Source organism: Nesoenas mayeri (genome assembly GCF_963082525.1).
Source record: "Nesoenas mayeri genome assembly, chromosome: 11".
NCBI lineage: Eukaryota > Metazoa > Chordata > Aves > Columbiformes > Columbidae > Nesoenas > Nesoenas mayeri.
In genome coordinates this window covers 18712602-18841612 of record NC_137563.1, presented here as the reverse complement: position 1 = coordinate 18841612, position 129011 = coordinate 18712602, and the positions used below count along the sequence as shown (strand labels likewise).

General features: G+C 41.6%; 7 protein-coding genes across 12 annotated transcripts; 5 read left to right on the top strand and 2 right to left on the bottom strand.

The window, feature by feature from the left end:
- Nucleotides 1-11724: 11724 nt before the first annotated feature.
- Nucleotides 11725-24182, top strand: CRABP1 (cellular retinoic acid binding protein 1; the record flags this gene model as incomplete). Its single annotated transcript, XM_080351538.1, has 4 exons — nucleotides 11725-11794; nucleotides 12321-12499; nucleotides 15147-15260; nucleotides 24132-24182. 4 exons carry the CDS (start codon nucleotides 11725-11727, stop codon nucleotides 24180-24182), a joined length of 414 nt encoding a protein of 137 aa, XP_080207664.1.
- An 18764-nt stretch (nucleotides 24183-42946) lies between these two features.
- On the top strand, nucleotides 42947-68303 carry IREB2 (iron responsive element binding protein 2). Of its 5 annotated transcripts, none has more exons than XR_013922591.1 (23): nucleotides 42947-43069; nucleotides 44381-44470; nucleotides 47650-47815; nucleotides 48964-49101; nucleotides 50980-51201; nucleotides 52852-52921; nucleotides 54124-54307; nucleotides 54827-54966; nucleotides 55791-55962; nucleotides 57297-57397; nucleotides 57848-57964; nucleotides 59140-59299; nucleotides 60144-60279; nucleotides 60960-61044; nucleotides 61662-61818; nucleotides 62093-62217; nucleotides 62507-62611; nucleotides 62852-62994; nucleotides 63588-63735; nucleotides 63824-63946; nucleotides 64463-64648; nucleotides 65112-65462; nucleotides 66243-68303. XR_013922591.1 is itself a non-coding variant. In XM_080351001.1 (22 exons), the coding sequence occupies exons 1-22, from the start codon at nucleotides 43051-43053 to the stop codon at nucleotides 65220-65222; spliced, it is 2898 nt and encodes a 965-aa protein (XP_080207127.1). In that variant the 5' UTR covers nucleotides 42947-43050; the 3' UTR covers nucleotides 65223-66233. The 5 variants fall into 5 exon arrangements, 1 of the variants encoding a protein (XP_080207127.1); XR_013922592.1 differs by having other exon boundaries at nucleotides 65112-66012; XR_013922594.1 differs by lacking the exon at nucleotides 66243-68303 and adding an exon at nucleotides 65934-66233.
- Nucleotides 68304-68623: 320 nt separating this feature from the next.
- Nucleotides 68624-73597, top strand: HYKK (hydroxylysine kinase; the record flags this gene model as incomplete). The annotated part of the gene is given in 7 exon segments (XM_080351586.1): nucleotides 68624-68668; nucleotides 68843-68964; nucleotides 70293-70500; nucleotides 70504-70630; nucleotides 71333-71475; nucleotides 72413-72596; nucleotides 73107-73597. Coding segments are annotated over 5 exon segments (1146 nt in total). The 5' UTR covers nucleotides 68624-68668; nucleotides 68843-68964; nucleotides 70293-70299.
- Nucleotides 73598-73739: 142 nt separating this feature from the next.
- Nucleotides 73740-78561, top strand: PSMA4 (proteasome 20S subunit alpha 4). Of its 2 annotated transcripts, XM_080351273.1 has the most exons (9): nucleotides 73741-74069; nucleotides 74266-74305; nucleotides 74475-74517; nucleotides 75344-75506; nucleotides 76281-76358; nucleotides 76581-76669; nucleotides 77465-77595; nucleotides 77812-77935; nucleotides 78140-78561. In XM_080351273.1, exons 2-9 carry the CDS (start codon nucleotides 74303-74305, stop codon nucleotides 78292-78294), a joined length of 786 nt encoding a protein of 261 aa, XP_080207399.1. In that variant the 5' UTR covers nucleotides 73741-74069; nucleotides 74266-74302; the 3' UTR covers nucleotides 78295-78561. The 2 variants fall into 2 exon arrangements, with proteins under 2 accessions (XP_080207400.1, XP_080207399.1); XM_080351274.1 differs by having other exon boundaries at nucleotides 73740-74305.
- Nucleotides 78562-84470: 5909 nt separating this feature from the next.
- CHRNA5 (cholinergic receptor nicotinic alpha 5 subunit) lies at nucleotides 84471-100274 on the top strand (the record flags this gene model as incomplete). Its single annotated transcript, XM_080350898.1, has 6 exons — nucleotides 84471-84603; nucleotides 93445-93596; nucleotides 94399-94443; nucleotides 95573-95682; nucleotides 97247-98078; nucleotides 100113-100274. 6 exons carry the CDS (start codon nucleotides 84471-84473, stop codon nucleotides 100272-100274), a joined length of 1434 nt encoding a protein of 477 aa, XP_080207024.1.
- A 3366-nt stretch (nucleotides 100275-103640) lies between these two features.
- On the bottom strand, nucleotides 103641-110731 carry CHRNA3 (cholinergic receptor nicotinic alpha 3 subunit; the record flags this gene model as incomplete). The annotated part of the gene is made up of 6 exons (XM_080351462.1): nucleotides 110647-110731; nucleotides 108542-108681; nucleotides 108421-108465; nucleotides 107120-107229; nucleotides 105001-106012; nucleotides 103641-103769 (listed from the first exon to the last, which is right to left on the bottom strand). The coding sequence occupies exons 1-6, from the start codon at nucleotides 110699-110701 to the stop codon at nucleotides 103641-103643; spliced, it is 1491 nt and encodes a 496-aa protein (XP_080207588.1). The 5' UTR covers nucleotides 110702-110731.
- Nucleotides 110732-116233: 5502 nt separating this feature from the next.
- CHRNB4 (cholinergic receptor nicotinic beta 4 subunit) lies at nucleotides 116234-127913 on the bottom strand (the record flags this gene model as incomplete). Its single annotated transcript, XM_080351562.1, has 6 exons — nucleotides 116234-116374; nucleotides 118382-119354; nucleotides 121913-122022; nucleotides 122149-122193; nucleotides 123208-123353; nucleotides 127859-127913. 6 exons carry the CDS (start codon nucleotides 127911-127913, stop codon nucleotides 116234-116236), a joined length of 1470 nt encoding a protein of 489 aa, XP_080207688.1.
- Nucleotides 127914-129011: the final 1098 nt, after the last annotated feature.

Sequence of the window (129011 nt, the reverse complement as noted above, 5' to 3'; positions counted from 1 at the left end):
GTAGATAATAACTAAAAACCTGGAGATTACTAGAGTTCATTTTTTAAATGGTGTAGGGTGAAAAAAAAGGTTTACATAGAATCTGTGATGTAAAAAATACACTTAAACTGTGAAAGTGGCACAAACAAGTAATTAGCTGCTTTTCCCTATCTTTGCCCTTTGAGTATATCCCCCCATCTTCAATTGCATTAAGAGTTCATTCATTTAAGAGTACCTTTCAAAGTTGGTGGGAAGATATTCTTTGTATATGAATGTGGCATGCATTTAACGAAAGTGATAGCAAATTGCTCAATTTTCATGATGTTCCAGAGGAAACACTACCTTTTTATAAAAGCTTGCTTAATAGTGAAATCGGTCTCATAGATAACTAGTATTATTCTAGCTGTGGGATTGCACCATTCTGTGTATAAGGGAAAAATTGTGAGGATGTGCTGTATACAAATGTGTATATATGTGAAAGACATTAATTTGGGTTTTTTTCGGCAGGTGAAGTTCTTAGATATCAGTACAGTGACATCCATTCTGGTAGGAGTTAATCTTCATAGAACTGATCCAAGCAGTAGAGAAATAATGATTTCCTAAAGCGGGAGACCATATTAACATCTGCAATGGAAATCTGCATTTCTGCCACAGTGCCCACAGTGCTTCACACCACAGGGCTTCCTCTAGAAGCATGAAAGTGCAGTGGTCTCTTCTTTATTTTCTACTCTTGCCGGGCCCAGAGGCTTCTTCTGTCAATGTGTGTTCCTGGGAGAACGGGGGTATCACAAGGATTTTTAAAATTTGATTTCCATTTTTATTTTCCTTATTAAATTCCAATTCTGGCATCTCACTACAAGTATGAGCTTGTTTTCATGCTGTTGCTCTAAATATGCACCCTGGTGAGATACAGCTGGTAGCAAACCAAACCAATTTAAAACAATGCATTTAAAACTGAATTAGGTGCTGCACAGAGTCCTCCTGCAGGTCTGTGGCTTTGCTACCAATTCTCTTTTTGTTTTTTTTTTTAATGCTTTTCTCTATACTGTTTATTTGGAAAAGACACAAAAGGGGACATGAAACAACAAATGCCATGACCCTGCCAGTATGTGCTCACAGATGACTATAGTGACTGTGTCTTGGTTAAGATCCACTGGATTTCCCTCCCATCTCTGAACTGAAACTAACCCTATAGGGCAGAGCTGCCTCCAAAGAGAGGTTGAAGAAAACACCAGAATTTGATGGATGCTACAGTTCACAGTTTAAAGAAGTTGAAAAGTTTATCAGAAGAATATTTTTTCTTCAATTCTTTACATTTACAGGAATTTGTAGGAAAATCACAGGCAGATATGACCTCTTTTCTTGGTTTGTGGCACCTTTAAATTTTATTCATTTAATAGAAACATACTATTCAGCTAGTATTAAAACATTAGATTGCTACAGTACCATTCTTTTAAGTTGCAGGCCAAGGGAAGTAATTTTTCTTTATATTCTTCTGATAAAATTCCAAAAATCAATCATTTCTTTTTGTCCCAGAAGTGAAACAATTAGCCTAGAGGAGATGCAAAGGACTTAAAAACTGTTCCAATGTGTTGGCCTGTATGCCTGATGGCTTTGTAAATGAAATGTTTCTAATACTCCCATCATCTTTCTACACATGCACACAGTGCCATCCTAATATTCTCATCTGCTACAACATTGCGTCGTATCTAGAGATCAGAAAGAGTCAATCCAGCAGAGCTACTCCAAAACAAGCAGTGATATCATGAATAAATGACCTCCTCTTTTCTGTTGCTGTCAGTGCCCAAGGTGAGGAAATGAAAGGTTTTAATCTATTCTGAAATCAGAGTATTGATGTGCTGCTGTTGGGCTGTGACAAGCAACAGTAAACAGTCTTATAATAGTCAGGACTGCCATGCACTTAATTAGGGCTACATGAGCTCTAGCTGGCCTTACATACTATTTACATTCCACTTTTGATACACATTTAGAACTGGGAGACCGTGGTGCAGATTTTTTTGCCAGCTTACTAGTGGGTTTATTGGGAAGAGCTGAAGCTGAGGTCAGTGCCAAAAAAAAATCAAGTTAGAGATCCTGCAAGGTACTGGGGACTTTTAATTCTTGCTTTGGGAAGCATAGCACTGATAGCATAGCTGTCTATTTGTCCTTTCAGTGTGTCACTTATCCTGTCTGCTCCTGTCTCGCCTGTCATTGCCATTGTGTTTCCCAGTTAGCGGGGTGGCCTACCTCCTCCTCTTGTCCGCTGTACTTAATGTCACGGCACCCCCAGGAAGGGACAACATTTGAGAGCTGGCTGCACAGCCTGGGTCCCTCAGCAGGATCATACAGTGGGACTGCTCAAAGACTTCACCTATTTTTTGCCGAGGTGGGAACTCCACCTGAAATGTGTGCCAGCTGAACTGGCTCCGAGTATTTTCGGGTGTGTGAGACAATGGCTTAAGCCCATAACACATTACATGTATTTATGGGGTTTCTTCCTACCCAAAGTGCCTAGTGTAGCATACTATTTATAGTCAGTGTCAGACCACTCACTGCATGTGAGCATGGCACAAGCAAGCCTTTAGAACTGTCACATAAAACAGAATTTGAAGCCTTTAGCCAGCAGCAAACTATGCTGTCACAGTCATTAGACTGAAAAACATGGGAAGCGCATTAGAGATTGTTGTGGAAGTATATTCTGTCTAATCACAGCTACAGGCAGTGTCTTTGTGAAGAATGAAATAAATAATCAGAATGAAGGTCTGATTTAACAGCGGAAAGTCAGGAGGAACTTACATGCTGTTAACTTAAAAGAGATAGTGAACCTTGGGTTTTGTGTCTATAATTGTTCTAATGAACTAATGTAAATGTCTCATTATCAAGTCTGTGATGCTTAGCCCATTTCCCAAAGGCAAATGTTGTTTCTGGAACTGGGATGTCCCCGGATCATAAGCAGCAAGATGTTGCTCTTTTGCAGAGAGGTTTGCTGGTGTCACTTGAGACGACCAGCAAACCTCTCCCACGAGGAACAGTAGACCAAGATAATTGTAGCTGGTGTCACAATCTATCCTTGTGCGCCTTGCCAGGAGTGCCCCATTCCCTTATGCCTGAACCAAAGTGCTGATTTCTATCCAGTTCGTAGTTGCCTCCATTGATCAATGCTCCTGCCTCTCAGTTTCTCACTTTGCAGGTTCAGCTCTCGTACCTGGCACCTGGAAGCAGAGGTATTTCATACCCCATAGGCTGGCTGCCTAAGTGTTATGCCACCTATGCCACCGTCTGCTAAAATGTGGAGTGTACCAAGTCCTTCATGGAGAGTGAGTTCAGATTTCTGGAGCACAACAAGCTCCTGAATACAGTTTAGTTTCCTTGATAGTTACCAATCTCTTTCTCTTGCTTCAGGTCATAGGCAGCCCTCCCAGTAATCTTGCTTTGATAGTGGAACATCAATTTGTTCAGGAAAGTAGCCTCCATTACTGAACTCTCTTGAAATGGGTTAGTCCAACTCTTTTCCTTTCCTTATTAATACTCTGGCATTAGATAATGGAATTTCAGAAACAAAACAAAAAAACATTAGACAGAGTCCATTCAAAGTCAGTGATATTGTGCGCAAAACCCCTCCTGTTCCAGAAAGGAAGATGCATTCAGCTTACTGTCTTTCGGTCATAGCTCATTAAGCAAAATCAAAATTAATCAGCATACTACCATTTCTTCATTTCCAGCTGTGATAATCTGAAGTTATGTCTCTGACATATGGACTCCATTTCTCTTTAGAAATTGTGCTTAGGCTTGTAGCCTTCATTTTAGCTGAGATTCTGCAGCCTGGATCCCAGATAAATATGTTGATTTGTTTGTGCCAAGAAAATATCATTCACAATTATTTATGAATGAAAAAATGTAGACTGTGTTACATCTATGGCATCTGGCATAGTGGAGACTTTGATCTTGGGAGGGCCTTTTTTAATGCAATATTAAAAAACAGTGCATAGTTGAAAAAGATTAGTGTTGTCTGTGTTCATAGGCCCTTTTACGAGTTAGGTCTGGCTGTTTACATGGAACTATTGAATTTTTATTTTGGGTGTAGACTTGGTATTGCTTTTAAAATGTGCACGTAATGACATTTCTGCTTTAATAAACTATCTGCCCAGACACAAACACTCTAAAGGGAGAATCTCTTGTATGGGCTGGAAAGCCATAGCCGTCCAACACTCTGGGGGCACAAAGCGAGTTCAGATGAGGAGAGTGCTCTTTATTCAGTGACCCGCAGCAATCAATGGTAAAAAGAAGTGTTTAGCTTTTCGCTCTAAAATCTGTAGTTTGGGATTGTCATTTAGATTTCTGAAATGGAAACACATTGATGCTCTTTGTGAAATAAACCAATATTACATTAAAATAAAAATGTATATATCCCTGCAGCTTCACTGTGGCCCCTTTTCTGTCACCTCTGTCTGAAAAGTAGAGAGATTACATCAGCACAAGCAAGTTTAAAGTTTAGTAATTCCCCTTTAACAGTGAACCTATGTAATAAATTTTCTATTGTTTGTATGTCAGCTTTTATGAAAATACTGTCCTGAAATGCAGTTGTAGTATTTCACTTAACCTTACTTTGAGAGCTGATATCTTGAAATTACTTGACATAATATCCTGTCCTTCTCCCATGTTTTTCCCGTTAACATTATTGATGGAAGATGCTCGTAGGAAACTGCTCAAGGCTGAACGCATCTGGGATACAGATGGAGGAGCTACATGTGGGTGCAGTGACTGGAAGCATACTCTGCACTAGGTGGTGCTGCTGGGAGAAACTACAGCCTCCTTAGGGTAATACTTCAGGAAATTTACTGCCATGATCTTTAAAATAAGAGGAGTTCAAAGATATTTTGAGGTGTACAGGACCGATTTCTTTGTTTCTTAGATTTTGAATGGGCTCTTTTGAGGAAGGGGCTGTTGAGAAAAAGCAGACAAATTCTGTAGAAAGTGACTTATTTGTCCTAATGGGTTGCATGAATGTAAAATTGTGTCTGCTGTTCCTAAGGGACTGAAGCCGCTGGTAGTACGCCCCTGTATCTTGACCAGAATTTCTGCTTTCCTAAGATGTATTATACAAAGATCCCTCAACCTGTACAATCATTCAGAACATCAGACTTTTCTTGCCTTACCTAAAGGGAAAGAATTTTCAAAAATAGCTACTTGCTCATAAGCACTTTTGAAAATCATGTGGATCCTAAACTATGAATTTAGAAGCCTAAATATAGCATCTTCTTTTGAGAATTCTGTACATACTTTCCAAATTTGATTGCTTTCAGCCATTCATCCAGGCATGTAGTGAGGCACCTAAGTAAAAACATTGTGATTCCTAGAGGTGCTGAGCACCCTCTCCTTTAACAGCCATCACTGGGAGTTCAAATTATTATTTATTCTGAAGACTGAGATTCTTTCATTTAGATACCTCATTATATAGTTTGCTACAAATTTCAGTATCCAAGTTTAAAAACCAGGGCCATAATCACTCAGGTCCCTAGAGATGACCCTTCTAATCTTAATTGACAAGGAAGTGGCTTGAGTTATCTTGATGCTTTCCAGATAATGTTTAGACAAAAAATGTCTGCATTACTCCATTTCAGTCTGAAATCTGCGGATCTAGTACTAGAGAGGAGGCCTGGAAAACAATAACCTCCTTGTCAAAGAGTCTGGTTTCAGTTGGGAACAGTCACTTGGCCTGTTTCGTTAATAAGCCTCAGAAACCTTCTGAATTAGAAAGAGCAAAGGATGTTAGTTTAGAAGGTCAGAGGGTTAACAATGGAAGGAGCAGTTGTACTCAACGCCATTTTATGACCAAAGTTTAACAGGACAAAACTAAGATGGGAGAAGGATTGCTAAGAGTTAGAACACCTACAGCTTACATATTTCTAGACCTCATCCTCTAATAGTATAAGTTGTCATATCTTCACTGGAACTAGTAGAATTATAGTTGTTTATATTGATAAGGACTAACTCCAAACTCTTAGACTTATCATTGCTTTCAAATAGGCTGATGAAAAACCTTTCAAAAACATTTGGAATTTTAAATTGAATTAACGGATGAGATCCGTATTTCCTGGTTTTAATTTATGTGGAATGCTAAATACTCTGCTTTGTTGGGAAAGGAAAAATGAATTTTCTTCATCTTCTTTTTGTCTGCCAGATGTAGTGGAAAGCTTTTGAATTTAGCATATACACAAAGGTCAGGGCACCAGAGTAAAACCTGGATTGTGCAAATGATGTGGCCTCTATAGCTTCAGGACATGGCCCTGTTGGGAGTTCAGTCCAGGCCTCAATGAGAATATATTCCTTTGAACTCACTCATTCTTCTTCTGGACATTTGGAAAGAATAACATGGTCCTTTATCCCTGGAGATGAAGATCCTTTAAGAGTCTCCAATGACCATGCATCAGCTTGGTCCATCTGCCTGAGTAAGTAAATCTTAATAGACCTGCGTTGTCTTCAGAGAAGAGCTGACACAGTTTGATTAGTTTTATATTGACAGCTACAGCTTTATAAATGCCTTTTGTTTGAGCAAATGAGAATTGCAGGGTTCCTGAAAGCCTCTGTGAAAATCACTGATTTCTAACGCCATGATAACCCCTCCATGAAAAAGAAACAACTTTTCTTCATTAGTGATTGTGGGGAGTATTTCCAATTTAACAACCAAACTTCAGCAATGTCACAACCTGAAGTATCAAACACGCAGAGCACCGCTCTCGCTTTTCTAGCATTGTCCAGTTATTTGTTGTGAGCACATAGGGAAACTACCAGACATAGCCCAAAGGAAAGGCTGGGTTTTAATAGCTGTTTTATCAACATCTCCACCCTTTGTCTGACTCAAGCGTGTGTTTGGAGACACCTATTAAATACATCATATGAGGGATTTGTTTAAAAGCCTCTCATAGGGGAGCAGTAACTTTGTTCCTGGCTGTTGGACATACCTAGGAAAGCTTATTTGGCCTGGAGGTGGCTTGATTTTATTTCCTGGAGATTTAAGTAGATGAATGTGTCCCAGCCTTGGGAGCCTCAGATCCTCTGCTCTCCCAGCCCAGGCCTTGCCTTAGGAGGCCTGTGCACATGCAAGTGACTTTGCTGCTTAAAGAGCTGTTCGTTACCTTGTCTGAAGCAAAGGCATTGGGCTGAAGGGAAGCGTCTCCAAAACTAGTTGAATTAGTCTGAACTAATTCATTTAGCTTCCTTCAGTAAAGGATAAACTTGGGAGAGGGAAAAGGAGGCTAGAATGTTATTTGCTAGTTTGTCAAAAATCTACTGGGATTCTTCAGGATCGTCTTCATTCAGAGAGCCATCCTTGACTCACACATCCACAAAAATTCCATTAAAACATGCGTAAGGCTCTCCACAGTGGATAACTTTCATCCCCAGGCCATTCTCAGCTCTCATGGATTCTGAAATTCAATAGATTCTTTTTTTTTCTTTTTCTTTATGAAGTACATTATGCACCCAATAAAACATAAAGCTCTGTTTAATCATGTGAATAGTTTTTTGGTTTTTGGTTTTGTTTCCCATTCATACATTACTGGTTTTTAAACTTGGCAGATGGTTAAAGCTGCTTCAAAATTGTTACTTTCTGCCCTGTTGCTTTACCTGAACCAAAGGGGCTTGGGGACTGTGAACTCCCTTTCAGCTGCCAAGCCACGTGCAGAATCTGACTTTTGGGAGGCTGGAACTGTTCGAGGCAGCTGGTGATAGTTGGACAGTTTGGACAGAAGGCAATGACCCTCATGTTCCCAACACTCTCAGACAATGCCCAAATTCCAGCTGCTTAAAATCTATATGGGATGTTGGTTTTTCAATATGACCCTTTTGCACAACTGTTTGGCAGTTTGTATGTGGTTTTCCAAAGCAGTGAGCTACTAATGTATAGTACAGACAGAATATTAGTCTGAGACTGAGTGATCTTGATTTTCCTCCTCAGTGATATTTGTGGGTTTATTCTGGTACCAGCCCAGGAAAACACCCCCACGAGCACCTCTAAAACACAGTTCATTGCTATTACGTTACTAGCATTGGTACTATACGTTGCTGGATCAGGATCAAATTGCTCAGCAGTCTGCAGAATTAATGCCCAAGTGAAAAGACAATCAAACTCCTTTCATTTTCAGAGTAAGAACAGCAAATTTTACTTTGGTTAAGAAAACAATTCTCAATTTTATTGTATTCTTATAACAGTTTGGAAAAGAAGATAGAAAGGGCAGGTGGCCAGCTTAAAGCCTGACTGGGAACAGAACACAGATCAATTAGCTCCCCTTGAAAGGGAATATTGTAGGAAAGGAATTGAGGTGATAATATTTATTTTTCTTAATGAACATAAAGCTGGCAAACACTTTGCTGTCCACCTCTAACAATGCAAGAATCCATTTACTTTCCTATTAGTTAGGTCTCAAAATCCAAGAGGATAACTTGGGACTGGAAATCCCTTTAGCATTTTAGCTTGGGAACAGTGGGTATTCTTTGAACTTGGTGAGCAGTAGAAGATACAAGGCAACAATGCAGAAATGCTGTTTACTCTGCGTCCATTCGTATTACATTTCACCTATTGTCATGCTAGAGGCGTATTGTAAATTAATTTGGCAGATAAATTTACGATGGCAATTTGCCTTCAAGTTGTATAATTTATTCATGTCAGAAATAATTTATTGTGCGCTCCCTTAAACTGATCTTTTTTTCTAGGGTACTACCTTAGCAAATAAAATGTATTGTTTACACTGAGCCTTGTGTGACTTCACCGTGGTCAGTCAATAACCTCAGGAGGATAGTTTTGGTCACATTACTGGTCACTTATTTGGATGGATGATGGAGTGCCCCGGTCCCATCTGTACATATATTACTTTCTTTTGTCTTAGGGGCACTGCTGGAAAGATTAATTAGATCCATCTGTAGGGAAGGATCAGCCTTAGGGGATTCAGGTAAATAAAATAAATGCCAAGGGGAAAAAATGCTGAGGGGGTTGTTTTGAAAATCAAACTGTTTTCCATACATTAATGGGGAAATTACAAACAGAAGGAGATTGAAAGAAAAGTAAAACTGCCTTTTAGTCTGGGTTATTTCAGCATGACCTGATAAACATCTCGTATTGCTGCTGTGCTAGGATAAGGATCTCTGAAAAGCAGTAAAGTCCATGGGCAATATTCTCAGCTAATGTAAATCAGTATAGGTTTCTGATCTCAGTGGAGCTACCTTCACTTTAGAACAGCAGAGATTTGAGTCATATCTGCCATGGAGTTAGTATATCTGTCCTTCATCTGAGTGATCCAAGACATGCAGGAAACTAATCCTAGTTCACATTCTGTCTCCTTTTAATTTTTTAAAAATTAAAACAGTGCTATATTCTTTATGGTTATTACATCCCACCTGTTTTCCTTTCCTTTAAGCTTCTTTCCATATTTCCTTCCTTATCTTTTTCTTCCTTTTCCTCCATAAAGTTCAGCATACAAATGAATCTAACAGCATTGAGCTAACTGATATGATCACAGCTTGTAAAATAGGAACTCAGTTCTTACTTTTATATCCTTCTTATTATATGCATAATTAATTGGTGTAACCAGTATGTAAACCATGTGAAATTTGTTGCCATTTAAGTTACATTTTACTCTGTTGCCTTACCAGTCTAACTTGGGATTTGTATTCCACAATGCAATGGCACTACAATCCACAATATTTTCATAAAACAAGGAATGGAAAAACAAAAAAGACAGTTTTTCTCACTGAGCTTTAGCTGTCTCAAGGGACTGGAGTATAAGAGTTTTTTTGCTTTAAAACTTTTGTTGGAGTGAAGTTGCATTCCTTATGAATTTGGAGTTCAACTCCTGCTGACTTTCAAATTAACTAATAAAGCCAGAGAAACATGAGGGCATATTTTTGAGATAGAAGAGGGAAACATAAATGATTTAAAAGGCAAGGGAAGAAGCATACAGAAAGGATACAAAGAAAAATGTAACCCAAAGGGCAAGGGAGGAACGGCTGGTGATCAATTCAGCTGCTGTGTATACACGAAGAGGTGCTGGTGAGAGGGCAGACGCTGGCTCTGGCGATGCACGTGCCTGTCACCAGCCTGTGCCGGAGCAGTGGCCCCTCAGGCTCCGAGAGGGACAATTCCTTTTGCAGTCCAAATTTGGGGTCTAATTCTAAGCAGCTGGTGAGTCCACAGTGTGCAGCGCTTGAAGGAAACTGCTCCCCTGTATAAATAAGGTGTGAACATGGACACATTGTCAGACAGAGCCAGTCGGACACCCCAGAGTGTATCTGGGGTTTTGTTTTAAAAACTGTACTGTATAGGTGGATTGGTACCCCATGGTCTTTAATAAAACCAGTAGGAAAAGAGTGACTATTAACAGACAAATATTTGGTCTGCTCTGTGGTTATTACTCAGGTAAAATTTTTCCTGGGATAAGAAAGGAGAGCAAATTTCAGCACATAGGCACTGGAGAATGCTGCCTAACATACGGCTCAAGTAACCCCCAGACCTATACATTTTCCAGAAGTGAACACATTTTATACATACCTCAAGTAACCAACTTGTTCATTTTATAGAGTGAGTCTAACAAGTGAAGAATGATTGTGAATTTACCATGAAGCTGGCTCAGCAAAGGTTTTCCTATAATTAAAATACATCTGGCTTTGTTCTGAGTGGGAAATGTTTTGAGTATTTCCTTATGCACAAGAGCAGCAGAAAAACTCCATATGCCTTAATCCATCAAATTCTGTTCCCCTTAATCTTGTGGATAAATCAGCTGCAATAAGGAACTTTAATCTGGCATCTCTGACCCAAAACTGTGGGATTCAAAGTAAAGATGATGGAAATAGTGATGGAAAGCCTGAAAGGCACAGAGCGGCACTCAAAGCTTTAGGACACTGATGCTAATTTAAATAAGTAGGAAATAGCTTGATGTGCTTCTCCATAAAAGTTTGTGACGGCCATGGGCACTGCTCTTTCTGATGCAGTAGGAATACCTTCTGGTTCTGCTGCTATATCCTCCAATTGTGAAAAGTGCCACAGAGCAGTAAGGGAGCATGTGGCTGTGACTGGGGAACCCTATAGACATTGTATATGTCTTTGTGCTTCACCCTTCTCAGAGGGGCAGACTTGGATCAGGGGACAGTGACAGCTTCCTAACAACAATCTCTTACCCTGGCGAGGGCTGGGTTCCCTGCCATCTGCTTGGCCTGGTGGTTGCCCACATAAGCAGCGCTGGGGCAGGTTCGTGGATGTGTGTGCCCACCAGGCTGCGAGGTCTGTGTGCTCCGGGAGCTCGGGGCATTATCACTGCTGTGCCTCGGTACTGCCGTGGTGGGGATCAGTCCGGCGTGAGCCCGGAGAGGCCGCTCTGATTTGGATTGCCCTCTTCCTTCCCTGCCTGACTCTGAGGCCTTCTTTTCATCACGTCCTCAATTGTGGGACAAGTGACAATCGGGCTCTCCTTCCCGGGAAGCCCCCGGAGGCAGTTGGTGGGCTGCAAGGCAGGTGGGCAGCGGGTAATGGATGGCGGGCTGGAAGGATGGACGGACGGATGGACGGCGGGGCCGTGGCTGGGAGGGGGCGGCTGTCTGGCGGCGTGGTGCCGGCCCCGGGGGAAGGGGTGGGGGGCCGGTGGGTGTGACCCGCTCTCCCAGCCTTCGCCGCGATCCGCCCCGCTCACAAGGTGCTTGAGCCGGAGCGAGCAGCAGCGCCGCGTCCCCGCCGCCGTCCGCAGCGCCCGCCTCGCCATGCCCAACTTCGCCGGCACTTGGAAGATGAGGAGCAGCGAGAATTTTGACGAGCTCCTCAAGGCGCTGGGTGAGGCGCGGGGGAGCCCGGCGCAGGGCAGCGGGCAGCCCGGGGTTGCGGCCCGCGGGAGGGGGACACGGGGAGGGCGGCAGCAGGAACCGCGCTCCGGTGCGCGGAGCCTCCAGGGCCGGGCACCCGGGAGAGCTCTGGGCGGGGAAAGCTGCGAGCCCTGCCCGGGGAAGGGCGATCGCGGGCACGGCGCGGTCGGAGCTTCACCTGCCAGCGCCGGTGGTCCCGCCCCCGGGATCGGGGCTGCCCCCGGGATCGGGGCTGCCCGCGGGATCGGGGCTGCCCTCGGGATCCGGGCTGCCCGCGGGATCCGGGCTGCCCGCGGGATCCGGGCTGCCGGCGGCTCCGGCCCCGCTGTGCCCGGCGATCCCTGCAAGAGCCCGCGTTTGCCGCCGGTGCAGAGCTCCCCGTCGGGCGGGCTGTGCGGAGCCCTGGCGGGTGGTGCCGGGCGAGCCCAGCCCCGGGCGAGCTCAGCCCCCGGCACGGCCGGCGCCTTCAAGCTCTGCTTCCTCCCCGCTTCGCCCAGGTGTCAATGCCATGCTCAGGAAGGTGGCGGTGGCTGCCGCCTCCAAACCCCACGTGGAGATCCGCCAGGATGGGGACCAGTTCTACATCAAAACTTCCACCACTGTCCGCACCACTGAGATCAACTTCAAAATCGGGGAAAGCTTTGAGGAGGAGACGGTGGATGGACGAAAGTGCAGGGTAGGAGGAGACCTGGAGCGTGTGTGTGTATGTCTGTCACCAAGTTGGTTTTAGATGGAACAAACACTTCTGCTGCTAGTGTCCCCAGACAGTGGCATTGCTGCCTGTCACGCTCTTCTTCCCGGAAGCATTCTTTGGGGGTTCTTGGTAGTTATCTCTCTTGTCTGACATTATCCTGCTTGCGAGACAGGGTAAAACTGAACTCTGGAGGCAACAGAGCATGGCAGGTCCCAAAGGCAGAGTTTGAGTACCTGCTTGACGGCTCTTTGCCTGGCAGGGTTTGTCCAGCTTTTTTTGGTTCCCTCTCTCCTGGAGACCTCAGCTGCAGGTAGACTCTCCCCAGCCCCTGTCCCTGATGGGGAACAGTGGAGCACAGGAAACCTCAAGAGTCAGGTTTAGTGCACAAACCTGACATAACTTTCGTCTTAAACTGTATCAGCTGAGTTCACAAGCAGGACCACAGATTGTTGGTAGTTTGGGGCTGAAATCCTCTTTCATTCCCTTGCAAGTGCATGTCTCCACTTTGCTGATCTGGTAAGTCTTTAACAGTGTAAGATAGACTTTCAGGTAGTGTTATACTAGCCATAATTACACGATCTCGTTGTGCAGAAGTGCATTAGAGGGCATTCACTGGAGTGTTTGGGGCTTGATTCTGCCTGTGAGCCCCTGCTCCTCTACCTTTGGAACCACTTGTGTGGCTTTGGAGGGGGCTTTCCCTCGGCAGCATCTGACCCCAGCTTCTCACTGGTGGAGGTACTGGGGATCCGGGGTATTGAAGAATTGGGCTGTGATCACGGCTGTCTTTTGAGAAAAGGTATCAAAGGCACGGGTTCGTTATCCTTTCCTCAGGCACTTTAGTCTCACACTTACAAGGGAAGTATATATAAAACACTTATAAAAGAAGTATGAATAAAGAGTATCAGAATGTAGTTGCGCATGAGAACACAGTTTTTAAAGTACCATATGATGATGATGAAATAACCTTGGGCCAGGTTCTGAGACCATTTGCACCACTAAAAATCCAGAGCTTACTATCTCCAGTACAGTTGCTGTGAATTTAAATTTATGAAAAAGGGAGGCAGATTCTGGGGGTCAGTGAACATTTAGAACATCCACTTGATCTCTAGGATGAATTATTGTACATTTAACAGTTTGGGAAATGTTGCTGGCTTTATTAATTGTCTTGTTCGGCAGAAGTAGTATTTTAGTGTCTTCATGCATAATGCATATGCAATAAATGTGACCCGCTTTCTTGAGAAGGATTTATTGCTGCACATGGAGAAACAATAATTACGGCTGTAAGCTATGAAGGTTGGAAAAATCTGAAAGAAATGTGTTTTGTGAAGTAGTAAATTTTTTCCATGTGTTGTGAAGTTATTTATAGTCTACTCTCAGGAATAAGTTGTACTGCTGTGTGTGTATAACCAAGATGTGGCCACAGAGCAGAAACTGACAGATAATAAAATAATACTGCAGAATGTAATTTGCAATATCTGGCAAAACTGCTGACTGGCAATAGATTTTGATACACTTTCTGGGGTGGAGGGTTTTGTTCTGCCAACGAACTTCACCCATTGTTCAGACAGACAAAGAGCGAGTCATATGTAGTTGTACTGCAAGGCATAGCTTCTGTAACTGCCGTTTGAGATGGCTTGTTGGCTTGAAAAACCTATTGTTTTGAAAAAATATTTATAACATTAGCAGCTGATTTTAAATCAAAGTAAAGGTTTTTTTCCTTTGGAAGGTCTGGGAAGTGTTCACTTGAGTTTATGCCTACATATGCACACACACACGTATATGTATATAATCACAGCCTAATGAATGTCTCCCGTGTGCTAGTTATAAAGTGATTACTTGTACATTCATTACAGGGCATCCTCCTGCACAGCTGTTCCATTGCATTGTGGAATAATAGTTCAGTGCTAGAATGAAAAGCAACAGAGTCAGGGCTTGTCTGTTTGTGAAGCTAAACAAAATCCTATGTGTTTTTTTGCTATTGTTGTTTTTCAGTGGTTTCGTAGTAATCATTGAAATGCTTTGAAAAATGCCCGAGGGTATTTCAGTCTCCAGACCCACAACCTTAAAAAAATGTCAAATCACAAACATTAAAATTCTAACAAAGTTTCTTTTAGTTGTGATTTATTCTGTTTTGTTGGCACAATGATTGTTTGATATACAGTTAACTTGGCACAGTGCCATATAGCATTAAAGGCTGTAAGTGACATATACTGCATTATTTACGACCACAACATGATACATATGATTCTTTCAGATCAAACCACACATGTACAAGGCTGCTTGGGAATGCAGACACTACATTATCAAATGTTTCTAAATTATACTTTTGGATATGAAGCATTTTATGAAAACTAGGTGGCTTTTTAATTTGGAAACAAAAGTGGATTTACACTGAAAAGACACATTTACAATTACTTCATTATTAAAATATACCTATTTCCCAAATGCCCCCTCATACCTTAATTTTGATTTCACCACTTTCCACTGATGTCTTTTTTCTCTTGCCTTAATCTATGTGTTGCTCCTTTCCTGCAACAATTATTCTCACTACTGCTCATTGTTGTGTCTCTGCCTCATAGCTGCTGAGGAATATAATTAATGTTATTCCTAATGGTTTTCTTGCCTGCAGAGTTTGGCCACTTGGGAGAATGAAAACAAGATCTATTGCAAACAAACTCTTATTGAGGGAGATGGCCCCAAAACTTACTGGACTCGAGAATTAGCTAATGATGAGCTGATTTTGGTAAGAACCTTGAATCCACCCAATACCTGCACCATATTAACAGGTTTTTGTTACCATGTAGTATGACTTACTATTTTTCCTTACTTATTTCCATCTGGAAAACTACCATTTTCGTCATCCTCTAGAGTACGATTCATACATCACTTTGTTTTCTTTCTTTCTTTCTTTCTATTTTTTTTTCCCATAAGAGCAAATGAAGATATCTGCAGGTTCTCACTTGTATGTTATTGCTGTAACGTTTGCAATACTTTTACTGGTAGAATGATCACAAGTGGGTCACTTCTGCTCTGTAAATTCACACCACCACCGAAGAATTTGCTTGATTTATTGCAGATTTTCTCTGGTGAAAGTGAGATCGAGGCATTTGACCGCATTTCTGGGGAACCTCCTTTTTCAGGCGTGTGCATAATATGTTGCTTTTTATCCACAACCACGTGGTGCATAGCGGGGAAGATGTGGCATGTTGTTAGCGTGCTCTGATCTCATTCTGTTTATGAAGAACACATAATTCCTTGCCCATCTCTGCCACCTTCCCCAAGTCCTCGATCACCTCTGAATCCAGTTCAGAATGACCTTCATGAGTTTCTCAGAAATACACCAATTTGCTGTCAGCCGCCATCCCCCCAGTCCTGTGTGAGCTTCCCCATGGCAGCAGGTTATGGTAGGGGGGTGTCTGAGCAGCACCTCTGCAACTGCCTCGCCACTTACGCCACAAATCATGTGTGGTTTATTTGTATAGTACTTATTCCTGTTAGAGATCTCTTCACATTAAGGAAACAATATCCAGAGCTGGATAAAGACACAATTTTTCTGAGTTACAAGTAGCACGGTTCAGCTTGAGTTCAGAATCATTTTATTGCACATGTTCTTACTGGTGAATTCTCGATAAATAGACTGTAACGCCTCATCAGTTTGGGCATGGAGGACATGCTGCTGGAGCGATGGGTAAGAAAACATCAAAGCAGGCAGGTTTTATTTCAGACTATCACACTAGCTTAACCTCTGCACTTAAAAAAACAAAGAGCATCCCCAATGTTTCTCTAAAGCAGTTAGAACTCTGTTTTTAAGATTGCATCTGAAACAAAAACAGGACCTAAACCTAACCAAGTATAAACAAAAAGCTTTTAAAGTGTTAATATTATTCCAGACATCTAGGAACTGTTCACCCACCCCTTATGAGGAGGTGTGTGCTGTTTAGTGAAATCACACTGGCTTCTATTGAATGGATACTCCAATTCTGAATACTTTCTTTTGATTCAACCACTGAAATTCTTTATATTATAAAAAAACTTTGGCAAAGTACTTTGATCTCTGCTTCACATCTTTATATATTACGCAGTGGACAAAATGTATTCTCAACCATCATTTTTCCAGCTTTCTAATAATCCATGTCTGTAGTTTATTATTTAAGGAACAAACTAGTGACGCAGCTGTTAAACCAAGTGAACTGTTCTGAGCAAAGCAAGAAAGCCTGTCATAATAGCATTGCCTCCTGCAGTCAGCAATGGGAACTTACACAGCTGGGGAAGTAGAATGAGGTTGGCTTAGAAACCAGAGCGACTCAAAGATTATAAAGCCATCTAACCTTTTTGCTTGTATAATACAGTCTGTTGAGCTTTTTTGAATTAATTATTTCTCAAATTAGGATATAAATTAGAAAAAGTTCCTTCTTAGTAAAATATTTCCATTTATAGGAACTCAATCACAACTTTTGATAAGTTCTTTTGCTGGTTAATTTCCTTGCCATTAAAATACACACAGTATTTCTAATCTGTATATGTCTAGATTCAACTTCAAGTCATTACATATTGTGTATAAAAGAACCTAAATAATATGCCTAAAGTTTGTTATTGCAAATATTTCTCTTAACAACACGGATCAAGCCACCTCTTGGGAGAACCTTCTTGTTGTTAAGCTAAATAACTGGAAGATCTTGAGCCCTTCAATATAAAGCAAGCTTTCCTTGAATCATTCTTTCAGTGCTTCTGTAGCCCCCTCCAATGTATCCTTTAACTTTCTGAACTAGGAACACCAGCACTGCACATACTGTTTTGCTAGCAATCACAACTGTGCTTGGGTTGTTCATCACTTCAGTGAAGAAAGATTCAGCTTGGATTTTTTTCCTTGGATCTGAGTCTACAAACCCACACCTACATCTTACTTCTTCAAAACTAAGAACACAGGGAGAAGAAGAGGTCTTCCTTTGTCTTCACCTGTCTTTCTTCTGCCATCCTCCCAGCTTTTTTAGGGTTCTTTAGGACCTGGAATTCATTCTCATTCAGTTTTGCTGCCCATATCAATTCAAACATTCAACAGTTTCCATCTTCACGCTTCTCAAACCTACCTACTTAGATAAGAAGTATTTTCTGTTCCTTTACTCTTTCTGCTGTGCTTTGGTAAACTTGCCCTATTTCCATTCTGGCGGAGGGCCTTAAATAAGCAGAAGAAAACCACATCCTTGTGAACATCTAGATGTCTGCAGCTGGGAAGCTGTCTTTTATGGGGCAGAGCTTGTGATAGAGCAGTTTAGGAACTCTGTAAGGCTGATACTTATTCTCATAGTGTTCCTGTTTCTCTACCCAAAGAAATCTTTCAAGAAGTCTCAAGTCTCCTTAGCTACTACATGCATTTGCAGAAGAAATCAAGAAAACTCCTACCCTATTTGGAAAAAGTTGCAAGAAGGAATCTAAACTGTGTTAGACTGAGGCGTGAATGGAAAAAAAGGCTTAGGGCAACGGGCAGGGGGTAAGGAATGAGTTTTACTCTCCTAATGCTGGCTGCGTAAACGCTGGAGTTTTGCCACATCATTTTGATCTAATATGCTGCGTTACTTAGGGGGTCCGTTTGTTTATGCCATTTTGCTAGTGGAAGGATATCTTCTTTCCCCCAACACAGCACATTAAATAAAATGCATTTATTAGTACACATAATTAAAACAACAACAACAAACACCACAAAACAAACAAACCCCACAAAACCCACAGTGTTGAATTGCCATGACTACCACAGAGCTAAAATAGAAACCATATTACTGGATAATTATCAATCTTTCTTGCATCCTGGCAGAAGAATTCCTTGTGTTCTTCAAATATATTCCCTTGGAGCAACACCGTGGTCTTCCATGTCACATCATGTCCTCTGGTTCACAGATACAGGGAATAAACTATTTGGTTAGAAAAGGTTTTCTTTACCTTCAGGTACCAGTTCAGTTTGCCTTTAGTTCTCCTTAACTTCTTGCAGCATGGTGAATGAGATTACTCTTATTAGTAGCATAAATAAATTGGGCTCATAAAATGGCAGATATAGGTGGAAGGTCCTGTCAGAAAAATAGTCCTTTCAGCTAAGTAAGGGAAGAAAGCTCTGCTCTATAGAAAAGGTGCTGGGAATGTGGTAGAACATTGCAACTATTTTCATCGGTGCTGTTTATTCTAATTTCATCTGATGTACTTGCTGGGACTTCAGTGCTGCTTTTTTAGAAGTACTGAACAATGCAGATTAAAAAATGACATAGAATATGCAAGCAAAGGAGAGTGAGAAGGCAAGCTCCCCATCAAAGTCCACATTTGCTCGTCTGGACAGAATCTTTATATTGTGTTGTACTTTAAGACTGTAATGCATAGAGTCGAATATCTGTATTTACAACTGCCCATTCATAAACTATACTTAGATTAGCACTTGAACAGTCAAGAGCAGTATATAACACAAGAGTATATATTCCTTTACTTGTCTGAAAATTAGCACCTGGGATTAAGTCTATTGTAATACGCCTTTTCTTCCCTTTTATACTCTATAATGTTTTTGCTGTTGCTGTGTGTTTTTGTCAGGGACATTAATGAGCTATCAATCACTTGGGTGAGCCAGAAGAACAAAAGGGCCGCTTTTTACAAAGTTAAAGGATGCTGCTTCCAAATGTTACCTATTCAAATGAGAAACATTTCTAGTCAAACTTTATCTGCATTGCTGTTTTCATGGCTGCTCATGCCTCTATAGATTTTAGTTTAATCTCTAACATACAAACATTTTAAAGTGGGTGATTACTGAAGAGTGGCTTTAAAAGCAGTTTCAGACCACATTTTACACAGTTCACGTATCACACAGGGGTTCTCAGAATCTATTCTAGCAAGGGTCAAAGATCAGAACATTAAGGGGAGGTTCAAGCATGGTTTCTATTCTACATTCCCTCCCCAGAAAAATCATGCTGTACTTGATTAAAACTGGTGAACTGTGGAGCCTGGACAAATGAGTGAACATTTTTTAAACGATATTGCTGGCTTCTAAAATTAAACAGATTGGGTGAGAAGGGTCAGTGCTGATTTGGAAAGATACTTTGCAGACGAATGCTGAGATTTGCAATGTGCCTAAGCCTTATATTGAATGACGTTAAACTACCTAGCTGTTTAACTTTTCTCTAGTTTTTGGAGAATGATCTTAAATAAAATCAGTTACCAAAAGGGGAGTCTACTCATACTGAGGTCAGCGGGAGGTTTTGCTGCTGACCTTAACACAGCCTTGATAAAAGTTCAGAAGCCTGTAATAATGCGGACGTATGTATTGCATAGACCTAATGCTTTAATTTACTTTTTGCCACAAGCACATTTACAAGGGGGCTTAGGGATCTGCAGCCTCTACTCACTTGTACAGCGTGGTCTGAGTCCCGTCCCAAACATATAAGCAGAGAAAGAAGCCAAAGCCATTTGCATCTTGGATGCATCTGACCTCATATATAACCTCTTATAATAGCAGTTGGAGCTTAAGTGTTTTCTGTGTACTCCTTTTCAAGACTACTACTACTGGGAGATACCTTTGTCTCTTGTTCTTACCTCTGTCATTCATTTGCTGCATGACTCTGAGAAAAATGTATAAACCAGCAGTTCTCAAATGCAAGTACCAGCATTTAGGTACCTTGGTAAGTGACCTGATTATGCATGTTCCTGTCAATTGACATCCTGCAGAAAGTGAGGTTGTATATTGCGTGATTTGCTATTATTAATATCCAGCTTGGAAAGTGTGGGCTGTACCTTGTGTGACTACAGCCCCTTAGTGATCAGCCTCTTTCATAACACTTTATGGGAGTCAGGAGGAGAAAGGAAATATGCAATATGCCTTTACTGTGACGATTTATACCTTTGTTCTGGATAACATGGAAGTTTGCATGTGGACAAAGCCTTTTCTGAGGATTCATTTAAGTAATGTCATCTCCATTTGTTTGCTCATGTATTCTGTCTTCCTTTGGCAAGTTGGCTCTGCAGGCTGCTCAGTCATGAGCAGGTAGCGGGATTTTTGCACAGATGGGCAGAAATGATCTTTCCCAGGTGACTGTTTCACTGACAGTCTTCCTGATAATACTGTGTGCTCCACTGATCACAAAGGCTCCTCAGCAAATGTTTATAATGTTTATAAAAAAGGCCTTCAAAAAGCAGTTTTACTCATACGATTATATATTACTGCCCTGTAATTCTCTTTTAATCTCTAAGGATGTCAGTGTTCATCAGATTTTGAGTGAATTGAGAGAGGTCAGTTTATTGGATTATCCCCCTGTGCAGGGCTTTGTTTGCAGTTTGCCTTTGGACTCTTACCTACAGATTATGACAAGATTAGTGAAGAAAACAATTTTGTAATTTGCAGTCATTGCACATTTAAAATCCTATTTTAGATTTAGATAGATGCATCGCCTTGTAGTGTTTTGATAAAGTAAGTGGGACATTTGCAAGCTGATGAGAAGGCCCTGTTTGGAAACCCTGCATCTTCTCCTTAGATGTGAATTGCAGTTCGGTAGTGCTGCACATTTTTTCAGTCGCTCTGGTGAAACTTCACCACCAAATAGCCAGGATTTCTTTCTATTAGGAAGTTTTGCTCCTTTGGGTCATGGAAATCTTTAGTCTGTTTGTTCTGATATCTGCTGCTTTGTTTAGCAACATTTAGTGGACTTTTATCAACAATGCTAGTAAGTTACAATAAATAAGGGAAACACCTTTTACGTAAGTCCACATTTAAACCATGTACATAACCTTGATAATCAAACCCTATGGAATTAGGTCACTAATAATGTGAATGGGTATAAGGTATAAAATCTAAGTGTATGACATGCAGCTTATTCCTGAAACAAATCAGAGGCCACGTAACCTAAGCTGGGGCTCCAGCCAAAGGATGCCTGGCTGTTTGAGAAGTGCCCAGTTGCAACATGGTGCTTCAGAGTTATTGTACTGGGCTTTGCATTAATTTTCTCTCTTTACAATCTAGATTTAAAGATATTATTGTGTTAAATTATAGTATTTTTCCGGACTCTGAGACTGGTGTGCTACAGGGAATGACAATCCTTGTGTATAGCAACTAAGACTATTATGTATTTGGGTTCCCCAGGTATGTCCAGGTTTTCTGCACTTAATTTTTATCCTGGCAGAGCAATTTGAAAGCAGCCCTTTGCCGGAGATTTTCAAGAGGCCAAAAGTCCAGCTGGAGCTGGATGTGGAAAGTACAAACCAAAGCGTGTCCAGCTGCGGCTCTGTGAGTGCACAGCAGTCAGTCTGTGTGTCCGGACAGTGGGCTTGCTGCCTCTGCAATGTTTTTGAGATGCACCCTTGCTACTGAGCTTTCCCAGAAAGTTACTATTTCTATTCTCTTCCTCCACAAATATTTATGTTTATTTTCACGCTCTCTCCTGTGGGTCTTGCAAGGAAGCTGCAATCAGACTACACTAGTGCCTTAGGAGCAAACTCTGCCCAGGGGCGCAGTCTCAGAACTGGACACTGGAATTTCAGATTGTCAGACCTCCAGTGGCACCCTGGGACAGACTTGCAGGATGGATCGCATCCATTTCAGTCTATTCTTCCCTGCAGTGCTCTCTCGCATTACAACTGCTGAGCTGTTATGAAAATAACTGCTGCTGCACAGGTTTAGGAGGAGTTTGTGTCTTGATTTCCCCGAAAGAACAGGGAGAAGTTTACTGGGGAGGTCACAAGAGTTTTGGCAAACTGCTGCTGCAGCCTTTCTCATTAGAACTGGCTAATGTGGCACCCACCCATGTCACCAGATGTGGCTACGTAGCTGTGCAGCTCCAGCTCTCAGACTGGGTCCATGCCAGCTCTTGAGGAACACTACACAAAGGCTGTTCTGCTATTCCTTCTGATTTGTGTTGAAATAGCAGTGGGGGACCCAAGTGTCTCTGTGCTTCGCAGTGCCTGAATGTACCATAGAAAGACAATCATTGTCCCAGTGACCTTCCAGTCTCCACAGACACCCTCAAGCCCTGGATGCTCTTGACTCTGACTTGCTTTCTCTGGCAAAGCTCCTGCTGAAATAATTTCACCTTTGTGTATAATTTTGGAAATGTTGAAGGAAGCCATAGTAAGGCCATCTGCAGCTGGTGCTGTGGGCAATAGAGAACTACCTGCATCCTTTAACATACATTTTCAGGCATTTTCATGTATAATTTAAAACAGTATGTAAAGATTGATATTATAAGCTCTTCATATGCATAAAACCAAAGCCTATATCTCCAAAATACTAGCAGACTTTTCTCATCAATAAAGTGAACAAAATATAAGCCAGAGTCAGTCCTAAAGCCAAGTCCTTTCAAAGAAGTGCTAGCCAGAACAGGCGTAGAAAGCATTAAAACAAATAAAGTCCAGCTGAATTTTCATAACACACTGGGGTAGGTCTTAATTATATTTTTCAGTGAGACCTTGGCAGTTATTACAGCCAAACATCCCACCTCACAACTTGTTCATGGTGAGCTTGAAACTGTCAGTGTAGCTGAACATGCATTTTTTTACAGTCAGTATTTCCTCACTCTTGCACCCCTTATTTTCTTCACATTTAATTGCTTGCTTAGATTTTAGCCTGCCAGACCTGAAATTACATACAAACCCTTGGGGGTTTAGGTGGCTTTCTCAGACAGCTGCCACAACCGCTGTCCTGCCGGAATGCCCTGATAATCTGTACTGCAATGTTGCTGTGGTAGAATTGCCTTTTAAGTGCAAAACTACAGAGCAATTTAAAAAGTGCAGGCTCTCAGATGTATATCTGAAATTTCGTTTCAGTTAATGCTATAATATAATTTAACACCAGCCCTAAGTATCTGGAAAATGAGGGTACTCTGAGGTACTGAATCTGGTCTAAGAAATGGGATGATAATGGGACATTATCATTATCTGTAGTAGTAAGTCTGTGGCTTTTGGATTTGTGGTGGTCAAACATTTGTGAGATACCATATGTGGTTAGTCATGTTAAATGAGTTTATCTCCACTACATTTTTCTCCATGTTGTGCGCTCATTTCAGACCCTTATCGTGACTAACGAACTCCCTAGTTAAGGTGACAGTATCCTGAAAGAAGGTTGTGATGACGCTGCCCACATTACAGCTTGGGGGAGAGGGTTTTGGTATCCTAGCATGGTGTTTATAGGTTACAGGTATACATTCTCCGGGCCTTCAGCATTGCTTTGCTGACTTTATTTGAACTACTCTGCTTTATACCTGCAAATATCAGAGAACACCTTTTGAACATCCCATCTGAATTCCATCCTCAGTGTTTCCAGTTCAAAGTGCTGCAACTGTTTCTAAATACAACAGTACATTCCAATTTCCCTTTCTTTTCTCATGTTTCCTTATAAATGCATGCCAAGAAACTATAGAAAAAGGGAATGTCTCCATCATTTATCATTCTGACAAAATTCATCGTGCCTTGGAAAAAAGGTCACTTACATTGCATTCCTCTTCCAAAATTACTCCTTTCTGTACTCTCATCTGTCAAAAGACGTAGGAAAATGTATTTCTGCTGTAGCACTAGCTACTATGGTAAAAATAACATTTAAAAATGGTGTTATACGTTTGCTGGTTCCATCTCTTCTGATTGATTTCTATTTCTTTTCCAGACCTTTGGTGCTGACGATGTTGTGTGCACAAGAATTTATGTAAGAGAGTAAAAACATCCATTTTCTTGTCATCTGGGATGAAGTGGAGAACTGTGAAAATCCCCAGTATAACGAGTATCTGTGTGTGCTGTTACTAATGCGGTGTTGTATGTGACCGTGTGTGTTATATCTGAACCCATATCCTCTGTTAAGTGTATTTTGCTTTCATTTGTCATCGCAGACACTATTCCTTCCCACTTTTATGCCGTCATTTTCCGTGTCTGCTTTGTATTTTGTAGCTGTCACTTGCCATGGTTTCATCAATTATTAAACTTAATTGGGCAGAACTCCGAGCCGGTTTGGGGTGTTTTTAATAGAAAACCCAGCAGTGCTTTGGTGAGGGCTGAAACGCTTCCCGCCCTCCGCGGCAGTGAGTGCAGAGCTTCCCGGCTGCTAGGGAGCACCTGGGGCAGCACACAGCGCAGCGAGCGGAGCCACAGCCTGCTTGCTCAAGCCCAGAGCTCTGCTCCTTCCCCTCTTGCTGGCCTGTCTCCTCGGGAGCACTGTTGAGGAACGATTCCTGTGTCCTGTGGTTGCTGGGACTGCGATTCAGCAGAACCAGACAAGAACCAGGAGAGATCTTCACCGTTTCTCCCGCTGCATCTCTGAAGAATGCCCAGACTTGCCCTGTTCAGGTACTCGTTATCCAAGTACAAAACCCAGCTGTATCTAGAGCACAAATAACATTGTGATCATGACTAAAACTTATTGTCATCACCATCAAGCACCTCAGGCCTGATCACAGAGCCGGCAGAATCTGACAGACTTTACTTGTTTGGGCCACAAAAAGAGGAAGCCAAGGCAATCTGCTTTTCTCCTGCCTTCTCAGCTGCTGCAGAGAGAATTTCCCATTGCTTCAGTCCCCCTCAGTGTTACAGCTCTCACTTTTGGTGACTCAATATTTCATTCTTTGAACAAAAAATTATTTCACAAACCAGGGCCATATTTCAAGAATGAAAGAAACACCACAGTTAGTGTATTTGTCCTGGCTCAGAGTTCTGGCCATAGTGCTATCAAGTATTAGATTCAAGCTGAACAGATCTTCCTCTAATGAACCAGAAGCTCTTCTATTCTTCAGCCTTTGAAATATCTGAAGATTGAGACTAGGAGCACTACTTATTTCAGTGCAATATCCAAGCTTATCTGACCAACTTTTGGCTTCACAAGAATCATTTATCTGCTTCATGTCACCCAATCACGGAAGATTTTTAAGAGGTTTGGTGTTAGCAGACTGTAGGTCCTGCTCACTGGACTGTGCTCAATATTCAGAATGGGAAAATAGGTCCAAATCTTTATGGTCTTGGGACAACCATGAGAAACAAATTACTTTGTCTCTTCACCACTCACAGAGCTATGCAGAGGAATCCCCTTCGATAGGATTGTCAAACTGCTATGGAGAAATCAGCCACTTGTTCTGTGTATTGCAGCGTGAGCTGCAGCAGCACAAGAGGCAAACAGATGATGTTTTCTGTCTCCTCTGCTCTGACAGGTCACACCTTCTCAAGCACTCAAGATACAATATTGCATTTGAAAAGGGGGATCTTTTCCTTCCTAACTCTAACCTGAAGCCCAACCCTGTTTCCAAGACCTTGGTTCACTTGGTACCAATTAAATACACTGCATGTTAGCTCACACTGAAGCATGGGTTGAAAGTAGTTCATTGTGGTTTGGATGCAGCTGAAGCCACCCCCCAGTAAGAATTAAACCATGAAGGGGAATGGCAGTGATCTATCTTTATTTTCTATCTTCTTTCAAGATACAAATTAAAATAGTTGGGTGGGTTTTTTTCCAAACAAATTCCATTTCATGAGTATCTGGACCTGCTTGTGCAATCAGCTGTGCCAAAGGGACTCCATAAAAAGTGCCGGGCTGAGCTAGCTCAAAGCTTCCCAGTGATGCAGACAAAGCTGTGTCTTGCCACATCAAGGCTGAGAAGTACAGAGGCCTGTGTTGCGGGATGTGCTGGCACACGCCGGATCCTCCAGCAAGAGGAGCCCACCAGCGCTGTGGAGGGCTGCGCCTCCGCCTCCCAGGAGCGCGCGCTGGATGTGGGGGCTGGGATGAGCTGATGAGGCAAGTGGTAGAGCCAACGACAGCAGATAGCAGGGCTGTTCTTCCCTTCCACAAGAATGCTACTCCTAGCAGTTACCTTTTGTGCCTCTGTCTGTAGCAGCTCAGGTGTCCGGTTTGTGAGGGTCCAGCAAGGCATCAGTATGAACCTCACATTGTCTGGAGCAAGCGAGTGCGTTTAGTGGAAGCGGTGATTTCTCTGTTTCCTTTCTAGGAAGGCTCATGCTAAGCTGTTTTGCTGCTCAAGCAAATATCCTTCAGAAAGCTTTCCCATCAGCTGGAAAATACCAAGTCAGGTTTCTATCCAGTTGGCAACTACTATCCAAGTAGTAAAGCATGAGCCGTGTGACTGGGTTGTAGAGGTCATGATTAAAAACAGGCTCTTGAGATATGAGCTATCCTGAATCACTGGGAACTCTCTTCTTCCAGGATTGAAACTGTTCCCCTAAGCTTCATTTGCAGTCTGGCATGACAGAAGTTCCTTTCTTTAGTAATTTCAGTGCGGAAGCTTCACCACGTGATTGACTTTCATGGAGTTACATTAGAGTTCCTGGTGCATGAGTAAATTCTTATGAACAGACACTAGAATTGGTCCAGGGTGTTAGTTTTATGGCTCGTTGTCGAAACAATGCAAAGGCCAAATTGCATTTTGTGAGTCCTCCTGGAGCTTAAAAGCTCCTCAAATCTAGGCACAGAAGGATTTGGAATGATTTTACTGGCCAAATGCCTTGCAGTTGTCTCCTGCCTTTCTTTCGTTCGCTGAGTTTAAGCTCCTTTGGGAACATGGAAGCTGAACGATGCCAGGGTAGCCGACAGGTATTTTTATCCACTTTCTGTGTAAAAAAACATGAATTCACTCCTCCTCAGATGAGGTGATGGAATCAGAGTAGAGTTACTGTAGCTGACACCCACAAAAACTTAGTCTCACCACGTCTGAGTGTTAAACAGTTGCTTAGCAGAGTAAGATCCTGAAAACCTCAGGCTCTCTGCACAAAGGAGGGAGGGACTTTTATAGGCAAAGATGCCAGGACAATGGAGCACCTATGGGTTACATAAATGGTTTGTTGATTACTTGATAGCATGTGGATATCTGAAGATGGCCCCAGGGATTTTATGGTTATTGCCTTCCAGATTCAAATCAAAGAGACATTCTAGTTAGCACTTTGTCACTTGACGTGGAAGCACTCCGTAGGTACAAGCATAGAATGGTGACAAGCAAAGCTCCTCTCTGTCTGGATGGCAGCTGAGTGACCACTGTATGCACAGCACCCACTGCCCGTCTGCTGCCTTGCAAGGCTCTGTGCTCAAGAAGCTCGACTTCTGAGGTCCGCCAGTGCTCAGTGCTGAAGGCCAAATGACTTTCGGGTTTTGTTACTAAGAGCTTTCTGACCATGTAAGTGAATGCATTAGGGAATGCTTCCATGGGAATTTATTACATGCTACTGTTCAGGTTTGAGAGTATTTCTCCACATCAGGCCGGCAGAATACAGATATCTAAGAACGGCGAGAAGTATTCCGCCCTGAAATCAAAAGGCTTTGTCTTGCACTTGTCTAAGCAGTCCTGCTGGTCGAATGGATACAGGACAAGTGAGTATTCAGTTGCCTAAACATAGGTGTATACAGCTATTTTAGATGTCCTATGTATCCAAGAGGTGTGTGCAAAGCTGGCACATAACACAGACTCTGCATTACATCTGTGCCTTTTTTTGGAGAGGCAGACCAGGGACAAAACCTGAGGGCATCACACCCAGCCGGCTGTGGTCAGGTAACTGCCTCCCAACCCGTGTGCCTGCAGGCTAGAGAGGGTGCTGTGCACCGTGGAATTGACTGCCACAGCAAGACAAAGAAAGGGTTATACAGATATCTGCAGCAACTTGGCACATGCGTAACGTTTCACAGAAAGAACACTTCCCCACATGAGTGGAACGCTAGGATACAGCAGCCATGGTCTCTGCCCTAGGGCAAGAAGAGTTCATTTTAGGATTTTCCTTTGATTTTCTATACTTTGTTCTTATGCTGCTTTCATAAAACATTTATTGTTTTTCTTTTCTCCAGGAAAAGTAAACATCCTAACCAGTAAACAGATCAGGCAGTGAAGTTGGATTCAAAATAATCCACTGCGGGAAACCCAAAATATGAAAAAAATCTCAGCCAGAAATGTGATATTGCATTGAATTGTTCCATTTACCTCTGTCTGTGCCACAGCTGCTCCGGTGTGGGAACAGAGCTGTCCCACTGCATGCTGTACACGCCAGGGAGCTGGTGCTGGTTTAGCTCAAGTGATCACTTTTTGTACTCTGAGTGCAGAGAGATCTGTTTCTGCTGACAGGAAGCTCCAAATCCCACATGGCTGCAGAACCCAGAGTTTTTGAATCCTGCTAAAATATGTGCTGTCTGAACACTGCCACATCAGAAGTGGAACAACCTAAGGTGTTCTCTTTGATATTGCAGATGGCTGGCTGGCTAAGGAGGGTGCTGAAGAAAATGCTGCTCTTAATAATGGAAGAATAGGTGGGAGTAGATGTCCTAGTGCTTTCTGCTAATTTCTGCCTTTTCAACATTCCCCACTTTGCCTCCCAGAACGTGAGGCCAGTTTCAGTCAAAAGCAAAAAAATCCCAGGATTCTTGAAACTCTAGTTCATTCTTACTTGTCTCTTGCTGCACTCTGCTAAATTGAATGAAGTTCTGAAACCGGAGATTTTGTCCTCTATCTCTCATTCTGTTTCCACTGAGGACCTGCCAGTGATGCAGTGTAGGGGAAAGGGACCTGGGGGTCCTGGTGGGCAGCAGGATGCCCATGAGCCAGCACTGTGCCCTTGTGGCCAGGAAGGCCAATGGCATCCTGGGGTGTATTACAAGGGGGGTTAGTAGGTTGAGAGAGGTTGAGAGAGGTTCTCCTTCCCCTCTACTCTGCCCTGGTGAGACCACATCTGGAATATTGTGTCCTGTTCTGGGCCCCTCAGTTCCAGCAGGACAGGGAACTGCTGGAGAGAGTCCAGCACAGGGCAACCAAGATGGTGAAGGGAGTGGAGCATCTCCCGTGTGAGGAAAGGCTGAGGGAGCTGGGGCTCTTTAGTTTACAGAAGAGGAGTCTGAGGGGTGACCTTATTAATGTTTATAAATATATAAAGGATGAGTGCCACGAGGATGGAGCCAGGCTCTTCTTGGTGGCAAACAATGATAGGACAAGAGGTAATGGGATCAAGCTGGAACACAAGAGGTTCCACTTAAAATTGAGAAGAAACTTCTTCTCAGTGAGGGTGACAGACACTGGAACAGGCTGCCCAGGGAGGTTGTGGAGTCTCCTACTCTGCAGACATTCAAACCCGCCTGGACGTGTTCCTGTGCGACCTCATCTGGGTGTTCCTGCTCCAGCAGGGGGATTGGACTGGATGATCTTTTGAGGGCTCTTCCAATCCCAAACATACTGTGATACTGTGATGCTCCACTGACATGACCTGTGGCAGGTACTCAGTTGTTTTGCCATGTTCTCAAAACAAAGAGGAATCACAGCTACTTGATTTTACAGGCTTGAGTACAATTTGCTGTTAGAATTTGCAGTATGGTCACACACTGTAACTGGAGAGTAAGGTGGTGAGGCTGGAACTGGTTTCTGCAGCAATACCACAGTCTGCTACTAGATACTGCTCTTCCCCGCACAAACCAGCTGCTCGCTGGGAGAGGCAGATCAGCTCAAGCAGAAAGAAGGTGACAGTCTAGATGACTGGCTGACCTACAGATTTCTTTAAAGCCCTGTAGATAGGTATCTCAATGTTAATCTTCACAAGATGTTCATGTGGAGCTGGTGGACTGATTTCATCATAGCCCTGATGAGTTCCCAGAAAGTTTTCAAAGGCCTGAAGCTTCTGTGTCTTAAGTAGCTGCCACTGCTGGGAGGTAAAGGTGCAACTGGAAATCAAGTGACCTTGCAGAAACGGCAGACAGGAATAGCTGTAGCAGGTCAGTGCAAAGACCCTTTCTCCTCCAGTGTCTGGTGCCTGAGACTCTTCCCTCCGAGCCTGCAAGATGAGAGACATCCAGCTCCTCTGCCTGCAAACCATGCCTTCGAAATACCTCCATGTGCTTGTGTCCCATTCACTCAATTTCCTCACCTCTGTGCTCCACATACACAAAAAAATGGCAGGACTTTTTTACCCCCATCAAAGAGACCAAGGGATGTGTCGCCTTTTTAAAATGCATTGAGAATTTTTGGCATCTAGGGTTGGGCTGAAACACAGCATCACTGAAATATGGAGCAGCTTTGATGACCAAGGACTTAGGGATTCTGCCCACTCTGAGTAAAATGAAAAGTTTGCTACCCTTTGGTGTTTAGCTTCCATTCTGCCCTGTGATACAAACCTAGAATTGACACCCGCAAGATCAGAGTTTATATGGGCATCCCTGGAGAAAGGTCAGTGATTTGAAAAAATCCTGATGAAAAACAGTGTTATGGATGGTACTCAGAGAGACCTTTTGAGCACTCATTTATTGTTCATGGTAGTGCTGGGATTCTGATGCTATTAAGAGGTTGCTGATTGCTGAAACTATTTCTTTCCATTTCTCTTGCTGCAGTTGGGAAATTTTTAAAATGTTCCATACGTGGAACTTTATGTAAAATTGACACTGTGCCATAGTGATGTATAGTGAATCTGGAAGATGTAAATAATGATATTAATTAGCCCATGATCCTCCCTAGGGTGTGCCAGGACATCAGCAAGGACTGCAGTGAGAAGTCTGTGTCTCAAATAGCACCTAATAACAGTTTTTCCAGTTTTTAAAACTAAGCTCATGCAGTCTGTGGCAAGGCTAGAGACTGAGAACATATTGCAGCTATTACAGAGCCTGAAGTCCAAGTTCCTTTTAAGACACGTCACCAGCAATGTGTTTTAATCAAAAGTATTTTAGTGAAGTAAATTGGAATCGTCTGGACCTGACTGGAATTGTGTTCTCTCAAGCGTGATTTATTTTCTAATTCCTTTAATTAGCTTGATATAAAACTTTGTGATGAACATGAAGAACAAGCAGTAAGGAGCTGTAAAGCGTTCCATTAGCACAGGTGATACAGAAACGTTGGGGTTGTCGGCTTTGTTGCAGCAACAGAGAATGGTCAGAAGGCTGTAAAAGGACCATTTTCAGGGACAGAGCTTGCTTTCTTGCTATTAAGTAACAGGAGAATTAATTAATTCACTGATTTATCACTGACATTTCATCCTGCTGGAAAAATATCTAACAAGATAGTCCAGCACTTGTGGTGGGGGACATCTTGCAATGTTCCTCCTAACCCACAGCCAGGGTCCCAAGCAGGATGAATGCAAAATCACATTTTCAAGAAAGGCAAGAAAGGTACAGTGTGTGCTTGTCTGTGCGTGAAACAGCTGTCACATCAGAGCACCTTGTTTTCACGTGGCTCTAGCAGCCGTAGCTAAAGATGGACACAGTACTCTCTTGCTTTTCTTTCCCTTTATAAGAAAGTGACCAATTTTGTTCAAAAGTTATTCGCTTGTATCTGATGGTAAGACAGACAGATGGCAGGGCTGCACAGACCTCACTCCGCTCTCGGGAAACCGGGCTCAAATACAATGAGCCGGGGACAGCTGACGCAGTTTTAGTGACAGATGGGAATACCAGCCACTCCAGGTAGGGTGGGCAGTGCTATGAAATGTACCATTCCATTATTTCCCCAAAGCTTTTTGATTTTACCGTGTGGATTGCCACTGTGGCACACAAGATTTTCCATAGAAAACTCCAACATCTCTTTCCCTCTCACCACAGACAGTATTCTGTGTGATATGTGAGTGGGGAGTACTCTGCATTGGAGATAAAAGTTAAAGAAAAAATCTCTAGTATAATACTTGGAACCAAAGAAGGATCTCAAAATAAAACCTGAAATCTGTTCCAAGGTAGGGAGGGGGACAGAGGGGGAATTTATAACTTTTTCTACTATTTTTTTCTTCTCGATTTTGGCTGAGAAACAGAATTTAAGGCAAAGTTTGAATACTCTGCCATAATTAAAGCCTGGGAAGAGCTTCTTTCTATGCTTTTTAACTTACATGCATTTGAACCAAGTGCTGTATAGGTCCTTAAAGAGGCATTTGCTCTTTTTGGGGCAAATTGTGGTTACATCTGCTTTTGCCTCTGATATCTTGTGAAAGAGTAAGTTGCTCTCTACTAAGTTTAAACAATTGCACGTGCTAAATGCTTCTAATAAGTGCACTGGCCTGTTAAATTAAGCTTGAATTTATTCAGGATATGTTAATTTTATGAATACTTTTGAATAAGTAATTATCATCTTGCCTGAAGCCTGTCATTTGGATGCTACAATAATTAGGGTGCCCGTTAGCCAGATTTTATCATCTAACAACACAAACACAGAAGGAAATTGCTGTGAGGAGAAAATCTTTGTATCTTGAAGAAGATACTGAGGTAAGAATTTAAAAGATCTGTCTCTGTAAGCAAGACTGGAGTGAAATAAGTTTTTGGAGCTGGTTGCACCATGCCCTGGTGACAAAGTTCCTCTTGTAGACAGCAAGACATGAGGACGGCTGGGGGTGGCCGTTCTTTGTGCTGAGTGGAGCACAAGAATCCGACAGCAGCTGATGAACGCGCATCTAGTAAAGAGAACAGTTCACAGACACTGGTCATAAACAGATGAGATCAGCCTCAAGGAAATGATGAGAACCTACAAACATCCTGGTGTTCGCTGGCTGCGAGGGGCATCAACCTCCCTCTCGGTCAGCCAGTCCTGGGAGGTGCATTAGCGTTCTGTTACACTGCTCGTTCCTACAAAACTGCGTTATTGCCTTGCAAGGATTTTACTACCAAAGTTAACCACATATATGTAAAGGTGCTTTTTAAAACAAACTCTTCACTCTGTAAATTGAGCTTATATTCCCAGTGGAGTTCGCTGAGTCTGCACTGTCCAGAGTGAAGTATTACTGCACAGAAGGTGGAAAGAACTGTCTGGCTCTGGAGTATTATCCATGGAAATAAAATGTGAGAAGACCTCACACAAATGTGAGAATTCATGAAGCAACGGGTTAGGGGATGCTGTACACAGGGCCAATGCCAACCAGCAGACCAAACCAAGCTACCTTTGGTCAAGGAAGCAGCTCCTGTTCCTCCTTTGCCCCTGCTTAGCCAGAGTCAGGATGTGCCTTTCTGGGTGAGAGTGGGAACAAGGCACAGGAATGTAGGGAACAACAGGACTGTGGATGGCTGGGGATTGCAGCCATGATTTACAGTGATGTTTGTGTGCGACACACTTTTATCCCTTGAAAATAGATGCAAGAGTGTCTTTGTATTTACTGCTGTCTTACATCGCTCTTTCACTCCACCTAGTTAAGGCCTGAGTCCTGCAATCCGTGTGTGGAATGCGGCTCGCTTGAAGGCAATGTGGTTACTTGCTCAAAGGCTGCTCAGCATGTGGCATCCATGCACACACGCGCTTCTGCACTGGCAGATCTTGGTGCAAGATTGTTGAGGGAAACCTCTGGTGTGGCATAAAGGAATTTCTTTTAAGGTGCATATGTAAAGTGTAAGCTGCATTTCTGACTATAAAAATAGCAACAGTGCCCTTTGTATATGTGACTTTAAGGTCATGATTTGTCTCAGATTTGTATAATAACTACTGTCTTCTCATTCTTAGTGTTGCAAGAATAGCCTGAAGGCATTCAGCCCGCATGAAGCCTGCACCAGAGATGTTGTATCCTCCATAACACGTAGTAACATCCTCTATTGTTTCTGGAAATCTTTGTAGTTTGAATGCATTATTCAGCTGTCTGATCATCTGTGTGCATGACAAACTGGGCACTTTTGACTGTTGTTTTATAAAACTGTGGCTATGAAAATGAAATGGCCTTTTATTTTATTTGGACAACAACGTAATTTATGAAAAGACACATCCATTTCCCTGCCGGGAAGTTCATGGGTGCTTCAAGCCCCAGAGATGACTGTGGGCTGAGGCTGTGCCTTCGCCATAGTTATTCAGCAGCTGTATTATCAGAGTGCACAGGACTGACCCCCCTCCTGCCCCACTCTCTGCTGTGCCAGGTGCTGTACAAAGACGCTTTGAGGACATCCCAAGCTTCAGTCTCTGTAAATGTCCTGGGGACAGAAGGACACGCTCCTGTTCCCCATGGGGTCCAGATGTTCCATGTGCAGGTTGTCATGTTCTGTATTTCGATGGTGAGCTGGAGGGACAGCAGGAGGATTAGGGCAGCACGGAAAGGAAACAATTCACAGAGCTTTGCTTCAGTGCCTCCCTCTCAGCACCCTCCACAGCAAAGCCTTGCTCCAGAGCCACACCACTGGCACTTCACTGGGTTCTGGGCTCATTCTGGGCCCCATCTGCTGTGGGGTGTGTGTACACGTCTCAGGACAGCCCTCACGTGTGTGAAATGAAGCTGTGCTCAGCTGTAATCTGGAGTTACAGCTCAGTGCATCCAGCTTGCTGTGGGCAGCCATGATAGCGGGTTGAGCCCGCTTGGCTTCATCTGGTGAGGAGTAAATGACTGAAAGGATGAAAATAGGGGTTTTTAATTGCCAAGCCACCTGAATCAATAGGGAACTCTGCATGCTACTATGTGTGGTCTCCATGGACCCCATCTGAAAGATGAAGGCAGCTGTGACCTCGCTTCAGCACCCCTGCCTCAATCAATAGTCACCAGCTTTTAAAGTCCCAAAAGGTGTGATTAAGCCTCTGTGGCATGAAGTTAGCATTTCCTAGCATCCAGCCCATTGTCCCGACTGAAAGGACCTAAAAGCCCTTATTCTGTGAGGGTTAATGGCCAGCTGTCCTGGAAGGAAGCCCATCGGCCCTGGACCTCAGTGCCAGGAATTACTGCTGCTGATTTCGTTCCCCTTTGCATTTGAGTCAGTTTCAGTGGGCAGCATGAAACACTCAAATAAATGAGTAGATGTGTGCAGGAACAATCCCAGTGATGTCCTGGGAGGGAACTGGAAAGAGAGTGGTGTTATTCATTACTGTTGTGTGGAGGAGGCTCTTGGTCTATGAGAAGAAGCATTGGAGGGATGCAAATTCAAACTCTTCCTGATCTGGAAGTATGTTAGTGCATGTTTCAAGTCCATATATCCAACACTTTCTCTGGAACCGTCCCTCTTATGGAATAAGTGCTTGCATAAATGTGACAGTGCTAGCAGGGTTTAAATCAGACAGTTCCCTTGTAATTGCAAGGCTTTAGTAATGTGTGAACAGGACGATTGCGTTGTCTGTGTGAAAACAGCCAGGACAGGTTTATATTTTGCAACAGCAGATGCTTCAGTGCCTTTAATAGCAAGGGAATGGGTAGGATAGTTTGGAGAAATGCATGAACAAAGCAAAAGTTGCCTCATAGATGCTGTATGTAAGCTGCACATTTAGTAGCGCTAATATTGGTACATCATTCTCTAAGGGCCATTTCAATGTCACCATTCATGCAGAAATCCAACAGCACATACATCAACTTCAAAGGGTTCTTTGAGCAGCTGGCTTGCTTGCTTGCATTCTTCTTTCACTCAGTCTCATTATTGATCCCAGAGCTCAAGAGGCTGTGAGGACGTCTCACTCTGAGCAAAACCCTAACACTGGTATCTTGCTCTCCACATGGTGTTTTATTGACTGCATGTTACTTCACTCAGGCAGCACAATTGTATTGGGAATTTGGTTAGCACAGGATAACACAGGCTGTGTGGTAATTACTGCAGTGTCATTATCAGTCTTACGACATGTTTTTGCAGTTGTTAGTTAAGGGGTTAACTTTCCTTTGTATGTTAAAATTTTGAAAATCTTGGAACAATATTTATAAATCTCTAGTCCCTGTAGCCAGCAGCAGCTTCGCTTTTGGAGAAAGAAAAGCCCTGTAAGTCTTCTTTCCATAAGGTTGTGCCTTGCAGGTGGGTCTGTGTGGACGGGCAGGTCATTAGGGATTTGCTGCTCAAGGATGGAGGCAGAAATAAGCTCACAAATGCACAGAGTGAGGAGCACAGATGAGTCCAGTCATGATTCAGTTTGAGCGCAAGATTAGTTCCCTCTGAAAAGCCATCAGAAAGCATTTGCTCACAATCTAGGTCACAGCAACAACAGCTATGGGAGGGACTGACTGAAAGCAAAAGGAGTGAAGCTGAAATTACCTATGTTCAACAGCTGTCTAAGTCTAAGCCAGATGTTCACAATGTTATATATTCTGTGGGAACAAAGGTCTGTACCCATGCAGACCCTGTAGTGGGAGGAAACTGAATCGTACATTTATGTAAGTCCGCACAATGACCTCATAACTAATATCTTACCTGTGCTATTACTAAAGATGTCTGCTTCTGTTCATGCTAAAAGTATGCTGAACACTCATTTTCACAGCTAGGTCATGCTATGTTTTCTTTTTCTAGTGCTTCACTTCCTTCCCCTGAATAAAATAATAGTTCTTTGAGCTCAGTAGGGTGAACCAGACATTGATACAGATTATGGTGACCAGCAGATGATGGGAAACAGAAAATCCAGCTAGACTCATTCGCCATAAACGAATATTTTGAGGTGCATTGCTCAGGCAGTGATTAGTTTGCCAGCTGTAGGCAGAGCTACAGAGGAAATTAAAAAGATGGAGTATGCTGAAAACTGCAGAGGGAACGAAAGAGCAGCAGGGTACACTGATTCATAACGCAGCAGGGAGAGTGGCATTTAGACTCGGAGCTGCTGGATTCCGAGACTTTTGCCTCTCTGAGAGTCAGCCCATCTGTGAGACACTTTCTGTACTGTCACAGCAGCAGCAGAGCAGGGGGGAAAGCCCTGCATAAAAACCAAACTCTCCTAAGAGGAAAATATGGCATGTACCTTTGCAAAATCCTTCAGGATGCAGCTGCAGATAATGAAGACAAATGATTCCTTCAAAATGCCAATAAAGATAATAACAGAAACAAGCTATGCTTAGAATTCACCTCAGCTTCAGATTCTGATGGCAACAAAAATAATAGCATAATGGAGCCTATTAATGCTGTAGGAGGCAGAAACAGACAAAAGCAAGGAGGATGAAGAGTTATTTAAAATCTCAAAGTGATGTGTACAGAAGAGTCTGATGCAGGAAAGTATCGCTGAGATCATGAAAACATGAACGGTACATGCCGAATATCAGAAGTACGTTACAGCCTCACTACCTTTACTAGCAGATAGTACGAGTAGCATCTCTAGTGCCCTCTCCAAAATGAGGTATCTCAGCAAACAGCATTAAGTGGAAAACAGTCAGAATGTTTTCAGAAATACAGTTCTTTTTGTTAGGTAACATAAAACACTCAGGCCTGAAACCTCTCCCTCCAGTGACAGAACATCACCCAGGAAAATTCAGTAGGTTTAGGGCAGGATTCCTACTGAAAAAACAGCCACTTGCAGAAAAGATCCAAGTAATTTTGGCACTCAACAGTATTACAAGAAACACGGCAAAGCTAGTTCCAAGTTCCTGGTTTAGATGATGTTGTGAGCTTCATTCTGATGGTATGGAAGATGCCTGCTTATGGTGAGAGGGTTTTGGCAGCCTGGAGATAATTGTAATCCCTGGAAATGATGAAAAGATCTGAGAGAAAGAAATCTAAACTACACACACTTCTAAAACAGAATACAAGTCACCCTATCGCTTCACACCTAATGCTACCTGATAATGTGGCAAGGCTGGAGTGTCCTTTAAGTCACTTCCTCTGATTTTTAAGAAAATTTGGGACATAAATGAAATTAAATGGAATAGAAAAAGTATTCTGAGCTGGAAGTTCTGGAGAGGGAACCAGAACAGATCGGGAAGCAGAAAGCCTGGTTCATTTCTGTCAAACTCATCACAGGATTCCTGGATGAGAACACAGGCACCGCCTGAGCCTTCAAGAACCCTGAGCAACAGGATGGGCCTGTTCTGTGTCCAACAGAACATGGAGTTGTCACTAAGGGCTGCTGAGAACAAGGCTGTAAGTGTAAGGGACACGCACACCGTTGGAATGGCTATACTTACAGATCAGTGCGCAAAGTACAGCTGGCAGCCTATGTTCATAAGGTTTCATCTGTCATCCAAGGAGACCATACATATAGCATAGGAGTCTGTGACCTCCCAGATGGACATTGACTACTGGCTTCACTGGGATGGTTTAGAAACGATCCTGTAGCCCTTCAAGGCTTCGCCTCTACTGATTTATCATCTCATATGCTTTTGAGAATCTATGCCACACCTGTCCTTGAAACCTCAGCCTGCTTCTTTTAAACTTGCCATGGTAGCTCTCTGAGACTTTCACACATTTGTAAAAACCCCCAGAGCCACAATCTTATCCCTCCTCAGACAACATGTCTGTGCCAAGGACTCTCTGCCGCCCAGGACAGTGGTGTGGTAGCAGCCGGGCTGTGTCACTGCTCCTGATGGTCACGGGCACTCCGGGCTTCCCCAGCCCTCTGCCGTTGCTCAGACGCTCACGCTGTTTCGCAGGAGCAGTCTCTGTTACGCAGGCACGGTCCACATTACCGTGGGGCCTCTGGCTGGAGGCAGCAGTATATTACCTCTATAACAGACAAATACCGCTACTAAGAGAACAAAGACTTTCAACTGAGATTAACATTCTGTTGCCTGGGCGGTAGGTATCAAAGGGCTTTATGGCTCTTCTGGAGGCACTTCAGTCCCGTTGGATTAAAATCAGCACAGCTGTTCCCCAACTGGTTTTAAAAATGCTTCCAGCAAATGCCACTTCCTGCTGTTGCCGTTCTTCTGAAGCTGCACCATCCTGCTCAGCTTAGCACAGAGACGTGCTCTTCCACTTCTTCTTCATCCTCCTTGGCCTCCTTCTCCTCCTCCTCTTCCCCAGTGTGTTTGCTTCAGGCCTAGCAGTCTCCATCCCTGCATCCTCTCTGCACTTCCCAGCAACTACCTCCAGCACAAAATTGATGTGGGGCTGCTCAGCAGAGGCAGCAGGACAGGTATTTCCTTGGACAGGCCACGTGGAGCTGAAACTTTCAGATGGTTTGGACTGCACAACTAACAATGAATCGTTTCTGCCTCTGCTGATGGGGTGCAGAAACCTTTGGCAGCAATGCAGGGATGTAGAGGGACTGGAAGACTCAGGCCTCTACCTGCGCTTGGAAGTGCAGCAGACTGTGTACATTTAAAGACAGCGCCCGTGCTGAAGAAGCCAAGACAGCAGGAGTGGAGCTGCTCCTCTTCTGCTGAAGAGCTGCAGATGGGTGATGCTGGTGGGAAGCTGAAGAGCAGTGACAGAAGTAGGGTTCAGTCAGTCTAAGCTCCTTTGATTGGTCTCCAGTGTGCTGCATTGAGTAAGACTTGCTGTGCTCCAGCCCTGATTTCACTCCATCTCTAGGATGCAGATGCCATCTGCAGGAGCCACTTGAGACTGGAGCTGTCTGCTCCCACAGCTGACTTCTTCCTCAGTGTGCCTCTTGGCTTCTCCTAAATACACAGGTCTGTGGGACTCTTACCTAGTCCTGACTTGAGGACCACCTTCTAAAGCAGATGATACAGTATTCTGATCTCAGACTGTTACTGGTTTCTCAGAAGGACGGGTACAGTTTTGAGTGGTCGTTAGTTTCATAAGTTGGGTTTTCTCCCTCAAAGCCTCATTCAGTGCAATATATTAAGAAGTCCTGAGCACACTCACACCACCTCTCTGTGTCCTTTGGGTCACAGTGCAGGTAATGAAATAACAAGACAGCTGAAAACAGAACTTGCTGTGAGCCAGGTCCCAATTCAGCAGAAAACAAAACGCAGAAAATGGCTTGTCTTACTGTGGATGTTTCCACCAGGACTGGAGATTGTCAGGTGTAGATAAGCTGTCATCATATTAGAAGCATTGAATAGAAATCAGCAGCTACAAAGAGCTTTAATACCATCCATACATGCCTTGTGCAGTAGGGAATTGCAGTGCCTTGTGCTGAAGGGTGTAGCATGGTGAACATTCTTGCCAGCTGTTTCACCAAATCCTCCAAGTTTCTTTCTTGTGGATGTATGGAATGTGTTCCCTGCTCCCATCCCTCTCTGAAGGGCCAGAGCTCCGGGCTCTCTGCAGCTGGGACGTGCCCATCAGTGGCACCCAGCACTCAGCCCTCCTCACTTTCTTCCTTCCAGATGTGAGAAATGCACATAGTGGTACTTGCCAAATTAACCATCCTCCTGCAGTGAGTGAGAGCAAACGATTTGGCTCTCCAGAGCGTGTCTGAGCAGATGGCAGTTGAGCTTTACCTTCCTGAGAGGGAAAACACTTGTTCCCAGAGGTTTAGGGGTGAAAGCTCGGCCAGCAGTCCCTGGGCTTGCAAAAAATCCTGCGGTAAGAAAGCTGAACTGTGCGTCCCCGCTCAGTTTCCAGCAGTGTTTAGGAAAGAAGACAGCAGATGCCATCCATTTAAAACAAGCATGTCAGTAACAACCACAGCCTGAACCAAACCAGATGTCATCTCCGGGGCTGTGAAGCCTGATATTTCACAGACTGCCATAAGCGCTGGACAGTGTAGCTTGAGGTTCCCCAGTCGCTTATTGTGCTTCCTGAAATGAAGACCTCATGCTCACAGCTCAGAATGCAGTTAATCTGCCATCAGCACAAAATAGTCCTTCTTCTTCCTGACATCTCTGGAGAAAGACTTTGTGAACATTTAGACTCTGCTGAGTAACTAGAAAAGGCAATTTTTCAAGCTCCCTAACGATAGCAGAGGAAGAACAGGAGCACAACCTGAAGCAAGTGCCTGTTTTCAGAACAGTAAAAATTTGCCATCCTATTCTTTTATTATATGATCTATTTGGAAGTAAGCATGTTTACTCCACCGAATTTCCCTTTTGGTGCTAATGAACTCTTCACAGCAAAGCTGTACTCCCAAACATGATTTGTGTAGGATCCCATTACTAGCACTTCCCTGGCAAGTAAAAATAACCTTAAACACCTCCTTTCTTTATCTGGAGAAGTGAAATGTACTGAGCCCCAGAAATATGTTTTGAAAAGCAGCTTCCATGATACTGGAACATTGGGTTCTCTATGATACTGCTGTGGAACACAGACCTGAGAGCATTATTTAGCTCTTTCTATTCACCTTCTCTTCTTCGGTAAGACACTCCCATTTATTGATATAAACAAGATGCCACAAGTAAACAATCTGCTCCAAGCAACAGGCAGCTTTTGGCATCTTGAACATGCTCTGCACAGCTGAACGAGGGAGCTCCCCTAGACACATCTCAGCCGCATCCTCCACCACCTCCCATCCAACCCAGCTCCTTCAGGCTGCCGTCTCTAAAGACACACCAGGCATCGCTGCAATCTGCTACAGGTAGAAAGACGCCAGAGCTATGGTTGCTCATACAGTTTTGAGTGTAACTTCTGCAATCAGTGCGTCAGGTCATTCTGTTGCAGTTCAGGAAGGCGATGGCAGTTTAAATCAAAGCAGAAGGGAAGCTGGATTGATTAAAGGCCAAGCTGCAGGCATCTTCTTGGTGATCTTTGCTGCCTGAGCCTGCTGGTGAGTTCTGGCTGCATTGGTGTATAAGCCCTAGATATTATCTGTGGTTTACATCCTGGTGAAACTAGTATTGCTTGACTTGGTCAGCACTGTGTGATCTCACGTGCTGCCACCGTTGCACTGAAGATCGACACAAAAATAAAATCGTATCATCCCGCTAAGACAAAAGATCATTGTTTGAGAGCAAGGAAAGAAACGCTGAAAAGGGAAAAGTGCTTCCCAAAGAAATCTAGCACGAGAGACTAAGCCCAGAGCAAGGTTAATGACATCCGTGTGACAGGACAATGCCACCATGGCCTTCCACTGCTCCTGAAGAGCAGCCGCTAAATTAATGTGTACTGTGGTTAAGTTATAAAAGACGTACCCATCATTAATCAATTGACATGATAAATACTTTCTGACCACCTGCAAAACAAAGGGATATCGTTTAAGTTTTACATCCTTCTGCATGACAAGAGGGAGACAGAAGATTAAGTAGTAACATTGTTTAGAAGCAGAGTGCTTAGTTTATGGTGAACTAATAATAGATGTATTGTAAGTAAGAAACTGAGCAATTATAACTAGCATAATCAGTTATTTCTTAGTATGGATGTACTATATGTCAGTATTTTCAAAAACTGTAATGCATATGTAATAATTATGTGAATATAGGCAATACAAGAGCATCTAGTCTTTGGAGCACTTATGGAGGACGATTCCCAGAGCTCCCCAGCGCTGCCTATAATGAATGCCACTTAACGGTATAATTAACTCCGCTATTTCCCCGATTCACTCCCAGCCCGGGCTGGGACATGGTCAATGCCCTGCGCCACGCATCGGCTCACGGGGCAGTTTAACGCTCTGGTGCCCCTGTATCTCCTCACAGGCAGCGGGGGGCGGGAAGCAGCAGCCCGGTGCTCAACGCCCCGACACGCGCACCACAGCCCCGCGGACCGTTAGGCCGGTGCGAACCGCCGCCACGTCACGTGGGGCCGCACGTTCCTCGGGCAGCGGCCAATAGGCGGTGCCCGCGGCCACGCTCGCGCAGGGGCCGCCCCTGGCTGGAAGCGCTTCCCCAGGGCAGCTCCGCCCCCGCCGCGCTCGTCATCGGCCTCACAGGTATCACGAGAGCAAGCGGCCGCCCTCACTTGGCTTCTTCCGCCCTTTCCCAAAGCCTCGCGAGATCTCGTGTCCTTCCCTTCCGCGAGCGGCGGGAGGCCTGGGCAGTGCCGCTGAGCTCTCGCGAGGTTGCGCTGCCGGAGGCGGGGCGCTGGGCGCAGTCTCGCGAGAGCTGGGGCCGCCCCGCCCGGCCGCGCTCCCCCCGGCCCCGCTCCCCTCCCCGCAGAGCTAATATGGTCGCCAGCGATGGACCCTGTCAGGCCAGGTCAGTGCGGGCGGGCCCGGCGTCGCCTTCAGCCTCGGCGGCCGCCGTTATCCCGCCCGGCGGGACTCCCGCGGCCTGAGCCGCCCCCTGACCCCTCCGCACCGGCCGGCGGCGGAGCGGGCCCGGCCCGAGCGCGGCCCCGGCGCTGTGAGGCGGCTCCGGCGCTGTGAGGCGGCTCCTGCTGCGCTCTCCTCCCTCCCGCCGCGCTTTGTGCGGGAGCGCTGCCCGGGACCGCGGCGGGCGGGAGCGGGGCGGCCCCCCCGCTGCTCGGGGCATCCAGCGCCAGCCTCCGGGCCCGTTACCAGCCCCGCCGCGGCAGCCGCTTTGTTCTCGGCGGTTCCGGGGCCCGCCCGCCCGCCGGCGGCTGCCCGGGGCTCCGGGCCGCGGCTTTGGGCGCGCCCCGCCGGGCCTCCCGTTATTCCTCACCACCATTTTTGTCCCTGTTTCTCTTCTCTCCGCCGCAAACCCTGCGGCGGGCGGGGGATGTCGTGCCCGTAAAGGTCCCTGCTCGTTGGGCCGAGGCCTGAACGGTGCTTGGCTCAATTTGGGGGGCCGTGTTAATTGTTCGGCTGTTGAAGTGGCGCAGGTTTTGTTGGGTGTTGATGATGTAGCACTTGTTTGGCCACGAAAGCGTAACTGTAGTGTAAAATCAAAGCAAGCAGCAAACAAAGGGTAAGTGTTCTGCTGCAGACCCAGCGTCTGGTGTTTGTGCTCGGTGATGTCGGAACTAACACCATTTTCCCCACTGTAATCTGGATTTTATTTCCCTAGACTTTCACTATATGAAGTTCTTTAGGTCTGAGGGAGTGCATCATTGGCACTGTCCCTTTAGTTTGCTGGCAATTGCATTAAGGCATTCTTTTTGTGAGCTGCTACTTCTCAAGAAGTTATTTATTCTCTCCACCTAATTAGCTGTAATGAGATTGATTTTTGTCTCTTGTTTGCGTGTCATTAGCCAAGCACTTAAAGCTTTATGTTTCTACTATATTAAGACAGATATCTCTTATCTAAGTTGGTGAGGTGTATTAATCCTGTTTTGTAGATGGTAAACTGAGACAATAAAGGTCAAATGTGTTCAGGTGCGTGACTGCTGATTACTTGTGTGACCTGTATGTACCTAGTGTTACAGTTCATCTTTGTCATGCATCTACATCATTAGGTGTCTCAATCCATATTATGATGTACTTGCAGTCCTAGAGGAACATTATTTTTGGTAAAATCAGAAATAACAAGCTGTTCCTATGAGTCCTGTATTGGTACTCAAACCTTCTGTTCTTTTACGGCTGTAATTTTTTTTACTTTTTCCCCCAGGAAGCCCTTACCAGCTGGTAATTGAAGCATTAGGAAACTATCCACAAAAGAAGTTCTACAATGTCTCGAAGCTTGGAGGCGCCAAGTATGGTAATGAGGCTTTTCAGTTGTTTGTAATTAGGGTGGCACCAGGAGTAAACATGCAGTACTTACTGCTGTAAAATGTTGGGAGATGCAGTTGTGACTGTGTGAATTCCTAACAGGTGTATTTGAAGTATTACAATTTTCTACTCTGTTGTTGCTTTATGAAGTTAGTAGATGGTAATAACTTCATGTGGCTTTTTTTTCCCCTAAGGGAGAAAGTGTGGGTGTTGCTGGAGTTCTCAGCAATATTCAAAATCAGAATAATTTCTCTTTTGGAAAAAATTGAGAGAGAACTCTTGTGTAATACCAAAAATAAATATAGTTTTTACTCTAAACTTTGTATTGCTTCTTGGTGTTCCAGTTTCACCCCACCAAGCAAACTCAGACAGTGGGTAATTGTATGTTTACTAGAACATAGCTTCTACTGCAATTGCTGCAGAGAAGTGAGGTTTTATGGTGTTCAAACAATTGCTTAATCACAGTATGTTGTTAGTGTGTAATATATCACTAAGTGGTAGGTGCCAGAAAGACTTTTATTTGGTCTCTGTGTCTGGCTGCCTTTTAAAAAATAAAGTGTGTGCACGTCTGATGGGAATGGGAAATACATGCAGATGGAGGGGGCTATAGATCAGTGTCAGCTGCAACAGGCTTTACTCTTGCAGATAATCAAAACATAGTCTTATTATTTTTTTCCCTTTCATGGTAAACTCCTAAAATACTTTACCTGACGTACATATTAAAGGTATGTTTTTTTCCAGTTTTGCTGTTTTGTAATGTCTGATTTACTCTCCTATGTTCAGAGAATTTGTGATGTTTCTTAACTCAAAATTACCAGTGGCTATTTCACTTAAAACCCATGTTTGACAGCAGTAACTACTTTTCTATTGTTTGAAGTGAAGAGAGGGGAACTAATGCACAGTGGCTGCTGAAAATTCCCTGTCATAGCTGTGTGCTCTTGCAAATTTCAGCTACTTGTAAAATGAAGTTAATCTTTCAGATAAGCACATAAGGAAGAGGTAGAATGCTTCTGTTTGTGGCTTTGCCCAGGAAGAAGCAGTAGTGTGGTAGTAACAAAACCACTCAGTTCTACAGGAGTGTTTTGAAGAGCCTCTCGATAGGCTTGGAAGTACCAACAGAAGGTACTACTTTCTGCTAAGATGTGCCATAAAGCTTGGAGCAGCCGTGGATATTCCTGAAGATACTCAGAGAAGGAGCCTAAATAGACTAAGAGTGTCCTTGTCTTCCTATAGAAACTCCCGTGCGGAAGTTGGAAGTGTCATGGGAGCTGCATGTTAGCAATATATAAAATAAAGTTTAAACACAATGCGGCGCAGTACTGATAGCAAATCCAGCATCTGGAGTTCCTCATTGCATTTGCTGCTAGAACATTAATTTTGGGTTTTGCCTGTTTGCCCTCTACCTGGGGGCTTCTGACTGTAATCTGACAATAAGTGCTTGTTTAAGTTAATCAGATTACTAATGTAAATGTTAATTGATTTATTTGCCAATTTGCTAGGGAGAATCTGATTTTCTAGCCTGTAAAATAGTATTCAGTTATGGGGAAAATGGTAGCTAGAAAGACCTGAGAATGATTTAGACCAGGCTCTTGCTGGGATGAGAGTTAATTTGGAGAGCCTTTCTCGACTGAGCTCCACAAATCTGTGAGAACGGAGGTTCCATCTCCTCTCTTGATCCTTTGCTTGACCACCCTCCTTGGGAAACTTCTTTTTCCTTGTATGCAGTCACAGTGTCCCTTCCCGCACCTTGTGACTTTTTCTGTCACGCTTCCCCTTCTCTGCGGTTCCGATGAGGCAGTGAATGACTGCAGTTATCTCACTCGACGTTCTCTCCTCGGGCGAGCAGACCCGTGTCTCCTGCTGTTCTTGTGTGTCATGTGCAGCAGCTCCATAACCATCGTGGAGGTCCCTTCCCTGGGCATGATGTCATTTGTTGAGATCTCTTGGATCCTGGGAGGCCCAAACTATACAAAGTGTTGGGGATGTGAGTTGCTGGTGCCTAAGAGAGAGAAGCCGTCGCTTCTCTGTGGCTGATGGTTGCTGAGCAGCACCATGGACAGTTTGATTTATCACTGTATGGCTGCGCTGTGTATTACTTGTGATCCAAGAAAAAGCGAAACAGTTTTTCCTTTGGTAACTTGGCTTTTAAATAGAGTGGTGGCATTATAGCTGATTAAACATCTTTGATGTTGTTCTTATATTGTTTTGAGTGACTTGTCTTATTAGACCACAATGGATAATATCTGAGAAAGACATGTGCAGTGAGAACAGAGTCAGCAAATCCTATATTAATAGTTTGCGGCCAAACCTCTGGATTAGGTTGAGACCACCAAATTGGACTTTTTTGGTAAAGGCTGAACTTAATTGTTTCATTTTCTTCTTCCAGCTAACTCTATCTTCTTATAAAGTCATTTGCCTGCTTGAATGGTACTGAAAATAATGGGGAGAAATGTGACTTAATATAGATTTGTTTGTTTGTTTGCAGTGAATAGTGACATCTGCTTTTTTTTTCATTCTTGTTTCCAGTTCCCTAATTTTTCTTTGTGCCAGAAAGCTGCTTCTAGTCAATACCTTAATCCAGATCAGTAATAAACTAACTACTAAGTTGTACTTAGTGAAATGTCATTCTTTATTTTTTGGAGTGTGTTTAATTTTAGAGCACATGGCAGAATAGTTTCTGGTCTTCGTATCACTGGTCATTTAAAAAAAAGAAAGAAAATATTCTAGCTTTAGATGCTTTTGACTTGACATCTCAAGTAATGAAATGTTGAAATTCACGGTTAAAAAACAGTTTTGAATATTCTAACTGTTGCTTTTCATCCACTCTGATCACTAATCCCAGCTCCAGATTCCTTGCATCTCTCTCCTGCCAGCATAGCATACCTTCCTAAATGTCACTGCCATAACACAGTGCAGTCAAGCCATTGGTATCTTCTGTCCAAATCCCATATAACTCATTTTCTGCAATGTATACATTGTGCAACTTGCTGTTCCATATTGAGTAATAAAGATCAAACCCAACACAACTGGAAAAAGTAGGCTCCTGTAGTTTTCATCCTTCCAATCCCCAATAAAGCTGAATTATTCAGAAATGTGAGATTGTAACTTTTAAAAAAACTACAGAAGCTGAAGGTGTTGCACTAATTAAGTCGCTTTGCTTTACCCTAGATACTCTGCCTTATTCCATACGAGTGTTGTTCGAATCCAGTGTCCGTAACTGCGATGGCTTCTTGGTGAAAGAAACAGATGCTATGAACATCTTAGACTGGAAAACAAAACAGAATAATGTTGAAGTGCCCTTCTGTCCTGCCAGAGTTGTTCTTCAAGACTTTACGTAAGTGTGTCTGTGTATGCCAAAAGCTCTGAAGTGATCTGTGTCAACTCACAGAGCTGTATGTACAATTCTTTACCTTGAAAAAAACTAGCACTTGGACTTTTGCTGCTGAAGTACCTCTCTTTCTCAGTAGAAACCTGTGCGCTGCTTCTGCTGTCCCGTAGGTTCCTCGGGATAATTCCGTGTGATGCAAGGACAGGAGTTGTTCTATAGGGTACCCTGGTTTTAGCATAGATTGGTGAGCCTGGAGCTGTTGGCCTACTAGGAACGCTTTACATGATAAGAGCCAGAACACAAATGGAAGTGGTGACATTTTGGCTGTAGCCAGATGGCTGACACTTCATTGAAATATGTAGGATTCTTGCTTGAGATAACTGAAGATTGCTTACTCCACAAGTATATGCAATCCAATTGAACCCATGAATAATACATATATTTTAAAAGTCTCTTAGGATATTAACTTTCTTTATAATTTGAGTATGGCATAGCTAAAAGGGCAGCCCTTCAGCAATTTGAAAATATTAAATTTAAGCTGTTTTGCTTGTCAAGAAGTGAGATAATTTAAAAAGGAATTGTGATATTAATAATAAGAGGTAACTTCTGCTTAGTAAGTTAAGCCAGGAAGATTTATATACTACTGTGTTGTATAAACTTTGTCCTCAGTTTTGTACTTCAGGTGCACTTATCTATATAATAGCAACAAGAATATTTTTGTAAAATGCTGTGAGCTTCAGAAATGGCGGCTCTTTAAGAAGAGTGATAATACACGTTAAAGTGTTAAAATGTATGGCACAAGCATTGTTTGCAGAAAGGTTGTGTTGTAAAGAGACTAAGCATCTAAAAACTAGTTTTGTAGTGAAGTACCATTGCACTTCAGGTGAAAGAGAAATGTAATTCTTAGATGTTCCTATTTTCTTGTTTGGTATGTTCAAACATGCTGTTGCTTGTTGTGAATAAGTACCAACTCCATTAATTTATAAGATGTTTCAAGTTCTTTAAAATTTAGATAATAGAATAGTAGGGGTTTATCATCTGAAATAAAATTTAGGTAGATCTAGACTTTAACTTTTTAAGTTTAAAAGAAGCTTGTATATTTTAGTGAATTAATGGCCCACGTTGTTATACTCTTCTGGTTTTCTGTCTGCTAGTGGAATTCCAGCCATGGTGGATTTTGCTGCCATGAGGGAGGCCGTGAGGAATGCTGGAGGAGATCCTGTGAAAGTCAATCCTGCCTGCCCAACTGATCTCACCGTTGACCATTCTCTGCAGATTGATTTCAGCAAATGGTAACGTACCTCATTTTTGTGATGAACCATACATTTTCATCTGATACTGAACCGTGGATTCACTCTGGTCTTGGTACTATCCCATCAAATTATTTGTTATGTGTGGATCCGTGAAACTGGACCTGATGAGTATCGGAAAGAGTCTGCATAAAAATGGATAAAATAACACTCCTGAAGGAGAGAAAGAATGGTTATGAGGGGTTATGGAAGAAGCTGACTGGCAACCCAAATTTTAGGCACGCTTGTAATTTTGCTTTATCCTGGTTTTACTGTTAATGTTAAACAAAACTTATTTTTAACTGTCTGCCTTGTCACAGCTCCAGAGAAATGGCTTGCAATCCTGCTGGACATACTGAAAGACTGTCATTTCAGCCCATTATGGGCCTGGATTTTACAAGATGTTTAAAAAGGCTGCATGTGTTTGCAGAGAGAAGTGTACTTGTAGGAATATGTCTGGAAACATATTAGGGCTGGAAAACTGACAGCCTGGTTTTCCTTTTCTGACAGGCAGTGATGTGATGAAAACAGCCTGGGGCTGCCTTTTGCTAGAAACAGTTCTGCAGAAGAGGAGAAGCTGGAGTTTTATTCAGTGTTTGCTGAAGTAAATAGTGCAGCTCCCCTCCACCTTCTCCCCTGCCCCTCCGTCGTGGAGCCTTTCAAACTCATGCACAATTGTGTGAATTGCTCAAGTTCTTTGGGAATTTTAAAAGTTAATGGCCAGGGGTGTGTGAGTCATTTCTGTAGAGCTTCCAAATACATAAAGGGTTTTGGTTTGGTTAGGATTAGAAGAGTGAAGAGCAAGAAGCAGCAAATCATTTGTTGTGTTGCATATGTGGTGGTTCAGTTCTGCGGTCTGTCCATTCTTGTGCCTGGAGGGACAGCTGGTCTGGTTGTGGTTAGGCTGACCTAAAATTATCAGAAAGACCAAGTGTTGGCAAGAGGTCTCAACATGCTGCTTTGTCATGATAAGTCCGGTTTTTGTAGTTTCACTTTTGGAAAGCTTACAGCATCTTGGCAGCTGCTGGCCCCTGATAAGAAACCTTTCACTACAAGGTGGTTTGTGCTGCTTTTGTGGAGCTTCCATCTCCTGCTGATCAGAGGCTGCTGGACTAAGTGGGGTTTAGACAAGGTATCCTCTGAGGCCGTGCAATAGCCTGCAATTTGATAACTATGTATATTTCTGTGTTACTAAATCAGAAGAAAGCAGTGGCTTTAATTACATATCAATGATTTGGTAAATATTGAAATGTAAAAAGTAATTCATTTTTCACAAGTTTTCTTTGCTCTCATGCAAAGACTGAATATTGTACGAATAGAGACTAGTGTGCTATATAGTCTTTATTTAAAAAAAAAAAAAATAAACCCCAACAACTTCTATGCATGATTGCTGTCTGACTTGAATAGCGTATAAAACTTACCTGAGCCTCTGAGAATTTTATGAAGATACATTTATTTCCTTGAGAAATATTTGTCTGTGCTTATTCCCCTGTGTATCTAACAAAACATGTACAGTACAGTCTTAAAAAAAGAAACATGTTCAGCAAATCCACATTTTGGATGAGGCCCTACCCATGCCTTTGAAGTTTAAAACCCTGATTTTAGCCTTTGCAACATTATTTATAAAGATTTCTGGTCTGTTGTGAGCAAACTGAAGGAGTCATTTGTCTGGTATTAATCTTTCAGACAATCCAGTTCTTTTCACTTGCTCACTACCACACTAGTTCAGTTATCTAAGCTTATCCAGTTGCAGTTTACTTTGCAACAGGGTTTTAGTAAAATAACTTCTTTTCCCAGATATCTGCTGAAGGGATTGGGAGGAAAAAAAGGGAAGACACAAAATTCCTTATGTCTAACTTATTCTTCTGTTTAATGTTACAGTGCAATACAGAATGCTCCAAATCCTGGAGGTGGAGATTTGCAGAGGCCGATGGCAAAACTTTCTCCACTCAAAGTGCAGCCTCGGAAGCCGCCTTGCCGGGCTCAGACGGGCTGCAAGGGGCCCTGCAGCACCGGGGAGTCGAGTCGCAACTCGGGACCATTTTCTGCGCAGATCGAGAACACGCCCATCCTCTGTCCTTTCCATCTTCAGCCCGTGCACGAGTATGAAAGCTTCCTTTTTCGAATTATTTGCAGCCTTCTGTGTTGTTAAGCGCTGCCTGTGACAGTTCATAGACATGTGTTGTGTTTTTCTAAACATCCTTCTGTACTCTTCACCTTGTGCTAAAAGGTCTGATATAGCAGATTTGAATTAGTCTACAATATTTTTTTGTGGACAAGAAGGCCTTTACTAAGCACCGTGCAGGTGGCCAAATGTGTGACTCATGGTTGTGATTTATAAATTTTGATACTTCCCTCATTCTTTACGAGGATAACAAAACGTGGCAGTAATCCTTTGTATGTTAAGTAAAGCTCAGTGAATAAATCAGTGACGTACTGGTTTATTTCTGAAAGCAAATTTTAGGGTTTTTTTGTGGGAGCTCTTCAAAAGTCTCTGGTTCTTAAAGAACTAGGAACTAGCCTATTCATCATCGTCTAGCTTCTATGGAATCTCACAGTCCATCTGTCATTGAGTTGAAATTCAGTGTATATCCTGCCTATTTGCAAAGGCCCAGGGGAACCTCATTTATCTGCCTCTTCCTGATTTTCAGTATTATTGACAGATCATTGGGTACCATTCCATCTATGACAATTACGTGTAATCATCCTCCTCTTCCAGCTGCCACCTCTTTTCTCTGATAGACTGTTCAGAGCCCTTTCTTCCTGTGATGGACAGGTGTAGAATTTAAAAGCTGATCAGATCTGTATCTCACAGTGATATGGGGCTGATTGTCTTGGTAATTTTATAGATATGCAAATACTGATGCTTAGTACAAGTGTAGGGATGCAGAATTAATGATGTTTTCAGCAGTATTGATGTTTGTGGCAGCAAACCAGCAGTGGTATTATGAAGCCGCGGCGTGAATGATGACTGTCCCCAGGGGCTTGGCAAAGCCGTAGTACAGCCACTAACCTTCTGACACTGCAGAGAAAGGGAAGGGTTGTGATGTAAAATACACCGCTAGGAAATTGGGGACTTCTTTCCTGGTACAAAGCAAGTGTGTTCCTGTTATTGTCCACCTTCTCAAAGCAGAGGTCACTCCTCTGAAATTGTGGATTACTTCTTTATAGCGAGTATCAATATCTTAATAAATAACACTAGTTAAGAAAAGAGGGTTCACTTATGAGAGTGTACTTACTGATGAGTACTTTAGAAAGAAAAAAATGTGGCTTGGAGGCAAAAAATACAGAAATGGAGGATAGTTACTGTTGCCCTGATGCTCTACTCAGCTGGGAAAGGGCTGGTGCTGAACATGGAGGGTATTTTTTACATGAACTACTGAACATCTTTATTCTTTATGACAGTTGAATTTCAAGGTGTGCACTCTGTAAGACTACTGAAGAAAAGAGCTTCTGTGTATTATAGTATATGCTTGGAATAGATCTCTTAAAATGAATCTTTTTGAGATCAAATACTTTAGGCAAACTATACCTAGAATGAACATGTTCTCAAGCACAGCGCAGATGAAATCAGTTATTTTTCACTGTTTACAGAAAGCTTGCTGCAAGGAAGGAATTATCTTTGTTCTAATAAACCACTTCAAATTTTGCCGGAGGCTTAAATGAGTCTTTCATCAAACAAGCAAAAATAACATATTGTTCCTCTGTAATTTGAAATAATTGTGACAGTGTTTGTAAACTTTATCTTCCTAGGCCTGAGACAGTATTGAAAAATCAAGAGATGGAATTTGGCAGAAATAGAGAGAGGCTTCAGTTTTTTAAGGTATGTTTATGTACCTGTGGGCCTTCTGTTGTGTTTTGGTTGTTTAAAGAGCCTGCTCTGTTTGTCTACCAGTGTTCAGGTTTGGATGATAAATTAAATGTAATCATTTGCAAAGGTCAGACTCTCAAATGTGAATTTAATATGGGAACAGAAAATTGGTGAACAACATGATTTATGTCTTTAAAATTTGTTAGGCAGCAGAGGTTCTAAATCTAGGTGTTGCTTAAAGAGGAGATAATTTTTCATAATTCTAACTTGAAAACGGCTGTGCTGTTTGATTTGGTTCTTGTTAGTGTGAAGACAGCGGGCAAAGTAGATATTAATGAAGCATTAATCTTTTTAATGCTTCTTGATGAGCTTAGTGCCTTAGGTCATGCAGAGTTTGGGGATAAAAGGTTAGTTTGCCAGTGCTTCTCTTACAAATTTTACTGAGGCTGGAAGCCTGAAGAGAAGCCGATGTTGAGGTGTAGCTGCTTTCCAGCCCAGCAGCGGTGCTGGTAAACTTGTTTTTAATGGCACTCTTGTGCGGGGAACAGTGGCTGCTTTGTTGCTACTCATGAATCTGCAACTTTGGTATTTGATGTGCAACTGCTAATTTAACGTGGTTTGGGAATCCGATGCAATGGTATAAAAATGTTTTCAAATTGGTATGTTAGGTGGTTTACGTCTGAAAGGTGCAAATTAGCTTTTACATTATTAAAGAGGGAAACTGCCAAGCTGAATCTTCTTACAAGTTTCCACACCAGCTTTTTTAAGTCTAGCATCCTGAGTTTGTGTGTAGCAAGACACTTTTCTAAATTGTATCTTCCGTCTCACCCAGGAGTGTAGAACCTAAACTAAATTCTGCTTGAAGTACAAGTGCTTAGGTTCTGTTCTCTAAACACTGGTCTTAGCTGAGCTTAAAATCAGTTGTGTGTGCTGGAAGGAAAGGGATTGATGCAGCCCTGCTTTCGAAAGGTAGGTATGAATTATTGATTCAGCCTTCAGCAGGAATGGAATGAATGGGTTTGTTGATGATTAAGAATGTATAGAATCCAAGGGGATTGCATAGCTCTGTTTGACAAATGACCAAAACCCACTTGTGTAAATAGCAAGTACTGTTTTATTGCAGGTTAGTTTTGTTATTTTAGTTATGTTCTAAGAATTTAATATACCTTTGAAAACATGCAACTCTTTTTTTTCTCATTTGGGAAAAATTACAGTGGAGTTCAAAGGTTTTCAAGAATGTTTCCATAATTCCACCTGAGACTGGAATGGCGCACCAAGTTAACTTGGAACATTTGTCAAGAGTTGTTTTTGAAGTTAAAGATTTCCTATATCCCGATAGCGTGGTTGGCACAGATTCTCATACGACCATGGTGAATGGCTTGGGTATCTTGGGCTGGGGTAAGTATGCTCAGAGCAACTCGATAGTACTTTGAAAGGTGTTGTAAAGCATTACTGAGAAATACTGTCTTCCCACTGGATATTTCTATCTCAAGCATAAGCAACTCTGTCTTGAATTCTTCTTCACAATGTTTTTTGTGTCTATAAGTAATCTCGGCTAACAGTTGCTTACATTCAGAAACTGCTTTTTGTAATTTAAAGAGAAAATAGCCAAAAAACTATTGATATTCAAATAAGAGCTGTTTGTGCATGTGGTATAACATCTGTCATACAGAGGTTTCTTTTTCTTTTGGAAAGTTAATTTTAGATATAGAACATTTTCTGGTTGAATGCGAAGTCTAACTTCAGCAATAGTCTTGCTTGGTTTTATTTTTCATGTACAGATATTTAACAGAGAACTTTTCTTGCTGTAGCATTTAGGCTTAATAGAAAGAGATTTACTAGATTTTTTTGGGACCTCAAAATATGTAGTCTTGGTTACTTAAACCAATAAAAAGCAACCTAATATTGTCCTTGCAGGTGTTGGGGGGATTGAAACAGAAGCAGTGATGCTGGGGATGCCCGTTACCCTCACTTTGCCCGAGGTGGTGGGGTGTGAACTGACAGGTACCGCCAGCCCACTTGCTACATCCATAGATATTGTTCTCAGCATCACGAAGGTGAGTGGGATGCCTTTTCAAACAAGGCAGAGTTTGTTGCGTGTTCTGCCGGTGATGTTTGAGAACTGAAGTAAATGCTGGGAGTATTTTTAGAATACCTTTGATAACAATAGTGCAGAAAGATACAAATATTGTCTAAACATTTTTGTTTAATAGTCCTCAAAGTAGTGGTGTGTGTTTTTTCTTTTTTCCCTCCATATTCATTTATTTTTTAAATCATTTTTGAGTGAAAGAAGGCCTATAAATAAAAAAGGCAAAGCATGTGTTCAGGGTTGGGGCAGAGGAAAGAAGCCTGTTTCCATTATTCTCCAGCAGGCGGCATGTAGGCTGCTTCTCTAGCTCAGCAACTTTTTCCAGATACCCTTTTTGTTCCAAAATAGTCCTGCAAGACACAAGGCCTATGTATGGCTGTAGGCTGGTGTAACTCAAGAACGTATTTTCTGGAGACAGGATTTTACCAGGATGGCACAAAGTGTCACTGCTGTAGTAGGTAAAGAGCTGGTGTCAAAACATCGAAGAGCTGCAGTTGCTTTGAAAATCCAGTCTTCCTTCTGGCATGTTTGAAGTAGTCTGTTCCTGACTAGGAAGCCTGAAGAACTGAGTTGCAGATGGAGGTGGTTTATTATGTCAGTTTCCAGTGTAGATTTTCAGAACCCAGTATGTTAATGGGGCTTGGGGTTTGGTGTGTTTTTTGCAGATGTGGGTCTTAAGGTTTCAGCTTTTTGTTTTAAACATTCATGACTTGCTAATTGTGAGTTGTGGCAACAAACATTGCGTCCATTGTACCTTTTCACATAACAAATGTTGTGTGTTCTTTTACACAGCATCTTAGGCAAGCTGAAGTTGCTGGAAAATTCGTTGAGTTTTTTGGGAGTGGAGTTTCCCAGCTGTCTGTAGCAGACCGAACCACAATCGCAAACATGTGTCCTGAGTATGGTGCTATTCTGAGCTTTTTCCCTGTTGATAATGTGACACTGAAGCACTTAAAGCATACAGGTAAGAATGAAATTAAAACAGTGATTAATTGTAATAGCGTTTTAGAGATGCAGCAATACATTCTTTGCTTAAAACTCCATAGTTCTTGAACAGTGTTTTTTTCCTGCAGAGTTCTGCTGTAGATTTAGTGTATACAATTCTGCTGTATAGTAACAGGCTGTGTCATAGAATATACTTGGCTACAACTTTCATCCTGTAGAATCTCATTCATCTGAGTAACATCTATCACACAAATTGTACTACATGTTTACTGTGGGCTAGTTTTGTGGGCTGCTTAGTTTATGGCATTCAGATCTGAGTTACTGACCTGCTTCATTGGCACCAATGTTTCCTTGTGGCCTGTTTTGTCTCCACATATCCCACGTATTCCAGTGAGGCTGTAGCTTTTGTATGCACAACGCTGGTGTGCGATAGCTGACCTCCCCCTGAGCTTTGTGCCCAGTCTGGTCCATTGGCCTAATAGCTGATTAACTAACAGCATGTTATTTTTCAACATCATGAGTCCTTGTTGTTGAAAGCATAGGTAAACCTTTAAAAGAAAAGTACTAAGACAATTCTCACTTATATTTTGAAAGTGTATGGAAAAGAAGTCTTAATATGAGATGAATCCCTTAACTACCTGTAGATTCCCTATGAAATCAAAATCTAAAATAATTTCTAGAAGTGAATGAAGCCACAAAACAAATTGCAACATGTTTCATATTACTTTTTCTCCTCCTTGGAGAGCATTATTTCACTGGCATTTCAGGCTAAGCTAGAAGGATGTCAATTATTTATCAAGCTACTGCAAACACAGAAAACCATAGGGTAAAAGATAGCAAAAAAAACCACAACACATTAGTAAGCCTTTCTGACACTGAAATATGTCACTTTTAAATATGAGTTAAACATTTGTAATTTAATAACAAACATGTTTTTTCTGTTCAGTGCAGAACAAGTGAACCATTTTCTAACAGTAGCTGGTAATGCTGGCTATTATCAACTAAGCACATGATCTGTATTAAAAGAGTAAATCTTAGAAAAGCTTGACAAACTTCAGGGACAAATCTGTAAATTTAGTTAGTTACAATTGCTAGAGTTGTAACAGCTTATTTTGTTCCTTGCTATGAGGTGAGAAAGTTGAGCTAAAGTAAAGAAAAAAAGCTTTTAAAGTATTTTAATTTATGTATCATTCCCGAATAGCTCCTGGAGGTTGGATATGGGAGTGGTGTGCATTGAACAAAAGTACTTTGGATGTCCAAGGATGTATTTCGTATGCTTGAAACAATCTTAATTTCTGAGAATTGTGTTATTTATTTTAATTTTTAATGTGACTTTTCTCAATCCTTCCGAAGGTTTTGACAAGGCCAAGCTTGAGGTCATGGAAGCATATCTTAAAGCTGTGAAGTTATTTAGAAATCATGAGAGTTCTTCCAGAGAACCTGAGTATTCCCAGGTATGCTTGGGATGTTTCTGTATGTTTGATTCTCATAATAACTAACTACTGCTGATTTAATTCATCTGTCTCTGCTGTAATTTGCATTGCTCTAATAAAAGTTGTATTTATTAACTCACAATTTTGAGAAGCAAAATACAGAGGGGATGTGGGAGAGAAGGGAGAAGTACAGTAAATGTTGGCTAACAGATACCCTCTTGCTCAGATATTCCTCTTGCTCCTGAGTGATCAGGTGAGTTTCATGGATGATAGAAAAGTTAATGTTACAACACTTTGAATAAGATGACCAGCCTTTTACCGTAGGCAGTCTTGAAAAATGGAAGCCCAGAGTTTTATTGTCTCAGAATGTTTGAATGTTAAACAAAAGAGGTTCTGGATGTCTCAAGAGTATGTTCAATGTAATGTTGGGCTGGGATTGATAACGCTTGCCTTTTGTTTGTTTTTTTTTAGGTAGTGCAATTTAGTCTAAGTTCTATAATTCCATATGTCAGCGGCCCCAAGAGGTCCCAAGACAGAGTGGCTGTTAATAACATGAAAAGCGACTTTCAAGCCTGCTTAAATGAAAAGGTTTGTACAACTCATGTACTCTACAAAAGGTACTTCCTGTGATTCTGTGAATCTACATGAATAAATGTTATGTTACTTATTGCTTTCATACCTGCTGAGCCCTCTTTATTGCTAAGTAGACAGTTTATCCTGTGGTATTTTTTTCTTGCTTGGCAAGTGTCCTGAGGCTCGTAGCTCGTAAATCATAGGTGTGTGTGTCAGGAACATGAACTTCCAAGAGTCCTTACTTTCACACTTTAGATTGCTAGGGAGGAGAACCTTAAGTCATAAATAGCATAAGCTTAGGAAACATTTTCTCATTTTCAGAGTGTTTTAAACAGCTGTGTTTTACTTAATTTCCAAGCCAGAATTACCATAAGAAAAGAATGCTCATCATGTCTTAAACGAGGTGCAGAAAGACTTCCAAGATTTGTAGCTAATCAGTGCTCTGAGTTCTTAACTTAGCAAGTGATTTTTGCTTGCGGCTTTACTTGACAGAGGACATGTTGTTACTCTGAAGGTGGTATTTTGGGTTAGAAATATGCATAAGTATCTAAGAATGCAGCTAATAGAGGAATACATCTTCATTTGTAGTGTTTTTAATTAAAGTCAAAGGCTGGCAGGAGTATTAGAAACATTTACACTTAAACACTCTGTAAAAATTCTTTCTGTTAGTTTTGGCATTTCTGACTCACAATGAGGTGTGTAATACAGAACAATCAATTGTGGCAGAGGGAGAAATCATAACTGATCATGGCTCAGAGGATGCCCGAGTGCTGAAAAGCTGGAGGGTGTGAAATGTTAATGGACCGAGTCTGCTTTGAGTTATAATCCTCTTCCAAGTAAAATATCACTTATGATTTTAATTCAGAAACCGGTATTGTACAGAATTAGGCATCTGCTCGTAAGGGATTCTTCTTTTGCGTACAGCAGGAAATGATCGTGTGATCAGCTGTGCGTTTTCACTGGCATTTGTGCACAACTGTTGCAAAGTTAAAGCAATTACACAGAAAGAAGGATGAGTCCTCTGTAGAGGCAGAGAGAGGCATGAACTGAGGGCTACTTTTGAAATCTCTTCAAGGGTTCCTAATGGGACAGCTGAGTAGTATTTTTAAGATGAGGATTCACTTGGTCTTGCTGTAATGTCATATTTGCTCTACTGTAATAACTGCTGACATGTATTTTTTGTCATCTAGTGTGGCGTTAAAGGGTTTCAGATTGCAGCTGAGAAACAGAATGACATTGTACCTGTTCAGTATGAAGGAAATGAATACAAGCTATCTCATGGCTGCATTGTCATTGCTGCAGTGATCAGCTGTACAAACAACTGTAATCCCTCTGTCATGCTTGCTGCAGGTATGTTGTGACTAGTGGCAACTGACTGGATCTGAATGGTGTTCCTATGTTTACACAGCCTTTACCTTCACTTTTGTAGGTTCTTTGTAATGACTTGAGCTAAAGATCTGAAACTGTAAAGTTTTGGCCTTGTTTTATGTTCTGGAGTTTATATAATGAAAGCTACTTTTCAATAATACAAGGTCAAAATTTGTGTCACAAAGCAGTGTTAAGGATGGTAACTGCAAAACATTTACGTTTGGTCGTATTTTAACAGGGAAGCAGTTGTAGGGCACTGTTACGCACATGGTGACACTGTTGGTGCAGGAGGTGGGCTTGAGCTCAGATGCTGTCCTGGGTGACAGCAGCTTGAACTATAGTTAGCTGCAGAATCTGGAAAGAAAATCCATATTGTTGAACAATTGTTCTGTGCCTTAGCTACTTGTTAAGGAGTATGTGCTGTACCTTTACAAGCTGCATACAGCCTTCCTGGAACAATTATCCCTTCCTCAGACCTTGCTTTCTTCCTTTGAGGTCCCCTGTGAGCAAGGCAACCTTCCCCTTGAGGTTGTGTGGCCTGTATTAGAAGAATAAATTAATTTGCACTGTCAACTAAAACATGGGAAAGAGATTTTTCTTATAGAAAATAAAATTGGTATCTACATTATAGGAATGAAAAGAAAAACCTGAATGATGTTGTTACAAGTTAAGAAACTTTATTCAGGAAATAGTTGCTTGAATAACTTAATAAACTGAAGGTCTAGTCATCCTCTGGCTTTTTCTTATGCTTAATTTAACTAAGGTAGCATCAGATAGATATTCTTTCAAGGAATACACAAAACAAGCTGCATCTCTTTTTTGGTAGGACTCCTGGCTAAAAAAGCTGTTGAAGCTGGCCTAGTGGTTAAGCCCTACATACGAACAAGTTTATCACCGGGCAGCGGAATGGTTACACATTACCTCAGTTCAAGTGGAGTGTTGCCGTACCTCAGTAAGCTTGGGTAAGTTGTGACTCCTACTGCGGTTGTCGTTTGAGGAAAATAGTACACCTGGATTTTATCCAGGTTGATAAATGTGGTTACTGTTCATTTGGTTTGGCCAGTTCTTAATTTTCTAGATCATAATTTCAACTACTTGCTGACTTGAAGTTGTTTTACTTAATCTTATTCCCACCTTACAATTTACTATGTGTAGATCTCTGCCTCAGAGCTCTCTTATTTTCTGTAGCAATCTGCTTGCTTATAATTGCCTTACAAGACAGAATACACTTGTTTATGTATTTAAAAAGTGGAAGCTGGATGTAAATGTGTCAGGGCAGCCTGTATTAGTATTTTCTTAACGCTGCTGCTGTTGTGGGTTGTTTAGCATGTTTTTGGTTGCTCCGTAGCAATAACAATTAGATTACGTTCATAATTTTGCTGTGCTCTGAAGGATGGTACTGCATTTGCCCTGACTTAGGGAACTAGCAACATCTTGAGATATTTTTGACTTATCTTGATCAGTTGCAAAAATGTTACCTCATATATTCCTGTTTGCATCAGTGAGATGTAGTGTCTCCTGTTTGCTTCCTAAAAAGTCTGATTGTCAAAGGAAAAAAATCATCTTAATGATTGCTAATAAAGTAAAAAGTTGGTTTGCTATAATTTAATGTGCTACTTGATTGGGTTTTTTTCCTATGTAGGTTTGAGGTGGTTGGTTATGGGTGTTCAACCTGTGTTGGTAACACTGCCCCCTTGCCAGAAGCCATCAGGAATGCAATAAAACAGGTAAAGCTCTCAGGCTTGTTGAATACAGACATAGTTCTCACCCAGTTAAGTGATCAAGAAATACAGGAACGCGTGCAAAATATACTTTATTGTGGGCTTGGACTCTGCATGATGTTTTTGCTCATCTGCATGTCAGAGGGAGACCATGGTCATTCCTTGCTATGTAAAATAAACACAATAAATAGTATTTGTAGTGTAGAGATATAAATTGCTAGATAAATACATAGAATCTCATCTTATGGAGGATGCAGTGTGTAGATTTTGTATGATAAATGAAGAGGAGGGTTTTCAAGGGCTATGTGCTTGAGTTATTTTTAACTCATAGCATTGAAAGAGCTGCAGCACTTTTTTCCTGTGAAGCAGAAGAAAACTACAAGAACTGAAAGGCAAGAGAGGAGTTCACTGAAGTGAGTGCAGAAAGTATCAGAGGGTCAGGAGTGAAAAGGAGGAGAAGGAGAAAGGGTAGCAGGAGAGAATGAAATGCTTTTAAATTGAGGTGTTAGAATGAATATTTGAAATGGAATGCTAAAAGTACATCTGACTTAATCAACAAAAAATAGCACAGGCTGTTAAGTACCACCAAGTCCAAGGAAAATACATATGGGTCTGCCTTTCAGGGTGACATAATTGCCTGTGGAGTGTTGTCTGGAACAAAGAACTTTGAAGGACGTCTCTGTGACTGTGTCCGTGCCAACTACCTTGCTTCTCCACCGCTTGTAGTTGCTTATGCTATTGCAGGCACTGTTAGAATAGACTTTGAAACTGAGCCTTTGGGTAAGTATTTCTTTACATCTTATATTTCTGCATCTAATGCATATGTAGAAGAGGTTTCTTCACATGCATTTCAGCATACAAGACCATTGAAGAGAAAGCACAGTCATATTTGGTGTTGCTTTTAACTAAAGCAAAGTACCCACTTAACTGATGAAATTATTTGTGTATCTGGTACTGTCTCTGAAGACCTGAATATATGCATATTCTAAAATAAATATCAAGTCTAATATCTTATTCTTCAAAATTACTATGTTCTGTTTAAAATCTTAATCAGGCACTGGCTTTGACGGCAAAAGTATTTACTTACGAGATATTTGGCCCACCCGAAAAGAACTTCACACGGTGGAGGAAGAGTGTGTGATATCGTCCATGTTTAAGGAATTGAAAGAAAAAATGGAGGTAAGAATGGTCTTTTGTTCTACATAACGTAAAGCTGCAGTGAAATGCAATCTTTATCATATCTTCCAGTTGAATATCATTGGTTTGTCAGTTATTTCCATTACTGTAAAGGGGGACTTGATTGAGATGGGTACTTTTTTAAAATAGTGATTCTTCAGTAATATCCAATAAGGTAACTTGTATAATACAAATTAAAAAGCAAATCACTGGCAAGTTTTTTTTGTTTCAGAATGTAAACAGTTCATAAACCAGTTTCTCTGTTCTTTTTGGTTAACTTTCTTTTTTGTAGAAAGGAAACAAAAGATGGAATTTACTGGAAGCACCTGAGTCAACTTTATTTCCCTGGGATTTAAAATCTACTTATATCCGATGTCCTTCCTTTTTTGATAAGCTTGTAAGTACATTGGCTCTATCTACCCGATTATATGCATTATGTCAAAGCAAAGGAATAACTATTACAGTAAAGCTTTAAGTGTATTTCTCAATCTTTAAAATACTATTTGTATCTCTGGAATGAGTGGAGCCTGTACATCGGTGTGCCTTCATATATTGCAGATATGTTTTCTTCTTGGAAGAAAAATGTATCTTATTTTTGTTGTTGTTGTTCCCCCCAATCCCACCCCTTCCCTTTTAGGCCAAAGAACCGGTTTCACTACAACCGATTGAAAAAGCCCATGTCCTGCTCTATTTGGGAGATTCTGTAACTACAGATCACATATCCCCTGCTGGAAGCATTGCAAGGAGTAGTGCTGCTGCAAAGTATCTGACCAACAAAGGGTAAGAACTTTGCACATTAAACAGCTTTAATTCTAACTGCTTCATGTGCCGAATAATTGATCGGTACAGTTGCTTTCCTTTAGAAATGCCTGTCTGGATAAAGTGGACATTATATGTGAATAAGCAACGTAGTAACTGTTACTGGTGTTTGTAAGTAAAGAATGAATGGGCCTTTAATCCCAGGATGGTCATGTTATTTATGAGTGAAGCTCTTGTTTTGGCAGAAAGCTTGTTAATAAATATGCTGGCACAGGTAAGAGGATTAGTAGAGAGGCTTGTCTCCTGTGAGACAATTCTTGAGCTAGAACAGTCTCCTCATAATTCTACTGTAAGTACTGTACTGCTCAAAGCACTTTAAAACAGTCATAGAAAATCAATTTAAAATGGCACTTTTCCTTATGAATAATCCAGCAATGATTTGCACACCTTGTTCATCTTTTAAAATAAATATATTTGTTGGATGAGTAGTTCTTTACATCTTGCACTGAAAACTTAGAGATGCTGCAATAATTACTGTAAAAATAATAATATTGTTTTAAACCAAGTAATCTTTAAAATAACTGATTCCCTTTAAAATGTTATTTCTATTCTAGCCTCACACCTCGTGAATTCAACTCTTATGGAGCTCGAAGAGGTAACGATGCTGTGATGACAAGAGGTACCTTTGCAAATATCAAGCTTCTGAATAAGTTCATAGGAAAACCAGCTCCTAAAACAATTCACTTCCCATCCGGACAAACGGTAAAAATACATTTGTTTGCATAACTGCTCTGTAGTTGTGATGTGGACTTAGAACTCACGCAGACTCTTTTGCTTTGTTGTTCTACAGCTAGATGTGTTTGAAGCAGCGGAGCTGTACCAGAAAGAAGGCATCCCTGTAATTATTCTGGCAGGAAAGAAGTATGGACTGGGTAGCTCAAGAGACTGGGCCGCAAAAGGGCCTTTTTTACTGGTACTGCTGCTTTGTTTATGTTTGGAGTGTGCTTTTGGTTTGTTTTTTTCTGGAAACACCTAAAAACATATTGTCTAGTTTGGGGCATGAATATGTTTAGAAACTCTCCTCTATCTTGAATATAATTTATTCAATGAAATTAATTTACTAGTGCATTTGATCTCTGTGGAGTGTTAAGTATCCAGCTATTGGAGACCTCTTTCCACTAACTCAGCGTACAGCTGGGGTCAGCCGTTGTTCCGGTGGAGCGGTGGAAGCAATGACGTTCAGTCTGGGGTCTTGTGCCTACAGCCGGGTCACCGTCTGTTGTACAACTCCATTTCGTGCTGGGTGGGCCTGCTCTGCCCTGTTTGATTTCATCCTGCTGTAAAGCTAAAAGATGGTTCCTACTTGCTCACAGGACTCATACAAAGCACCCTCTTTACTCTTTGGTTTGAATGGCAAGGTTTTGGACATAATATGATATTTGAAGTTTGCTTTTGCATTTTCCTGACTACTGTACTTTATTTTTTGTAGGGTGTTAAAGCTGTCCTGGCTGAAAGCTTTGAGAAGGGCCATAGAAGTCAGCTGGTTGGAATTGGCATAGCTCCACTTCAGTTTCTTCCTGGGGAAAATCCAAGTGTTTTAGGTCTCACTGGCAGAGAGCAGTTTTCTATATTGCTCCCTCCAGAGCTGTCGCCCGGAATGACTTTGGATATTAAGGTATCTTTGCAATTCTTTAAAAATGTCTCTGAATGTACTGATGATTGAAAGCACAGAAAGAAAAGTTAAGCCTGAGGCTTGAAAGGAGGAAAAAAATTAAGCTTACTTTCAAAGAGAATTTAGTCTTGCCTGGAGTTTGTAATAACTATTGGAGTTTCCTAAAGTACCAGTACATATGTTCTTTGTAAGCAACTTTTTATGCCACCTTAGAGTTTTGATTGTTCTTTTGGGCATTGTTTTCCCCCTCTTTATTATCAATGGAGTTGTAGCTCGCAGCTGGATCTAAGCTGTGCACTAAAATGCACCTTCACGCTGCTCCCAGCACTGTCTGGGTCTGCAGTGCCTGAGAAGCGGGTTGAATTTGCTTGTGTTAAACAAAACTTGGGGTTAGAACCTTAACCAAGAATAAGCAAGTGAAAGCAAAACTCTTAATTGGTGTCTCTTTTTTGCTTTTGTTTTGAAGACAAGCACTGGAAAAGTATTCAGCGTGATTGCCTTGTTTGAGAATGAGATGGAGATAACGTTATACCAGTATGGCGGAAGCCTAAACTTTGTGGCTCGAAGATTCTTATAGTAGCTACTGACTCTATGGGTACCTTGCATAACTGGTAATTCTGAAAATGCCTTGTGTGAACCCAGGAATCTGTACTGTGGAACTGCAAACAGTCCTAGTGTGCTCAAAGTTACTTCGTCCATGGATGTAAAAGATTGTGAATCATTGTAACTGCAACAAGATCCTTCCTGATTTTAAATAATATTCTAATGGTGCTATTGAACATTGCTAAAATCAACATATGTATTGTGGCAGAGAGCTGTAAGTATGGAGGGGATGTTTTATCAGACCATTTTGTAAATAAACTATGTGAAATCTGAAACTGATTGTGCTGAAGATTATTATGTAAGGTGGTTTTCTGCAGTTGTTTCCACTCGGGTTTTGCACCTGTAAATCTGTGTGCTGCTGTTTGCTGGTTTAAGGATAGCAGATGGTATGGAATGTTAAAGGCCAAACAAAAAGATAGTTTTTCTTCATCCAGAGCTTAAAACACATATTCAGTTTTTAATTTCTTGGTCTTTAGGTTACAGGCTGCACAAAAAGCAATCTGTGTGAGGCCCGTGGTACCCTGTATCATGACTTTCTGACCTTTATTATGGGATTATATTTCATCCAAATCCAGATTTAAAACTGCTCATGCTATGAAATATTGTGTGCTTAGAAGTATGGATTTTTTTCATGAGAAACATCTCTGCATTTAAAAAAATGCTCACAATTATTTTCTTCATGCAGGCCAAGTGTAGTGCCCCAGCTTTCTGGCAAGCTGCAGTGTCCTTGATTGAAGTTTGTGATACCTGCTTCAAGGGATGCAGTATGTCATTTGACATCAGTCTTTACTGTACTGTCTGTGATATCATTAGACAAAGTACCTTCCCTTAGGATTTTAACCTTTAAAAATCTTGACCAAGATCTATTAGGACTGTTTAAATTCCTCTGCTGCAAATACAGCCTGTGTCTAATACATTAGACTTGCTTGTCAATGTAGAGTAGCCGAGGTGGCTGTACTGCCTTGAATGTTGTCTCATGTGCTGTTGGTTACAGCTCTTCCGGACAGGCATCAGGTTCCCCTGCTGAGGATCCCACAGTACTGAGCAAACCTGGCTCTCACACCATTGCAACTCCTGTACATGTAATTGTCGGCACATTGGCGGTACAAGCCCTGTTCTGTGTGTGATGCTCCGGGAGAGGCACAGCTCCTGCACTAGTGCTTGTTCTCCCGCTTCACTGAGCACTGATGGCTTCTGACCTGTGCAAGTGAGTCTTCAGCTTCAAGATTATTTCTGTGCTCTACCCTGAAAAGCTTCATAATACTGCTTCTGGTTTATGTAGAGATTAATTTCTTTTGGAGAACAAAACTTCAATAACTTGCATATAAATTATCAAGATCTTGCTTTAAGATTTGTTGCTCTTGATAAGCATTGTCTTCAATATTGAACCTTTCAAGAGTACTATATATTAGTTTGATAGGTGTGCTTTCAATTTGTAACCAGACACTAAGCTAGTTGGCTTGCAGACTTAACAGATGCACTGTTCAAATTTGAATAGTATGTTCCTGACATTCCTTAAAAAAAAGCCCCAACATATAATTAACAATATATTAATTTTTTGACAGTTCAAATGCCAAATTAATTTGACTTCATTGGCATAACTTTAATACACCTTTCATTTTATTGGACAAAGTTAGAAATTCTGTATAATCTGGTTTTTTATTTCACTAGTTTTGCTGTGGTTTTCTATTAGTCAAGATAAAAACCATTCCAGTGACCCCTGCCACTGATATGGATGATAAATCAACTCCACTATATTCAACTGCGTGTTGAATGAGTTTCTGTTCTGTGGTACACTTCTGCTAATTTTATCCAGAGTTCTTCAGCAGATCTTTCTAGTACAACAGTGTGTCTGATACTATGTTGTTGGTTTTGTTTCTGTTCTTCCCCAGCTCAAAGGTGTTCTCTCGAACTAAATCAAAAATATGTTCATTATTGGGGAGCAAATAGGAATTCAGTGCTGGCACATGATGCCTCATGCAGGTGGTAAATAAAAACACAACTCTAAGGCTGTGTTAAATTTGCATAGCTGCTAATGCTTGAACGGAATGCAGCCTTCTCACCCCTAGTGCAGTAACACAGTTGCTTCAGGAGCCAGTGATCCCTGCTGTGTCAGGGTAAGCCAGCACTGTCAAGTTAAGCACAGTTTCAAGGGTGTGATTTCCCACAAGTTGTCACTAATAAAGCCTCTTTTAAAGTCTCTTTTAAGAGAGGTGATGGGTTGCATTACCATAGCAACTACTGTAATTCTGCTGCACTCCTGTGGCTGAAAATCACCGACAGAGCTTTTGAGCTGTGCCGTGGTACAGCTGCTGTTCCACTTCAACCCCTGCCAGTGTTGCTGCAGTGGGTCCTGCCCCTCAAGCCCCGCTGTGAGCCTTGCAGAGCCATGCAGCTCCCACCCTTCAGTGCAGGGGTGACCCGTGTCCTGCTCCCCGCGTGGCACCGAGCTGCCCGTGACGGGAGCGCTTGCCTGCTGAGCCGTGGTGACGTGCCTGTCCCCTCTCCCCGCGCAGCAGCGAGCGCTGCCACAGCCCGGCAGCAAAGCCGCTGCACTCTGGTCACTGCTAGGGTGAGATGAGCTTTAGAGGGGCGAGAGTGACGTCCTCGTTGTGGCAGAGGTGGGGTGCGGCACGCTCAGAGTGCTACCATTGCACACCAAACCTCTATTAGACCTTTTCTAGTACATTAAAGCATAGGAGGCAGTGCACCTTTTTGAAGAAGTGACTGTGTTAGATGTATGTAACCTAGAGATCTCTCTCCAGTTTGGTCTGGAGAAGAATCTGTTCCAATTTTTCCTAAATGTTTTCTCTCCTCATGCCCTTCTTCCTCCCTCCTCCACCTGAATTACAAAGCTTTGGGATAGTGTTGATGTTTATACATTTTACATCTAAGTATAAGGACATGAAGCTATGTATATTAATAATATTTAAGCAACTGCAAATAAATGTCTGCTGTTTAAAGCCAACAGAACAGTGTAAGTTTTAACTTCAGTAAGTATTGTATACATAGATCTTAAGTTCAGTTGATGACAATTGTGCATAAAATGTTACTGATGCTGTAAATTATTTTTAATAAAGAAAATTGTATCACAGTTCTTGTATGTTACCATCTATTTTGAATAGATAATATGCAATACACTTAAAATGGCACTGTAAACATGTATGGAAGGGTGAGGTGAATAAGAAAAAGGGTATAATTACATACATTATATAATTACGCATGCCTCATTTTCTCATTAGGAGCGTCTCACATGTGGGCTTCCAAAGTGCGTTTAGTTGCTTTATAAAGAGGTTTTCTGTGTAAGCTGAGCTTGTACTAGTCTGGATATTACAACCCTATCAAATGCTTTTTGAATAACGGTCTTTTTTTCCCCAGGAAAATGTTGAACGTAGAATCTAGATCAAATCCTGCATTCAAGTAAGTTGTTGACCGAGGTGACATTTATGGCATGTAGAGCTTACGGATATGACCCAGTCTCCAGCGGTGGTTTGGGGGTGTCTGGCCCACCCTGAAGACTCGCTTTCGGAAGCAGCATTCGACTCGCGTCAAACACAGAGACACTCAATTGTTCAAGTTTTGTCTTTCTTACAGATGTTGATGAGAGGCTGAATCACAACCCCAGTGCCCTACACAACACACTTTCCACCAGCACGCTGGGCCGTAGCTCGTAAGACTTGGCGCTACTCTCTGCAGAATAAGGCGAGACTAACCAGGTGCGGATCTGCAAAATGCATTGTGATTTTGTTTGCAGAGAATGAGTATATTCTGATTTTGCTGTAACCTGCTCTGTACCTTAAAGTCACAAGCACAGCAAGAACACGTTCCTGCTCTTGCTATATCAATTTTGTTCCAGGGAGCAATTATAAACCTTCAGTCAGCCTCAGAAACTGGGAGAAGGAACCCCAAATATTTTCTGGAGCTCTTTTATTCTTAGAAAAAAAAAACTGGCTTGTGTGATTTCTAAGGGCTGGGAGAGGACAAGTGAAGTAGGGCGGAATATTTTTTTAGTTGGTCAGTCACCCAGATGGAGGTTACGCAGGAAGGTGTCCGGGCGGGTTGGAATGTCTGCACAGAAGGAGACTCCACAACTCCCCTGGGCAGCCTGGGCCAGGCTCTGACACCCTCACCGGGAAGTTTCTTCTCATATTCAAGTGGAACCTCCTGTGTTCCAGTTTGAACGCATTACCCCTTGTCCTGTCACTGGTTGTCACCAGAAGAGCCTGGCTCCGTCCTCCTGACACTCAGCCTTTCCCTCTTGATAACGGTGAATGAGCCCGCCCAGCCTCCTGCAAGCTCCGAGAGGGTTTCCCTTGCCGCCCCGGGCTGTGCCCGCGGCAGGGCCGGCCCGGCCCGGGCGGCTGCTGTGCGGCCCCGGCCCTGCGGGTTCCCCATGCCGAGGGCCGGCCCAGCGCGGCCCCGCCTCCCGCTCGCTCCGGCGTGGGGCCCAGGCGGGGCCGGCGGTCCCGGCAGCCGCCGCTCGCTGCGGGCGGGACAAAGGGCGGCGGGTCCAAGGGCCGCTGGTCCGAGCGGGGAGGCCGGGCCGGGGCACCCGGAGCGGAGCGCCTGCAGGTTTGTTCTGCACTTCCCAGCGCGGGAGCTCTGGAGGCCGCGGCCGGGCGGAAAGACGTGTCTGCTTTAACGTTCAGAGCTACCGAAACCTGCCTCGTCTTTTTGCCGCTGTGAACTTAGAACTTCCTGCCCTGGGATTCAGTAGCTCCGTTCCTTAGGAAGTCACCCCTGCTTAGCAACATACCGGGTTAGGATGCTGCTGGAAATGAGCTAATAAAAATACTCCTGGTTGGTAAGCTTGTCATGTGTGAGTGCATGTCTCTGAAGGCTTTCTCGTGGGGAGGCTACAGACTGAGTGACTGACAAGAAATCACAATGTAAGAAACCAGGATTGACTTAGCGGGTTTTCTTTGCTTATTTAATAAATGTAGGAAACTCCTCTCCAGCATCCAAATTAGTTTTGTGGTAGTAATGACTCCTTTGGATGTCAGAATACAATTAAGATCATCCAGCTTCTCTTTTTTTCTGCTAGAGACGTGATGTCTTCTGGAACCAGCTGCCAGCGCCAGATGCTGCCCAAACCAGTGCTTGGTGAGACAGAAGCAGCTGAGCTGGTCGACAGGGTGTTTGGGTTAAGGGTGTCCTGGATCGCGCCGCTCCCCAGCTACGACGATCAGAATTTCCACGTGCGTGTCTCCAGAGACGGAGGTGCTGACGAGTATGTCCTCAAAATCACCAATTAGGAGGACAGCCAGGAGCCCGACCTCATAGAGGCGCAGACCCGCGCCATGATGTTCCTCAGCGCTGAGGGCTTCCCTTCGGCTGTGCCGCGGCTTACCAAACGTGGCACCATCATGTCTCTGGAGTCAGGTGAGCAATTACAAGCACCTTTACTGCAATACTATCACCCTATATGGAACGTCATATCTATACCAAAGTAAAACTCAGGCTTCTTTTTAAATATTAGGGCATATGTATCAGATGACCTATGTGTCCAAGCTTAAAATACCAGAGGCAAAGCAAGTTAGAGAAGAGTAATAATTAACTACGACAATAACTCCAGGGTAGTGACTTCGAGAAAACATTGACATGACCTATCCATGCACAAGGGAAAAAAAACCTCATTGACTAAACAATGTTACAAATTATTTGCCTACAGAATGGTGTAAAATACAGTTCTAGACCATCCACAATACCACAATAAATTGCTTTAATAGTGCTTGAAAAGAGCGTGTTGCCGTCTTGGTTTTCTAGTCACTGTTAGTTCCATACAAAAGCTGGGACTCCAGAGACCTCCTGTTCTGCACAACTCTATCAGTGTTACTGTGGGCGCGGAGGAACCTGCTGTGTGCAGAGGCCATTCCAAGCACAAGGAGACGAGTCCAGCACAGGGTGCAAACATGTTAAGGTTTACACATCATCATATGATATCCTGGTAAATCAAATCCTTGAATGCAATCTGTTTATTGGCTACAGCAGATGATTTCTACACTGGGATGGACCTTTTTGGCTTCTTGCCTTAACCAATAGCACATATGGAAGCAACTGACAGTGTCTCTCTTTGCCTGTTAGCTAGTGGATGTGGGAACAAGAAGTACATGGTCCGACTGCTGACGTACCTGCCAGGTACACCTGTAGCAAAGATTGCTACAAATGCTCAGATTTTCTACGAGGTCGGTAAGCTAGCTGCCAGTTTGGATAAAGCGCTCTCAGAGGTGAGTTTTAAAGCATCTTTTGAGTAATGCACATCAGGCACAGCTGGCCAGTCTGTTCATTTGAATTCATTTTGACTTGATGTCTTCCTCCTGGTCATCAGAACTGTGACCATTTAACACTGGTAGCAGTTGGTCCCTTGTCTACAACGCCAGCTGTGCTAACAAACAGAGATTGGTGACACTTCTCTCATTCACACCCCTTCCAGTCAAATATCTTAATGCAAAGTTCTTTCTTTGCTCTGTAATTATACAGGATAATAAAGCTGACAAATCAGCCAGTAATGAAGTTCGATACATAAAAGAACTCTTGCATTATTAATTGCTTTTCATTAACCTTTCCTTCTGATGTTCTGGCTACTGATCTCAGACCATTATGAAAGGTGAATTGTCAGCTTTACTAACCACAATCTTAAATTACAAGAGCATTTTTCAGTTGGGGAAGATATCTTCCTGTTGCCTTCTAATACTCTGGTCACGCTCTTATAATGAGATTAAAACCATTTATATAGTCCAGCTAGTCTCAAGATATGCCTGTAACTTGTCCTGCCAAGGAGCAGTTGATGAGAAGGCAAATTGTGATGGAAAAGGCTCTTTATGCCGTTAACATATGGATCATCATCTACCAAGGTTTGTCATTTAAAAGAAAGCATTAGAAGATTCAAGGGTAAGTGTGGTCTGCAGTGGTAGAGATGCTTTTCCTTGTGCCTAAAGAATGGGGGAAAAAAAACCATTTGGGCTGTATGTAGATATTAAGATGCTCACCTTAATAATTCTTCAGGTTATTCTTTTACTTGATGTTTTAAAGCAATAGTCAAAGTTGTGATGCTTCTCAGTGAGTCTCATTAGGAACCTATTAAAGCTAACAGGGTTTTGAATCAAGCCCTTTAGTCACAGGATTTTTACTTATGGCCTATTTTCTCTTGTGCTTTTTGCACAGAAATTCCATCATCCATCAGCAAAGAGTCTGCATCGAGGTCAGTTCATTTGGAACCTGGCAAACGTTCCTCTTCTAGATCAGTACCTTGATGCTTTGGGCCAGAACAAATACCGTGAAGTTGTGGAACAAGTTATTGAGCAGTTCAAAGGGAAAGTGATACCCAAACTAAGCAGTTTCCGAGCCTGTGAGTATTGTATTCTCATTGTAATTATGTTGAACCGAGACACTGAAACAGTGTGGAATGAGCCAGGAAGAACGTGTCCAGAGGCGGGTTCAGGTCTTGGTCTTTCTGATGAGTTTCCTTCCACTTCAAGTGATTATTTTCATGCTGTTACATCAGCTTAGTAAGAATCTATGAAGTACAGGAAGTCTTTTCAAAAGGCCCAAATAACTATTTAATCTTATTTTTGGAATTCATCTCTCACTGATGCTGATGACAGTTTGAAAACAGCTATTCTTGTTTGGAAAACACTCAGCCAGTTGCTCTGTGTGACCCTTGGGAGGAGCGGAGGCTCCTGGGCAGCAGCAAGGCCGGGAAAGGCGACACTTGGTGCTGAGGGAGACTAATAAGGTTTTGTAGTTGAGTGTTAGTTTGAGCATCTTTTCAAAGCTGTTTCACTGAGAACAGAAACAAAAAGTTACATTCTGCTGTTCAATAATTGTTAAATACTGTTTCTGTTTCTGCTGCGTCCAGGTATCAACCACGGCGATCTCAACGACCACAACATTCTCGTTGCCTCCAGCGCTGGTCCCGCGCAGCACCCCGAGTACAGGGTGTGCGGCATCCTGGATTTCAGCGACATGAGTTACGGCTACTACGTGTTTGAAGTGGCGATAGCCATCATGTACATGATGATCGAGAGCCCCGATCCCCTGGGGGTCGGCGGGCACGTCCTGGCCGGGTTCGAGAGCGTCCTGCCCCTCAGTGGGGAGGAGAGGGCCGCGCTGTTCCTGCTGGTGAGCGGCCGCTTCGCGCAGTCCCTCGTCATGGCCGCGCACACGGCCCAGCTGCACCCCGAAAACCGGGAGTACCTCATGGTCACGGCCAGGACGGGCTGGAAACACTTAATGAAGATGCTGGAGGTGGGACAGGAGGCCGTGGAGAGGACGTGGTTCGAGACTGCCCGAGCCTATGCGCACCCCGCCAGCCCGGCGGCTGCCGAGGCGCCCCCCGCGGGCCAATAAAGGCGGTGCCGGAGCGAGACCCGCGCGGTGTGCGCTGGGGGCGGGGCCTGGGGCCTGGGGGCGGGGCCTCCTCCCGCGCCGAGGGGGCGGGCCCGGGGGCGGCTCGCGGCTGGTCCGGCCCCCGCGGCGCGGCAGCTACGGTGGCCGCGAGGGGGAGCTGCTACGGGCAGCGCGCGGAGGACCGTTAGGGCCGCCTCGCGGGGAACCGTTGGGGCGCGCGGGCGGCTGTTACGGCAGCGCGAGCCGCTGCGCGAGCTGACTCTCTGGGCGGGAGCGCGGGCACAGGCACGAGGGGCAGCCGCGCGCGGCGGCCGTTGAGGGGAAGAGGTCGCCCGGCCCCGCCCCTGCCCGGCGCAGGCGCAGTGGCTATTTCCGGCGCAGCGGTGACGGTGCTGGCGCGGCCGTAGAGCCCGGTTGTTCCCCGCGGACGGGCCTCGCTCGCCCTTCCCGGCCGCTCGGCGCTCGGCCCGCCGTGAGTGAGGAGGGAGTGCGGGCGGCCGGGCGGGCCGGGGGGAGCGGGGCGCGCCGGGAGGCGGCGAGGCCCCGGCCTCCAGCCGCGGTGGGGATGACTCTGCAGGGCCGCCGGGCCGGTCGTGGCTGCAGCGCTCCCCGGGTTCGAGACCCGGCTGCGCTCGGTGCCTTTTAACGCGCGTTGTGCTGTTTTGCAGGCCTGAGTCCCTCCTGCCCCCAGCGCGTCCCGGCACCATGGTGAGTGCGCCTGCGGGCCGGGCCGGGGCACGGCGGGGGCCGCGGGAGGCGGGGGGCCGCGGGAACAAACGGAGCTCTCCGAGCCGCTGAGGCTCACGGCATCGCCAGCTTTGGATGCTGCTTTCTGACATGAAAACGATGTTACTTAACGAGCTGTTGCTTTTTACAGTCTCGAAGATACGACTCCAGAACGACCATATTTTCTCCAGAAGGTATTTTTTAATCTCACTCTTTTAAATAAACTGACTGTTCCATCTAGCGTCACAAAACTAAATAACAAACTGCTTGTACAAAGGTTGGTTGTTTATAGTGTGTTTCTGTCTATGTATGAGTTAAAGAAATCATATTTATTTACCAGTAGCGTACAATTCTCTAAAGACACCAAGGGTCCCAGCTGGAAGCTCCCAGATTCGCTCTAGTTGAGGCAATAATGACTGTGCCCTGTTAGTGAGTGATACCACCTGCCCTGGTTTGGAAATAACTTCAGCAAACCTTCACCATCTTCTGTTTGAGAACGGATGGATTGTGTTTCTGTTCTCCACCCCCGAGAGTGCACAACAGCCCGCTGCTGCAGTCATGCCGCTCCTGGTTATTCTTACTGAAACAATACGTACAAAGCCACGCTTTCATATTTCTTAGATGGGCTGGACTCAGTAAGACTAGTATTAAATGTTTCCTTTGATTAGTGAAGATCTATTTTGGCTCAGCCTGCTGCAGCAGAGAGTTCTCTAGGGTTTTGTTTGGTTGGGTTTTGGTTTTTTTGGTTGTGTTGTTTTTTGTTGGTTTGGTTTTTAAAAATAATGGGGTTTTTTCCGCATTGGCAATTCCTTGTATTGCCTTACCAGATTTGCACATTCTCCTCTGACTCCTTCCTCCTTTTCAACCAATTAATTTGCTTTCAACTGGTAACAGACTGAAAAAACAAGACTAGATTGCACAATGAGCATCTGTCACATTCTTTCCAATTTAAGTCACCTTGTGTACGTGGTCTTGCTCAGTGTTACTTTTTTGATGTCCCTAATTTAAATCCTTTCGCAGGTCGCCTGTACCAGGTTGAGTATGCAATGGAGGCGATTGGACATGCCGGAACTTGCTTGGGAATTCTAGCAAACGATGGCGTTTTGCTGGCAGCAGAGAGACGCAACATTCACAAGCTTCTTGATGAAGTGTTTTTCTCGGAGAAAATATACAAACTTAATGAGTAAGTTGAAATGATTATCAGATCCAGTGACCTTATCAGTAACAAAATGCTGCTGTTACTCGGATATTTTAGCAGTAAACCTGATTTTATTGGAAATATTAGTATTCCTTTTGTTGAGTGTTTTAGCAGGTAGGGCTGTTTGGTCATTGTTCGCTTCAGTAGTTCTTCTAAAGTAGAAGCATCACTTTTTTTTTAACCTCTTGGAGAATTTTCTAGGTGGAATAGCTTGTGTTTATTGATACTTCCCCATACAATGTCATCTTAGTGCAGCACTTATGAAAATTAGGAGTTCTCAGTTTTACAAAATATCTTTTGAGGAGGCAGAATAAAGAATGCACAAAAAACTCACCATTTGATTTCAGCTCAGTGTCCTCTTCCAAAACTTTGTTTTCCTTTTATGATTCAAAGAGAACAGGATAGTTAGGTAAAACAGGCCTTAGCTTTCTCTGCCATAATGGTAGCAGAGAAGATATATCTCCCTATTACAACTTCCCTTTTAGCTTGTACAGACACTTGGGACTTGATCATCTTTTCAGAACTATACACGTAACAAACATACTGACCCGCTTACTTTTTGCTGTCCACTTCTGCTCTTACAAAATGGTTACAAATATTTTTGGCATACCCTAAAGGCAGGAGCTAATACACCCGTTTTGTACAGCAGCTGTGTAGTTTTGATCAGCAGAGCCTCACAGTAGGTGTCCGCTGTATGAAGACGTGTCTGTTTGTTGGAGACTGATAGGAATTCGGTTAATCTGCGTGCTTTTATTGCAGGGATATGGCTTGCAGTGTTGCAGGAATAACTTCAGATGCCAACGTTCTAACAAATGAACTGAGACTGATCGCACAGAGGTAGGTCTGCTGATGGTTGATGTGGTTTTCCTTGTCTGCACTGTCAGATTCAGTTCTGTTTATGTATTACATCAAAATGAAAATGCACTTAGTAGGTTGTTTGAAATAAAACAGCTAGATCAAGGAGACACTCTAACTTAGGAACTTGGTTCTCGTTAAATGTGGTACACGATACTGCCAGCAAAACAAGTTTTGAAAATTGTTTTTTTCTCTTTCTGTTAGATATCTATTACAATATCAAGAGCCTATTCCTTGTGAACAACTGGTAACAGCGCTCTGTGATATCAAGCAGGCTTACACGCAGTTTGGAGGTAACAAAATGTGATAACCATTGTGCTTTTAAATGTCCGCGGAATGATTTTGTTATATAATTTAAAGCGTCTGAGTCTCTGGACAGTTCTACCAAATTCTTCTGTGACGAGTTACACTGAGAATAACAACAGCCAGTGTAAGCGGGGAATGGGTGGTCACGGTTACTGTTTTGCTACTGAAGGTGCAGCTTTTTAGCGACTGACAAATTGATGGCTGAGATTCTGGCCCATTGCATAGAATGCAGGTGTCATCTTCCAGCATTTGGGGCCCATCCAGCATAATAGCTCAGTGAGTCACAAATAACACCATATGTAGGGGTATCAATGTTGTAATTATTTCTGTGGATCAAGCAACATGTTAGAAAATGATGTTGTAAGTAATGTTTCTTAGTAAGTTCCTTAGTATGTTTCCGGTATTTTATACATACGTAGCGTGAAAGAATGACCTTTTTATGTACCTGGCTTTTGATACTGTTAAAATATATACTTTGACAGCTAAGCTGCATACATTAAATATTAAGTTTTGATTTAAAGTCCTAAGATGATAAATTACATTTGTGGAGACAGAAATGAGCTGCTTTTGGGGTTAAATGAAATAAACCTCCGCTGCCTCCCCACCCCAAGACTTAGAAAGACAAGCTGGTGTGCTTATCTCAAGCAGCAGACGCACAGAGCAGTCTGTTAAATCCCACTTCACAGGAACAGATTTGAAAAAAGGAATCAAAGAAAATAATTGTCACTCATGACCAATCTTGTTTCTAAATTTAGATTGCTAATAGCCCTTCTTTTCAACAGGAAAACGTCCTTTTGGTGTTTCACTGCTGTATATTGGTTGGGATAAGCATTATGGATTTCAGCTGTATCAAAGTGATCCTAGTGGAAATTATGGAGGCTGGAAAGCAACATGCATTGGGAATAATAGTGCTGTAAGTTCTGGTTTTTCTCCTCTCAAGAGTCAAGCAAAAAAAAAAAAGCATAAATTGCACTGTAGTAATTAAACTGAGCTGTTGATTACTAGTGCAGAGCAGAAATTGGTAACTGTAGAAACGCTGCTGTTACTCATGTATTGATATTATCTGGCAAAAAGCAACTGGTTGGTTGGTTGCCCAAAAATACCATTTTAATTTCTGTGAAATTTATAGGCAGCTGTGTCAATGCTAAAGCAAGACTACAAAGAAGGAGAAATGACCTTAAAGACTGCACTTGCACTAGCCATTAAGGTTCTAAACAAAACCATGGACGTTAGCAAGCTCTCTGCAGAGAAAGGTAAGCAGTGCGCTGATACGGGATAACGCCTCCCTGGAGAGGTACGAACTCGCGTGTGTACGCTGCTGCAGGACAGAGCGCTGCCATCTGGCAGGGCAAGAGCCTCCTGCACGTCACCGTCAGCTGTACCTGCAAATCTTACCCTGCTGGGATTGCTCTGGCTAAAGAACAAACTAATGCCGCTGTCTGTTCCATGTGTTTCAGTTGAAATTGCAACGCTGACGAGGGAGAACGGGAAGACAGTAATAAGGGTTCTGAAGCAAAAGGAGGTGGAACAGTTGATAAAACAACATGAGGAGGAGGAAGCAAAAGCTGAACGTGAGAAGAAGGAAAAAGAACAAAAAGAGAAGGATAAATAGAGTATGAAATTAAGTGGTCTGTAGATAATATAGGACCTGCTTCAGCAAAAGATAATCTGGGTTTCTCTTTGGTAAAAGCCTACAAATATGCCATGGAGGACCCAGAAATGCTTTGATGAACCAGGTCCTTCATCATCACGAAGATAATTAGTTTACTGCTCCTTACATTGACCAATAATTGCTTTAGTTCTTGAACACTCTATTTCTTTCTTCTATTTTTTATTATGGAATAAAATTTAAGAAGAATGGTGATGAGTGTCTTTATTTCCTCAGTAATGCCTTGATATATCTTGAGGGATTTAATCACTGTAAACCGTTAAAACAAGGTATATGCTAGTTGGTAAAGAAAAAAGAATCGTTAGAAATTTGTGTGTATGTGTGGGTTTTGCTTTTAAAGTAGTGAAAAGGGCTCCTAAGTTTGAAAAATCATTTCACAAATCCAGACTTGCAGTGTGCGGGCATGCCAAGTTTTCATTTTGGCCTATTTGTCCTATACCAGGTTATGTCCAACGGATGGTCTTGCAAGCAGTAGTTTTACACCTGCCCTGTAGCAAATGTGTTCAGCTGATCAGAGCCTTTCTAGAACACGTGTTCTCTGAGAAATTAATCATATCACACTAGCTATATTCACACAAACTAGAGGAACGTTTTACAAAGGCCACGTAAAATGTTAAGCTATCTCATCAAAATACAAATAGGTAAATAAAACAGTGCATTATTTTAGGCCATGTTGAGTATTTTACATTTTATCCAGAAAGAAAATTGAAATGTTTTATATTTAGTTTACTCCCTAGAGGATTTAGTTCCCTTCTCTGACAGACAAGAGTCTAGAAAGCTAACCAGTTAGCCACTTGAGAAATCACAATAGTTGTGCATGAATTACAATAATTCTTGCTCATATTGTCCTTATAATGAATGCAAAATTTTCAGATTAATAAAAATCTCTTCTAGATCTGAAAAAAATGAACTGGCGTTAATAGGGAAGATGAAAACAAGTTACTGAAAATTATTTTGTACCCTTTTGGTTATTAAAAGCAAATTGAAAAGCTTGCTTGAACAGCACGCTTTAGTGAGAGGCCTTAGCAGACTCTGGCACTGGTGATCCAGCCCCTTTGTGCTGGCTCTGGATTGTGTCTGGTAGTTTTTGGTTGGTTTGGTTTTTACTCCAAATGATATCTGGTGTTTACAGGATTTAATGTGACCATTTAAAGAAACAGAGTGAATCCTACAGTGTTTTATTCTTTTTCATCTATCCCAGCCTTTTTTGACTGACAAAATGTACTTTGTCAACATGGCCAGAAATTAAACCTTGCTCTCAACACCACCCTTTTTGAGCTCCTTGCTGTGGGACTCACTGCTGAGGAGAGGAAGGTGCCTGATGTTTTATTTGCATGTTGTGCAACATTAAATCTTCTGAATAATAACATAGGAATCATCTTTCATGTACCAAGTCCTGAAGAGCTACAGAAAACATGCAATGGGTAAGATCAAATCTTCTTATAAAGGGTTGCATAAATACCTCAAGCTCCATTTTTATGTAGAAAATTCAGTGCTCGATCTTATTTTTTGGTACCATGAATGCAATATATCAGCATCTTTTGCAAATTTCTAGATCATGGATTATAGTTATACAAGTATTTGGAACATGCCCTAAAAGCAGCAATGCCAAAATGGAGTTTCTTCTAACTTCTCAAAAGATCACTTGAAACAAAACATGGTAGGCTCCAGCAGTGCTTTCTGTCTTCCAGGAAACCAGGAGAGCATCTGTGTCCATCAAAGTACATCTATCACACAAGGCAAGTTGCTTAGTGTAGCAGTAGCAATATTACATCACTTAGGATATAGATTTATTAAAATATTTTTTCTTAAACGCTTGTATTTCTAACAAAGAGGAGATAACAAATACATTTGGATCTTTTTTTAAAGAATTACCAGTAGTATTTTGTTGCTAAACACCACATCGTTTGCTAGTAAAACACTTTTTAGATACTGTAATAATCGAAAGTTGGAACTATTTAAATCATTTTCAGATCTCTATTATACCTTGAAGCATTTTGATAAGTTGTGTAGTTTCACTACATTTTAAAAGATCTATTTATTCAAAGTTTTTGTTAACACAAAGTGAAATTACTGTCAAATACTTCATGAGTATAATCTTTGAACAATAATTACCAATTTACTAAACACCATCAGTATTGAGTGCCATTGATAGCTGATTGTGAGCTGAGCCCCAGCACTGCCTTGGAGTAGGCAAGTAACTCTGGCTGGCACTCCTATCCACCAGCAAAGTTCTGCTAAGTTAAATTGAATTTCTGATTCTTTTCTGCAGCTGAACCTAGGGCAGTAAGCAGATGCTGGAGATCTTTTATTCACTAGAATCTTCCTTGGACATCCCTACACTAGTGCACGTTCCTTATGTTTTTTTCCTAGAAACAGAGTAGCGTTTGACTGCACAGGCCTATTGTGTTGATTCTGGCTTTGTGTGTTAAAAAAAAAGTCAGCACCATCTGTGCCTTTCCTGGTTTGGGGATAGGTCATAAGAACAGAAACATTATTTTGGCAACACATTTGAGTTGTCTTTGCTAATCAAAATGATCTTCCTGTTCTTTGTATGGTGTATGTTCTTTTTTGGTGTATGTAGTGTTTACGTGGAGTTTACAGTGTATTACGTAAGTATTTAAAACATTAGATTACTACTGTGGATTAAATGTTATTTTAACACCAGAAATTCATGTGGTGCTGTGGAAGGTGACAGATCTTTCAAATTAGGTCAAAGTAATTACTTGAAACTGTTTGTGTAATATGATGTTAGTAAACTTACTAGATAGCTTGTGTCTCACTTGGGTGCATGATAGAACTTGTTAGGGCAAGTATTCACAAATACTTTGGCCTGATAAATTGTAATGTATTCTAGGTAGTTTAAGAGATAACAAAACTACTGCTTCTCCAGTAATACCTGTGCTGTCTCTTGCATCTATTTGTGGTTGTTTTGTGTTTTTTTTTTTTAAAAAGTTAGCTTTATTCTGTTCAAATACAGTCAAATTAGCTTCTAAGGCTCTTCTGTGACCTACTGTATTGTGCACTGGAAGGCAGGAGACTCCTTTAGCTGTGCTTCTCTATTCATCCAAATATTTTTACTTGTCAGAGTTATAAAAGCACCCAAATTAAGATGATAAACAAAGGACTTTTTGTGTTAACATTGACTGTTACTTCTGTTTTGTTATGGATTCCCAAGGTAATTATTCTATCTGTTCATAATCTTAAAATTAGGGACAATACTTCTCCACTGTGTTGTGAAAATGAATATATGAATGATTACAAGGTGTTTAAGGCAATGGTTTGAGAGGCCAAAGAACTGTAAGTGATAACGAGATAACACAACTAAGTGTATACAAGACATCTTAAGTCCAAGATGTTAATGTACTCAGTTATTTCGTACATGAGAGAGAAATGATGTAACTTCAGACTAGATGAGATTCTAGGACCTATTGAAATGACCTTCATTTTCTTTAAAGAACATTTTCCATTACAGTTTTTCTGTAGTAAAAATTAGCCTCATTTTCAAGTTTAATTGCAGTTATTTGTACTACAAGATGAAACATTACTAAAATAACTTGATCTGAGTGTACCCTTCACAAGTTATGTAGCTCTTGGCTTTAATCTGGAGAAAATTCAGCTTCACACACACACAAAAATTAGAGTATTTCTGATTTTACAAAGAGAACTGAGCAGCTTGCTATTTTTATCTGTGATTAATTCGGCATTTGGCTTCCCAGTTAAAGCAGTCCTGAGTGCACAGTAAAAGCTGCCATCAGCCAATTTACTGGAGACTCTCAGAACATACTTTAGTGGGGACCTTCAGATGTCAACTCCTGCTGAGAAGGACCCTTTGAAAGACAGCAGACATTACTCAGGTTATTGCTAAGGCTTCACTTAATATTAAATTTAACATGTTGCTGTTAGTATTAACATTTTGCTCCAAGTTCAAAGCAGCAGGAAAAAATGGCTTTTTATTTATAACTACTATATTGTAAACCAGTAATAATACAACATAATTAATGTGTGTCAGATGATGCTCCATAAAATATTTAGCAAAATGTTGGGCATGTAAACTAGACAGTTTAATCCTTTTATATCTTAGAGCATCTGTTTTGCCTCACTAGGACCCAGCTGCAAACAAATTCATAGTTATGTAATGAAATCTGTTTGCTGTGTCCTGCACATTCGAGTGGCAGCTATGTTTAACACTCTTATCTAGACGTGGCCCTAAAATGCATTTACTGCAATGTACATACACTGCTGTCAGAAATATAAATTTTACATGATAACATTGCATTAGGGACACCAGGTGCAGTGCAGTGGTGGACCAGGTGACATCAAAATCTGCAGATTTGCAATTTCAGTAGAAACATTGCCCAGTAATTTTTGCAGCACTCAGAAAACATCAAAACTCCCGTGCATCACTAAAGAATAAAACAGTTTGGTTTTTTGTTTGTGTGCCATGCTTTGGGCTAAACCATATTTTTATTTACTCCAAAATCTTGGGTTGACCACTGTGTACACACTGAGCATTTCAAAATAAGAGTCACGCTGCATCCTTTAACACTAACACACACACACAAACACACTTTGAGTGTGGAGGACATGCAATATACAAATGGATTCTCAATACATAAAATGACCATATTTACTGCAGAGCATCCAAATCAATATGACGTGTCAGTAGAAGCGTGCTGGAAGAAACTACTATGTAAGCAGCCTTTTCTTCATCTGGCTTACACAGACTGCATTATGTCTTGCACAGACACGCATAACCTAAACATGGCTGCAGGATAAGATAGCAGAGAAAAAACACGAGTTTAAAAGTTAAGAAAGGGACTAAAACGCCTAAGTACTCTGTTTCAGTCATTGAAATGATTCATGATTTACACAAAGAGATGCACTATTTTTCTATAAGATAAACACCATATCAAATAATTTTGATAACTGACAACATGCTTAATGAAATTACTACTTTGGGTAACGCTCATTTTAGGAAGGTACAAAGTTTCTAAAATTGAGTTGAATAAGATCCATTTTTTCTGAGGAAGCTTTTAATGTAGCAGCTGATTTACACTGTGTAAAGCCACTCAGCCCCTCTTTCCAAATCTCTTCTCTCTGTAAAAATCTTAAACAGTACCGTAAATATAAAAAATGCGCTCATGCCAGCTGCTTCTACTACCTGTGGCAAGGTGTACACTGTATATTTCTATTAGGATGATTTAGGAAAAATCACTAATTATATTTCACAGCTTAGTGCATTTAAGGTTGCCTCTTGGAACAGCTTTTGATTTAGCTGATCTAGAAAAAAAAAAGGGTGGGATTTTGTAGAGTATTTATTATGTATGTTAGATATCTACAATAGACATAAAGATGGAAATATCTTAGGTCTTTTTAGCTTACATCAGTTTATCTATTTTTGATTAAAAGTTCGAAAACATTATGATTTAGAAACTTAAAAAAAAAACCAAAACATACTGTTTCCTATGGAATGGGAGTTAAAAATTAGTTTAATATTTTCCCCATTCACTAAAATTAACTTAAACATATACCCTCCCCAAAAGCCTGGTCTATAAGCAGCCGCTGCTGACGCAGGTGGCTTTACCGCTTTTACTTAGCGTTACGTTGCAGCATGGCCGGGGGAGGCCGGAGCAGCGACCCCAGCCCTCAAGGAGCCTTCGCTTCGGCTGTGCCAGCGGCGGGACGGTGCCGGAGGTCTGCATTAGGACCGCGGCTTTTCCTTTCAGGTACCCGCCACCGAGCTCCTTCCCGCCGCCTCCCTCACAGGGACCGTCCCCTGACACACCGGCGGGCGGGAGGGGGGGGGAGGAGGAGGGGGCGATGGCCGCTTCCCGCCCAAAGCGGAGCCGCTGAGGCCCACAGCCGGCGGCGGGACCGTCCGGCCAGTCTCACACAGCGCGGGGCTACAAATTGCTCCCTTTGGGCCACCTCCGGAACTGGCTGCGAGGAACACCGACCCGGGACGCCACCTCGCCAAGGGTCGCGCCGCCAACCGTTCTAACGGTTCCCGCCCCTCACCGCCCCCTCACGGCTGCCCGGGGGCGTGGCCAGCGCCGCCCGTGAGGAGCGGCACCCAGCGCTGCGCCCCCAGCTCGCCGTGGGGCCGTGCCCCAGCCATGGCCGAGCTCGGAGCCCGGCTGCGCTGCTGCCGCTCGCTCGGCGGCCGATCCCTGCTGCTCCTCACCTGCCTCTTCGCGCCCTTTCTGGGCCAGCCCGGAGCCGGCCCCGCCGCCCGCGCTCCTTACGCGGGTAAGGCGGCTCAGGACGGGGTGGGCGGCGGGCAGGCGCTTCGGAGAGAAGCGGGGAGTTACGAGCCCTCTTGAACCCCGGCTTTCGTGTGAATCTGCCGTTGTGCGGGGATAGGGGAGGCTGTACCGGAGCGCAGGGGGCTGTTCGGGGCCGCCGGCTGCAGCCCGGCCCCGGCGGGGAGCGCGGGCGGGAGGGGAGCGCGCTTCGTGAGGAGAAATGAGGCGGGCGTTGCGTGTGGGGGAAACGCCGCCGGCGCTGAGGTGGCCACGCATCGCGCTTCGTTTTCCACGCTGTCAACTTTTGCAAGACGAGGCTAAAATTTCGGGGTGAAGTGGGGTTGTGGCTGAGGTGTGCTGAGGTGTGGGTTGCAGGACTTCTGCTAGTTTGTAACAAAAATGAACGTGACCCTCCAAAACGGGGTCACCAGAGCTGCCCCTTTCGCAACAGAGGGGAAAACGCCTTTGCCAAACTGGAGCTTTTCAGGTGTGCATCACTCTTTACTACCACACGCTTCATTACGCAGTTTTATGCTTTTAAAATTAACATATAATGCTTTGGAAATGTCAGCTTTTGTTTTTTTTGCTCTGTTTTCTTACTCAGACGAGGTGCAGTTGTAGATTTGTGGTACATGTTCTTTGCATTCACAGCTGGTATGGAGTTAAGTTTACAGAATATATTTTAATAATTGCAATATCGCACATGGATCTACTTGCACGTAAAAATGGCTTTCAAGAATTGATTACAAGATTCTCTGTGGTTTTGTCATGCGTTATTTCTTTGATTTCAAAAGAGCTGGTCTTGTAATTCAATAAGGTTGTAACTTTCAGAGTTAAGGATGGAAAATAGCAAGTGAAGATGAAGTGTTTATGAAATTACACAGACTAAAGGAGCAAAATGGATGCTCTTTCAAATAATTATTTGTAAACAGTTATTTGAAAACATTGCTTTTATATAAATTACAGCTACATTGGTAAGAGTTTTGCACGGTGTCTTGAAGTTGTAACTGCAGTACTTACAAGCAGAAAGGAAATTAATTGAAAATTAATGTTTTAAGTATTAGCTCAACATTGAAAAAATTGTTTTGAGTATGGTTTAAGGAAATTAAATTGTATTGGTGTCCCAATTTTAATTCAACATACAAAAACTCAGTCTGTTGTTACTAAATGTGATTTAAGAGATTCAGTACCAAAGTATTGCTTTTTATCATGACAGAAGATATTATTATGTGAAAAAAATAGGTTACATTATATGGTGTATAAGGTATGGAATTACCTGCAGTCAGGTTAAGCCAAATTTTGCCTTTTGCCACACGCCAACAGTTTTGATTTCATTGAGAACTGATCATATGTAGTGAGGCTAAAATTTTTTTTCACAGTTTTTTTCCTCTGAAATGAAATTTGCTATTAAGAAGATGAAAGACATTATTAAAATATAGAGCAAATGGAAATAATAACCCACATTAGAGTATCATGGACATATATTTAAAATTATTTTAGAGGTATTGCTTTGTATGTGGTATAGTAATCATTATAATGAGTAGGAGTGACTTACGGATGTGACTTTGTTTTTATGATACTTTAAGAGTGCTTGTAAAGGAACTTGGTGTTGCCTTTAGTTAGTAGCTTGAAGGTGAGTTAGCACTTTGTCCTGGATAACTCTGACTTGACAAGACAAGATACATGCTGGTTTAAAATACAGTCAAATTGTAAGTTTTGTTCCTTGCTCTGAATCTTTAACAGGTGACTTAAATGCAGAAATTGAATTTAGATTAACAAGCACCTCTAACGGTGCTGTGCCATGCTGCAGACCTGTGATAGCGTTTCCTTGGGAGTTCATGCACCCAAACATTTTCCACTCAGTTTAACAGATTGGATCCTTCTCCCTATCCAACAGGAAGCTGCAAACCTTCCTGCTTGTATATTTTTTGTGATTTTTCTCTTAAAGTATTTTGTGCTTTCTTTAGATATTTTTAAGAAGAAAAATGGGAGCACTGATTTGTGGAGAAATGTCTGTCATTTGTAGAAGGAACTGCAGAAGGAAGTACTTGCATAGTTTCCCACTATGAAACCAGGTTTTTCTCTGACAGTATATATTCTGAAATCTACTCTTTCTGGTCTCTAAAGTGAGTCTGTGATTTCTGTGAGCTGCAGGATTGCATGTGCCAGTGTGTCTGAGACTGGACTTGAGCTGCATCAGCAAAATGGCAGAAAATAATGCCAGTGTACAACTTCTGCAGCACCCAGGGCTGTGCTGTCAACTCATGAGAAGCCCAAGGCCTGTGTCTTATTTGTGTAATGGTCCTATTTCCATAAATTGTGGATTTGTGTTTGTTTCCAAGATGCATACCCTCTAAATCTATACAAATAAATGGTTCTACTTTTAAATCATATTTTTTCTTCCTTTTACTCCTTGTGCTATCCGCACTTATATAGGCACTCTTACTGCTTGCTTTCAGCATTCCTCAGTGCTGTCTTCAGAGTCCATCTTCAGTCTTTACTGGCAGGTCAACAGTAAGTGAAAATGATGCAATGGTTAAAAGCAATAGAGAGATGACAAAATCCTGCATCTGCTATAGAAAAAGTCCCACTGCCTTCAGAGTGACCAGAGTTTTTACCGTGAGGCAGCCGCTTCATGTCCCCAGGCTGCTGGGTAGGGAGAAGGATCACAGTTCTTGTGTTTGCTGAAAACCGAGTGGGTTGTGTTAGTGTGTGTGAACTCCCAAGAAAATGCTGTGCCATGCCGTAGATGTGTGACATTAGTGCTGTAGGTGTCTGTTAATCAGAAGACTGCTGCTGACAATAGCTCCACGATGGAGTTCAGGAAGATCTTGGGCATGTTGTGTGTATTTACAATAGAATATGTAGTACCTATATTCAGAAAGGAGTGGTTTCTGCTATGGCTAGCTCTTAATCTAAAGACTGACCATCAATCTGTGGCTGATTGTGTCTATTTCTTGATTAGTTACAAACTACATGACACTGTATTATACTGTTATTAGTCAAACTTGTACATGCATTCATTAATATGGACTGTAGTTATCCCTTGATGCTAAGCTGTTAGGGGATAGTTCAATTCTATTTTCCAATTATCCAGCTGGAAACTTTAGTCTCTTGAATTTGAGTTGAATGTAAGAAACATCTTCCCTGCTTTCTGTGTGCAGCTCTTGTAGCTCTGTTCATGTTGGTAAGTGCCAAGCAATACTGCAGTTCAAAATCCTTGATAGTTTCATGTCCATAATATGTCATTTTATTTTGCTACTGGTTGGTGGGAGATTGATGTGCTACATAAGAGAAAAGGCAGAAATCCTCCCAATAACTTGAAAGCCCCAGAGTAAGCAAAAAGTTCCTGTAGCAGCTGCCAGGCATGCATTAATATTAATACACAGTGCTAGAAGTACAAGGCTGTTGCTTTTGTACTCTGAACCTTTGAAATCGCAAGACAACCTCTGAACAAAAGCAAACAAAACAGATTTGCGAAAAAATCACCTACAAGAAGTGGTCACGAATAGCCACCTCTTCCATGCTTGTAGGTATAGTGATGAGTTTTGCCTTTATTCTTTGAACAAGGAAGAAAACCATACTTGTAGGAAGTACAGGATGTAATAGCTGGCTTTTCTCATTTTTGTTTAGTAAATTGGTTAGTGTTACTAATCCTGCTTTGACTTACAGGTATTCTAGTAAAGAATTTTGGTCTCTGTATATGGTTACTGTTAACTGCATGCTTTACTCTTAGTGACTGGATTCTCAGCAGTTGCTAAAGCACAGAAGGAAAAATAGACAAAAAAAATGAAGACCATACAGAAAGTATGACTCACCCTCCTTTTAAAGGGAGTGGGGAATCAGTTAAGAAATAAAACTTTATTTAATATATTACATAGCTTTTCTACTTCATGAAGTAGTGGTGAGAGATTCTTTAAAATGTAAAGTGAGGCTTAGATCACAGTGTCATCTTAGTAAAACACCAGTGTACTGAATGCAACTGTACTGTATATCTCAATGTACCTTCCTGGTTTGCAGGCAAACTATTAGTTGTATTGTAGTTTGTAGTAGTTAGATTTGTGGATAAGTCTATGTATTAGGATAGCACACTGTTAAACTGGATGTTGACTACAAACTGTCCTTAGCAGTGTTCTTTTTCATTGTGGTGGTATATGGTTAAGAATCTGCATTAGTAATATATATTCCTTCTGAATTTACATCTTAACAATAGGCTTCTAAAAAGTGACCCTTTCCTCCTACGGACCTCTCTTGAAAATGCACCAAGTAGTAATCCAAAGAAAACCTGAAATCATCGACACTGGACTGTATCAATTAGAAACTTTGTCCCACAATGGCACAGTAAGAAACAATGTAAAAAGATATTTTACAAAATAATAACATTGTAGTTTATCTGGAGCATTTTAAAAGTCTGCCATCACTGGCACTACTGAAATTCACAGTGCATGTTTTGTCATGCTGTTCATGAATCCGAGACCCATGCAGTGCTTCCTCTTTTCTAAATAGCTATTCCAAACTACTTCAATAAAAGAAGTTTGTTAAATGTTTAGGACTGAATTTTTAAATACAATTGTGTCCTAGGTCAAGTGTTTAATTAGAATTTCTACTTACTGTTTTGTCAAAAGTGTGCTCCAACTACTTCAGAGTTTTAAAAAAATGAATCATCAGTCTGCTTTGTGCATAAATGTTTGTCTCCTTTTTGCAGAATTCAAATTTTGGCCATCCAGCATTTTCTCGTGTGGCCTGGTTCTTTTTGCTAAACCTGGAGTCACACTGAGAGGGAGTGAGCAGAGAAGAGTTTCAGGTGTAAATTTTAAAGTAAACATTGGGATTTATCACTGAACAATCTAGGGAGCCTACCTTTGACTTAGACTGCCTGACCTCCACAAAAATAAAGTTGCACAAATACAGGCACACTTAGAATTGCTCTTCAAAGCTACAAATCTTATAAGTTGTTTTAGCACAGTGAACTAGTAGGGGTGAGTGTTTCCGTAATCTCTTACCACCTGATTTAGTATGAGACTTGTACTGCAGGTTGTTTGCTAATCTTGCTAGTTGTAGGTTTTAACCTCTTTCAGCTTTTATCCAGACAGCATAGCTCATCTGATGCCTTAAGCCACTAACTGTATTTTACCTCTTTTGCTCTCTTCCGTACCCTTTTTTTGTGCTTGCCACCAGTTCTTCATATTTTTTTTAATTGGTGTTAACACCAGTAAGTAACTCAGAATTACACCCTTTGTTATAATCTTAAAAGCATGCAGCCACACGACTAAGAGAAATTAAGCATGTCTGTGTAACCAGTGAGCTGTGTGGCCCTATTAAAAATGGAAAGGTAGGAGTGGTTATTTATTTAGTTTTTGCCCACTCTTAACATATTGTTTGTTGCCATCTCAAGCCTCCTCATGAAGTTCTCCTTTGCATAAACTGTCTTTTATAGACCAATATATCCCAGTTTATTACTAAACAGAATAAACTAGAAATGTGAAGAAGTGTGGATATGTCTGTGATAGGAAAAAAAAGTAGTTGAACTATATTGTTATGAAATATGGTCATCTTAATAAATCAGTAAGTATACTGTAGGTCTGAGCGTAAAATGTTTGAAAAAAGTTCTGGAAGTTTACAAAAGTGGTAAAGGAACATGTTCCTATTTAGCATAGCAGAGAAGATCCTGTGTTTTCAGAGAAGCTTTATCTGGAAACAGCAGGTATCCTGAAGATACTGTGGTGCTGTGCAGGAGGTCACCTTACAGGAACACAGAAATGGTGAAAGTGCAACTTTGCCTCTGCATTGCTTCAAGGTCAGTTAATGGAGAGGCAATACCAAGTTGCCTAGTCATTCTCAAACTGTACAGAAAATTCACTTGGGAGATGTAACTGTACAAGGGAAATGTAATTAATGCTAATACAAAAATCAAGTATTTATGAAACATTAAGCTGAAATACACACAAAACCATTTATAATTCAGGAAATAGGGATACTGAAGTAGAGAAATTAAGTTGTGTGTTCGGGAAGCATTCTTTTGGTTGCCTGCAAAAAGCAAGACTTGGCAAATCTATGTATAGTTACAAGTAAGAAAAAATCCTTGGCTAATGAAGATACACTGAACCTAAGGTATCAGTGAAAATAAATATATTTTAGCCTAATAGCTCTTCAGGTAACTTGTGTATAACATTGTATTGCTGGATCCTTTTTGACAGCAACTCTTATGTACTGTGTGTGTGTTCAGGTGTGAACCTGCACTGTGCTCAGTGGTACAACACGCATTGCCCATCAGTCCTTTGCTAGTTACACAACCCACCCGTCAGCAGTCTTGAAATGGAAAGATGTTAAATAGTAGAGCATGTACAAATAATACATATGGACAAACAATAGGTGTTTGTGAATGGATGAAATACGCTGTATTTTGAAACAGGAGGGTGAACTGTGTTAAAACCCCAGTGCTGATTTGGCCTGCAACAGGAGCCACTCAGCAGTGTGTTAGTGTGGGGAGGTTTGGGGGAGAAAGGAGTCCTGCTGCTCCCACTCTGCTAATCCTGGTCTATGTTCTGCTTTTGCTCCCACTTGAAAATTTCAGAGAAAATCCAGTTAGTATCCATAATAATAGTTCTACTGGGCTGCCCCAAACCTGCAGTGCAGGAGGCAGGGAGTTCTCTTTGGCCTGGGCTCTGCAGCGCAGTGGTGTTTTGTCCGAAGGATCTGTCAGCGCAGCGTCCTGCAGCACGGAGCTGCTGCTGTCACCAGAGCACTTTGCTGGGTGGGAGGGAACTGAATGTTGCCTGTCTCAGTTGTCTGGGCTGCAGTGGCAGCAGTCACATAGCACCAACTTAGGATCGTGTAAATTAATGGTTTAAACGCTGTGAGCCAAGTATCTGCAACAAACACAAGCCGTCAAACTGTTGGTCAAATTCTGAGGTAGATTTTGCAGGTTGTGTTGAAATGAGAACTGATGGCCTATGCAAATATACTACTTGACATAACTGACAATTTAATAATCCTGGGCAATTCTAAAATTTTAGGGCTCTTCAATGTCTAATCTCTGATTCACCAGATGTTTATGGTAATGAACTTCAAGTAGAAATTGTTTGTACTGCCTTTAATCAATGCTTTTGTTTCCTGTGCCATTTATGAGAAAGGCTAAATACAATCAGTGTTTTTTTTCTTTGTGTATTGTTCACTGCTTTATCTACTTCACTTATGTTCACTAAATTCATCTCCTCTCCAAACAAAATGATGTTAATCTTTTAAATCTCTCCTTGTATGGATGACTATCTCTGGTTTTAATCTGTTTATGCCATTCTCTGGTGCTTTTCTGTTTCTGATAGATCTTTTTTTAGATGGATGCTGTTAGTGAGCACTTTATTTCTAGGGAGGTCACGCCATACATTTATGTAATGGTATAATCTGCATTAAAAAGATGTGGTTGTGAACATCTTTCTTTGGTTTACTCTATCCCTTAGACTGACTATAATCATTGTTAGGTCTTTTTAGGGCAGTATCTTCAGTTGGTTTAAATATAATCGGTGAGTAGTAAAAATCTTTGTGTAGAGCTGTATGTTCATGTCTTCTGGAGGCTGCTTTGACTTCCCTCTGGGAACTGGAGACCTTTTTGGAGCTATCTCCTCCCAGGTGATGTGTGCAGCTTGTGCTGCTCCTCGAGGCGGTGGTGTCAGGGCTTTCACAGGGCCCTTGGAGGCTGTTTGTGCTCCAGTTACTTAGCTAGACACGGATCTTGCCTTTTTTCCTCCCTTCTCTCTGTATCTTCCATAAGTTTGTCCTTCTCTTGTCATTTAGGGTATATAATTTTTTTGCCTGAGCTTTCATAATGGAGAAACCTTAAACTTTGCCTTTTTTTGGGGGTAGCAGAGTTTCTACTGATATACTTCAGTGAGACCATGTTGGTAAAAAGTACTTTTTTTGTGGATTCACAAAGATAAAGGAGAACAGTTGCTTGATGAGATACTCTAAGACAACTTGCATATCTCTCTTAAAGTCCAGGCTGCTTTCTGCTTGCAGTTTCTGCATCTACTTTTTTTTTTTTTTTTCCGCCCCAAGCTCTGCCATGTGTTCTATTCTCTCAGGAGATGAAAGAAGTCATTTAGTTTGTACTTCTTTGTAAGCTGTACAAAGATTTTGGCTGTTCCAGATCATCAGTTGGACTCCAGACATTGAAATGTCTCCTTGATAGCTATGAAAAAAAAGTAACTGAGTGTGAAGTACTTCTTAACTAGAGAGGTGCCTTTCAGTCAGTATAACATTAGGATAGGTAGAGGATAGACTGGTAAATAGATTGGCACATGTGTTTAAGGTACAAAATAGTGTGCGGAAAAAGTGCTTTACAAGTACTGCAAAGTTTATACATCATAGACGTGACAAAACACTGGAAGAAATAATGTATAAAATGTGAATAGACTGATGTTTTGAAGTGGAATAGAAGTTATGCAATATACTAGAGACCTGTATAGTGTGGATGTAGGTTTTTAAAAAGTATCACCTTGTTCTAGAGTGATAGAACTTCAGTCCCTCATAGGTAAGCTTTCAGTTTTAGAGGGGTTCTGTAATTACGTGGCACCAGGTAAATTATGTAAGTGCATTTTGCCTGTATTATTGCTAAAATATTATTATTGAGTCATAGACTTTGAAAGTGTGAGAGTGGTATGGACATGTTAATAAAACTAGCTAATTTCATGCAATTCTTCTTCCAAGACCTTTTCCATGCTTTTAGAGAAAAGGGGATGGGATGAGAAATTTAACTCTGCATAAACATAACTGTAGATATTCGGGGCCAGGAATACAGATGTAGACTGTTCATTTGAATCAACGTTAATACATTATTTTTTTTATATAGGTGTATCTGAACCTTCTCTTATTGCTAAAAGTGAAGATCGTTTATTTAAACATTTATTTGAAGACTATCAAAGATGGGTTCGTCCAGTAGAACGCTTGAATGACACAATAAAAATAAAGTTTGGCCTTGCAATCTCTCAGCTGGTAGATGTGGTATGTATATTAAATAAGTTTATTTTTTTCCTTCTTAAAATTCTGGATATAATGTCATAGGAAATACTTGTGCATATTTTAGCTTAAACACAATAGATTAAACCTTTAAAATGATCAGTGTAATAAAAAAAAATGCATCGTAGATGAGGACATGAAGAGAGATCACAAAGAGATTGAGAAGATGGCTATTAATTTTAGTGGAGTTTTCAGAAAAAAAGTGAAATTCTTAAGCCTAGTAAATTGTACTTTTATTTATTCAATGGGAAACCCACCTATTTTTAAACTTTTATCAGTTTCATTTCTGTAAAATTCAGGAATAGTTGCAAATACTGCTCTTTTCTCCTCTTAAGCAGCAAAAAGCCCTCTGAGCCTTCAGATATGTCGCATCCATAGTAATAAAGATTCTCTTGTCATTACCGGTGAAGTTAAGGAGATCAACCAGATTTTTGCCCCGCACCCCGATACTTATTTACTTCAGAATATTCTTTTCAAATTGAATTGATAAGAGGAGTTTTTCTTCCATATGTTGTGGCTGTTCCTTTGTTTCCATAGAGAAATGGTAAGACTGCATGAAATACAGTTAAATAAAAAATGGAAGGGAGGAAAGGGACATAGAAGGGGAAAATATCACTTTTAACAGTTAAATAATCAAATGTCATAATTGTTTTAGAAGTTTTCATATAAACATCTTTGAAATGCTTTTAGAAGTGTGTTTTGTATTTTAAATTACAGACCTCTGAACTAAAGCAGCTGCTTCCTGTGTGCACATTTTTTTCTCATAAAATATGCTTCATTTTTATAGGATGAGAAAAATCAATTGATGACAACGAATGTTTGGTTGAAACAGGTATGTGTAAAACAAAGGCAAGTGTACAGTATTGCATCTGGGTAGGAACAACCCCAGGTTCCAGTGTAAGTTGGGGAATGACCTATTAGGGAGCAGCGTAGGGGAAAGGGACCTGGAGGTCCTGGTGGACAGTAGGATGAGCATGAGCCAGCACTGGGCCCTTGTGGCCAGGAAGGCCAATGGCATCCTGGGTTGCATTAGAAGGGGGGTGGTTAATAGGTCGAGAGAGGTTCTCCTTCCCCTCTACTCTGCCCTGGTGAGACCACATCTGGAATATTGTGTCCAGTTGTGGCCCCTCAGTTCCAGAAGGACAGGGAACTGCTGGAGAGAGTCCAGTGCAGGGCAACCAAGATGATGAAGGGAGTGGAGCATCTTCCTTATGAGGAAAGGTTGAGGGAGCTGGGGCTCTTTAGCTTGGAGGAGACTGAGGGGTGACCTTGTTAATGTTTACAAATATCTAAAGGGTGTCAGGAGGATGGAGCTAGGCTCTACTTGGTGACAACCAATGATAGGACAAGGGGTAATGGGTTCAAACTGTAACACAAAAGGTTTCACTTAAATTTGAGAAGAAACTTCTCAGTGAGGGTGCCAGACACTGGACCAGGCTGCCCAGGGGGAGTCTCCTTCTCTGCAGACATTCAAACCCGCCTGGACACCTTCCTGTGTAACCTCATCTGGGTGTTCCTGCTCCAGCAGGGGAATTGGACTAGATGATCTTTTGAGGTCCCTTCCAATCCCTAACATTCTGTGATTCTGTGATTAAAAATACTTGTTTATGGACAGAAAAGAACCTCAAGCTCAATGCAAAGCCTAGTGGCAACTCTTAACTTGGGAAGTGCTGCTCACAAATCATTCCTGATTTAACTTAGAAGAATGTTTGCAGACCATGATTATACTTACTAGCTTACTAAATTATTTTGTTTGAGCTACTTCCTTTCCTCTTAAAACTAGAAACAAATATTGGATGAGGTAAATAGATGTCTGTTCAGCAAATTCACTGTTGTATGCAAATTTTAGAAGCCAGATTGATTACTTTTTTGAATTGCATGAAAATAGATTAAAAGGCAGTCTTGCTCTGCTTAAATCAACTTCACAATAATAATGATTTTTACATCTCACTTATCCACAGGAATGGGTAGATGTAAAATTAAGGTGGAATCCTGAAGACTATGCTGGAATAACGTCTATTCGTGTCCCATCAGATTCTATTTGGATTCCAGATATTGTGCTGTATGACAAGTAAGATTTCTATCTTTTCTCATAAAATATGTTTGCTTTCTAACTTTACCATCCAAGCTGCTTCTGGGAGGCTCATTGGATAGATGATGCGTGTACATTTAGTAGAGCTAAGAATGTGTGGAAGAATTTGCCTCTGGATGTGTGCCAGAATGCAACCCCCCTTCCTCTCTCCCCTTCCCTTCCTTCGATATGGAAGGCGTAGACACATCTCCCTTTCTCTCTGCTGCTTGAGGCCGACAGCTTCTTTTGTTTGACCCCAAAGCCCGCTGGCCAGGGTCATTAAGAGAGAGGAGAAGGGAGCGCAGAGGCACCAGGGAGTCGCTGGGTGCCCATGGCCAGTGTAGGGGATGTTTGGAAGCTTCAGGGGCACCCCACAGCCAGTGTGGGGGTGCATAGAAGCTTCTGGAATGCCTACAGTCAGATCTGATCAGGCTATAAAAACGGGATTCTCGTCGAGGCCCACCCTTTGCACGCGATCCTTTTGGAGTTACAAGCTGAGCTGCTGCTGTCAGGAGCCACTTTCCCCCTCCCCACCCCGGGACGGAGGCTCCGCTTGCCTTGCCGTCATGTGTGTGAGTAAAATTAACCCTTGCAGGATTGAGAGTGTATCTACTTTCCATGCACATTTGCTTGTGTATTTATACTTTTTGTGCACATTTGTATGCATACTTTCCATGCTCAATACGAGCACGTGTATAAATTATTTCCTCGCATAATCGTGAGTCTATTTTCCTCCCATGCTTCCACATAAGCACATGTAGCGTTCCATAAATATTTGCACATGTATTTCTCCTCGCAGGATTGTGAGTGTATTATGAATTAATCCTCACAGAATTGTGAGTGTACACTTTCTGTACTCAATATGAGTACGTATATCCCTTTAAAATAATCCCATATCGTGTTCAGGCGAGTGTGTACTCTTCCCAGACTCAGGGACGGCTCCGGCATTGTTTTTGGTGAAGCCACGTGCATGCACTCTGTGGACCTCCTATCATATTAGTTACTGCCCCTTAATAATTTACTCAACTGATATCTGAACCTGTATTCAAGTCACTTTGGAGTGCTAAAACCCTGTTTCTCACCGGTTTAATAAAAGTTGTTTTGGACCCTGTTGTCCCTTAAACTAACCTCAGGGTGCCTCCGTGACAGAATGCAAATGGATTTTGTTGCTGTGTTAAATGCTTACATGTTTTGCTTTGCCTCTGTATGGAATTTCTAGTCTCTTTGCAAAGTTTATTTCCACTTCTTCCTGTATTACCAATAGAAACATTAGAGTTTGGTCATGCTGTTACAGGTCAGGATTTTAAGAATCTTTTGCATAAGTCATTGGGACCACAGAAGGTTGCACGGATCTTTTCGTGACTTGAAAATATTCTTCACTCTTCCAAAGCTTATGTTTATGTGTGTGAGAAAGTTGACTATGAACAAAATACAAAATGTTGGCTATGAAGGGGGAAAAGGGCTAAACAGCTGAAATGACAATAACAAAATATATTTTCTTGTTTAAAAGCACACACCCACACCCATACATTGTAATTGCATGTGTATATCTCTCTCTTTTCAGTGCAGACGGACGTTTTGAGGGAACATCTACAAAAACTGTGGTAAAATATGATGGCACCATTGCCTGGACTCCGCCAGCAAACTACAAAAGTTCTTGCACTATTGATGTAACATTCTTCCCCTTCGACCTTCAAAACTGCTCTATGAAATTTGGTTCCTGGACTTACGATGGCTCACAGGTCGATATAATTCTTGAAGATTATGATGTTGACAAGAGGGACTTTTTTGATAATGGAGAATGGGAAATAGTGACTGCAACAGGGAGCAAAGGAAATAGGACTGATGGATGCTGCTGGTATCCTTTTGTTACATATTCATTTATAATTAGACGCTTGCCACTTTTTTACACGTTGTTTCTCATTATTCCTTGTATTGGACTTTCATTTCTAACTGTCCTTGTCTTCTATCTTCCTTCAAATGAAGGTGAAAAAATTTCACTCTGCACTTCAGTACTAGTGTCTTTGACTGTTTTTCTTCTTGTTATTGAAGAGATTATTCCATCATCTTCTAAAGTTATCCCACTTATAGGAGAGTACTTGGTGTTTACTATGATATTTGTGACATTGTCCATTGTGATAACTGTCTTTGCTATCAATATTCATCATCGCTCTTCATCTACACACAATGCTATGGCACCTTGGGTTCGCAAGATATTTCTTCACAAACTTCCCAAGCTGCTTTGCATGAGAAGTCATGTAGACAGATACTTTGCGCAGAAGGAGGAAACGGGAAACGTGAATGGATCAGAACCATCTAGGAACACCTTGGAAGCAGCTCTAGATTCTATCCGATATATTACAAGACATGTTATGAAGGAGAACGAAGTTCGTGAGGTGGGTGTATTAGTCATGTTACACTGATTTTTTTAAAACTGGAAATTAGAAAGCCAAGTAATGGTTTACTATGCAGTTGCATATTGAATATGTGCTATGGGATTTCCAGGTTTTGTACTTCACTGGAAGCTATGTAATTATTTCCACCGGAAAGTAGTGCAAGTATGGCACAATACTGAGAATTCTTACAGATACTGGTCTGATACAATAGAGTCCATGGGCCCTTGAGTTCCTTGAAGTCTTTTGCTTTCTTCTGGAAAGTTATTGTTGTTAATGACACATTTTCAGAGATACTTGTACTCTAATTGTTCCCTACAGTGCTGCTGGGTGTTATTTTCATGATGAGAGAAATAGATATTTTTAATGTTGTACCTGAATGCTATCTGAAAAATGGATTTCCCTTAGATTTTCTGATTAAATAATGCTAAGCCTGATTTTGCAGCTTTCAAATCCATATAAAAACAGTTTTTAATGCTTTAACTTTTACTAGTTTAAACACAAGCTAAAGCCATACGTTGGTCATTTTGTGCTGAGATCAGACATGGACTAGATGCCTTCCTGAGTCTTTTCTTCTAGCCTTATTATTATTTGTCTCTGAGTGACATCGGATGTCAGAGGTTTCTTTTCAGTCTCTGCATTTGCACTCTAAGTTATCCTTAATGGATGTTTATACCATTTGGGTAAGAGCATTATGAATCTCTTTTCTTTCCCTGCTTTTTAAACTATCACCGGTAGTACACCAGAGACTTAAATGCTATTTTCAGGTTAGTGTAGAAATATGAAAGTTTGATGTGTGGTCTTATGATACTGCTATCTGTTTCTGATGGCAAGGCCTGAGATTCTTTCCATTTGTACAGAAATGACTGTCCTCAAAAGCTACTGGTTGTTGAGAGTGGATTCTCACATGGCAGCCTAGGAGTAAGCTGATTCCTCTGATGTACCTTCTCAGGGCTCAATTCTGACATTATCACAAAAGACCCACCTAGATTTTGAATAAATATATCTACTGTACAGTTAGAACAGCATTAAATACCCCTGCATTGAAAAAACAACACAAATAGAATAGTTTACTATTAAATACATAATTTCCTGTAAATTAAGGGTTGGTTTTCTTTCTTTTACTGAACTTACTCTATTTGACTGTGAGTGATGAGAGGTGATGAGTATTTTGGTTTTGAGGTATGATGTTGTGACTCTAAACCTCAGAAATTAATAGACAGCTGACTGGGGATTCAATTGTATTTTATTATTTGGGCTCCAGAGAATGCAAGCTTTCATTGCATTCATTAAAAACTACACAGCAGTGCTGTTGTAGCCTTACCTCTAAGGAAGCTTTGGAAACATGGCTAGCTCCAGTTTGAATCAAAGGCAATTGTTTGGCAGGGTTTTAATTTGCTTGGACTTGCAAACTTTGCTATACTTGCAAAACTGTATATAGGCATGAATAATCCTATTGAAAAGGAAAATAGTTGTGAAAGTACTATGACTGTTCTCCCTAGTATATAATTCTGTGTAGCAGTAACTTCACAGCTTTCGGATCTTGCATGTAACAGCTGCTATCTACTGTTCTGTGTGTGGTGTGGTGCTGTTGTGTGTGGGTTGGTTTGTTTGTGGCTGTGGTTTGTTTTTTAATGTTGATTGGTTGGTTTGTTTTACAACTTTTGCTTCTAGCTCCTGCTGGGAATTCCACTTGATGATGAAGCTGTGCCATGAATCCTAAATCCTGCAGCATGTTAGAAAATTGCATACTGATTTTTGTCTCTCTGTAGCTGAGGATGTTTGGTGCTTGTCAGGGTTGGTTTCTGTATTAAAATCTAGTATTGCTCTATGTAACTTACCAGTCTTCATAGAGGGAAGTTTGTTCCTGTTCTGGCTTGCAGTGTAATTATAAGAAGCTGTTAAAGAGGGTTACCAAATGGACCTGATTGGAAAAAAAAGGGTACTGTAAAGGAATTAAGAATTACAGGGGTTTGGAACTATATTTTTACCTGTTCTCGCATATACTGAACAACTCTTATGCTCTTTGGTTTTTAGGTTGTTGAAGACTGGAAGTTTATTGCTCAGGTGCTTGATCGAATGTTCTTATGGACTTTTCTTCTGGTTTCAATAATTGGATCACTTTTGTTATTTATTCCTGTTATTCATAAATGGGCAAGTATAATAGTACCTACGCATATAGGCAGTACAAATGCATAAAATATTTTTGAATCTGTCTCCTGCTAATATGGTTCCAAAGAGTTTTGTGGTAGCCCTAGTCCCATGCATGTTCTTTGTAGGCAAGTTTCTGATAGAATAAAACAAATCCAAATCCAGAAAATCAGGTTTATATTAAAGCATGACATCCCTAGGACACATAGAAGTCAGTTCACTTATGACCAGTTTACTAAGTTACCTCTAAATAAGGTCAGAATTAAAAGGACCTTCTCAAGCACTTGTATGTATGATATATCAAAAACCATACACTGGCACCTGTTGCAAAATAGAAGGATTTAAACATTTTTTTTAATGACGATCACTGTAGTCCAATTATTAAATTACTATCACAATTGTTATAATGGGTATTAAAAATTTGCATATATTTATACAGTAGAGTTGCTTATTTCAATTTACTGTAGAAAGCAAAGGAGAATTTTTATCAGCGCGCTTGAATGTGTTGTAAAAGTATGAAGTTGCTACAAAGTAAATTTAAAATAATAATAAAAATACCAGTTAACCTTCCCATACATTCAACATAAGTAAAAATAGTGATTGGGCTATGTTTTGCTTTTATACATTTTCAGTGGAATTTGCTGCTAAATTCTGTCATATTAAGTGAACATCTAATCAAGTGAGGCTTAAAATGCCTGCAGGATACATTTATATCGATATCTCTGTATCAGCTGTGGAAAGGAACGCAAATGAGTCCCCAAGTTGCATGAATAGTCTGATGGACCAGAACATTCAGATTTCTTTACTCTTGATGAAGAGTTTGATACAGTTAGTTAGTTGCAAACACATAAATAATTTCCTGCTTTTTTTGTATTTTCAAGCACGGGTAGAAGGAATTCCAGGAATGCCTTTCTGAAGGAGATGGGTTGAAAATTATTGTTCTGTGTAAGCAAATAGAGATGATTGAATTCACATACGTTGGTTAAACTGGACTTAGAAAGCCACCTTTAACAGGTTCTGTCACCTACAGAACCACAGGTAACTGAGCAATGAGGACTTAAGCTTTCCATTCTTCCTTTTTTCTCAGTGTTGAAAACCAACTTGCAGCTTTTCAATTATTTCTCTAAAATGTATTCTTTAAACAACTGATTTTAAATTCTTTACAGTTGTTCCAATGCCACCTTTCTTAAAAGCTTTATTTCGCAAGCAACTGCAATAGAAGGGGGATTTCCTACACCAGACTTTGTCAGTGTACTTGATAACAGAACTGCATCCTGCAGGGCTAATTCAATGCCAAGCTAGAGCAGGTCTTGGCAAGTTTTTATTTGCTTAAATTACTACATGAATAATGACATGTTTAGATGTGCGGCCTAATGTATATTGTGGTATGTTTGATAATGTAATTTTTCTCTTTTGTGGTTAGGAATTTGGAAATGAGAGAGTCCCTCCTGCATCTGCTTTAGAATGGCACTGTTTGGCATTACACTGATGGCTTATGTCATAACTTATAGATAATTTAATGTTTGTTTAAAATTTATTTCACCTGTAGGACATTCTTGGTCTTGTGTAGCTTTTTAAGGCTTGTAGGCAGGGAAATTTTTATGTTTTGTGTCTCTTTTTTTTCCCCTGATACCAATTTATAAATAATTCTGGTTGTAAAGGGAGTCACTGTTCTCTTTAGTTATACAATTACATTTGGCATTGGATATCCATATTTCCTCTGTTCTAATCATAATTAATTTTAAAGGTGAGTTTGCAAAGATTATCGGACTTAATCCATTAATATAATAAATCTGAATTTCTCAGTATTATGAAGATTCAACAATGCATCGGTCACTTTCTCTGTGTGGAAGTTGCAGAAATACTTCAGATACCTTATTTCCTCTTCAAATGCAAAATTTCTTTTTATAGTCCTCAGGTTTGAATTACTTAAGTTCACTCTTACCTGAGCAGAAAGCAAAGTAAAGCTGTAGATTAGGTGTATGTATTATTTAACTCCTCACCTCTTTCCCCTTGTTAAATGGTGGTTTTAGACTACCCAATCACATCATAAGGAGCTTGGCAGTATATTGGCCAATGGAGTCCCAGTCAATCTGTATTAGTAACTCTCAATTTTTGCAAATGTATGAATTTCTTTTAGTCAAGTCTATAATCTGATCGTGATAAATACAGGTAAGATAGCTGACACTAGAATCCTTGGGGTCTTAGCTTATCAGGTGTATCTGAAACAAAATAATAGGCTCAGAAGCATGAACCTTTATTTATGTAACCTGTTTCTGAATGTGTTGAACTGTAGCTAATGCTACCTTATGGGTTTTTGTCACTCCGTCAAAATAAATGAAAAAAAGCACAATTTTCAACAGCTTGACTCTTTATTTTCATAAACGTCATATCACTTGATATACTGTATCTTCAAAAACCTTCCAGCTTGGTACAGAGAGAACAGTTCATATTTTTACAAAATATTTTTCTCATTACAGTATTTTGTTACATTCTTTATTCATGCTCTTAAATATCGGCAGTTACAGGTTGAATAAAAAGGCATGCCTAAGAAGCAATTTAGCGTACTTTACAGGACTGTTTTCTATCTGCTTGCCTTCTCTTATCACAAAACACTTCATCATACCAGGAAGCTTCTGTATCCAAACTATCCGAGCAAAATATTTTCATTGTTTGCATACCTTGCAGACTGCATCTTAGTGTGTGTTTTACTTGTGCACAGTTTTAAACATTATTAGGTTTGAATAGGTTGGTGTGTGTTGTTTTTTTTTCCTGCCTGTCTTCTCATAGGTTGAAATAGGGGGATGCAGAGAGTTTATGGCTGCTTTATTACCATCATCTATTATTTTCCTATTTGTTTTCCTTTGTCCTCCTGCCGTTTCAGTCAGTTAATACACCAGGTGGCAATGTCTGCTTTCTAGCAATTGGGTCTGTTTGCTTCCTAAACCATTTAATCTTCATGAGGGCATTCACTGAACTCAGGGTGAACTTATTCTCAGAAGATCCTGTCACTGTCTGAAGAGATTTGGCACCGGGCTCCTGGAAACAAAGCTGGTAGCTCAAAGTCTTCAACCTGCCTTGACTTTCCAAATATTCATGTAATTTTCAGTTTCTTTATTAACCCCTTTTAAAACCATTCCTATGAAGTTTAATGTACTACCTCCATCTTTGCCAGTTATTGCAAAAAGTGGCTGTCAGGCATAGCTCGTATTACTTTGAGATTAGCTGTTATAAAGGTTCAATTTTCTTTTTCCACCACATTTTCACATTTTTAACAAAGCCATCTTGGTCAAGCAAATTTGAGGCCAAGAGAGATCCTTATCCTGCTACACTTAGGAGAGACATCAGGTGCTGGGGTGGGGGTGTAGAGTTGGCTCGCAAAAGTTTTATTTGATTTCACAACATATTTCATCTTTACATTTCATCTCCAGCCATCAAGGGTTGTAAAAACAATCCTGCTGTTCCTAGAATACATACCAGGATGAAAACCCATAGAAAAATACGATCGATTACCATGGCAACGTATTTCCAGTCATCCTGAATCTGTAAAAAAAATTGAATAGCAAGTAGGCATGTTAATTAGATTAATAGCTTGCATTAGCAATTAGTACCATTTTATATAAGAAGTACAGATTTTTTTTTCCCCATATGTGTATGTCTTTTCTATATGTACAACTTATATATCACTCTTTTCATTGACAAATGAATTCATCTTGAAGTTTTATTTGAATGTGCTATTTGTGGCAAAGTCAAAAGCTACTTCTTCATATGCAAAAAGTTGTTCACCAAGACACTGGACTTCGTGAGCTACAACTTCTCTTCCATATGCTGAAAGTGAAAAGCTTTATGTACTTAGGTGATCAGGTTTGTCTAGAAAGTTTTACTGAAGCAGACTACTCCTACTAGTTGTTAGGCATATGTAAAAACACAAAGGTTAATTGGTATATAATTATTTGGTACATTTCTTATGCAGTACTGAAATTTGATTGTTCTCGTGCATGATGCAAAATTCATCTCCTTACTTTCAGTGTAGAGAGAGAACCAAGTTTCCAAAAAACCCCATTTTTCTATTTTTGTTTTACAGTGGAAATATATAACACTCCAGTGTCACTCTTGTTATAATGTTATACATTAATGAAAATGATCACCTAATATAGTTACTACTACTCTTGAGATCACAATTTAAATTTTTACTTCATTCTTTTCCAGGAAGGCTAATAAATGAATAATGCTTTTGTTGCCTTTTTTTTTCTTAATTTTCCACTTTTTAGCTTAGAACTTGTTTGTTAAGAGAAGGAAAAACAAAAAACCACAGAAAACCAGCAGCTACAGAATAAGCAACATGATCACTGTGAAGGGCATTTGTTCTCCCGTTCTTTATTATTGATGGTAAGCTGTGGGAGGGGGAGTGGAACTTCCTGAAGGCCACAGAGGCAGCTAATTCCACTATTAAGATTTTAACTTGGAAAATCTGAATCTTGTATGGTGGGCACTCAAATCTGTTTGCCTCACAATGGTCACCTTAACATGCCTTGCCCAGTGTGTTATCAATAAAGAGAATGTCGTGCAACAGAACTGTTCCCCAAAATTACTTAACAAATATACGTAGTTTTGAATGTAATACAGCTTGGGTAATTTACTTGTATAAAATAATGGTATGTGGTGTCCTTTTTTTCTTTCTTTTTTGGGGAGGAGATGGGGTTGGGATCTCTTTCTCTCACAAAACACACTGATAGCAAATGTTATCTGCAGTTTGAGTAAAATATGTTCTTACCTCTTTCGCTTCATTCTGCATTTTCATATTTTCTGCAATGTATTTAACACTTTCAATAGCATCTTTCATTTCTGGTGACAGAACTGAAAGTGAGAACAGAGGATCTACAGACTCAGAGCTTGAACTTCTTGTGAGATTGCCGCTGAAATCTGAGAACTTCATGCGTTGATACTGACAGCAGCTGCATGCCACATCTTGACATACAAAGCCATCTTTGCAGCATTTGGTTTCAGAAGTGTTGAAGCAATTTAAGTTTGAAAACTCAGAAGTGAAAAATGGCTTTGGCTTCTGATGATTCTCTTCATCACTGGCAGGCCGTGTCATAAACATGATCCTGGGAAGTAAGTTCAAGAAAATGGTTCTCACCCACACAGGCATTGTGTGTGTCTTGGGTGTTCTGTAGTGCACGTTAAGTACGAATACTGTGATGACAATAGAGAGAGTTACAAAGATCATGGTGAAAAGGAGGTATTCCCCAATAAGGGGGATTACCAGGGAAGTAGAAGGTATGGTTTCTGTGATAACGAGGAGGAACACTGTTAGAGATAGAAGGACTGATATGCAGAGTGTCACCTTCTCGCCACAGTCCGAAGGCAAATAGAAGACTAATACAGTCAGAAAAGAAATCAGCAGACAGGGAATAATCATATTGATAGTGTAAAATAAAGGTAAACGCCTAATGTAAAGAGAATATGTGATGTCTGTATATATCTCTTCACAGCAGTTGTATTTGATGTCGTGTTTATAGCCGGGAGCTTTAATAATAGCCCATTCTCCACTTTCCCAGTAATCTTTCAGGTTCATTGTAGAGCCAATTAAAACTAAGTCAATTTTGGCTTTATCATATGACCAGGAACCAAACTTCATGGTGCAGTTCTGGTAGTCGAATGGGAAGTAGGTTACATCTATTTTACATGAGCTTTTAAATATAGCTGGAGGTATCCAGGTCACATCACCCGTGTATTTTAATAGGGCCTTTGTCTTGTCGTCGACCTGGAAATCCCCAACTGCACTGTAAAGCAAATAACAGAAATTAGAATGCAATTACTGCAGGTGGTTTCATACATTCAGATCATATACATTAACTCTTTAAGCTGTTTTGGGGAAGTCAGCAATTACATGCTGACATGGAGCTGAATTGCATGTGCAGGACTGAATCTATGGCCATTATAAATTTGCATAGTTAAAACTGAAAGAAACAGCTGTATAAATTTACCATAGAGGATTTGAAAGGAAACATTCTTCCTTATAATAACATGTCTTAGTGAAATCCATATTCAAAACAGCAAACAGGAGGATTGTACGTAGCAATCCGACTAGATGATGGTTGTAGGTCCCTTCTAACTGAACTATTCTATTCTGTTCTAGATCAAGCATATCAGAACCCAAGGGCTGATAAGAGGCTACTTGCAGTGCTGGTATTTCCATCTCTCCTATGAACAGTGCAGGTAGTAACTGTGGAAAGGGAGTAAGTAGGGTCGGGGTGCCTGTTTGCGTAAGGAGTGTGTTTGGTGAGGGGTTTTTAAGTCCTACATCGCTGCAAGTTCAGTTGTTTATATTAAAAAGTAAAACTAAAAAAGCAATTGAAAGTTTTAAGGCCACAGTTAGAAAAGGAGAGTCATTGCTGTTGTTCTGTAGCCCTAATTTTTGGATCTTTGTAGTTCAGCCCAGGTCACAGAGAGCTATTCCCTGCATAGCAGAGGGCTCCATTAGTTATGGTTTGGCTCCTCATAGTCTCAGAAGCAGACATCCTAAGTAAACTTTACCTGTTGCTTCTGTATGTCAACACTATTGTAAATGTGTCAAATTGTGAGTTAACTGCTAAAAAGAATTTGCAGACAAGAACTCTCCTGTGTAAGGGAATTTATTACCACCTCCTTGTAGGCAGTGATTAAAATTATAGCAAAAGGGGAGGCTTGTGAGGGGAAAAGCAAAGTTCCCTTTGGCCTGCCCTGTGATGCTGATGTAGGTGGCACGGAGGTGAGTACAGAGGTGTGGGACAGGTGTGTTGAAAAACAGGTTTTAATCAGTTAACTCAGCCTGCTCATCATTTTAAAAAAACTAGTAACATCACCCCCCTTCTTCCCAAAGTAAGAAGATAAATGTGCAAGAGTCTTACTTGTTATATAAAACAATATCTGGCTTCCAGATCTGACCAGATGGTACTCTAATGAATTCAGCACCTCCGTAGTCTGCTGGATTCCACCGAAGCTTGTAATCGTTCCAGATCTAATTAGGGAAGAAATGAGTCTCTGTTAGGTTTGTGGAGAAATTGAAAATCAGTGCAGAGCAGACAGACTCAAACTGAGTGCTGTCATATCACTTCTAGGGTGGTTTTATTTTGGATACTACAATGATCAGATGTTTCTTTAACAAACACGTATGTCTGATGTTTATTCACATGGCGATTGTGGGGCTGTTGGTCTGCATTTGACTTGGACGTTTGTGCCTCCGTGTCCCAGGAATGTCTGCTCCGTAGCTGCAACAAGGTGAAAGAGGGAACAAGACACTTTCTTGCCAGAGAGTGCAGGACTTTAATAATAGGTCTCAAAAAGCCACGTATGTGTGAGATAGTAAAAACAAATTTATAGGAGGCTCTGGTGCTAGATGTGAGCATTGAGTGAAACATGACTGGTCAGAAAGAGCTGCAAGGTGTCGTTGCTTTGTTAAGTAAGTCTTGTTTGTTAGGGCTCCTTAAACCACAGTTTAACAAGGTTGAATATTAAGCTGAAGCTGTGAATGAAGTTGGATATTAAGCTGACTGCAACAGTGAGTAATTGCATTTTTAATCTATAAAGACTCTTTTAAGCGAAGTCAACATTTTAGGTTTCTTGCTTTCTGGGAGCTGAACAGCGCCGGGTGATGCTGAGTGAGACCTCTGCGTGTGGGTGTGCGCCAAGGCAGCGTGTCTGGAGGTTTTCAGACCAAAAATACCGTATTTAGCGACACTACCAACCGCGGGAAGGTTTGGGCTCCATCTGCACCCTGGGCCAGGCCCATGTTTACATGCTGCGGCACCCGGAAGCGGCGAGACCGAGGAGGGGTCGGTGGTGACGGGGCCGCTGTTCTGGCCGGTCCAGTACCGCGGCGGGGGGCGCCCCCTGCAGGGCCCGGCCGGGCCAGCGAGGCGTCCGTCAGCGCTCCGCGGCCGCCGAGCGCCGCTGGGGGGCAGCAGCGCGCCGGGGAGGGCGGCGCGGCCGGTGCTGGAGCCCAGGGTCTCGGTGAGGGCCTCGCTGGTGCCCGTGGTGCCTCCCCACCCTGCGGCTTTGCAGGGGAGGGACGTCTGATGCTGGCTTGCTGAGCCCGGTGCTCCCGGGAGCCCGCAGGCGCCTCGCTAGGCGGGCGGCCGTTCGGCCCCTGAGGGCTGGGTCTGCCCGCCCTGGTCATGGTGGGTTGGTGCTGTCATTGAGCTCTACTTACGTGCTTCAGCCACAGGTTGGTTTCCATTATCTGGTTGACTTCATCCTGGAAAACAGAGCTGTGTCGGGAAAGGCGCCGGCCACCCCATCCCCTGCGGGCACCCCAGCGGGCAGGTACTCACCACCTTCACCAGCTGGGACATGGACACCTCGAACTGGATGATGACAGGGTCCGAAACGTTCTTGACGGGACGGACAAACTGGTTGTAGCTCTCAAACAGGGCTGTGTAGAGCCGGTGCTCAGCCTCAGAGCCGCCGCAGCCTATGGAGGGCACGGCGGGTGAGCGCCTGTGGGGCAGTGGCACCTGGGGGGGCTGCTTTTGGTACCCGACTTGCTGTGTATGAACTGCTTAGCATCCGTGTGATGCCTGGGGAAAGGCCAGGCCTCACATAAGTGTGTCATGATTGGCATTTGCTTAGGCTGGGCGAAGAAAAGCAGTGAAAGGCAATACTATGACAGAGTTTTTCTCACATCTCTGCAAATGGGTTCAGAAAATAGTTTCAGGGAGTTACTGAAGACCTGGAGGTACAAAAGCACTTTTTCCTTACAGACCTAGTCCCTTAGACCTGTCAAAGCTGCAGGAGTGTGGAGCTGTAAGTGTAAGCCGATAGACCAAGCCACTTGTAAGCTCTTGGACTGTTTTGCAGTAAGAGGATTCCTAGGAAATGAGAACTCTGCTTTCTAGCCTGAGTTGTGATTGCATGGTTACAGGAATGATAACAGCCTGCTTGTTAAAATATGAAAAAAAGGATTAAAAATTGACTAACCATTATATTCAAATACTTTTGAGCATATTCAAAGAAATGTGCTGATTGCCTGTTTATTATTCTAAGTAATTCTTATCTGTAATCCTGTTGTCCATTTTGCCACTGATAACTGCTGCTCATGGTATCTTACAACCAACAGAAAAGCTGCAAACTGAAATTCTTAAACAACAAGGTCTTTCAGCAGTCTCGGGATGAGGTGTGAGAGCGTGGATTTCAACGTACCTTTATACTCTTGGAGCTAGCTAGGCAATAACCATCCCAACAGCTGGGCACTATTTAAAAGCCAGTAGCTTCTACTGTCTCTTAAACTCTCTGCTGGATGACACATTCTCAAGCACTCCAACTGAAAAGGCCTGTTTTGTCATTTATGGACGACACTATGTGAATTTGGCAAGGGCACAGAACTGTTGAACATACTCTACAGTTCCTTTGAAACACAAATATGAATCTACAAGTATTTTCAAGGACACATTTATTTTTTGCCAGACAGGTTTTGGGTTTGTTTGGTTGTTTTTTTGCAGTAGAGAAAGAGATGGGAGGCGGAAGTGTCTGCAGGTGACTGATCTGTAGTGTCTCACAAAACAGGAGTTACATTCTGATCTAAGAGCTCCCCTCTCTGTGTGACAAAAGGGTCCCCCCTCATGTGAAAATGTATTCAACTAAAACCTCTTTCTTTTTTTCCCTTCTCCCTTTCTCCTGTTCACTTGAAGAACAGTTTTCCTTTCAGATTAGTGAAATCATTTGACCCAACTTCCTAACTAAGAAACAAACACATTTCTTTCACGCTTTTAAACTGCTAGTCTTGCCCTTAATTTTTATTGATATCTCATATCTCTCAGATCAAGATTTTCTGGAATAAATGCTTCTAGATATTTCAGATGAATAGTTTTGAAGCTAGATCTTAATGACTTTCTATTACAGTCAATCCCGAATTGCCAGCATTTTACATGTCACCAGCACTCTAATTAAATCTAGCATCCGCTGGATCTAGAGAAGTGCATTTATGTGTCGTGCGGGTTTTTTTGTTTGTTTCTGATTTTTTATTTGAATGTTTTGGTGCTTTCCATATCTGCAGAGAGAATGTGCACTGTTTGCAGCACATATTTAAAGCTCTTTAATATTGTCACTTTCTTGTGGTCTTCTTTAGAGTATGTAAACCCCACACCTTTACATGTAAGGTGCTTTCTCTTTTTAATGTTAAAATGGCTTTGTGTGTCCTGTTTGGCATCTTCAGTCGGGACCACTTAAGTACTTTACAAGGAGAAATTTAAAAAAATAAATAAACAGCAAAAACAAACTGTCTAACAAAGAGCCATACTAGGATTCTATAAATTTATCCATTAGTTTGGAGTGAGCTTCAGCACTTCTTAAAAATAATTTGCACCAATGCCATCTCCTGTTCACCTTTTTGACCCCCTCTCTTCACCAATTAAGAATAAACAAATTAAAGATCACTCACCTTGGCAGAGAAAGCAAACAGCAGCAGTTAGGAGGAGAGCGCGTGTGCTGTCCATGGTGTTAGGAATCACTGCCTGTCGACAGAGGCTGTTGAAGACGAGCGTAGCTGCCAGGATTGTGCGAGCATGGGAAGTACAGAGAGCTCCGCTCCTCCGATGCGTGAAACGCCTGGAAGCAGCAGCCGGCAGGACCCCGAACGCAGTTCTGCGCAGTGAGCTCCCATTAGGTTTGCTGTGCTGCCCCCTTTCTAGCTGCTCAGGCTGTCAGAGCATTGGCAACAGCAAATAAATGGCAGGCAAACAGATGTTATTGTAGGCAAAGAGCAGTCTTCTGGCAAGGATAATAGACAAGAGTCCTTAAACTGCTGCATAAATGAACCCAGCAATCTGACTATGCTAAAGATTTTTCCAGTCAGCTGCTCTACAGGATCTTTCTTTACCAGAAGCTCATGCCAAGCTACTAGGAGTTTAATTAATAAAAATATTATAATTGAATTGTGCTGAAATGAATATTGACAATAGGGATGCCTGATTTAGCAGTGAACTGAGATCATGGGACCTGAATTTCCAATTATGCTGTTAAGGTTGAGGCTTTTTCCTGCCTGTGTCTCATCTTACAAGCGCATGTGCTTGGTGCTTGACTATATAAAAATGATGTGCTATTCCCAGGAGTAATTAAAGGTGGGTACAGCTGTTGCCAGGAGTCTAAGCCCAGGATGAAATACACAGCGGCTGGGATCCAGCAAGAGCCAGGGGTTTGAGTTTGGAGACCAACTTGAGCTACACTCTTGAGAATAACTGTCTTTGGACTGTTCTGCTTTCATGGATTAGAAAGGTGAAATTTGGGAAGGAGAACAAGAGTATAGGATCCCGGCTTGATCCCACAAATTCTTGTTCAGGAGAAAGGAGATGGGTGAGAATGAGGAGTTGTGTTTGAAGTTCAATCACAAAATCATGATTTGCAAAGTGGCCCGTTCCTCAGGTGCCCATCAGCTTCCTTGTTAAGTTACATGTCAGTTTTTGCGCCCCCTTGAAGGGCCGGGTGGTGCAAGGCTCCTCAGCCGTGCTCTGGTTGTTCTGCACATCTGGGCAGTCTGTGTGGAGGGAGGAGCGGAGAGCAAAAACTGGGAGATTCTGCCTTGTTTTTGGAAATTACAAGAGGGCAGCCCTGTGGGACAGGAGGCTGCACCAGTAGGCGCTTCACTCCCTGCTGTTAGGAAAGGATAAATGATGACCCCGTTTTGTGCTATGTTAAGAGATGGCACTGGAAGAAGGAGCACCAGACTGCTCTTGGTACAGAGCTTGTTTGTCCTGTTTGCTCTGTCTCTCAGAGCATCATTCATTCCATCCCCAGACACATGTTCTTATGATAATTTCTATAATTGTATTAGCTTGGAGGAAATAGGCTTTACTGTCCATTTGATTTTATTTCTTTTTTCCAGAGAACTCAGTTGCCCATTCTTTTAGCTTAACCCTTTGTGGATACATTTTTTTTTTTTTGCTTTTCTGGAGCACTGAGACTAGATAGTTTTGCTTTTTGTCTTCTTGTTTTCCACGTATAAACAGCATTATAACTGAGATTTCTGTTTGTTTCTTTTTAGTCTCAACTAGAAATGAGCTAAAGCTTCAAAGATCAGGTCATAATCCATATTCCCTGAAAGTCAGTGCTTAAACCTGAATGATTTGGAAACATCTGATCTACAGGGGCAGCAAAGAGCCATTGCATCAAGAGAAACAGGTATTTTAGCTCAGTTTGCCTAGTTACTGAAATTTTCAGTGATGTTTGTATGCACAGATATTTTGTTTCTAATATCACATGCTGGAGCTCCTGGTGACATCAGCTCAGGTTTGTGGAAGGATTATTTTTATGGCTAGGGGGAGCGATGTGATAAGAACACGTCACCATGACTGCATTGCAGAACTACATATAAGAATTTATATGGTTAGGGGAAAGCTGATCTACCCAAGAAGATCTGCAGTAAACTATGTAGCCTTTGCTTTTTAATAAATGTGCCGCTTTTAGAGGTATTTTGCTTTGTTAAGATCTATTATCATCAAGTCTTAATCAACCCAGGTGATGAGGAAAAGAATATTTTCCCACCTTTGTCTGGGGTATTGATGCTCCTTCTATAAAAATCCAACACTGCTGGTCTTTCTTGTTTGCTGTGGCCGCAGAGATGCAGAAACAGTCCCAAAGAAACTCACATGGTACGTGCTTTTGATGGTGCTGGCACTTCTGTGTGTTCTGACAGCAGACAGGACCGGTAAGGGTGGAAGAGTTTTGTAATGGTGGGGAATGGGGATGGACTCAACAGAGGCTTTTCCTTATTAGTAGGGAAGCGAAGGTTGGTTGCACATTGCCATTGAAAGAACTGTTATAGTGAAAAATACATTTTTGAATGACTGCTTTGAATGACAAGCATTACTGTAAAAACCCTGAGAAGTAGAAATGTTGAAGTTTATTTTGTTTGATGAACTGAGACCATATTGTATTCATATTAGCTTAAAAGATTACATTTTTAATGTTTCCTTTACTCCAGAAATCTCTTCTTTTTGAATTTTTGCCAAAAAAAAAAAAAGCAAAAAACCTTACAATTCCTTGACAAGTTAAACTGGGAACAGTTCTGCTCATTATGTAGGTGGAGCTGCTGAAGATTAGGCAAAAATAACATTTACCATTTTGAAACCACCATTTTAAAAGCTCGGATTTTTCAAAATTTTAGGAATTTGTGTGAAATCTTCCGTTCTGAAGTTTGCTATGGATTGAATTATTTCTGGAAGCTTCAAAAAAATACAGTGGTGGTTTCCAAGAACATAACTAGGGAAGAATATTGCTTCACTCATGATTAAAAAAAGAAATAAGGTGGCCACAGTGTATGGAAACCAGCAGAGCCCACCATTTCCTTGATGAGGAGCTGTACTTCTACAGGGATCTCCCCAGGGCCAGGGATGTACCTTTTGAAAGCTTTTTCTGGGTTTATCAAGTCTGAGGCCTCCATCTGCCTGTGCTCTGTGTCAGCTGCTCACTGAGCTGCCAAAGCCTTTCTCAAACTTTTGTCTGCACTGGGGATAATTCAGCTGAAGGCTGTGGTTAGGGAGCCAGGCGTTATGGGTCATTACCGTTCATAAGGTAAGGCCAGCTGTGCGACGAGAGTACTGGAGGCCTTGTTTCAGTTGCGTTCAGGCAGCGAGGGGGAGGATAAGTAGAAGAAGGGACTGGGGAGAGGAGTAATGGTTGGTAGGAGGGTAAGAGTGAGACGGAGCCAAAAGTGCTGTTGGTGACAAGAGCAGAGAGAGAGGTCTCTACTCTGCATGGGTCTGGTGTCAGTCGGGTGGACCGCAGGGTCTGTGGCTGACATGCTGCATCCTTGGTTGCTTGGCTGGGTGAGTTCCTCTCTATTCTGCCCTGCAGGAGCGTGTAGCAGCTCACAAGATCCTTTAAGTCTGTACTGCCTCTTTCACATTCACTGTCCAGGGTTATTGCAGGATTTAAAGGGGCTTCATCTTTACACTGTCTGCGCAGCACTGGCAGCTGCTCTACCTTCTCTCTGGCATCTCTGTAAGCAGAAAAAGCTGCTTAACAGCTGTTGCAGTGTGTGCACGTGTGCTTGCGATGTTCTGTGCTACAGCAGCTCCCAGCAGATAACATAACATAGAGTAGCGTGTCCCTGCGTGGGTGAAGGTACCCCTCTGCTCCTGCAGGGCTGCCCCAGCTCACTGCAGAGCTGCTGCTTCAGTTGCCTGCAGAGAAAGAGCTCTGCTCTCTAGGTTTGAGACGGAGAAGACAACAGAGGTGAGGAGAGCAGGTGTGACTCATTTAAACTTTATGCTGCCCACCCATCACCATGGGAAATGCCCAGAACAGTTAATGTTTGGCATTGCCACCCTCTGGGAGAGGAGGATGTGACAGCTTCTGTGGTCACACCTGCATTAATAAGGCTGTCCCATGGTACCCCTCACCTTCTTGCCCATCTCCAGTGATGGACAGAGTGCATAGAGGGAGTGGAAGGGAGGCCAACAGTGTTATAAGCATTCCTTCTTCTAGCATTTGACCCAGGGGAGATGCTGCTGCTGCTCACAGAGCCTCACCCAGCCCACTTGTGATAGTTTTTGCTTGTGTAATACCTTTCCTGGGCTGCCAGGTACCAGGCTGTGCCGCAGCACCCAGGGGTGGGGGGGTGGCAGTACTGGGGAGTTCAGCGCATGGGCAGGGGAGGGAGTGAACACAGGAACTGGCAAAGGTCCCGAAGTTGCTCTGAATGGTTGGAAACGTGTTGGGGTAGCTGTTTTGGGATGTCTAATTCTATGTAGTTACCTGTAGCTGACTGGGAATGGTGGTCTAGGTAGAGATACAACTCAGTTTTGATGAGAGCAAATAAAGCTGGAGCTGTCTTTATCTGTGGCATTGTTGCAGAACACAGGTTTAGATGTCAGCCAATTTTCCCCTGGAACAGGTGAGCCTCCAATCCCCTTCACAAACAGTAGTCAATTTTAACAGTTTGTTCACCAGCGAGTTGTACCTATCAATAGTGGTAAAATTGTTGTGTTGTGACAACACCCCAAGGAAAAGCTGAGGCTGATTTAGCTTGAAAAATACCAGAAGCCCACTTAGCTTTTTGCAGGTTGCAAGCTGCCCATAACAAAGTGTGATGGGATTGTCCTGTGCCAGGAGTCTAGGGCCTTGATCTGTGCTTTGCCAAAGACTTGGAGACTGTACATGCATTATGTGCCTTCCTTGATAATTTGTTGAGGATTATACTTAAATCTGCATTAAAATCTCCCCAGCAAAATATGCAGGTCTGTTCTCAGGTGTTTTCTCCTCGTTCTAGCTGCCTTTCACAGTTTTCTTCTGAAGATGCTTTCCTGTGCTGTTAGATTCATGAAAGTGAACTCCAGCTGCATGAGCTGTTACAGTTGCAGGAACATTTCAGAACTGAGTCTCTGTAAAAGAAAACTTTACGTTTTATTTGTATTTCGTTATTGAACAGAGTATATAAATGTTTGTTTATCATATATTGATTTGGCATCTGTTGATAAATCAGCTATCAGAGAGGGCAAGGTGAGAAACCTATTAGTGATTGCCTCAGTTCTGTTTTAAATATCATACTCAAACAGCTAAAGAGTAATTCCACCTGTAAAGCTGTTTATGTATCAGACACAAATAGTTTTGATGTATTTGAAGGAAATAAATGTCATAGCAATAATTTATTTGTAATATGGAAATTGTGGTATTCTAAGGAAAGAAAATGCCCTTCCTGAGACAACGTATGTAAAATTCTTTTTAAAGAATAACCCTTGTGAGCCACAATGGCCTATTGTACAGTAAACACTTTTCTCTGTAATTTTCAGACTTCAAATAATTGAAAAAAGGGCCAAGATGTCACCAAAAGTACTGAGCTCATTGGAAAAAATCATAGTTTTCTATTTGTTTTTGGTGTTTGTTTCCCTGTCACAATAAGTCAAGTTCTACTTTCCGTTTCCCTACTCTAAATTCGATGTAAGAGCAACTCAGTTGGCATCTCTGTGGATTTAGCTGACAGCAGACTGAGACCCAACATCTGTGTAAGTATTGACAGTTTAAAATGACAACTAAGGGTTCGTGGCAGCAGTGTGGTTTTGAAAAAGTGGCTGCAGAAATAATCCAACAGTCCCCAGGACGCAAACAAGGACGAATATCCAGAGAAACAGCCTGTCCACTACCATGGCAACATACTTCCAATCTTCAATGACCTGGAAGAAAAAGCCAATTAAAGACATTAGCAATTTGTCATTTTCTTTTACTCTTCCTCTTGCTAATACTGCATTTTTGTTTATGAAAATGAAAGGAAACAAATGTTAAGGTTCAGGGAATAACCTGACTTTCTGGGCAGTGGAGAAAAATAGTGTAAATATTTGTTAGCTGTCTTGGATGCATCAGGTATTGAGCATGGCAGCCTGGTGGAAGCCAGTCCGGAAGGACCTGCAGTATAATCCAATTAAGGATCTTTTATTTTCTTTAATTTTAGTTTGCAGATGCTATTAATCTCAGTGGACAAAAATAGATGGTGTTCATTGATGTTAAACAAGGTTAGCTTCAGAATTCTTTTCTTATCAGCAGTCATCTTAATCAACAGTTTCACTGCTTGTATTAAATCCATTTTTGCTCTGCATATGTTGTCTGTGAAAGCCATGGGACTAGCCTTAGAGTCTGTTCTAAAACTGCATCTCAGGAATGATTGTTTTTTCCTCTTTATTGATTCCAGTTACACATAGGACATCCTCACCTCAATGACTTTACCATGCTTGTCAATTATCTCATGTCTTATATTAGAACATTACGTATTTTCCCTTCAGTGCACACTTGTAGTTTCCACTGCTCCTGATGGGAATGACTATGTGCTTCTGAAATCAGACCATGGTAAACGTATATGAACAGTTGTTATCAGACCATGAAAATGAAGGAAGAAAGCAGAGATAAAAATTAGGAATCTATAAAAGTCAAATGTAGTATCAGACGACCCTGTGTGAAAACCATTTAATTAATTTTTCCTGTATAAAATACCCTTGAAAATTGTTCTTAATATTAAGTGGAGGCTTTGTAGATCCTTTAGTATGCAACACACTCCTGCAAGAATTTCTAAGCCATTAGGAAACTTTTTCCTCTGCTCTATGAAGTCTGCTTCTGTTCAGTCAGTTTCAATGTTTACAAGCTCATGTCTAATGTTAATAGCTGATCCTCTTTATTTATATTGACAGTAATTTCAGCTAACAGAAAACATGAGCTACTCCTCAAGGGACTTCTGCAAGATCAGAAAACAGACTTTATTTAATCTGCTTGGCTGAGGGAGGGAGAGCACAGCAGAAACAGAGAACCTGGAGTGTCACTGGCGTCTGGGTCACAGAGAGGACATGTAGTAGGTATAGGGATGATTTTTCCTACTCCTGGGTGTTTGTCTGAATAAAACTCTGAACCATCTGAGTTTTTCCAAGCATTGCTCACAGAGTACTTATATCAGCTTTAGTGTGCTGGCTACTAGACATAAGTAGGGCATGTGAATAGGGCAGCAGCAGCACTGCTTAAATGCATCCTGGATAGAGTACATCTCATAGCCTGTAACAAGTCTGATTTAACTCAAAGGAAAGAAGCGTCAGCTCTGCTGGCATTAGGATTTCAATCCTAGCCATTGTGTTTGCTACAACAGAGCAACATAAAGACCAGCACGCCTTGCTCAATTATGGATAGAGATCTTAGCCCAGAGAGAGGATTTGCAAAGGCGTTTTACCAATTTTATTAAATTCTCCTTCTATGGCCAGTTAAGTAAATACATGCTTGAGCTGCAGGTACATCCTTTCTGGTAGACATGGCCTAGTTATGGGTTGAGTCACCTTTTTACTCAATACAATGAGGAAAACCATTCTGATCTCTGGAAATGAATATTAATTTTTTCCCCTGCCAAACACTACTTGAACGCGACAACACAGCTTTTTCAAGGGTGTTTGATGATTTATGGGGTAATCAGCGTTCTCTCTTTGTAGAAATAGCCATGTTAGTTTCCAGGACAGTATTGACATTTACCAAATTGCTATTCATTGCATTCTTTTAATGACAAAAATGATTTCCTCTTATAAGCTATGATCACTCTAAAAACTTCAGAATCGCTAGGGAAATTCCATTGCCTTTCTGAAGAACAGCGTGTTATGGAGGAGGACAGGGGATGGAGTTTGGAATGACCGGCATGGTTTCTTATTTTTACTTACACTCTGGTCGTTGTCGTCACTTCTCATGTGTTCTGCTATAAAACTGACTCCATCAATTGCCTCTTGGACTTCAGGAGAAAATTTCGTGCCTGTTCTTAACCTAAAGTCTCGATAACTGCTGACATTGTCAAGAGTCTCAGTGATTTTCATATCATATTTTTTGGCAGAGGCTGTATTCAAAAAATAGGTAGAGTTCTTGTAGAAGTCAGCTGGTTCCATACAAGGATTTTCTGCTTTTGTCTTTTTGCAGTTGCACAACTTTTGCCGTGGAGAACTATTTTCTGGACGCTTCATGAACAGATAGGCTGGGAGTCTTTCAAGGAAAACCAGCTTGACCCAAGGGGGCATAGTGTGAGTACTTGGAGATCTGTGGTGGACATTGAGTACACAGACACTGGTAACTATTGAGAAAGTCACTAGTACCATTGTAAACATGAGATACTTCCCAATCAGTGGAACATCTAGAGATGTTGGAGGGACAATTTTGGAGATCAGCAGCAAGAACACAGTCAAGGCAAGCAACACAGATATACATAAGGTCATTTTTTCACCACAGTCTGAAGGCAAGTAGAACACCAGGATGGCTAAGGATGTAATTAGTACACAGGGAATGATAAGATTGATGGTGTAAAAAAGAGGTTTCCTTTTAATAATGAAGTCATATGTCACATCGACATAATTAGGGTCCAAAGGGTTTACAGTCCTTCTTCCTGGGAGTGCTACGATGTCCCACTCTCCACTTGGTGTAAAGTCGTCCATGCTTGCCGTGGAAGTTTTAAGCACCATATCAATTTCTGTGTGATCGTATGTCCAAGACCGGAACTTCAGTGTGCAATTTTGTTGATCAAATGGGAAATGCTTAACTTCGATCTTGCAGGCACTCTTGTAAATGGCTGGCGGCAACCAGCGAATGCTGCCATTATTCTTTACAATTGCGTTTGTGTATAGTGAAACTTCATATGTGCCATCCGCACTAATGAAACAAGGAAAGAAAAAGGAGAGATGATCATAAAACATTAAGAGGGAAAACAGTTCAAAACGGAAGAGCCCTGATATTCTTGGGCTTGTGAGCCTCGGTTATTTCTAGAATCAAAGTTTAGTAATATTTTTATTTTGAAATCTATGTTGTAGGCAGCTATAACTTGACAGGGAGATTAATGTATGCATTTCTCTTAATCAGAGAATTGATTTTTGGTCCAATACTTACAAAACTTTTTATAAAATCATTATTACATGATAAATATGAATCTCTGTTTCATTCAAAGGACTCAAAAGTGTTTTGTAAATGTTTGTTAATGTAATTAAGGCTTACTACATCTCTGAAGGCTGAGTGAAAACGAAATCAGCCAGCATGAAAATGGAGGTACCTTTGATTTGGAACACGGACACTGCTAAGAGCACACAGCAACACTCCTAAATGACTTGGACGAGGAAATAATGATGAGCAGTGTTAGTTAGAAATGCAGGGAGAGTATAGGCAGAGGAAATGTAATTATTTGGTTTATAATATATTGCATCACTCCAGTTAATGTTTACTTATTATTATACAAAACCAGAATAGACAAACCACAATGTTCTCAGTGTTCACTTAGTGTTCTCCTTTAACTGCCAACCTTCCACCAGGAGACTCTTCTATCTTATGATGGGCCCTTTAATTCAGGGAGGAGATCTTTATCCCTCAATAACTTCTCCTGTGCAACGTTTCTGGGCAAACAATTTAGGGTTGTTTAATCTATGAAGTGTCCTGAGGTAGAAGTGTGATCAATTGCTGATAAATATTATTGAAATGTAGTGTTTCTGAGCATATTCACTGCATTTTCTCAAGTGTGCTATGCAACACCTTTCAAACTCAGCCAGTCAGGCTACCAAAGGCAACTGTAACAGTAAGAAGGAGGAACAATTAGTGACTGTCTTGATGGATGAGGCAACTCAGAAGTTTGTTCCTCTGACGATCAATTGCTTTTATTAAAAACTAGGTTAGGCACTCAGACTGCAAAGAACAGTCTGGACATCCCATATACCTTCCTTTTGATAAATATTATGTAAAGAAGTGCATATAACCTAAAGACAGTATGTTATCTGCAAAAACATAAGATCAAATTCACTCCAAGTATAAACAAATGAAGTTCAGCTGACTATGGTTAAGCAGCACCTTTTTGAGTGGAAATGTGCACCTTATGAGTTAATAAGAAGTCTAATAAATTGGTTGTTGACAAGACATAATGGAAAATAGAGGTATTTCAGCACTAAGATTGATTTTTTTTTTTTCCTAAGCCGGGAAGTGCTACAAGTATGTGAGGCTTGGCATATGTGTAGCTGCCCTCCAGCTCAGTTACATTTGGTTCTGGAAAGGCCTCACCTTGCAAACCCTGTTACCTGGCACTGAACTGAGACCCTCAGATGCAGAAATGAGTGGCTACAGCATACATGGGTCATTAGTTCATTGACAATAAAATTGCTGGGGTTTAGTAAATAAATTGTATCTTATTTCTCACATGTCTGTCTCTCCCTGAATCATTTTTACCTGAAGCCACGCAATGTCCTGGGTAGACTCCTGGGCTGAGAGGGTGTAGGTGCTGCTTGCTGCCCCGGCTCAGCTGTGGGGCAGAGCCTGGGCTGCTGTGGCCTCAGTGCCCTCTGTGCACAGGCGACCTGTCGACAGAGCTGTGTGCCGTGGGAATGCTCTTTGTTTTCCTGAGCACCTTCTTGAACTGACCAGTGATTATGAAACGCTGCTTCAGCAGCAGCAAGTTACAGGGTGTTGTCATTTATCTACAAGTTTAATTTGAAGCTTTGTACTAAAGTAAAAATCCAAAATGGTGAGGCTAAAAGCTGCTTGCTCCCTGGCATTTAAGAAGCATTTAAAAATTGTTTCTTTCCATTCTTACAGTCCATTAAATAGTATCATCTGGGGAGTAAGGAAGGAAGAAGCAGATGATGAGGGCACAATTTACCAGAACAAGATTTGACCAGGCAGAGTACATCCTAATCCACTGGCTGAATTATTTTGTGAGTAATACAATAGTTTTAAGTATTTCTCAAATCTGATTTCCAGCAGTAGGTTTCCAGGGACTTAACTCAGTTATATATAAACTTCCTAGGTTTCCCATCTGTTCAAAAACTATCATGTGTTTGTGAATTCATTGGTTTGCAAGGTATCGTGAAAGTATGTTTTAAGTTTTGATCCACTTCAAGGCTTTACTAGACACTTACTACAATTGGTGCTTTCCGTATAGTCTAGTTTGATATAGATCTGTGTCTCACTTGTGAGCCTTGTCACAGACCCTCTGGTGTTCTAAAAGCTCGCACTGCAGACAAGCTCCAGGTCTGCTGGAATGTCTTTAACCAGAGCCTTGATTTTACTAAAATTATCTTTGAGGCCAGCACCCCGGTCACTTGTTACTGGCTAAAAGTTACAGAATTAATTTTTAGAATTTTATCAGACCTATGTCATCAGTTCTGATTTTTATTTCTTGATATATGGTTAAAATTTTGTTCACTGTCTACATAAACTACAGAAGTTTTACTTACTTATTATAAAGCACAATGTCTGGTAACCAGATGTGTTTTGCAGGTATTCTCAGCTTATTTATTCCTTCATAGTCAGAGGGCTTCCAAGCCAAACGATAATCAATCCACTCCTAAGAGAAGAATTGTACAGTAGTGATGGGAGTATCCACACCAGCACTAACAACACAATCACTGTGATGGAGTGAAAGCAGTCGCATTTGTGGTTTTCAAGAGCATGCCTCTGGGGGTTTGCTTACCTGGTTCACCCAGACATTTGTCGTCATGATCTGCTCTCGTTCATTCTGCAGGGAAAAAGAGAGAGAGAATAGTTGTCCTCTAAAGTATTTTGCTTTATTGCAGTAATAAGATTTATTCAGTGGGCTTTTGAGGATATTTCCAAATGTGCAGCATGATTTGGTGTAGTGTATTGCAAGAGAAGTCTCTCTGCAGCCGATCTGTGTTGCCAGGGCTCTAAGAAGGTTGAAGAGGCAGGAAGACTTCTGCAGGAAAACGATTTAATTCTCTGATCATGAAGATGCTTGGAATGGTTAGAGCCTATAAGATGCCTAATTTTGCTTTCCACTTGAAAACTGAGGGTGTGGAACTGAGCTATGCCATTCTTGAGCATTGCCTGTTCATCTGCTCTGTCTAGTTTGTTGATTGCTGGGGCCTGTGGGGACAAGAAACCCTGCTTTTTATGCCCAGAATTTGCAATGTGGTGGCAGTGCACTGTGTGAGGAGGCATGACTGCGTCCGGGTGGAATTCTCCAGGAGAGAGGGAGCACTTGTCCAAAAGTCAGGTGGTATACATGACAGTATATCCTGTATAAATCAGCCTGCGCATGTGTATGAAAGCTCGTCTGTTTGTACAGTTTCCCGTATGTTCCATCAGTGCGTCTCTCTTTCCTCCTGAATGTCAGGGTGTAAATTATATAGGCCTCTTAAAGTTTGCAGCAGTCCAGTCACTGGCTCCTAGACCAGTTGGTTTAGCGTTGTGCACACAGTCCAGGATAGATCCTGACCTGGTGTAACTTACTGTAGCTGTACTGAAATCAGTGGAATGATTTTGATTTTTTGATCAATAGAATTTTATTGCATGAAGATCTGGCTGCCATCTTTTATTGCTTAAGAATAGATTGATCTTGCTGTTGTAGCTGCATTCTGAAGTATAAAAGCACTAAATAGCATGTCTAGGCCCTGCCTACTAAGTATTATTATGTAAACTAGAAAATAATAGGGACATAGTAATACCAATATGATTTAAAATGCTATGCAGGTAGCGATGAATTAAGAGGCATAGCCTAATTTGAACTTACCACACTGATGAGCTGTGCCAGGCTAACCTGTAGTTCTATAGATACCAACTGGGATGAGTTGACAGCTGGTCGAATTAACTTATTGTACCTGTCAGGACTCAGTAGGTGGTTCATTAGCTTTTCTTCAGCATCTGCTGCGGTGCTTCCTGTAAAACATCACATAACAGGATTATAGAAGGGAGACCAAGTGACATGATGTAGTGATCACAGAATTTCTGTGCATCAGATTGTCTTCATTAAATAATGAGGGCATTTGACTTCCTAAGGACTGTAAGCTTACATGAATAGAAGGATATGGTGCATGCACCAGTATCTGTTCCGTTGAAGCTGACTCTCTTTCACAAAGCATGGATCAAACCCTTTGGATTTTTCACAGTAAAATGTGAAGCTCAATTTGATAGATACTTTTGGGTTTACATTCAGAAATAGAAGCTGGGAGAAACCACCCTCTTAATAACACAGAAAGAACATTTCAATGGTCCAAATACAAGGAGTCTGGCTGTGACTTCTCTCTTTAGTGTCGTAGGAGACAGAATTGCAGACACACATACAAATTGGAAAACTCTGATCTGTGTAAGGAAAACCAGAGGATGAGCTTCAGGAGTCATAAGGGGTTTTTTAGGATTGAGAGCTCTTTGGCAGCTAATGATGTTTCTGTTTCAGACTGATTTTATTTGAAAACCTGAGGCAATATGTAAGTCTTATTTTATGTGGAAACACAGCCTGATTTATGGACTAGCACAAATACTGTAAATCTTAGATTTACAAAGCTGGAGTTCGGTGACTGCAAAAAATAGTATCTGCAGGATATTATCAAACAAGCTCCATGGAGCACGACCCCAGAGGTAACTGCATCTGTTCCTATGTTCTTGCATGTGCTTTTAAAAGTCATTCTAGTGGACTTTTCAAACCACTACCGACCACATAATAATACCAGTTACTAAAATCCTGGTAAAATGCTGGTAACATCCTGCCAACAGAGTTGACCCAGAGAGATTCTGCTCTATGTTGACTAATTCTGTGTTGTGTTATACAGCTGACAGTGAGGGACACAGGTGTTAATGAAAACAGATTCTAATCCAATTGATAGTGCGATTCTTCCATAGGAAAGGGCACATACAACCCTAGAAATGAGGGTAGTGTCCTTAAAATTACAATACTCTTTATTTTTTTTTTAGTGTTGTAGCATACCCCTGGGTTTCAGAGAAAGGCAGCATCAAAAGGCCAGAACCACATAAACAGCCAAAGTTTGTGTGCATTTCTAGAGAGTGCCTAGTTTCCATGTGAACTGGACTGTAAGTTGCTTGAGGGAACTAGTCTCTCTTGAAACGGGGTACTTCTGAATTCCATTCAGATTAAAAAAATGCTGTAAGAACTTCTTGTTTCTGATCCAGTGAGAAAATGGAGAGACATAAAAGGAAACATCATCAAACAGATTTTTCATATCTAGGAACAGCTTTTACTTGAGCTCTGGGGAAAGTTTGAGATAAACACCAGGCCTGTTTTAATTCTTTTAAGACCAGCATATGCTATGGCATTGGTAGCACAAATTTTGTCACATATACCTAACCATAACAATCTTCTTCAGAATAGGCTTCTCAAGCACCTCCCAAGCCATTTGGGAAAACAAATTTGGATGAATACATCTGTGTTTGTTGGGTCGGTTTGTTTTTTGATTGACACTTGCTTTGTACCTCCCTGCAAGTCATTATAAAAGCCCTAGTACCATATGATATTTTAATATTACATTTATTCTCAGTATAAGCTTGCCTAATTAAAGGTTTATCAGGCTAGAGCTATGGTGATCCTTGCTAAGCTCCAGAGTTTTTTCTTGTGTATTGCAGTCAAGATAGAGCTAAACTTGATACTGTGAAGAAAATGGATCTGAAATAATTCTGTTTGTGAGAATAGATGAGAAGCCTTGTGGTAGCTAAAGCTTGGGTTTTGCGGGGTGGTTGTTGTTCTTTGTGGGTTGTTTTTTTAAACAAACATTCCTGGTGTTGCATTTATAAGTGACATAAACAGATGGCTGTAATTCGAACGTAAATGAATTGTCATTTGGTTTGTTTCATACAGTGGTCACTGAATGCTGCTAGCAAAGACACTGAATTCTTGTCTGGATTGTTAAATATGTTTTCACAGTGTTGCCATCTTTTTCTGTGAATGTTCTAGCATATGGAGTATTTGCTGAACAGCAAGTAGTAGAAACTGCAGAGTATTTGCAGAAGTCTCATTCTGAATTTGTGATAATGCTATTCTCTGGAAGTTGGTTTTAGCAATCACAGTCATCTGGTCTGCAAATTAGAACGTCCTGTGGGGTCTGCATGTCTGATGAGAACAGCTCAGGTTTCTAAGCACTGACTCTGTCAATAAACTTTATGCAGATGAATGACAGGGCACGACTTAATTATAAAAAATGATTTGTCAAATAATGAAGCCCTTTAATAAAGGTTCTCTGTTCTTAAGGAAGGGGTTCCTGTAATGATTAATTCTTCGTAAAATTACCATCCCGTCCCAACCTTTAAATAACTTAATCATCAGAAATAAAGATGGAAGGGGCTGCTCCCTCCTCTCAAATGCCTGTATTGAATACCAGTAGATGTCAGCAGTGCACTGCCTTAAAGGTTGCTAAATCCAATCTCTCTGTAAATAACATGTCAAAATGAGTGATTCTTTTATAATTTTTATAATCTGTTTTCCATTACCAGTCTACATATTAACCAGATGGCACCTAATGAGAACAAAATTACCAGGCATTCAAGTTCACCTTCATTTGCATTTCATGATGTCAGTAGCTGTGCATTTGAAACTCCTCTTTTTCCTCTTGGAGTTGGAAGAAATTCAAGTGCACAGTTTCCCTCGCAAACTGTTCTTTTTCCAAATAGCAGTAATCACCAGAAATGTTACAGAGGGTACACTTTTAGACAAATGATGCTTTTAGACAAATGATTTTAACAAGAGTAATGAAGCAATCCTATTTTGGGGGTGGAGTATTTTTGTGTACTGAAAGCAGTAATGGAGAAAACACCTTGGGGTGGATCCTGAGCTAGGGAAATTGTTTTAGCTTCACTGAACACGCTGCACATCTGCTCCATGCCAAGGAGAGCAAATTGCCACGTAACTGGCAGTACACATTCTGCAGCAAGTTTGTTTTCTCTGCAGGAGTATGACCATTAAAAGCAATTGCATCAGCATGCTTCCAATTTCACAGCAGAAAACCCAAACCCACAGACTTCATTCAGTCGCCGGTACAAACTTTCCCTTTTACATGATCTAATTTAATTATATAAAAAAGAAATAACTAGTCATCCTGTGTTATGTTGTTTATTTTCAGAGTAATGACAAATATGTAGGAGTGATTTCCACAGAACAGAATCAGGAGCAATGTTGACAAATACAGGCAAGTGCACTGTTATCACCACTTAGATTGCAGAATTTAACATGAGGCATGTTTCATCCATTTCCCTGACTTCAGTTATTTTAATAAATGTTGAAATAGCATTTGTTTAGAAATAATATATGCCATTTTTGTTCTTTCCTCTCATGCAAATAACTTATGTGGACAATGTTGACATACCAAATTCCCGTCTGTAATTAGTAAAGAGCAAGCTAGACGCATCAAGAAGATAATGCCATTATCTTATCTGAAATTACTTTGTCATGTTGTTACTTCTCACCATACTCTTGAGTAAAAATGTTCATATAACCTCTTAGAACAGTGCATGCTAATTTGGAACTCCTATTGTTCCAATGGAAGTAGTGGTAAATTTACTGTATTTTAAAGGCTATTTTAATTTCTATTAATGCAAATAAAAAAGAAATACAAGTGGATTTAAAAGTGTATAATCTAAGAATCTAAAGTAGGCCCTCAGTCTTCATTTGTTACAAGGCAGATGTTTTCTAAAGTTGCATTTCAGTGACTGAAGAAACAAAACAACTGTAGGATGAATAGGTAATTATGGGAAAGATGCGATTTTTGTCTCAGTTCAGTTTCAGCCTGTTTCACCCAGAACACTTCAGCGGAGTCTCTGTGGCAGAAGCTCCTGTGGTAAATGCATTATTTCATGTATTTCATGCTACTGTCAGGCTGTGCCTGTTGGCTAAAACATATGCAAGAGATCCTGGTGGACTACAGAAAATGTTCTTATGTATGTTTGGTTGGTTTTAGCATCTATTTATATATTGCAACTTAATTTAAACTATTTACATACTAATCAAAGAATTAGGAAGTATGAACTTTGCAAAATCTATGCACTTGAGCCAATAATTGTAGAGAGATGAGATCTGTCTTATTTATTGTTCATGTCATGGTTCATTTTTTATTTTTTCCCTCTCAGCACAATACCTACTTTTTCCAGCACAGATAATCCCGGAAGCATCTAAAGAGATATATTTAGTGATTATCATTTCCTACCATTCTGTCATTTTATGTTTAACTTACTGTCTGTCCATATGCATCATAGTGGATTTGCGGATACCAAACAAGCCAGAAACAACACTAAATTAAGCAATTTCGTGCATCTTCTTAAAGTCTGCAACCTACTGAGGTGACAGTTAGAAACCATCTCAGAGTTTATATCACAGTCCTACCTCCTAACCCCGAAAGCTACTGCTGTTCTGCAAACTGTATCTGAAAGAAAAGATCACTTACCGTTCAAATAAAAGGAGCCCATTACAAAGAGAAGGAGCGTGTACGTATTCCTCATGGCAATAACAAGAAGAGCTGGATTACTCTTCCTCAATTAAGACAGCTGGCAGTAGGCTCTGTTGTCAGGGATGCACAAGTCAGACGCGTAAAAGCAAACCCAAATCTTGAAGGTATTAAATGCCTGGAAAGAGACAGACAGTAGGACCTGGCAGAAGCATTCTGCAAAGTGGAGTTTTCATGAGCATAGTGGTCCCTCCCCCTTTGCAGCTGTTTAAAGAGCTTTGTGAAGAGGAAAAGCACATAAGAAGAGGGAACGTAATGTGATAATGTTGAGTAAGAGGAAATGAAAGAGTGAGCTAAGGAGCATGATCTGCAAAACACAATTGCTTAATTCTTGCTACTAGATAACATTTAGAAGGTTTTCTTGTTAATAGGTGCAATGGGTGGGAAGAGCTGTGTGGGAAGAGCTGGATATAACTTTGTGCCATTAGACCTGTTAGTGAAAGACATGTGAATAAATTATAGCCCCAGCAGAGGGTCATTTTCTGTGTCAAAGCTGATTGCCTACTGCCAACCCTTTTCCACTCCAAGGCCCACATGTGTTCTCTCTAAACTAGAACTCCAGAAAGGCTTTTTGAGAGCAGCAGGAACGGAACAGAGAACTTGTCATCATTAGCATTTGACAGGATTTTTAAAGAAAGAAATAGCAGTAGCTGTAAGGACACTCTAGAGGTGCATTAGAGGAATTCAATGGAAGTCTTCTTTTATAACTGAAGTGCTCAGCAGAGTATAGCGTATCATGTGTTTTGGGACTTGCCATGGGAAGATTTGTTAAGAAGGAAGGGGAAATAAGATCTCAAATACCCTCTGCAAGCACTGTGGGCCAGGCTGAAGTCCCTGGATAGAAAAAAGAAAAAAGGTCCTAATCTTCTAAATAATGTTTTATCTCCATAATCTCCATATTGAGGATCCTCTCTGCTTCAGCTGGCCACAGGATGCAGTTCTGCTCTTGTCTCATCTCCTGACAATCTGACACCATAGGCTGGAATGGAGGCATTCCTGATTTTCCAGCATAGTATACCAGATTCCTGCATCTAGTGCAGTTGCCGCCTGACTGGGGTTATTTGGGAAAGGTCACCCGCTGCCGTTTTTAGGC

Bases quoted from the DNA above. Each gene is read 5' to 3' on its own strand.
- PSMA4 (XM_080351274.1), top strand. The intron at 75,507-76,280 runs GTAAGTTGAAAT...CTTTTATTGCAG, and splicing joins AAAATATACAAACTTAATGA to GGATATGGCTTGCAGTGTTG. The intron at 77,936-78,139 runs GTAAGCAGTGCG...CATGTGTTTCAG, and splicing joins CAAGCTCTCTGCAGAGAAAG to TTGAAATTGCAACGCTGACG.
- IREB2 (XM_080351001.1), top strand. The intron at 55,963-57,296 runs GTAAGAATGAAA...ATCCTTCCGAAG, and splicing joins GAAGCACTTAAAGCATACAG to GTTTTGACAAGGCCAAGCTT. The intron at 61,045-61,661 runs GTAAAGCTCTCA...TCTGCCTTTCAG, and splicing joins TCAGGAATGCAATAAAACAG to GGTGACATAATTGCCTGTGG.